Genomic DNA, 144179 nt, shown 5'->3' on the forward strand with positions numbered 1-144179 from the left:
GCACTATGAAGGCAACTTTATTTTTCTGAATTTTTGTCTCTGACATGAAGAGACAGATCTCTCAAACACTTCCAGTCATTTCAGCCTGTGGAAAATCTTTGTCTCTCCTTCTCTTTGTATATTTGCCATTCCAATAAAATAAAATAAATCTTTTTTTCCTTAAAGATGAAGGTAAAATTGAAGAAGGAGAGTGATGGAGAGATAGCAGTCTGTTGTTAACATCACTGGGCCACGTGTTCATCCAACCACTATCTTCCCAGTCTAAGGAGATAGACTTTCTTTTTACTTTAGTCCTCTAATTCTATGCTTCACAAGGCATGCACCCTCTCTCTGAAGTTTCAAACACAAGTTTAATCTTGGAGTAATTACAAGCCTTAAAAAAATGTAGTGCCTTAAAAATGTTATAAAAGTAGCACAGATTCATCGATCAATACAATCAACAAGAAAATCTCATCAACCTGCCGCCCAGTGATCACCTGTGCCAATGTTTGTTCTTCCCAACTTGAGGCAAACATTTAATTCTGCAATGTGTAACGGAAATTGTGTTTCAGTCCAGAAGTTTGGTAATCATGACGTCAGCCAGGAAGCCGCCGCACCCAGAATGTGTTTGGCTCCCAGGCCACAGCTGGCGGGAGCAATCCAGAGGCACGTGGTTTGCCTTTTCCAACTGCTGGCAGCATCTCCACCTCTGCCTTCCCTCTGTCCACTTCCCAGGCTGCTGGGGCTTTGGAACCTTGCTCCCAGGCGTTCCCAGTTCCTGCTCGCAGCACATGCCTGCCTTGCCAGGAGCTTCCCAGCTCTGGAACCCCTCAGCTGCCATCTGTGCTGTGACCTCTGTCACAGAGTGAGCCAGTCAAGTGCTTGGGGTGCTCAGGCGTGTGGGGTCAGCACCAGCCCGAGCTGCTCCTAGAAGCTTCAATCATTGCAACCTCTGCTTCCAGGGCCCACAAAGGCTGTGCCCACTGGTACTAGGAGACCTTGGCAAATTGTGCAAGATTTTTAAGCTCTGGAATGAAGATTTGCCAGAAATGACTGCAGAGATCACATAGGCACAGAGTGAGAAACAGCAGGATTAGAAAGCGAAAGACTCATCAGAATGACCACCTACCAGCAGGGCACTCTTGCTTCTAACAAGGCCTCCCAGCCCCGAGCACTCCGTGGCCTGGCCCCAAGCAGCATGCAACATTGTCCAGGTTTCTAACATTGTGTTGTGCATGAGCCTAGCATTGACCCATTTTACATTTTCTTCTTCAGCACTGTTTTTTGTTTGTTTTTAATAGGAGTAATGGTTTGGGATGACCTCTGAAAAAAGGATATCCTAAGATTTTTTTCTATCCAATTGCATGCTATTTTTTTGCTAGAACTTTTACATTGCTTGTTAACCATCTGGAGATGGCTTGTCACAGATCAGGTGAGCATTAAGTTCCAGTTATGTGAAGCTTGGCACAGTGAGCCATGGGTCCATGTGCAGCCTGTAACACTGGCATGTTGCATTGGGGTGCTAGTTAGAGTCCTGTCCACTCTGCTTCCCATCCAGCTCTCTGCTAATGTGTCTGGATAGGCAGAAGAAAATGAACCAAATGCTTGCCCTCTGCCACTCACATGGGAGACCTGGATGGATTTTTAGGTTCCTGGCTTCAGCCTGGCCGCTGCTGCCAATTGGGTAGTGAACCAGCAGAGAGAATCTCTGTCTCTGTCTCTCTCTGTCTCTCTGTCTCTCTCTCTCTCTCTCTCTGTCTCTGTCTCTCTCTCTCTCTCTCTCTTTCTCTGCCTTTCAAATGACAATTGCTGCCATTTGGGGGGTGAATCAGCCAATGGAACCTCTCTTGTCCTCTCTCTTTGTGTATGTGTGTGTGTGAGTCTGTCTTGCTAATTGCACCTTCTGTTCAAATACATCAATCTTTGAAGTACATGATAAAATGCATGTAACATTTGTCATTCTGGCCATGTGTGGCTGCACAGGTCAGTGGCACCGACCGCAGCCCCAGAGTGCAGCCCTCCTCCACATTCTGCCACGGATGCTCTCATCATTCCAAGCTGGAACACTGTACCCAGTGAGCAACTGGTCTCCAAGGTGCAAGAGGGACATACAAGTCATGCCATCTGTGCTCCTTGGAGGAAGCCAGACAAAGTTGAAAGAACTGCCCCTGGGTTGCAAGGCTGGCACCTGCCTGGGATGCTAGGGATGCTGCGCTGCCTCTCTGAGCTTCAGTTTTTTCACTGGGGGCTAAGAGCTCTCGACCCTGGATCTTCGTGAGATCCAGGCAGGGGAGCTGGGCCCCAGCAGTCTCCGCAACAGTTGTTCCCCACTGTCCATCCAGGGCTCTGTACCCCTTCTAGGTGTTTCCAGGCTTTTGAGATAAATCTCTGAGCTGCTTCCTTGCCTTCTTTGCAGGGGATCTAAGATCTTGGGCTGTCCTGTCCTTCTTGCTCAGGCCATTAGCAGGGAACTGAATCAGAAGTGGAATGGTGTCCACTTCATGCTGGTATCCACATGGATGCTGGCACCTCAAGTGGAAGCTTTACCCACAATGCCACAATGCGGCCCCTTCTTTACCTTCTGACTTTACTTTCCTTACTTGCTCAGTGGAGGGGTCTTATAAAGCAAGTTGGGATGCAAGTTAGCTGTGAGTATGAAAACTAACCACCCTTTTGCTACAGGCCTTCTAATGTGGCCAGCAACTGTGCCAAAGAGACATTTGGCTGGGGCAGAGTGAGTGGGAGTGGGGGGGAATTAAAGAAAAAGTCTGAAACTCATCAGAAACCTGCATCAGCTTCCTGGAACTATGGTCTAACTTCCCTGAACTTGGTGCCATTGAGTACAGCGGTACTAGCGTGGGCCTGCTAACAGGTTTCCTGGAGATAAGACCCACACAAGCTATAGGCCATCTGGAAGGTGGCCAGTAAAATCTGAAAGGAACACTAGCTCTTGGAGCCTCCTGTTGGCCACAGCCTGCTGGGTCAACAGGGGCAGGTCTCGCAGGTTTTGCAGGTGCTGGGAAACTAGGGAAGTCACACTATGTGTGAGTTCCTGCGTACAGCATCAAGTTCATGGTTAGGCCTGTGATCTCCGTCACACTGAAGGGTAAGCAATGCCTCTAAACATACTTCTCATTTTTCTATGTTTCCTGCAGATGGGAAATTACCACTTTAAATCTGAGTTCTTTTTTAGGAATAGTTGACAAGAATGATAGAAAGCTACCCCATTTTCCTATTGGAGTTCATTTTTCCTGTTACATAAAAGAAGACTGCTAAAATATATCACTCACAAATTGCTGGGGGTACTATGCTCAGGGTGAATTTCAATTTAATATTTATTTATTGGGCTGGTACTGTGGCTCAACAGGCTAATCCTGCACCTTCAAGTGCCAGCACCTCATATGGGCGTCTGTTCATGTCCCAGCTGCTCTACTTCCATCCAGCTCCCTGCTTGTGGCCTGGGAAATCAGTCGAGGATGGGCCAAAGTCTTGGGACCCTGCACCCACATGGGAGACCAAGACTCTTGGCTCCCAGCTTCGGACTGACACAGCTCTGGTTATTGTGACCATTTTGAGAGTGAAGCAGTGGATGAAAGATCTTTCTCTCTGTCTCTTCTTCTCTATCTGAAACAGGGAGAACTCTTTCATTAGCTGGTTCACTCCCCAGATCCTTACAATGGTGAAGACTGGGCCAGGCTGAAGATGGTAACCAGGAACTCAGTGTAGGTCTCTTCCACGGTGACAGGGACCAATTACGCGAGTGACCCACTGCCTGAAAAAGGACACTGCGCTTGGGAGCTCTGCGAGGGCATTAAACCCAGCACTATGAGACAGGATAGAAAAATTTAACCAGAATCCTAACTGAAATAGACTAAACATCCCTAATTTTTTACTGCTCAATTGTTCAGTATCTCTGGAGACAAAACCTGCCCTCTCCTGTACTTTCTAATACATTTTCTTGGGGATAAATTACTTCCAGTTGTAGAGAAAACAAAACAACAACATTAGATGCTTTAGATCAGAATTGGAAGGAGTAGAAGTAAGAGAACAGAAGGCTGTGCACATGACTGGGACTTTTCCTGTGGGCTTTTCAAGTTGTAGAAAGAAATTATTGGAGAAAAAAACATTTAAAAATGAAATAAAGAATCAAGGAGTACAGGCTAAAATAAATCACGAGAAATTTTCTAAATGGAAACTCAGCAGGAGTCAATCAAATTTGAGAAAGCACAAATCAATGTTATGAGTTTTTATGACATCCATAAATTTTGACCCATTTATTCAAGAAAAACATCTGCTTCCACAAACTCCTCCTTACTCTTAAAATGTTCCACAACTCATTGTTCACCCCGTGGAATGCCTCCCTCCCTGATAGCTCACTGATGCTCTGGGGGAGCCTGGCCCTCCAGGAAGGATTCCTCTCTGGCCTCGGAGGCCTCTGCCCATTCACTCGTTCAACACCCACATGTGGAGAGCCTGTTACGCCCTGACAATCCTATGAAGCAATCTGGATCCAGCTGAGGAGGTGCTCCTAAGAAACAGCAAAGGGCAGGTAGTCCATGGGTAAGAACTGTGGCAGAGAATCATGTAGGAAAGATTGGGGGACTGCGGCTGAGCATCCACGAAGCTGCCACTGAGATTGCAAGGCGGTTCAGCCACGAAGATGACAGCTGAGCTCTTGGAACAGCGTGCTGGGGATGGGGGGGAGGATGGCATTTGGCTTAGCATCTAAGACACTGGAGTCACTGGGTTCAGCTCCTGCCTCCAGCTCCTGCCTCCAGCTTCCGCTATTGCACACCCTCGGAGGCAGCAAGCAATGGTTCAGGTAGTGGGCTCGCTGCCATGCACACATAAGAAACTGGGATGAGATCCCAGTGCCTCGCTTCTGCTCCCAGCTTCAGCTTGACCCACCCACCCTGGTCACAGACACATCAGGGAGTGAACTAGCGAGTGGAAATGTTCTCTTTCTCTCCTTCACTTTTTCTCCCTGTGTGTGTGTACGTGTAACTTTGCCTCTCAAAAAGAAATGTGAAATCTCAGCCCACATTATCTGACTCATTCCTCATCTCCTTTATAGGAATAGAAGCAACAGACAGCCTATTATAGTTCCCTTGAGATAAACACGTGGGGTGGCGTGTTTTCCGAATTACACCCCTTTTCCCATCCCAGGTCTTCCCAGATGAGGCTGGGACTTGCCGGGAGGGAGGTCACAGAGTTTGCAGTATAAACATTGGACTTTGCCATCCCTTCGCTGCTATGGACCTTAGGCAATTAATCGCACTGGCCTCCATGGCCTTGGATTCCTCCCTCCACTATAAAAAGTGATGACTGGAACAACCCAGTGTCAGTGTCAGCGATAACATGGATAAGCCACAGTTACACTAAGGGCTCTCCAGGAGTCCGGTTGTTGGCATTTATGGGATCCATGCCCTTGGGTAGTCTCCTCCCACACTGACTCTGGACTGGGCTGCCATGACTGATGAGATGCAACTTTGACCCACCCAGAGGCTTGGTAAGCACTGGCACACTGCAGGGCCCATTCCCTTGGCATCCAGATGCCACATAAAGCAGCTCGGGCTATCTAGCTCCTGACCCAGCTTTCTCTTCATTCAAACCCTGGAAGGAAGTTATGATGGCTCCAGTATCTGCATTTCCTTCACACGTGGGGGAGGTCTGAGTGAGCTCCCAGCTCCTGCTGGTCTAGGACCAGCTCCTATGGGCATTGAGGTGGTAGGCTAGCAGATGGCCATTCCCTTTCTCTGTCGCCCTCTGCCTCTTGCATAAATTAAAGCAAGTGAGCAAACAAGAAAAAACCTATTTAACAAAAGGAGCTCAAGCTGCTTTACCTGACAAGGGAGTCTCCATCTTCCAGGCTGCCCCCACAGGTGAGACCATTCTAAGTTTCCCAGCTCCAGCTGACCAAACAGCCATCTCCTGCCTCCTCACTCAGCCCAGGCAAGACCAATGGAAGAGTAGCAGGATACGAAATTAATGAACACAATGGCACTAGTGTACACAAATAATTCCATGGCTGAGAAAAAAATTGTAAGTACAGTCCCCTTTAAAATAGAGGAGAGGAATCTAAATACCTAGGAATTAAGCTAACTAAATATGTGAAAGACCTATATGATGAAAATTATAAATCATTTAAAAAGGAAATGGAAGAAGACCTTGAAAAATGGAGAACCTTACCATGTTCTTGGATTGGCAGGATCAACATTATCAAAACGACCATATTACCAAAAGCAATATACAGATTCAATGCAATCCCAATCAAAATCCCTACAACATTCTTCTCAGAAATAGAAAAGATGATACAAAAGTTCATCTGGAATCACAGAAGACCACGAATAGCTAAAGCTATCCTGAAAAATAGAAATCAAACTGGAGGAATCACAATTCCAGACCTAAAGACATACTGCAGAGTAGTGGTTATCAAAACAGTCTGGTACTGGTACAGAAACAGAGAAGAAGATGAGTAGAACAGAATAGAAACACCAGAAGGGAATCCACACATGTATAATGAACTAATCTTTGACAAGAAAACTGAAAACAATCCAGGTAAAAAGCCTAGTCTGTTCAACAAATGCTGTTGGGACAACTGGATAGCAGCTTGCAGAATAAAGAAGCAAGACCCACACCTGTCGCATTATACAAAAATCAGCTCTAAATGGATCAAGGACCTAAATCTACACCCAGAAACCATCAAACTATTAAAGGAAAATATAGGAAGCACACTCCAAGATATAGAAATAGGGAAAGACTTCTTAGAAAAGACACCTAAAGCAACGGCAATCAAATCGAAAATGAACAAATGGGACTACAGCAAACTAAAAAGCTTCTGTACAGCAAAGGAAACAATTAACAAAGTGAAGAAGCAACCAACAGAATGGCAGAAAATTTTTGCAAACTACACAAGTGATAGGGGACTAATATTCAGGATCTACAAAGAGCTTCAGAAACCCAGGGACAGAAAAAAAACAAAAACAAAAAAAAAAAAAAAACACCCTGTAACAAAATCGGCAAAAGAAATGAACACACATTTCTCAAAAGAACAGGTTCAAATGGCTAACAGACATGAAAAGATGCTCAGGCTCCCTAGCCATCAGAGAGAAACAAATGAAAACCACCTTGAGGTACCACCTAACTCCAGTGAGACTGGCCTACATTCAGAACTCAACTGACAACACCTGCTGGCATGGATGTGGGGAGAAAGACACCCTCTTTCACTGCTGGTGGGAGTGTAGGCTAGGACAACCACTGTGGAAATCAGTATGGAGAGTGCTTGGAAAATTGCAAATAAACCTGCCATAAGACCCAGCTATCCCGCTCCTAGGAATATACCCAAAAGAAGTGAAATCTGCATATGAGAAGGGGATCTGTAATCCTATATTTAGAGCAGCACAATCTACAATAGCAAAGACATGGAAACAAATCAGATGTGCATCCAAGGAAGAGTGGTTAAAGAAACTGTGGTACATCTACTCCATGGAATATTATTCAGCTATTAAGAAAATGAAATTATTCTATTTACAACCAGGTGGTCCCAACTAGAAACCATTATGCTCAGTGAAATGAGTCGATCACAAATGAACAAATACCATATATTCTCTCTCATATAAGGAAGCCATCATGGAAAGTATAACTCCAACAGTCCAATATATACTGTTTTTTCGATTGTTTGCTTCTTTGGCTGTATTCCATGTGTTTTGATGTTTTTGTTTCAGTTTGGTTCCTTCCAAATAATCTCTTTTCTCTAGTAGAATTCATCACATGCTCATGAAGTATAGATGGCATCATTTTTCCCCAGAGACTTCTGTGTTTCCTTTTTGTCACTCATGTGTTGGTTACTCAGTGGCGTGTTATTTTTTCAAGGTGGTATAATTTGTTGTTGATGTTGTTGCTGTTGATGATGTGGCTGTTCTAACTCATACCGGTTGCTGACCTCGTTTCATGGCTCCTCACTTATGGTAATGTATAGTGATGGAGTACTGGGGTCTGTATATACAGACGTGGAAGTACAATGGAACATGCATCCCTGCATCTAGACGAAAGATGGATTCCCAATGAAACTGCTGGACATGTGTAGAATCAATAATTGCAAAAACTTGGAAGCAACCAAAATGCCCATTAACAGAAGACTGGATAAGAAAGCTATGGTTCATTTACTCCACGGAATACTATTGAGCTATTTTAAAAAATGCAATGCAGTCCTTTGTGGCCAAATGGGCCCAACTGAAAACCATTATGTTATGGGAAATGAGCCAATCCCAAAAGGTTAGATACCACATGTTTGCCTTAATTTAAGATGAAATGATGTCGATTCGAAAAACCGTACCTGTAAACTGTTATATTATTTCAACCCCGAACAGCCTGTATCTCATGCAATAAGATATTGTGAAGTAACCAATGAATCAACAATCAATGTGAGTCAGACTGCTTATGATCTATATCAAAGAATTGTAAAACTTAATATACTTTTAAGACCCTATGCTACTCAGAAATGGGGAGGGAAAGCAGAGAAATCTTCCATCTCCTTAGAATGTGTGAGGAAGACATGACGTATAACCTATCAGGAACATAACAGATAACTTATAGACAACAGACTTGAATCAGCATTAGACAATAGTAAAACTACAAAAACATATAAGGCGAATCAAGAGCGATCCTGACAACCTCTTAACAGGAGGTTAGACGCACAGAGGGAGGAGGGGGGACCCCAGAGTGGAGCAGGTAGACAGGAGGCTTGCATACCAACCTTGGATAACAGAGCTTGTGACTTCTATCAAACAAATGGACATCTTTCTCTGCCAGTTTGTCTCCAGTGTCTCTGCTGCAGAAGAGTACTGTCGTTTCACCCCTTGGTGGTCTCAGGGCTTGTTGGACAGAAGACCCCTGAGATTCAGGAAAGAACTGGGCCTAGGGATTGGAGACTCGGCAGAAACCCAAGAATGCCTTTCCTGACGAGCCACTTTGCATGGCTCTGCACAGCTGCTCCAGCCCTCTGTGCTCTGCAGACCACCTCTGTCCATGCATTCAGATAGTTCATGGAGCTGCCCCCACAGTTTCCAGGGTACTCCCTACAGACCTAAAAACCAACAAGTGAAGACTGTGGTTCCTATTTTTATTTTTAAAAACCTTCATTTGTGGCCCAGCTCAGTGGCTCAATTGGCTAATCCACCCTTTGCAAGCACCAGCAGCCCATATAGGCACAAATTTGTATCCCAGCTGCTTCACTTCCCATCCAGCTCACTGCTTGTGGCCTGGGAAACTAGCAGAGGATGGCCCAAAGCTCCTGGTTCCTGGCTTTGGATCAGCTCAGCTCTGTAGCTCCAGTCATTGTGGGCATTTGGGGAGTGAGCCAGTAGAAGGAAGATCTTTCTATCTTGCCTTTCTGTAAATCTACCTTTCCGATAAAAATAAATCTTTAAAAAGAAACCCTTATTTTATCTGAAAGTTAGATAAAGAGAGGATATCTTTCATTCATTGTTTTGGTCTCTAAATGTCAGCAGCAGCCAGGACTGGGCGAAGCCAGCACTAAGAGCCTGTAACCTAATCGGGGTTTCCCAAGTGGGTGCAAGAACACAAGTACTTAAGCCATTACCACTGCCTCCCAGGATGTGCGTTAGCAGGAAGCTGGATTGGAAACACAACAGCTGGGACATGAACCAGGCACTCCAACGTGGGATGCAGATGTCACAAGCAGGGATTTGACCCACTGCACCCAAGCCCTGCTCTGTGACGACTGTCTCAACTCCACCTTCCAGTTCCTGAGAAGGACATCATTGGCCTTCCCTAGGTCAAGTGTTTATCCTCAGAGCTGCCAGTCAGCTAGGAGGAAGAGGAGCTGACCCACAGGGAGTGATGGATGTAGATCTTGGACCAGGAAGGTGCCCCTCATCTCTACTCTGCAGGGCAAAGCCCCATGCTTTTTTTTGGTGCATAAGGCCGGGAGCGATCCGCCTCCCCTCCATCTCTGCAGGCTTCCCCCCCCCCATCTCCGTCCCACCAATACAAATATACTTTGTGACCACAGGCCTCTGCAGCTGCTGCTCACGCTCTGCAGAGTTCTCTCTATTCCACCTGTGTAGCTTCTGCTTATGTTTCCAACAACCCACAGGCATCACATTCCCATGGAGTAGAACAAGTGGATTCTAAGCCTCACTGTCCTGGAAATTCATCCTCTCAGTTGTCACTTGGAATGTCCTTGTCCTCACGGAGCACCAGCCACAGAAAACACATGAATATATAACACGCATAGTAAACTGCCACAGATAGTCCCACTGATCAGAAATCCATAGGTACTGGCATTTCTAAACTATCACTGTGTGATTGATGCCAACAGAAGATAAAACCTTTGTCATGTACCAACTAAAATAATGTTAGGTTGTGGAGAACAGGGGTGTGGGACCAAGAGACATCCTTGATCAGGATGCCAGCTGCTCCATGCTATTAGCTCAATACACCATGGCCAAACAAAGACTACATTTCCCAGCCTCCCTTGCAGCTAGCTGTGGTCAGTGCTTGGGATGTTTGCATGACTATTGCATTTCATGTTTCAAAGGAGATGGCTTGACCTTCACTTTTTCTCTTCCCCTTTCACAAGCTGATGCAAGCAGTGAACATGACCCCACTGTGACCAGGTCCCAGAGGGCAACATCCTAGGAACTGTGATGCAACAGGATGCAAGGAGTAGGAACCAAATCCCCAGCTGATCTGCTGGGGCTGAGCAGGTCTCCTTCCTGAGAGGTCAATTCGGTGTATCTTCTGTAAGACTTTCTGTGTGTGTGTGTGTGTGTGAGAGAGAGAGAGAGAGAGAGAGAGGGAGAGAGAGAGATCATAACAGCTTGGCCCCCTCCCAGGCACAGTAGGCAGAGAAGCTCTCAAGAGCAGCTATGAAATCTCTTGTCTTTTTTTTTTTAAGATTTATTTTATTTCTATTAGAAAGTAAGATATATATATAGAGGAGGAGAGACATAGAGGAAGATCTTCTGTCTTTTTATGGGTTTATTTTTTATCCCTTTTTATGGGTTCATTTCTTGTCAGTTCAGTCATCCATTCAGAGGTTTATTGAGCATTCATCTATATGTATATTCTAAAAGATTTATTTGTTTTTCTTGGAAAGATAGATCTACAGAGAGGAGATACAGAGACAAAGATCTTCCGTCTGATGATTCACTCCCCAAATGGCTGGCAACGGCTGGAGCTGAGCTGATCTGAAGCCAGGTGTCTAAAATCTCCTCCGGGTGACCCACATGGGTACAGGGTCACAAGGCTTGGGCCATCCTCCACTGCTTTCTCAGACCTCAAGCAGGAAACTGAATGGGAAATAGAGCAGCCAGGTCGTGAACCGGCGCCCATATGGGATCCTGGTGCATACAAGGTGAGGGCTTTAGCCATTAGGCTACCACACCAGACCCAAACATTCATATTTGTGAGATGTTACTCTGGAGAGCAGGAGATTAAAAAAAAAAAAAAAAAAAAAAAGGAGACTCGCAAGATGGCCGACATAGGAGGAAGGCTGTGAGGGAGCTCACAGGCAGAGAGGGCTAGAACGTGACAAAAGCATAAGTGGAGCAGCATAGAGCTACAAGGAGAAGAACGTGAAGTTCCCTGGACAGTGTGGAGCCAAAAAAATCCACACAACTCAGAAGAGCAACCAGGGAAAAGCAAAACAAAACAAAGGGCAGGGAAGATGACTTTCCGCTCCTGACCTGCTGAGTCACCTTTGAGTGCAACCACTGAGAGCCTCAGGACCCGCAGACCTCAGGACCCGCAGACGCTGTGGCCATCAGGACTGGCAGTCATCAGGACCCGCTGGCACATGCCCACCCTTGTCGCCAGGACCCGCCAGGACCTGCACCCACTGCAGTCATCAGGACCCGCTGGCATCAGGACCCATTGGCATCCGCCCACACTAGTTGTCAAGTCCCGCCAGGACCTACACCCGCCACAGTCTCCAGGTCCCATTGGGACCCGCCAGAACCTGCACCCGCCTGCAGTCACCAGGAGATGCACCCGCTGTGAGGGTTCCCATCAGAGGAAGAGGCAGACTGCAAGAACCTGAGGTTTGAGTGAGTTGGGTGGGGACAGTGGTGGGTCGGAGGCTCCGGGAGTTGGCCCCCCAGGGGAATGCACAGAGCCTGATCACCCTTGGTGCTCATCTCCCCGCCCCTCCCCCCCCCCGAGATTCCAGCGTCTGGGGACACAGGACGAGTGCCTTGAAACTGCCTAAACTGTGTCTGGGAGGTGACGCACAACGATCCTGTACACTGAGGAGAAAGGCAAAAGGCACACTGAATACTCCCCCGTGCCTTTACAGTCTGGCACTCAGCTGGGCAGTGCTGTCCCACAGGAACCCGAGCATGCTTCTGGGCTGGGCGGTTCTGTGCTAGTGCTGGGGCGGTCGGTCCCCCTGCAAGTGCTGGGGTGGGCGGGCCAGCGCAGGAGGCGTTTCCAGAGAGCACCTGGAACACCCCATGCCCTATAGTCCCATGCTTGGGAAATGCACCAGGAGGGCACTGCGGACCCGCGTGCAGGAGGAGTTCCCAGAGAGCACCTGGAACCTCCACGCTCTGCAGTTTCTGGCACTGGGGACACACTGAGAAAGCACCTAGAATCCTCCGAGCCCTGTGATCCCGCACACAGGGGGCACGCACAGAGAGTACCTTCACTCCCCCACGCCCTGTGGTAGCATATCTGTAGGGGACGAGCTGAGAGTGCACTTTAAATCCGCTGGGCCCTGGAAGTGGCGCCCTGAGGTCCAGTGTTCTGGAGACGCACCAAAAGTGCCTTGAAAATTCCCACACCCTGCTACTCCACGCCTGCAGACTCCGATCTCTATGGGATAGTGCTTGGAGACCCCTCAGCACGCTGGTGCCTAGGTCTCTCAAAAAAGAAACACTAACACAATGGGAAGAAATACCAGAAAAGGTAATGATCCAGATGAGAGAGCCAACACCCTACCAATAAAGGATCAAAAGCCAATGTCTATTTCGGAGATGCAAGATGAAGACATAGAAGATCTACCAGACAAGGAATTCAAAAAAATAATGTTAAAATATGTCAGAGACAATGAGAAGAATTGGGAGGACTTCAAGGAATTCAAGAACCACATAGCCTCAGAAATACAACAAATGAAAAGTAAAATCCTTGACTTAGAGCACAAAATTGAGAGCCTAACCAACAGAACAAATACAGCAGAAAAGAGGATCTCTGAAACGGAAGACACACAAAACGAACATACCCAGTTCATTAAACAGCTGGAGACAAGTCTGAACAAAGCCAATAAGACCATACAAGAAATGAAAGACAACTTCAGAAAATCGAATATTAGGATTATTGGCCTTCCTGAAGGAGTGAAAAAGAGTCAGGAATGCAAATGGTGCTCGACAAAATTATACAGGAAAACTTTCAAAACACTTGGAACATGAACCCAGCCCAAATCCAGGACGGTCAGAGGACTCCCAGCAGATATGACCCAAAGCGATCTTCACCCAGACATATGGTGCTCAAGTTCCACTCCAACGAAGACAAAGAAAGAATCCTGAGACAAGTACGAAGCAGAGAAAAGATCACATACCGGGGAAAACCAATCAGGATCACTGCTGACTTCTCTGAAGAGACCTTACAAGCAAGAAGAGAATGGACAAAGATCTTCCAAATCCTGAATCAGAACAACTGTCAACCAAGAATATTGTATCCAGCAAAGATCTCGTTCGTATTGAGAATGAAATCAGATACTTTCACAGCAAAGAGAAATTAGAAGAATATGCCAGCACAAAACCAGCTCTACAAAATCTCCTTAGAAATGCACTAAATCCAGAAAAAAAGGAGGTGGATCATAAGCAAAGATGGCAAACAGGAAGGTCTCCCCACTAAAGTCCACACAAGGAAGGGCAAGTCCACACAAGGAAGGGCAATTACACAGATATCAACACCCACAAAAACAAGTATGGCAGAGCAAAATCACAACCTCTCAATTTTAACTCTTAACACAAATGGCCTGAACTCACCAATCAAAAGGCACAGATTGACAGAATGGATTATCAAACAGCACCCAACTATCTGTTGCCTACAAGAGACACATCTAACCAGAAGAGATTCTAAGAAGCTGAAAGTGAAAGGCTGGAAACAGATATTTCATGCCAATGGATGAGAAAAAAAGGCTGGGGTAGCTGTCTTAATTTCAGATGATGTGGACTTCAATCTGACACACATCAAAAAGGACAGGGAAGAACATTATATATTGGTGAAGGGACTGATCCATCAGGAAGTAATTACCATTGTGAACATATATGCACCAAACTCAAACGCACCTAGCTACGTGAAGCAATTACTTACTGACTTAAGGGGAGACAGAGATATGCACACAATAATAGTGGGTGATCTTAACACCCCACTAACAACAATAGACAGATCAACAAAACAAAAACTCAACAAAGAAACAACAGAGCTCATACAAACAATAGAACAACTGGACATGATAGATATTTATAGAATTTTTATCCTTTGGCCACAGATTATATATTTTTTTCAGCAGTGCATGGCACCTTCTCCAGGATCGACCACATGATAGGACACAAAGCAAACCTAAATAACTTCAAAAAGATAGGAATCATACCATGTACCCTCTCAGACCACCACGGAATGAAACTGAAAATCAGCAATTCAAAATGCCCCAGGAAATACAGAAACTCTTGGAGGCTGAACAATATGCTATTAAACGAACAATGGATCAGAGAAGAAATTAAAGATGAGATCAAAAAATTTATGGAAACCAATGAAAACTCTGACACAACATTCCAAAATTTGTGGGACACTGCCAAAGCAGTGCTACGGGGTAAACTCATCGCAATTGGAGCTCATGTCAAGGCCCAAGAGAGGCGCCAAATACAGGAACTAAACACATACCTCCAGGAATTGAAAAAACAACAGCAGAAGAGCCCCACACACAATAGAAAACAAGAAATCATCAAAACAAAGGAGGAAATTAATCAGACAGAAATAAAAAAAAAAAACCATACACAAAATCAATGACGCAAAAAGCTGGTTTTTTGAGAAGATAAACAAGATAGACACCTCACTGGCCCGACTGACAAAAAAAAAAAAAAAAAAAAACAAGAGGAGGCAAGAATTAACAGCATCAAAGATGAAAAAGGCAACATAACAACAGACACCGCAATCATTAAGAACATAATCAGAAATTATTACAAAGCACTGTACTCCAACAAATCAGAAGACCACCAAGAAATGGAAAAGTTCTTAGACTTCTACCACCTGCCAAAACTTAGCCCAGAGGCAACAAACGACCTGAACAAACCCATAACTGAAGCAGAGATTGAATCAGTGATTAAAGACCTCCCAACAAAGAAAAGCCCAGGCCCAGACAGCTTCACTACAGAATTCTACAAAACATTCCGAACAGAACTGACCCCAATCCTCTACAAACTCTTCAAAACAATAGAAAAAGAGACAACCCTTCCAAACTCATTCTATGAAGCCAACATTACCTTAATCCCAAAACCAGACAGAGAACTAACAGAGAAGGAAAACTACAGACCTATCTCTTTGATGAACATTGATGCTAAGATTCTCAACAAAATCCTAGCCAATAGAATTCAAAAACACATCAGACAGATCATTCATCCAGATCAAATAGGATTCATCTCTGGAATGCAGGGATGGTTCAACATTCGGAAATCCATAAATGTGATACACCACATCCAAAAACTGAAAAACAAGACTCACATGATAGTATCAATAGACGCAGAAAAAGCTTTCGACAAAATCCAACACCACTTCCTACTAAAAACCCTAACCAAGGTAGGCATAGATGGAAAAATCTACAACATAATTAAAGCCATGTATGAAAAACCCAACGCCAGCATCATACTGAATGGAGAAAAACTGGAACCCTTCCCACTGAGATCTGGAACAAGACAGGGATGTCCACTTTCTCCACTACTATTCAACATAGTCCTAGAGGTACTCGCTGAGGCCATAAGACAAGAAAAAGAAATCAGAGGAATCCAAATGGGAAACGAAGAAGTCAAACTCTCACTATATGCAGATGATATGATTCTTTATGTAGAAGAGCCAAGAGACGCAATACAGAGACTGCTAGAACTTATACGAGAGTTTGGTAAAGTGGCAGGGTACAAAATTAATGAACAAAAATCAACAGCCATAATGTATGCGAACAGCCTCAAGATGGAAAAAGATTTAACCAGCAAGACACCATTCAAAATAACAGAGATAAGTATGAAATATCTGGGAATAAATCTAACCAAAAATGTAAGAGACCTATTTGAAGAAAACTACAAACTACTTAAAAAAGAAATTGAACAAGACCTCAAAAGATGGAGTAACATCCCATGCTCCTGGATAGGTAAAATCAATATCATTAAAATGTCTATATTGCCAAATGCAATATATACATTCAACGCAATCCCAATCAAATTGCCCAAAACATTCTTCATGGAACTGGAAACAATGATCCAAAGGTTCATCTGGAAGCACAAAAAACCACGGATAGCTAGAACCATCCTGAAGAACAGGAAGTTAGCAGGGGGAATCACAGTTCCGGACCTCTGGGCATACTATAGGGCAGTGGTTATCAAAACAGCGTGGTACTGGCACAAAGATAGAGAGGAAGATCAATGGAGCAGAATAGAAACATCAGAAGGGAACCCAAACAGGTACAGCCAAATAATCTTTGACAAAAAGACAAATGACAATCCAGGCAAATGGGAAGGTCTCTTCAATAAATGCTGTTGGAACAACTGGTTAATAGCCTGCAGAAACAGAAAGATAGATCAACATTTCTCACCATACACTAAGATCAGATCTAAATGGATAAAAGACCTAAACCTACATCCAGAAACCTTCAAACTTTTGGAAGAAAATGTTGGAAACACACTGCAACACTTAGGGGTAGGCCCTCACTTCCTAAAAAAGACTCCAAATGCAGTAGAAATCAAGACCAAAATAAACAATTGGGACCTCATCAAACTAAGAAGCTTCTGTACAGCTAGAGAAACAATCAACAAAGTAAAAAGGCAACCCACAGAATGGGAGAAGATCTTCGCACACGACATAGGTGATAGAGGCCTAATCTCCAGAATATACAAAGAGCTACAAAACAACCAAAATGTCAAAACAAACAAGCCACTCAAGAAATGGGCACGGGAAATGGGCAAACACTTCACAAAAGAACAAACCCAAATGGCAAATAAACATATGAAAAAATGCTCAAGTTCCCTGGCAATAAGGGAAAATCCAAATTAAAACATCAATGAGGTACCACCTAACACCAGTAAGACTGGCCCACATAAATAAAAACATCAACAACACTTGTTGGCGAGGTTGCAGGGAAAAGGGAACCCTACTCCACTGCTGGTGGGGCTGCAGGCTGGTACGGCCTCTATGGAAATCAGTATGGAGAATATTCAAACAACTCAAATTCAACATACCGTATGATCCAGCAATTGCACTCCTAGGAATATATGCAGAACAATTGTTTTATGAGAAACCACCATGCACTCCTATGTTCATAGCAGCACAATCAGTAATTGCAAAAACATGGAAGCAGCCAAAATGCCCATCAACAGAGGATTGGATAAGAAAGCTATGGTTCAGAGGAGGCTGGCTGCCCCTCAGTGCCGGGGCGGCCCTGGGGGAGCGGCCCAGCCAAGCCGGACCCGAGAACGAGGAGCCAGCATGCTAAGACCACTGCCACATGCAGTGGGGGGGTCCCTGGCTATCTCCCAGGCCCAAGTGCTACCGCTTCCCCCAGGGTAAGCCTGCTAGGAGGGAACCTCCAGACCAGGCTGGAGGGATAGCTCCACCCCTCAGCCATAAGCTACAGGTGGGGCGAGTGGGGGAGGGACTGGAACCTTGCTGGCCTAGAGGAGGCTGGCTCCCCCTCAGGGCTGGGGCGGCCCTGGGGGAGCGGCCCAGCCAAGCTGGACCCGAGAACGAGGAGCCAGCATGCTAAGACCACCGCCACAAGGCAGTGGGGGGGTCCCTGGCTTGGGGCGGCCAGTGCACCAAATGATTCCAGGCTCTGCCTGCTTGCCGCCCCGTGGCGAGCTACAGAGTTTTTACGATCAGAAAAAGCTTCCCAGAAACACTCTTGAATAGGGCCAGCCTTTGTATGGGATAGAAATGAATTTCTGGTTTTTCCCAGCAATGGTAAACATAAACACTGTGGCAGTATTAGAATTTTGACATGAAGGCTTGAATGAGAGTACCCATAAGAACTATTATAACCAGATTGGGTTGCCAACCAAGCCGGGACCCAGAAACTTGAGTGGCCTAGTTGGGAGGTGGTGGGCATCTTCCTCCTGAGTAACTACCCCTCTGATGAACACGGAACCAAGATAGGGGTGGGATTGCTAAATAGAGATGCTTATGCCAATATTTATCTGGGCTGTGTAGAGGGCTGGTCGGGTCGAGTCAGGCATCAAAATGCATCAATAATTTCCAGAGTTTGATGGGGGGCGGGACAGACTGGACAAGACTGCAGTAAAGTTTTTTATGTATGTCTGATGGCTCCCAAATAATCTCTTTCCACTAGTAGAATTCATCACATGCTCATGAAGCAGACGATGGCATCATTTTTCCCAAAAGACTTCTGTGTTTCCTTTTAATTAAGCATGTGTTGGTTACTCAGCTGCCCATTATTTTACCAGGGTGCTATACTCTGGTGTTGATGATGTTGTTGTGGTTGTGATGATGTGGCTGTTATGAAATGATGTCAATGCAGAAAACAGTAACATTTCAACCCCAAACAGCCTGTATCTCAAGCAATAAGACATTGTGAAGTAACCAATGAACCAACAATCGATATGAGTCAGATTGCTTATGATCTACATCAAGAATTGTAAAACCTAACAAACTTGTAAAGCCCTATGACACTTGGAAATGGGGAGGGAGGGCAGAGAAATCTTACATCACCCCAGTAGGTGTGAGGAAGACGGGGGAAATATAACCCATCAGGATCATAACTGGTAACTCATAGAAAGCAGTCTCGAGTCAGCATTAGACAATAGCAAAACTACAAAGACATGTGGAGGGAATCAGGAGCAATCCTAACAACCTCTTAACAGGAGGTCATACGCATGGAGTCGGGGGCAGACCCTAGAGCGGAGCAGGGGGACAGGAGGAGGCTTGTGTCCCAACCCTGAAGACTCCCAGAGCCTCACCAAGGACTATCAGTACGACCACCGAGGACTACATCCCTACTGCCAAGGAGACCACGGGAGAAAAGGAGTGCCTTCGGAGGCCAGGAACTCTGAGTTCGCCTACCCCCATTTGGACCTACAATATGGGATGGAAGAAGCCCAATTCCTGCCTTGCAGGATTCAGGGACATCGGTGCGACAGCCAGGATCCCTGGACGGTCCGCGGAAAGAGAAGAACAGTAAGCTTCCTTCGGAACTAGGGAGGGGAGCTTCCTCTGGTCCTTGCCTGCTTCCAACTTTGGGTCCCCACTCTCTTTTGTAAGGACCATCAGGATTGCTCCAGAAACCTCTCATAACAAACACGAACAAACAAGTTAGAATAGACAGACAGAGAACAGATGGGAAGGCTTGGAAGCAGACAGGAAGTGGCCAGCCAGGATGCACTTGTGACTCACTGGGTGGGACACAAAGATCAGATACTCCTCTCTGGGGTGTTGAGGATTTCTCTGCACACCCCTCCCAAAAATATTCACCTGAACTGTTGACATTTGTCCTGTTAAAGTTATAGAGTTGGACTACCCAAAAAACAGCCAGGTTCAGCAAAATCACGCTTCAATGCTATAAAATGCTAAATACTAACATTGAAAAAGGCAAGAGACAGCTGAATAGCAATCTATAGCCATTTTAAGGTATATAGACCATGGTTGAATGTAAACCAAAGTTGAAATGTCTATGGGGAAGTCACAGGTTGTGGTCGAGAACATGCATTTTCCTAGCAACATATTGGTTAATCAATACCATGTCAATTAATGCCATAATGCTGTAAATGGTTGTAAATATTAGGTTGAGTTTTTTACTTGATTGGGATGATACTCTGCTGGTTCTGCCTTTGGACCAGAGATGGTCTCACCAGGAAGCCGTTGAATTTGCCAGGACAATTAGATGCTGGACTTTACGATTGGTCAAAACCTCCAATGAAAGAATCTCAACTGAGTTTGAACTATGGAAATACAGCGGGGTGGAGCAATCCACCGTGGGAGGGGGAGGGTTTGGGGAGGGGCGGGGGGAATTCCAGTGCAAAAAAAAAAAATGTGTGTCACATAATGCAATGAAATTAATAATAATAAAAAAACAATAAAAATAAGTGGTGCAAAGATGAGAAAGGGGATGACTTAATTGACAGAATATTCAAACAACTTTGAAATCAGGCAATGTCATATAAGGGGTTAATTACTTTGTGTTCTATCATTTTGTATATATAAAAAAGCTGCTAAATTAAAAAAATAGGAAAATAAAATATTACGTAGACCCATGGTGGAAAAAAAAAAAAAAAAAAAAAGAAAGCTATGGTTCATCTACTCCATGGAATACTACTCAGCTATTAAAAAAACAAAATGCAGTTCTTTGTGGCCAAATGGGCCAAACTGGAAAGCATAATGCTAAGGGAAATGAGCCAATCCCAAAAGGTTAAATACCACATGTTTGCCTTAATTTAAGATGATATGATGTTATGTATAACATGTTATGTTATGAATGTTATATGCTGTGTATAAACTAACATTGAAATTTCAGTGAGGTGGTCACAGAAGGTGGCTAGGAAGTCGCATTTACTTTTAACATATTGGTTACTCATTACTATGTCAATTAATTCCATAATGATGTAAATTTTTGCTGATGGTATGTGGGAGCTTTCAGTTGACTGGGATGATACTCTGCTGGCTCTGTCTTCAGACCAGAAAGGGTATACCTAAGAAGCCGTTGAACTTGACTGGACAATAAGATGCTGGACTCTGTGTTTGGTATACGGTTGCAATGGGGGAATCTCAACTGAACTTGAGCTGTGGTTATGCAACAAGGTGGAGGAATCCACCATGGTGGGAGGGTTTGGGGAGGGGTGGGGAGAACCCAAGTACCTATGAAACTGTGTCACATAATACAATGTAATTAATGAATTAAAAAAAAAAAAGAATGGGGCCCAACATGGTAGCCTAGTGACTAAAGTCCTTGCACACACTGTGATCCCATATGGGCACCAGTTCTAATCCCGGCAGCCCTGCTTCCCATCCAGCTCTCTGGTAGTGGCCTGGGAAAGCAGTCGAGGATGTCCCAAAGCCTTGGGACCCTGCACCCACGTGGGAGACCTGGAAGAGCTCTTGGATCCTGGCTTCTGATTGACACAGCACTGGCCATTGCACTCACTTGGGGAGTGAATCATCTGACGGACGATCTTCCTCTCTGTATATCCTCCTGTCTGTATATCCGCCTTTCCAATGAAAAAAAGAATCCCTAAAAAAGTGTGTGGGTGGGATTTTGGGCAAATCCCAAGGGTCCAGTATGTCCTAATTAGGAATCTGAACTTCCTATTGACCACTTTTAGATTCTTGGGTGGGGAAAAGAACCTCCCTGCTGAAGGCGTCCCTGAATTGTGTTTGCTACTGACACCTGCTGGCCCGTTCAAATACTGCAGCCCACGCGGCCACAAACGCTCGCCCATCCTTTTCTTCTTCCCTCTGACTCCTCCTTATCTCTTTGCATCAGTTCATATTTCTTCACCTCTAAAAGCAGTTAGTGATCATGGTAACAGAAAGATGTTTGAGTCAACTTGTAACTTTGATTATTAAGGAGAGAAACTAGCATCCCAAAACAAGCAAACAAACCCTCCTAAAAGTTATCACAAAGAATTAGCAGTCCGCTGATAAGATGATACAGCTGGGCTCTCAGGCTGGGCACGCTGGGAAGAGCCATGCTACAGCCCAGTTTTGAGAGATGTAAAGAGGTTCTCTGTCTAAAGCCTGGTTGGCTCACTCCCTAGACCCTGAGCAGCTTCAAACAAGGACTTGCATAAAAGGCCTATACAATCCTCGGGTCTGGCTCTGCCAAGGCAAATGCAGGTAGGCCCCAAAATTCATTAAGTCCATAGCAGATTAATTTTTATTCTAACAAATTCTTATTTTTTTTTTTTGTTTATTTTGGCCCAGCATGATAGCTTACTGGCTAAATCTTCACCTTGCAAGTGCTGGGATCCCATATGGTTACCAGTTCACGTCCCAGGTGCTCCACTTCCCATCCAGCTTCCTGCTTGTGGCCTGGGAAGCAGTAGAGGATGGCTCAAAGCCTTGGGACCCTGCATCCACGTGGGAGACCTGAAAGAAGATCCTGGTTCCTGACTTTGGATCAGCTCAGCTCTAGTCAATGCAGCCACTTGGGGAATGCGACAGATCTTTCTGTTTCTCCTTCCCTCTGTAAATTTACTTTTTCAATTAAAACTAAAATAAATCTTTACTAAAAAGTTTTGTTTACTTAAATGGCAAAATTAGAGAGGGAGGGAGGGAGTTGTATCTGCTGATCCATTCCGCAGGTGGTTGTAAGGGCCAGGACTGAATGAGGCTGAAGATAGGAGACTGGCTATCTATCTTTATCTCCAAGGTGGGGGTCAGTGGTTCAAATATTTTGTAAAAACAAATATGCATGGGGCTGGCACTGTGACAAAGTGGATTAAGCCACTGCCTATGATACCAGCATCCCAGGTTTATCACTGCCTATACCAGCACCCCGGATTCCTATCCTGACTGTTTCACCTCCAATCCAGCTCCCTGTTAATACACCTGGGAAAGCAGCAGAATATGACCCAAGAACTTGGGCCTCTGTCACGCATGTGGGAAACCGGATGAAGCTCCTGGCTTCTGGCTTCAGCCTGGTGCAGTACTGGCTATTGTGGTCATTTGGGGAGTGAACCAGTAGATGGAAACCTCTGTTTCTCTTCTCTCTGTAACTCTTTCAAATAAATCTCTTTTAAAATTGCATTTCCGGGACCGGCGGCATGGCCTAGTGGCTAAAGTCCTCACCTTGAAAGCCCCGGGATCCCATATGGGTGCTGGTTCTAATCCCAGCAGCTCCACTTCCCATCCAGCTCCCTGCTTGTGGCCTGGGAAAGCAGCCGAGGATGGCCAAATGCATTGGGACCCTGCACCCGCGTGGGAGACCTGGAAGAGGTTCCTGGTTCCTGGCTTCGGATCAGCATGCATTGGCCCGTTGCGGCTCACTTGGGGAGTGAATCATCGGATGGAAGATCTTCCTCTCTGTCTCTCCTCCTCTGTGTATATCTGGCTGTAATAAAATGAATAAATCTTTTAAAAAAATTGCATTTCCTGTAGGCTCTGAAAACTTATACACATGACAATGACATGTTTTTTGCAACAAAATAGATATGCCTTTCAATTCTATTTTGCATGAACTTTTGGACCCATCATCACGGAAGGGAAAGATGTGAAAGAACATGGAATGCTAGGAGAGGGTCCATCCTGGAGAAGAGGGGCTTGGCTGGCCTCTTGGGGCTAGACTGACGCTGACCCACGGGTGGGCTCAGTGCCTCATCTACTCTGTACCTCACTCAGCGCTGCTCTGGCTCTGTACTCAGCCCAAGTCCTGGGCCATCTTCCAGCACTTTCCCAGGTAGACTGGCAGGAAGATGCATTGGAGGCAGAGCAGCCAGGACTGGAACCTGTGTTCTGATAAGGGATGCTGGCATCGTAGGCGGTGGCCTAACTTGCTGTGTCACAACATAAATAAATAAATTTTTAAAAAATATTTTATTATTTATTTTTCTTGGAAAGGCAAATTTGCAGAGAGAAGGAGAAACAAAAATTTCCATCCATTCAGTTCACTTCCCAAATGGTCACAATAGCAAGATCTAAGCTGATCCAAAGCCAAGATCCAGGAGCTTCCTCCAGGTCTCCCACATGCATGCAGGATCCCAAAGCATTGGATCATCTTCTACTGCTTCCTCAGGCCACAAGCAGAGAGCTGGAAGGGAACTGGAAGGGAAGTGGAGCATCTGAGACATGAACTGGTGACTATATGGGATCCCGGCATTTGCAAGGTGAGGATTTAGCCACTGAGCCATTGTGCCAGGCCCATAAGCAAATAGCTTTTTAAAAGATGATACTGGGCCCAGCAGTGTGGCCTAGCGGCTAAAGTCCTCACCTTGAACGCCCCAGTATCCCATATTGGTACCAGTTCTAATCCTGGCGACTCTACTTCCCATCCAGCTCTCTGCTTGTGGCCTGGGAAAGCAGTCGAGGACAGCCCAAAGCTTTGGGACCCTGCACCCGCGTGGGAGACCCGGAAGAGGTTCCTGGTTCCCGGCTTTGGATCAGCACAGCACCGGCTGTTGCGCTCACTTCGGGAGTGAATCATCAGATGGAAGATCTTCCTCTCTGTCTCTCCTCTCTGTATATCTGACTTTGTAATAAAAATAAATAAATCTTAAACAAAATAAAAAAAAAGTAAAAGATGATGCTGGAGAAACTGAACATGGACTCTTCCTTAGATAATGCTGTACCCATGTCAGATGTTGTGAGTATCAGAATAGTATTGTGGTCATGGAGGGGAATACATTTGTCCTCAAAGCATTCAACAATGAATGCCTTGACATCCACAACTTTCATGTGGTTCAGTAAAAAAAAAAAAGAGAAAGAGAAAAGGAGAATAAGAGCGAACATGGGAGAAAGCTACCAATGGAAACACTTAGGTCAAGGGGTCCATGTACTGCTTTCCAGTTCTTCTCTAGGCTTGAAAAGGATTTTAAAATTATTTATTTGAGAAGCAGAGAGAGAGAAACAGATAGCCTGACCCAAGGGCTTCCATGAGCTAGTTTATTCCCCCAAATGCCCATCCTGGCTAGGGATGGGCAGGCCACAGGCAGGAGAAGAAAATGCCATCCAGGTCTCCTATTTGGTAGCAGATGCCCAACTATTAGCATCATTACCACTACATCCCTTGGTCCACATTAGCAGGAAGCTGCATGGGGAGCACAGAGTAGCCAGGACTCGAACCAGCATTCCAACATGGGCTGTGGGTCCCCCAGTGGCAGCTTGACCTGTTGTGCCACAATGCCTGTCACTGACAAGGATTCTGGAATCCTTAGCCCCAGAGTTGGTTCTCCTCTGCCTACAGGCCTACCCATGGGTCCAATGATGGAGAAACAACCATGGCTCAGTCCTGTGGGACAGGTGGTACCTAGCGTCCAAGATAGCACCCAATGGGCATCACTTCTTGACTTTTGTCTTTTGTTGTGTTGTTTTGCTTTTGTAGAGTCAGAAAGAAATAGATGGAAGGAGAGAGTTGCAAACTGAGAGAGAGAGAAAGCGCACGCTTCCATCTACTGGTTCACGCCCCAAATGCCTACATAGGTTGGGGCTATGCCACAACAAAACTAGGAACACAGAACCCGATCTGAACCTGCAGGTGGCAGGAACCCAGCACTTCAGCCATCACCACTGTCTCCCAGGGCACCAGTTAGTAGGAAGCTGGAATGGGAGCCTGAGCTGTATATCACACCTAGACACTCAAGTGTGGAATACGGACATCTTAACTGCTAGGTCAGTTGTCCACCCCCTACCCCCCTTTTCTGGATCTTGCTACCACTGTTGCCAACACACACAAAATGGGGCCACCTTGTGTATGAAAATGATACAGTGGGCTTGCTTCTGAGACAAGGCCTGCTCACCCTGGATCACCAGCTGTAAGGGAAGCCAACCCCGTCAGGGTCCACCTGGCAAGGCATTGTGGCCCCCTTGTAACAGGCAGCAGCAGCACGTTGCCAGTTGTGCGAGTCAGTCAGCTTGGAAGCTGCACCTGTAGTCCCACGCCCTGTTGCACCCTGTTGTGACCTCAGCCTCGTGAGCTATCCCTCACCTGTTGCTGCTAATCCAATCCCACATTCCTTTGCCAGCTGAGACTCGGAGAGGACCACCACTGTGCCAAGCCAGCACATTTTCAGGTTCTGTGGCAACAATTAACAAATACTGTACAGAAGGGACCTTCAGAGACACCAAGGGCGTCAGCCCCTCCAGGCGGGTGGAATCCACCTTCCAGGGGGAATCACACAAACGCTGCCTTCCATCCACCAATCTCAACTTCCAGCCCAGCTTTATATTCACAGTCGTCCAAGGTGAGGCTGTAGAATGAGCTCTGCTACTGTTTTTGTCCCAAGGCTGCCCTTGAAGTCATCACAGCCCTCTGAGACTTTCTCTGTGTGACCACTCCACTCCCAACAAGGACAGTGAAGCCCTTCCCACACCCTATCTTTGGGACCTCATGCCACCTCCCAGCACTTTAGAGACCTCTCTCCTAGAACCAGAGCATCCTCATGTCTTCTACACAGCCCCTCCCTCCCCAAGGGGAGCCTCTCCACTCACACTCAACTGTGTGGGCACCATCCATTAAAGTTTCCAAAAAAGTCAACATGAGAAAAAGCAATGCCACCGGTTTTAGAAAAACTGGAAAACACATGCACAGGAGTCACTTTTAAGGTGTTCCGTGTGTGTGTGTGTGTGTGTGTATCTATGTGTACACATGCCCACATGTGCACCTGCTCCAAAAGCAAATATACATAAAGAATTTAAGAGTAAAGAAAATGTCAAAGTAATTTACTGTATCGTGAACAGAGCTTTGCAATTGCCATGTTTTAAAATAATTTCTTTGGAAGGCAGAATTTCTTCCAACCTCTGTGGCACTCCACAAACGCCCACAATGATCAGGACTACACTAGCCAAAGCTGGGAACTGAAAATGCCATCCAGGTCTCCCACATGCACCATCACTGATGCCTCCCAGGATCTGAGCAAGAAGCTGGCATTTGGAGCCCAAGAACTCAAGTACTCCATGTGCTGAGGTTCATACAACCCCTGCATCACACCACATGGATGACAGACTCCTTTATCATGAGAAACAATGACAAGGAAAGAGGTGAAGCGAGGAAGCTGCTACACCCAGATTGCAGAAGCACGTTTGACCGAGAGAGTTTGTGGCGGCCCCAGGAGAGCATGGATGAAGACACAGCTGGGAGAACACAGGGGTGTTCTCTGCGAGAAGAAACACCCCAGGACACGGTCATGAAAGCAAAGCTCCCGGAAACAAAGGGCTGGATATGCCCTGACAGAGACTGGACAGCCTGTAAAATGGTCTTTAAGAAGAGTTCTTAAGGACATGTAAAAAATGCGTATGCTGTGCCATTAAACAAACAAACAAAAAGCAGCAGCCGCCAGCATTCAAAACTGTATTTGTATCTGCGACATGAGTTCCACTACGCAATAAAGAGGGAACATTCCCAGAAAATCACATCAAGGCCAACTGTTAGATGGGAAAATGGAGTACAGAATGGATACCATTCATTACCCACATGTTCATAAGGTGTGAATTTTTTTCTCCCCCAAGAATAACGCCATTCTTTCTAAGCGCCAACATCTGCTTTGAGGCTAGTTTTAGCTTCACAGGAAACTTACAAGGATCGATGAGGAGTTTGAGACCCCACACCTGGATTCCCCTGTTGTTAACATCTTGTATTTATCGTAACTAATGGACTAATATTGATACGTGATTCTTAACTGATAGATGTTAAAATCACAAGATTTTGAAAGTCTTCATTCGGGGCTGCTTTCTGGCCCAGCACCCTACCCAGGACACCACGTGCCCAGTGGCTGGCAGTGCCCTGTGGGCTCTCCTACACTGTGACTTCCTCAGACTCCCTGGGTTTTTGATGAGCTTGATGGTCTGCAGGGATCCTCTCAAGTATTTTGTAAGAACTCCCCCACAATTTTGGCTTTTCCTATTATGTTTTTCTAAAATCAGTTTGGGGTTATACAGTACTGGGAGGGGGAAGTAAACCTGCTGAGGTTAGATGTGGTTTTCACCACATCATATCAAAGGCTTTGTTACTTTTATAATGAAACACACGACACAGAATCTTTTTCTAAATAAAACTCATGACAGAAAAACTCGGAGTGCTTGACCCAGGGTCAGGCCCTGGGGAGTGACTTACACGTCCTCTTCTTAATGTTTTGCTTTACAGCTTTCTATAGAAAATCATAAAATGCATTGAGTGGCAGGAAAAAGAATGACTGTTTAAAAAAATAAAAATCCTCTGGTGATGAGCCAAGCACGGCCGCAGCTGGGCATGGCTGCAGAGGCAGGGGGAAGAAGGGAGGGAGGCAGGCAGGTCCTGGTGGGGCCTGGCTAGGGACAGAGAGTGTCAGGAGTGATGGGGAACAGGCCAGGGCCTGGCTGTGCTGGAGCACTCAGGATTGCTCAGGGCAGGATGGAAAATATCAGCAACAAGCAACGAGCAAGCCAGTGAGCAAGGAGCCAGTGAGGGCCGGCCTTGGAGACAGCTCTAATGAGAACACAGAGATGCATTCAAGGCAAAAGGGCAACCCAAAAATGTAAGCAACCCTGGAGCTGAGATTAGTCCTAGCCAAATAAGTCATGCAGGATTAGAGGGGGCCGGCGGCTGGCTGGGAGTGCAGGGCACCTACGAGTCTCGGAGCATGGCACCATCGGGCTTTGTGTAAATACTGACTTTTTAGGGAAGGCAAAAAGGAGTCTCTGTTTCCACTGGAGGGATTAAGCCAAGTTTATTGATCTTTAGACAGGCTGTTTATAATCAGGGTTTCCTTTAGAGCTGATATGTCTCTCAGTTTTCTTAATTAGGTGTGGAGAGGGAAGTCGGTGTGGGTCTCTCGGTAAAGTACTTGTAATTGCTTTGAAAGAAGCTACATGAAGGTCACGTGTGGCACCCGGGACACTGGCCCAAACAGGATCTAAGACATCCCCAGTGTATCTCCCTGCTCTCGGTCCAGTACTAAAATGAATGGGCAGATATAACGGGCAGAAAGTGTAATTCCAATCATCATTGGAAAGCTTCTACCATTGCTTTAGACCAAAAGCAGGCACTTTCTTCGCTAATTCTCTCAGCTATCCTAGTAGGGTCACCCTCCTTCTGCTTCCTTTATGAAAAGCTGTAGCTATGATTTTTTTTTAAAAGATTGAATTATTTATCTGAAAGGCAGAGTGGCAGGGAGGAGAGACAGATACTCCATTTACTGGTTCACTCCCCAAATGTGCACAATAGTTATGAACTGGCCAGGTGGGAGCCAGGAACTCCACCTAGGCCTCCCACGAGGGTAGCAGGGCTCAAGCACTTGGGTCAAATCCTCCACTGCCTTCTCAGGCACATTAGCAAGAAACTGGATCAGAAGCACAGCAGCTGGGCCTCTAACCTGCACTCCAATATGGGATGTCGGCATTACAAGTGGGTGCCTAACCTGTGCTTCAAGGACAGCCCCTGCAGTGATTTCAAGTATTGATCACCTGTACTGATGTGGACAGTGAATATATTAATTTCCAATCCAATATTCTTGCCTCCCACAGAGTTAAAAACACCAAGCAGAATCTAAGATTATGTGTAAATTGGAACAGAGCCTACTGAGTATTGAGGGAATAAACTGAACATCTGTGCTTGAGTGTGGGCTGCCCCACACAGAGAAATAACCAATGTGAGTGGGCGGAGGGGTTGTGGGTAAACAGGGAGGAGAAAAAAGTGGAAACAGTACCACAGTGGGAGATGTCCACCCACGGGTAAGAGTGTGGGAAGAGGCCACCTGAGATAGGACACAGGGGAAGAGCGCTCTCACCCGCCTTCCACCACTTTTAATAAGGAACAGCGTGGTTCCCCAAAGAATATACAAAAAGGGTGGGGTCTGAGCATCTGCCCTGGTCCTGGCTGGGACAAGTGTGTCCTGGGAAGGTGGGCTTAGCAAAACTGCAGTTAAAAAAACACAGGCTTACAGATTTGGCACAACAGCTCAATGGCTAAAACCACACCTTGAAAGTTCTGGGCTTCCACATGGGTGCAAGGCTGGTGTCTTGGCTGCTCCATTTACCATCTAGTTTCTTGCTTGTAGCCTGGGAAATCAGTGAAGGATGGCCCTAAGCCTTGGGATCCTGCACCTACATGTGAGATCCTGAAGAAGTTCCTGGCTCCTGGCTTTGGATTGGCTCAGCTTCAGCTGTTGCAGCCACTTGGAGAGGAAACCAGTGGATGAAAGATGATTGTCTCTCCTTTCCTCTGTAAATTTGCCTTTCCAATAAAAATAAACAAATCTTTGTGAGAGGGAGAGAGAGAAGAGGAAACCATGATGCAGAGTTAAAAAGACAACATGACTACGCATAATTATCAAAAAGCTATTCAAACTCAAGTGTGCCCATGCACGGTAAAGGTAACCAGGGCCCAGCGTGGTAGCCTAGTGGCTAAAGTCCTCGCCTTGCATGCCTGGGATCCTGTATGGTCACTGGTTCATATCCTGGCTGCTTCACTTCCCACATAGCTCCCTGCTTGTGGCCTGAGAAGATGGTACAGGATGGCCCAAATCTTGGGACCCCGCACCTGCAGGGGAGACCTGGAGGAAGCTCCTGGCTCCCGACTTCAGATCAGCTTAGCCCCGGCCATTGTGGCCACTTGGGGAGTGAACCAGCAGATGGAGGATCTTTCTGTCTCTCCTTCCTTTTGTGGATCTGACTTTTTAATGGAAGTGAATAAATGTTTTGGAAGAAAAACGAAGGAAAGGAAAGGAAAGGAAAGGAAAGGAAAGGAAAGGAAAGGAAAGGAAAGGAAAGGAAAGGAAAGGAAAGGAAAAAGAAAGAAAAAGAAAAAGGTGGTGCCCAGTGTGGGCTGGTTGAGGAGACCTTTCAGAATGAAGGGAACCAAGGCCTTTGGGTGGGCATTGTGAGGTGACCACCTGCCACCATGAGGTCCTTTGGCAAGCTCTGATCCTTAACTTCATTTTAACACCTCAACTCTCAGCTTTATTGTCTCTGTTTTTAATTGAGTAGATTGAAGGTGCCTGCCTAGGTGTTTTGATACGTGCGCTGTGGCTACATTGAGCTGTTCCATAGCAGCAGCCCTGCATGCATGTATGATTTTTGCATGCTAAGGACACTTAAAATCTTCCCTGTTAGACACTGTGAGGACAGACTACCTTCCTCTGGCCAGGTTCCTTGCTTGCAGATTCAACTAAAGGCAAACAGAACCACGTGTGTACTGAGCCTATCTAGAATGCCCCTTGCCATTCCCTAAACAACCCAGTAAAAAGGCTATGTACATGGTAGACACACTGGCTTAGGTATAAGTAATGTGGAGATGGTGTAAAACTAGGGGAGCTTGTAATCATAGACACTGGTCTCCAATGTGGGCCCTACTGGGTTGGCCTTGTGGCACAGAGAGTTTAAGCCACCGTCTGCAGTATCAGCATCCCATGTGAGTGCCGGTTTGAGTCCCAGTTGCTCTGCTTCGGGCTCAACTCCCTGCCTATGCACCTGAGAGAGTAGTGCAAGGTGATCCAAGTGCTTGAGCCCCTGCATGCACATGGGAGACCCAGGTGGAGTTTCAGGTCCCTGGCTTCAGCCTGGCCTCTAGCTCTGATCATTGTGTAATCATCTGGGCAGTGATTCAGTAGCTAGGAGATTCTCTCTCTCTCTCTCTCTCTCTCATTCTGCCCTTCAAATAAATAATAAAGTGAATCTTTAAAAATAATAGTGGGTTCTGGCATCAGCTGCTCGGGGACACCAAGGACCACAGTACATGGCACATAGTTATCAACTGAAGACAGGTGATAGACAAGAGACCCGATTCCACTGTTTCATTGGAAGTGTATGTCCTTTAACTACTGTCTCCCCCACTGCTCCACTCTCCACCTTATTTTCCAGTCTGCTAGGATACAAAGTAACTGAGGTTCTTCCGCTTGCAAGATTCACTGGGATCACCCATGTACAAGGGGAGGAGACCAAGTTAACTGTGAGCACAAGCAGGGTGATGGGAAGACAGCGAGTTTGATGTGGCCCTTCCTGGCTTTGGGGGTCTATACCCACAGCTGGATCTGACCCTGAAGCAAGGAGGAAGCAAGGATCTGGAAGGGAGCAGCCATGGGGCAGGGGGCGAGTGTCTGCCAGGGAGCAGGTGCTCCTTGGTGACCTGTCTGCTGTGGAGCGCCTGCTGAGTGGGGGCTGGGGGGCAGCTGTCTCAACCTGTCTGATTTTGTCTCCTGTGCACCTTTGGTTCTGCTCTCTGCCCAGCTGTTCTGCTTGTGATGAAAGCATCTGTTCCAGAAGAAGGAACCCTGAGTGGCTGGTGGTTGAACAAAATCACAGAAAAAGCAGGAGTGACTGGGGCTGGTGTGATGGTTCAACAAGATAATCCTCTGTCTTACAGCATGGACATTCCATATGGGCACTGTTCCACTTTAAAAAAAAAAAAAAGATTTATTTAGGACCCAGCGTGATAGCCTAGTGGCTAAGGTCCTCACTGAGCATGCACTGGGATACCATATGGGCACCGGCTCCTGTCCCCATGGCCCTGCTTCCCATCCAGCTCCCTGCTTGTAGCTTGGGAGAGCAGTTGAGAATGGCCCGAACCCTTGGGACCCTGCATGGCTTTACCAGGCCACAAGTAGAGAAGGAGCTGTATGGCTGAGTGGAGCAGCCAGGACATGAATCAATCAGTACTTGTATGGGATTCTGGTATTGGCAAGGTGAGAACTTAGCCACTGAGCCTCATGCCGGACCTGCTGCTCCACTTCTGAACCAACTCCCTGATAATGGCCTGGGAAAGCAGTGAAGAATGGCCCAAAGCCTTAGGCCCCTGCATCCATGTAGGAAACCCAACAGAAGCTCCAGGCTCCTGGCTTTGGATCCATTGAGCTCCAGCCATAGTATCCATTTGGGGAGTGAACCATAAATGGAAGACATTTTTCTTTCTCTATCTCTCCTTCTTTCTGTAAATCTCCCTTTCCAATAAAAGTAAATAAATCTTAAAATAAAACAGGGGTGGTTGGGGATGATAAGGATGGTGCAGGGGGGATAGCTGGCCTCAGGACCGACTGGATCTAGTTAGAACATCAGGGCAGGCTGGGATCAAGAATGGCTGCAAACAGTCTCCATCCAACATGAAAGACACAACCCTGGATGGCGCTTCCTTACCCAACTCCTACACCTGCCACTCACTGACCATGGAACAGGTCTTAGGATGGTGCTAAACCTCACCTGTCAATTGGACGTAGCACTCAGCTTCCAGGGTTATTCCGAGGGATCAGTTAGTCACTATTTATGGAAGTGTTTGGCAGGAAGTATTGAGGGGGGGGGGGTGTTGGTATATTGTGGTAGGCGGTTAAACCATTGCTTGTGACACTAGCATTCCTTATAAGCATTGGTTCAAATCCTGACTTCTCTGTTGCTGATCTAGCTCCCTACTAATGCTCGCGGAAATGCAGCAGAAGATGGCTCAAGTACTTGGGTCTCTGCCACCCACATGGGAAATCTGTTGGAGGTCTGGCTGCTGCCTTGGCCTGGACTAGCCTCAACAATTGTGGCCATTTGGGGAGTGAACCAGCAGATGGTAGTTCTCTCTGTCTCTTCCCCCTTCTCTGTCACTCTGCCTTTCAAACAAATAATTCTTGGAAGGAAGGAAGGAAGGAAGGAAGCAAGGAAGGAAGGAAGAAGGGAAGGAAGGAAGGAAGGGAAAATTCTTCCCCACTTCAAAACTCTGTGAGAAAGTCTTTATATGAAATCAAGACTTGCAATTCAATTATTACAGGTGCAAAGACCTTGGAGGCAAGGTTCCAAAGAACACAGGAAATGTGGGGCTTAGGTGTGGAGGAAGGGACAAGAACGTGGCCAACAGGTGGTAAGGAACAGAACACACACATGCATGCAGAGAATAAGATCCCTAGGGTCTGTTGGCAGCCTGGCCCTCCTTCCAGGAGCCAGCTGCCAAGGGCTAAAGTGGCCTGGTTTGCAGTCCCAGGCAGCAGCTGGAAGTGGGCCTGAGTCCTGCCCCCCCCATGCAGAGCCTCCTCGCTCTGTTTGGAAACACTTTCAAAGTCACCTGTGTCCAGCTTTCCTCTTAGATTCACAGAGAAGACAAACCTCTATATAAACAGCAGCTGGGATTGTGTGACAGGAGGTGGACATGAGCTTTTGCGGGTGAGGGGTGCTGAAGAACCAGAGGACTGTGCAAGGGAATGCAGAAAGTAAAGTAGACACATGCCTTGGGAGACACGGCCATCGCCACTTCAAACTCCTGCCCAGGACAGTGACCTTGTGGCTGGGTACCAGCCTCCCCACTCTCCACTGTAGCGGACAGCTCAGGAGATTCTTCTCAACCCCATCAGGGCAGGTGGAGGAAACTACTGGATCCAGTAACACTGTGCCGGGGAAGCACTGGGGAGTAGAGACGGGAATGCCTCACCCAGCAGTCCCTCTGTCCAGCATGAGAAGGGAGAGGGAGGGAGATGTGGTGGGTGTACCATGTGTGTCTCTGATTCACATCTGACATGCTTTTCTAACAGGAAGGTGGGGACCATCTCCAGGCACATTATAAAGCTCTCCGTGTTTTAACTGTTTATCCCGGAAGACTTCCAGGAGGGAATAAGCTGACCGACCCTGACAATTGCTTATCAATCTTAGATTCAGCACTTACTGCTTGTGCTCCTGGTGGTCTACATCTCTGACTCAGAACTCCCTCCCCACCCCTTGCCAGCCTCAGCAGCTGCCCAGCTGTCCTGACACCTGTGCTTCTTCAGGGCCCCTGGGAGGAAGAAGGGAAGGGCGAGAAGTCCCCACCAGAACATGAGTGCCTGCCTCCTCACCCAAGCGCTTTTATCTGATCACCCTGTCCTTCCTTCTCTGTGCTTTATTTTGTCCACCTGCTTCTCTGTTGGCCTCACTGAATTGCACAATGCAACACAGATGGGGGGGTTCAGTTCACTGTTGGGGGCTCAGAGTTCTCACTCTGGAAGTTTCCACAACACTCTTCCATTTTTTTCTCTTCAGAAAAACACATTTGATCTGGTCAGGGTCTACTGCCACGAGACAGACTTCAGATGCATGGGGGTTTTCTTCGTTCTCAGTTTGGGGAGTTTGAGGAGAGAAGAGCAATAGTCCAGGTGCTAGGTGGGGCTTTACCATAGCTTGAGCATGAGACAGATGGCAATGACAGAGGGCAAACAAGCAAGACACTGCATCTCCGAACGGGAGCCCAGAGAGCTGGTGGGTTCAGGCTTGCTCCTTTGGTACAGCCTCTGGAGAGAACTGCAAAGGGCCTCCCACTAGGAACTCCCCTGCCTCCTAAGGCTCCATCTTTTCCCAGTAGGATAATCCTGGGTATACAGCTGCCAAATGCAGTGGACCCTTGGGGATCTGCCAACCACACCCAAACCTTAGCAGGCATCATACACTCTGTGTTTAGGAAGACAACCAGAGAGAATGCAGAAAGAGGAGTGACTGAAGAGTCTCAGCCTGCCAGCTGCTAGGGGGTGAAGCTGTAAGGCTGTAACATGGAGATAAGGGGCAGCTACAGGAGCTAGTTAGGTGCTGGAGCAGAGCTGAGCCGAACAGGACAGCACAGGACGGAGTGTCAGGACTGAGGAGAGCCACCCACTGTGCGCTGTGCTGGGACACTGAAGAATCAGTAGCACTCTGTCGGGTGCCTTCTGGTTCCTTTGAGGGGAACAAAGAATGGAGTTGACTAGCGGGGCAAAGGAAGAACATCTGGGAGGTGTAGGAAGAGAGGCTTGGCTTTCTTGGCCCACGGGAAAGCTGCTCACACTTATTAAGGTCTGCAGGGATGCCACGGATGCCACCAGTGTCTGCTGTGGAAGTGGGGCTTTCCCTCCAGACACACACCTGAGCACTGCCAGCCGAATGGCAGAGGAAAGCATCAGACGCAGGGAGAGGAAGGCTCAGAGGTCAGGAGACAGCAGAGTTGGAAAGCTGGCTGCAAATCAGAATATGCTGGAGGCAGGCGGAGTTGGGCTTTGGGTGGGATCCCCTAGGGAGGACTCTGGAAATGGGCAGAGGGAAAGGACTCTGGAAACAGAGGCAGAGGGGGTTGCTGAGGAATGGGGAGCCCTGGAAACCAGGACACAAGAACAAAGAGACAGCAGAAGCTGGAGAATTGCCCAGGGTTCACCACACTGGTTGAGAAGCGAGGGGGAGTCCCTGGAGGGGACAGTGGGCACAGCAGCAGCAGAGGGAGCGGGCAGACCCAGGGAGGTGTCAGCAGTCACTGTGTGGTCACAGCATGCAAGGGTGTGTCACTCACAGTTACTTCCTCCCACTGCCCCACAACTTCTTTGAGTCTAGCCCCAGCTATTTGCTATTGGCCCATAACACATGGTCCAAAGAGAGGCCACAGCCTTGACCTGGGGTCCATGCCTTTGGGATCAGAAAGCAAAGCAAGAAGGTGAAACCTCCTTCACTTGGCTCTGGAGCCCTGAGCCCAGGCTACGTTCTTGTTTTTTGCTGAGAATAAGACATCAGGGAAGATGCCACATGGAGATTTCTCTGAGCTTGGCTTTGATCTTTGGGGCAGGAACAGTCTAGTATTTAAAAAAAAAAATAAAGCTTCTTCAGGCTCTTCTTCTTCCTGGGTTAGAGTGGGTGTTGGGCTGACAGATGAAGGTCATGGGGCAGTGGTTAGGGAAAGCAGCTGGCTTCTCGCAAGACAGAAAGAAGCACATGATGTGTGGAGAACTGCTCGCTCTCCAGCTGCCTGTGTGGCTAAAGGCCTTGGAGCACTACTGCGTGTCTGCTGGACGTCTCACCAAACCCAGCATAGCACCATGCACAAGAGGGCCACAAGAGGGGGCACCTCTAGCGTCTCACCCACAGACACTCATCTCTCATAACTCATCCCTGTGCACAAGCAGACCTTGAATCATAGAAAGACAAAAACAAAAACTGTTTAAAGGCAGAGTGTCAGAGCTATCACTAGTTCATTCCTGAAATGACCACATGGCCACGGTAAGACAAGGCTAAAACCTAGAGGCTAGAACTCCATCTGAGTCTCCCACATGGATGGTAGAGCCCCAAAGACTTGGCTGTTTTCCCAGGTGCATTAGCAGGAAGCTGGATAGGAAGTGGAGCAATTGGGACTCAAAACAGCATTCTGGTACCTGATGCCAGCACTGCAGAAGGTGGCTTAAGTCACTGTGCTACATCATTGGTCCCTAAAATTTTTAGTGAAATTATTATGTATTTGAGAAACAGGGAGAAAGAAAGTGCTCTAATTTGCTTACTCATGTTCTGTAATGGATCAAACTGAACCCTTAATACTCCACCCAGGTCTTCCATGTGGATGTCAGGGATCCAAAGAATTTAAGCCATCACTACTGCTTCCCAGGGTGCACATCAGAATTTCTTGGATTTATCTCAGGTTAGTAGTGACCTTGTTTTGTTTCATTCATAATTAAGAATCTGTAAACTCTAGTTTCAGTCCATTTATCAATTAATGAAAGAGATAAACATTACTTGAAAATTACTCAGGCTTCATCTCTCTGAGGCATTGGATCCCATCTGGAGGCTGGGTCAAGTCTTGCCTGCTCCACTTCCCATCCAGCTCCCAGTGCCTGGGAGAGCAGCCAAAGAGGCCCCAAGTCCTTGGGTCCCTGCACCCATGTGGGAGACCCAGAAGAAGCACCTGTCTCCTGGCTTTAGACTGGCCCACCTCCGGCTGTGTGGCCATTTGGGGAGTAAGACAGTGGATGGAAGATCTCTCCTTCTCTCTCTGTAAACCTGCCTTTCAAATAAAGTAAGTCAATCTTTTAGAAAGAAAGAGAAATGAACACTAATGGGTCTGTTGTTAGCGGGTGATCATGACGAAAATGGTATTCATTTTGGAGACTGATACCAAGTGAAGATATTCCAAGAAAAAGAGATATTTAACCTACACATGTTGAGCCACCACTTGGAATGCCCACACACTGGAGTGCTGGTTCTGCTCATGCTCCTATGCTCCTTCCTTCCTTTTTTTTTTCTTTTTAAAGATTTACTTCTTTATTATTGGAAAGGCAGATTTACTGAGAGAAGGAGAGACATGTCAATTCACTCCCCAAGTGACAGCAAAGGCCAGAGCCTAGCCGAGCTGAAGACAGGAGCAGGAGTTTCTTCCGGGTCTCCCACATGGGTGCAGGGTCCCAAGGCTTTGGGCCATCCTCTACTACTTTCCCAGGCCACAGCAGGGAGCTGGATGTTGGTCACCAGTTCTAATCCCGGCAGCTCCACTTCCCATCCAGCTCTCTGCTTGTGGCCTGGGAAAGCAGTTGAGGATGGCCCAAAGCTTTGGGACCCTGCACCCGCGTGGGAGACCTGGAAGAGGTTCCTGGTTCCCAGCTTCGGATCAGCACAGCACCAGCTATTGCAGTTCACTTGGGGAGTGAAACATCAGACGGAAGATCTTCCTCTCTGTCTCTGCTCCTTTCTGTATATGTGACTTTGTAAAAATCAATAAATAAATCTTTAAAATAAAAAAGAGTAACATAACCATTTAAGTAAAGTCTTCTTTCTTAATTGTCATCTCTATAAGCAAGGAGAATGCTTCAGATTCTAGAGACTCTGATATAAATTAAAATTTCCTGAAACTCAGACAAATTTAAGCAAGTTCCCTTTTGGAGCAGATGACACAGATGGTGTCCTCTAGCCCCTGTCCCTCTCTGCACGGAGCTGCCCTGTTTGTTCCCAGCAGTAGTGATCAGGCCTGCAGGCCAGGACTTCACTTCTGGCTGGAGTTCCGAGGGTTTGGGAACCAAGCTAGGAGATGCTGCTCGGCCATTCGAGCAGGTGAGACAACAGTGGACATGTGATCTAGGGAGTAGAGAGTGACCATACGGGGGCTGGTGCATGACACGCAGTGATCTGCCCTGTGCTATTTTGTTGAGAGACCAACAGAGCAGACAATTTCTGGAGACTGAAGCCGGCTCTTGGCTTGCAGCTCCCACACTCTGTGGAGCCCCGCTAGACTCCACACCCTCACATTCCATTAGCTTTCTCAGGGGCTTCCCTGCAAGATGCCTTTTTGCTGGAACTTCTATGAAAGTCGTGTTTTCACTTGTTGACCCAAAAAAATCCTTGTCTAGAAAAAGTGGTCACCAAGGCAAATGTGTAACTTAACCAGTAATTAACATGGAGAAAAAAATGCAAGTGGAAACAAACATTAAAAATGCATTAGGTGGGCTCGGCAGCGTGGCCTGGTGGCTAAGGTTCTCGCCTTGATCCCATATGGCCGCTGGTTCTAATCCCGGCAGGTCCACTTCCTCTCTATCTCTCCTCCTCTCAGTATATCTGACTTTGTAATAAAAATAAAAATAAATCTTAAAAAAAATGCATTAGTTGCTTCTCCCTGTTGACAACCTTGGAGCTGTCATTTTTATCTTTTTATGGGTGGTAGTAGTTAGAATTCTTTGATGGGAAGTTACAAACCCTCCTTTTCAGTAAAAACATGTTGTGTATAATCTATGGACTCTAAGGTAAATCCTTAATTAGCAGTTTGATTTGAGCCTTAGCATATGTACAGTTTTACCTTTTATTCTTACTATGTCTCCTATGGAGATTATTAGCTTCTTTCTAAAGGATTAGATTATCATTACTGCAAATGTCCTTTTGTTCCTTCACTTGATGCTCAGTCAGAATTACTCAAGGAAGTTATTATCATCCACTACTTATTACATGCATTTAACAAACATCTAGAATTAGTTAAAAACTTTACCATTGTATATTTTATTATATTTTTTAAAGATTTATTTATTTTCATTGCAAAGTCAGATACATATAGAGGAGGAGAAACAGAGAAGAAGATCTTCCATCTGCTGATTCACTTCACCAAGTGGCTGCAAAGGCTGGAGCTGCACTGATCTGAAGCCAGGATCTCAGAGCCTCTTCTGGGTCTCTCACCTGTGGGTGCAGGGTCCCAAGGCTTTAGGCTGTGCTTGACTCCTTGCCCAGGCCACAAGTGGGGGAGCTGGATGGGAAACAGGGCCACCAGGATTAGAACCAGTGCCCACATGGGATTCCGGCACTTTCAAGGCGAGGACTTTAGCTGCTAGGCTACTGTGCTGGGCCCTTGTTATTATATTTTATTATTCATTACAATGAAGAAATTTAACTTTACGATTAAAATGCCTTTTGAGGGGCTGGCATTGTGGCCTAACAGATTAAGTTGTCATCCACAATGCTAGCATCCCATAGGATGCCAGTCCAAGTCCTGGCTCTGCCAATAACATAGGAAATGCAGAGGAAAATGGCCCTGCCACTCATGTGGCAGACACTGGTGAAGCTCCCGTCTCCAGGCTTTAGACTGGTCCAGCCCCGGCCACTGTGGCCATCCGGGGTGTAAACCAGCAGATGAAAGATCTCTCTTTAACTCTGCTTTTAAAAATAAATACATAGGGCCCAGCGGTGTGGCCTAGCGGCTGGGGTCCACGCCTTGAGTGCACCGGGATCCCATATGGGTGCCAGTTCTAATCCTGGCAGCTCCACTTCCCATCCAGCTCTCTGCTTGTGGCCTGGGAAAGCAGTTGAGGACGGCCCAATGCATTGGGACCCTGCACCTGCGTGAGAGACCCGGAGGAGGTTCCTGGTTCCCGGCTTTGCATCTGCACAGCACCGGCCGTTGCTGTCACTTGGGGAGTGAATCATCAGACGGAAGATCTTCCTCTCTGTCTCTCCTCCTCTCTGTATATGTGACTTTGTAATAAAATAAATAAATCTTTAAAAAAAATAAATAAATACATAAACCTTTTAAAAAACAAAAAATCCTTTTGAATGTAAGTCACAATCTGTGCCCCAAACATTATAAATGTTTTTTTAAGGTGGACTAAGGCTATTTCACATTGAAATTGGATAACCTCTGCTGCAAGCTACCCTTCTGTTGCCACTACCGAACTTGGAAGTTACCAAAGAGGGCCGAGGTAGGCATAGTCAGACCATCAGTCTTTAAATAGTCTAGATAACCCTGGACAAGTTATTCAATTCCCTGACCAAATCTTTTCATTGACAAATGAGTTTAATAGTGGTATCTGTGAAAACAATAGGAAATGATCCAAGTATCTGAGCCCTTGTCACCCATGTAAGAGATCTTGATGAATCTCTGGGTTCCTAGCGTCTGCCTGGCCCAGCGCTGACCACTGAGGCCACTTGCAGAGTGAACTATCAGATGGAAATCTCTCTTTGCAACTTTGTCTTTTCAAATAAGTGAATGAGTCTTCAAAAATAATAATAAAAAAAGAAAAGACATGGAAGATCCTACACACTTAGAGAAAGACTGACTACTCTGTAGCTAGGTAACAAGGAGCCTCAGAATCATATTTCAAATATTTGAATTGATTTGTTAATTATTTAAAAGGCAGACAGAGATAGATACAAAGAGATCTTCCATCTGCTGGCTCACTCTTCAATGCCCACCACAGCTAAGCTGGCCAGGCCAAGGCCAGCCGCCAAGAACTCATCTGGGTCTCCTCCATGGGTAACAAGAACTAAAGTCTTTGTGCCACCAAAGTTACTTTCTAAAATGTGCATTAACAGTAAGCTGAAATCAGAAGCAGAGTGGGATTCGAACACAGATGCTTTGCTATGGGATGCAGGGATCCCGAATGCCTGAACTCCTGAGCCAAACGTGTGCATCCTCCCCGAGTCATTTTTAAATCTGCTCAGTTGGTGACAATTAGCTTCAATATACATGCTCCTGCAAACCATGGTCTGCTTTTAAAAACCAGCCAGAAAGAATAGACTTGATTCAATAAAAAATGCCTCCCAGTGCCAAGAAATGACTAAGTCTCACCCAAGTAATCAAACATCCACAGATGATGTCAATCCACTTATATCTTTGAGAAAAATCTGCCAAGCTCCGAATCCCACACTTCTTGAAAATCCTATACGAGGTCTGAATTCAGCTGTGTTCAAGGAGACCAAGGCTGACCAGCAAAATTCTCCTTTTGCTAGAACAATCTATAAGTTGTTTTGCACTTATTTCAAATGTCGCCTGGCAATCTCACCAATCTTTGATCATTTTTTCTGTTGAGAACAAAATTTACATAACAAATGCCTCAGTCCTTTCAGGCTGCTGTAACAGGACAGTTGGCACTGGATACAGCATACAGAGCACACATTTCTTCCTGACCTAGAAGCTAGGAAGTCCAAGACTGATGCCTGACGAGGAGGGGTCCTTCTCTGCTCCATGGATGGCACCTTCTAGGTGTCCTCGCTGCAAAAGGGCAAACAGGTTCCTTCTAGACCTTGTATAAGGGCGCTAACCCATTGCAGTAGGCAGAACCTTCACCATCCAGCCCTATCCCAGAGGCCTCACTTCCACCCCACTGCATGGGGGATTGTCTATATATGAATTTGGGGGTGCACATAAATTGGGACCACAGTGACAAAGTTCACTCCTTTCAACATGCTACAGTATTTAATTCAAAGATTCTTAAAATGTACTCATAAGGTTGTCCACATACCAACCCTACATAATTCCAGAACATTTCCTTCACCCAAAAGGAAGCTTTCTACTTCCCAATCCCCCATTCCCTTCGAACCCTGCTGAGCACTATTTTTGTCTCTGTAGACATGCCTAATCTGAAACTTATCAATGCTGCTATTCATCTCCTGAAACTTTTTTCTAGTTTTCTTGCATGCATGTGTCTGTGTAAAATTTGTTTTTTACTTTGAAAGGCAGAGTGACGGAGTGGAGGAGGAAGAAACAGACAGACAGAGGGAGATGTTTCATCTACTTATTTACTCCCTAAACAGCTGCAATAACCAAGGCTGGGCCAGGCTGAAGCTAGGAGCCCAAAGCTCCTCTGGGTTCATAGGCAAGGACTTTAACCGCTATGCTATCATGCCCCCTCTTTTGTCTTCTTGATAACAGCCACTAGGCAGAGTGGGATTAAATCTTAGAGGGGTATTGATCAGCGTTTCCATGGTGATAAGGGATGTGTAGCAATTTTTCGTGAGCCTGTTGGCCATTTGCTGTCGGCCATCTGTCTTCCATCAAAAAATGGTTTTTGGGACCATCTGTCCATTTTTAAATAAGACTGTTTCTTTAATGTTCCTTACATCTTTTTGAATACCAACCCCTTGTCACATGCATGGTTTGCAAATATTCTCTTACACTCTAGGCTGTTTCTTCACCCAGTTGATCATTTCTAGATCTGTGTAGACATTCTTAGTCTGATATGCTTTCACTAGCCACGTTTTATGGGTTATTGTCCAGATCAATGTCTGAAAGCATATTTGCTATGTGTTTTTCTATTAGTTTCACAGTTTGGGGCCTTGAGACCTTTGATCCATTCTGATTTTATTTTTTTTTATATATGGATAAAAATAGGAGTCTAGTTTCATTCTGTGAATGGATCCTGTTCATGAATATTAGTTATAGAAAAAACTGTCCTTTCTCCAATGTATGTTTTTGGCAACTTTGTCAAAGATTAATTGGTTGTAGATACATGAATTGATTGATTGATTTTGTCCTAATGGTCTATGTGTCAGAATTTTTATTTTGTTTTTTTATATTTATTTTGATTTTTTTAATTAATGTTTTCTTATTTTTTTAATTATTTATTATTTAACTTCATTAATTACATTGTATTATGTGACACAGTTACATAGATACTTGGGTTCTCCCCACCCCTCCCCAAACCCTCCCACCATGGTGGATTCCTCCACCTTGTTGCATAACCACAGCTCAAGTTCAGTTGAGATTCCCCCATTGCAACCGTATACCAAACACAGAGTCCAGCATCTTATTGTCCAGTCAAGTTCAACGGCTTCTTAGGTATACCCTCTCTGGTCTGAAGACAGAGCCAGCAGAGTATCATCCCAGTCAATTGAAAGCTCCAACCTACCATCAGCAAAAATTTACATCATTATGGAATTAATTGACATAGTAATGAGTAACCAATATGTTAAAAGTAAATGCGAGTTCCCAGCCACCTTCTGTGACCACCTCACCTATACCTCAATTTTAGTTTATACACAGCATATAACATTCATAACATAACATGTTATACATAACATCATATCATCTTAAATGAAGGCAAACATGTGGTATTTAACCTTTTGGGATTGGCTCATTTCCCTTAGCATTATGGTTTCCAGTTTGGCCCATTTGGCCACAAAGAACTGCAGTTTGTTTTTTTTAATAGCTGAGTAGTATTCCATGGAGTAGATGAACCATAGCTTTCTTATCCAATCCTCTGTTGATGGGCATTTTGGTTGCTTCCATGTTTTTGCAATTACTGATTGTGCTGCTATGAACATAGGAGTGCATGGTGGTTTCTCATAAAACAATTGTTCTGCATATATTCCTAGGAGTGCTATTGCTGGATCATACGGTATGTTGAATTTGAGTTGTTTGAATATTCTCCATACTGATTTCCATAGAGGCTGTACCAGCCTGCAGCCCCACCAGCAGTGGAGTAGGGTTCCCTTTTCCCTGCAACCTCACCAACAAATGTTGTTGGTGCTTTTATTCATGTGGGCCAGTCTTACTGGTGTTAGGTGGTACCTCATTGATGCTTTAATTTGGATTTCCCTTATTGCCAGGGAACTTGAGCATTTTTTCATATGTTTATTTGCCATTTGGGTTTGTTCCTTTGTGAAGTGTTTGCCCATTTCCCGTGCCCATTTCTTGAGTGGCTTGTTTGCTTTGACATTTTGGTTGTTTTGTAGCTCTTTGTATATTCTGGAGATCAGCCCTCTATCACCTATGTCGTGTGCGAAGATCTTCTCCCATTCTGTGGGTTGCCTTTTTACTTTGTTGATTGTTTCTCTAGCTGTACAGAAGCTTCTTACTTTGATGAGATACCAATTGTTTATTTTGGTCTTGATTTCTACTGCATTTGGAGTCTTTTTTAGGAAGTGAGGGCCTACCCCTAAGTGTTGCAGTGTGTTTCCAACATTTTCTTCCAAAAGTTTGAAGGTTTCTGGATGTAGGTTTAGGTCTTTTATCCATTTAGATCTGATCTTAGTGTATGGTGAGAGATGTGAATCTATCTTTTTGTTTCTGCAGGCTATTAACCAGTTGTCCCAACAGCATTTATTGAAGAGACCTTCCCATTTGCCTGGATTGTCGTTTGTCTTTTTGTCAAAGATTATTTGGCTGTATCTGTGTGGGTTTCCTTCTGGTGTTTCTATTCTGCTCCATTGATCTTCCTCTCTATCTTTGTGCCAGTACCACGCTGTTTTGATAACCACTGCCCTATAGTATGCCCAGAGGTCCGGAACTGTGATTCCCCCTGCTAACTTCCTGTTCTTCAGGATGGTTCTAGCTATCCGTGGTTTTTTGTGTTTCCAGATGAACCTTTGGATCATTGTTTCCAGTTCCATGAAGAATGTTTTGGGCAATTTGATTGGGATTGCGTTGAATGTATATATTGCTTTTAGCAGCATAGACATTTTAATGATATTGATTTTACCTATCCAGGAGCATGGGATGTTACTCCATCTTTTGATGTCTTGTTCAATTTCTTTTTTAAGTAGTTTGTAGTTTTCTTCAAATAGGTCTCTTACATTTTTGGTTAGATTTATTCCCAGATATTTCATACTTTTCTCTGTTATTTTGAATGGTATCTTGCTGGTTAAGTCTTTTTCCATCTTGGGGCTGTTCGCATACACTATGGCTGTTGATTTTTGTTCATTAATTTTGTACCCTGCCACTCTACCAAACTCTCGTACAAGTTCTAGCAGTCTCTGTATTGAGTCTCTTGGCTCTTCTACATAAAGAATCATATCATCTGCATATAGTGAGAGTTTGACTTCTTCGTTTCCCATTTGGATTCCTCTGATTTCTTTTTCTTGTCTTATGGCCTCAGCGAGTACCTCTAGGACTACATTGAATAGTAGTGGAGAAAGTGGACATCCCTGTCTTGTTCCAGATCTCAGTGGGAAGGGTTCCAGTTTTTCTCCATTCAGTATGATGCTGGCGTTGGGTTTTTCATACATGGCTTTGATTATGTTGTGGATTTTTCCATCTATGCCTACCTTGGTTAGGATTTTTAGTAGGAAGTGGTGTTGGATTTTGTCGAAAGCTTTTTCTGCATCTATTGATACTATCATGTGATTCTTGTTTTTCAGTTTTTGGATGTGATGTATCACATTTATGGATTTCCGAATGTTGAACCATCCCTGCATTCCAGGGATGAATCCTACTTGATCTGGATGAATGATCTGTCTGATGTGTTTTTGAATTCTGTTGTCTAGGATTTTGTTGAGACTCTTAGCATCAATGTTCATCAAAGAGATAGGTCTGTAGTTTTCCTTCTCTGTTAGTTCTCTGTCTGGTTTTGGGATTAAGGTAATGTTGGCTTCATAGAATGAGTTTGGAAGGGTTGCCTCTTTTTGTATTGTTTTGAAGAGTTTGTAGAGGATTGGGGTCAGTTCTGTTCGGAATGTTTTGTAGAATTCTGTAGTGAAGCCGTCTGGGCCTGGGCTTTTCTTTGTTGGGAGGTCTTTAATCACAGATTCAATCTCTGCTTCAGTTATGGGTTTGTTCAGGTCGTTTGTTGCCTCTGGGCTAAGTTTTGGCAGGTGGTAGAAGTCTAAGAACTCTTCCATTTCTTGGTGGTCTTCTGATTTGTTGGAGTACAGTGCTTTGTAGTAATTTCTAATTATGGCCTTAATGGATGCGATGTCTGTTGTTATGTTGCCTTTTTCATCTTTGATGCTGTTAATTCTTGCCTTCTCTTGTTTTTTCCTTGTAAGTCGGGCCAGTGAGGTGTCTATCTTGTTTATCTTCTCGAAGAACCAGCTTTTTGATTCATTGATTTTGTGTATGTTTTTTTTTTTTATTTCTATCTGATTAATTTCCTCCTTTGTTTTGATGATTTCTTGTTTCCTATTGTGTGTGGGGCTCTTCTGCTGTTGTTTTTCCAATTCCTGGAGGTGTGTGTTTAGTTCCTGTATTTGGCGCCTCTCTTGGGCCTTGACATGAGCTCCAATTGCCATGAGTTTACCCCGTAGCACTGCTTTGGCAGTGTCCCACAAATTTTGGAATGTTGTGTCAGAGTTTTCATTGGTTTCCATAAATTTTTTGATCTCATCTTTAATTTCTTCTCTGATCCATTGTTCGTTTAATAGCATATTGTTCAGCCTCCAAGAGTTTCTGTATTTCCTGGGGCATTTTGAATTGCTGATTTTCCAGTTTCATTCCGTGGTGGTCTGAGAGGGTACATGGTATGATTCCTATCTTTTTGAAGTTATTTAGGTTTGCTTTGTGTCCTATCATGTGGTCGATCCTGGAGAAGGTGCCATGCACTGCTGAAAAAAATATATAATCTGTGGCCTGAGGATAAAAAATTCTATAAATATCTATCATGTCCAGTTGTTCTATTGTTTGTATGAGCTCTGTTGTTTCTTTGTTGAGTTTTTGTTTTGTTGATCTGTCTATTGTTGTTAGTGGGGTGTTAAGATCATCCACTATTATTGTGTGTATATCTATGTCTCCCCTTAAGTCCGTGAGTAATTGCTTCACGTAGCCAGGTGCGTTTGAGTTTGGTGCATATATGTTCACAATGGTAATTACTTCCTGATGGATCAGTCCCTTCACCAATATATAATGTCCTTCCCTGTCCTTTTTGATGTGTGTCAGATTGAAGTCCATATCATCTGAAATTAAGACAGCTACCCCAGCCTTTTTTTCTCATCCATTGGCATGAAATACCTGTTTCCAGCCTTTCACTTTCAGCTTCTTAGAATCTCTTCTGGTTAGATGTGTCTCTTGTAGGCAACAGATAGTTGGGTGCTGTTTGATAATCCATTCTGTTAATCTATGCCTTTTGATTGGTGAGTTCAGGCCATTTGTGTTAAGAGTTAAAATTGAGAGGTTGTGATTTTGCTCTGCCATACTTGTTTTTGTGGGTGTTGATATCTGTGTAATTGCCCTTCCTTGTGTGGACTTTAGTGGGGAGACCTTCCTGTTTGCCATCTTTGCTTATGATCCACCTCCTTTTTTTCTGGCTTTAGTGCATTTCTAAGGAGATTTTGTAGAGCTGGTTTTGTGCTGGCATATTCTTCTAATTTCTCTTTGCTGTGAAAGTATTTGATTTCATTCTCAAATACGAATGAGATCTTTGCTGGGTACAATATTCTTGGTTGACAGTTGTTCTGATTCAGGATTTGGAAGATCTTTGTCCATTCTCTTCTTGCTTGTAAAGTCTCTTCAGAGAAGTCAGCAGTGATCCTGATTGGTTTTCCCCGGTATGTGATCTTTTCTCTGCTTCGTACTTGTCTCAGGATTCTTTCTTTGTCTTCGTTGGAGTGGAACTTGAGCACCATATGTCTGGGTGAAGATCGCTTTGGGTCATATCTGCTGGGAGTCCTCTGACCATCCTGGATTTGGGCTGGGTTCATGTTCCAAGTGTTTTGAAAGTTTTCCTGTATAATTTCGTCGAGCACCATTTGCATTCCTGACTCTTTTTCTGCTCCTTCAGGAAGGCCAATAATCCTAACATTCGATTTTCTGAGGTTGTCTTTCATTTCTTGTATGGTCTTATTGGCTTTGTTCAGACTTGTCTCCAGCTGTTTAATGAACTGGGTATGTTCGTTTTGTGTGTCTTCCGTTTCAGAGATCCTCTTTTCTGCTGTATTTGTTCTGTTGGTTAGGCTCTCAATTTTGTGCTCTAAGTCAAGGATTTTACTTTTCATTTGTTGTATTTCTGAGGCTATGTGGTTCTTGAATTCCTTGAAGTCCTCCCAATTCTTCTCATTGTCTCTGACACATTTTAACATTATTTTTTTGAATTCCTTGTCTGGTAGATCTTCTATGTCTTCATCTCGCATCTCCGATATAGACATTGGCTTTTGATCCTTTATTGGTAGGGTGTTGGCACTCTCATCTGGATCATTACCTTTTCTGGTATTTCTTCCCATTGTGTTAGTGTTTCTTTTTTGAGAGACCTAGGCACCAGTGTGCTGAGGGGTCTCCAAGCACTATCCTGTAGAGATCGGAGTCTGCATGCGTGGAGTAGCAGGGTGTGGGAATTTTCAAGGCACTTTTGGTGCGTCTCCAGAACACTGGACCTCAGGGCGCCACTTCCAGGGCCCAGCGGATTCAAAGCGCACTCTCAGCTCGTCCCCTACAGGTATGCTACCACAGGGCGTGGGGGAGTGAAGGCACTCTCTATGAGCGCCACTTGTGCACGGGATCACAGGGCTTGGAGGATTCTAGGTGCTCTCTTGGTGTGTCCCCAGTGCCAGGGACTGCAGGGCATGGAGGTTCCAGGTGCTCTCTGGAAACGCCTCCTGCACGCGGGTCCACAGTGCTCTCCTGGTGCGTCTCCCAAGCACGGGACTATAGGGCGTGGGGTGTTCCAGGTGCTCTCTGGAAACGCCTCCTGTGCAGGCCTGCCCACCCCAGCGCTTGCAGGGAACCGACTGCCCCAGCGCTAGCACGGGACTGCCCAGCCCAGAGGCGTGCTTGGGTTCCCTTGGGATAACACCGCCCAGCTGAGTGCCAGACTGTAAAGGCACAGGGGAGTATTCAGTGTGCCTTTTGCCTTTCTCCCAGACACAGTTTTGGCAGTTTCAAGGCACTCGCCCAGTGTCTCTAGACGCTGGAGTCTCGGGGGGGGAGGGGCGGGGAGACGAGAACCAATTGTGTTCAGGCTCTGTGCATGCCCCTGGGGGGCCAACTCCTGAAGCCTCCAACCCACCACTGTCCCCACCCAACTCACTCAAACCTCAGGTTCTTGCAGTCTGCCTCTTCCTCTGGTGGGAACCCTCACAGTGGGTGCATCTACCGGCTACTGCGTCCGTTGCTGGTCCTGGCGGGTGCAGGCGGATGGAACCTGGAGGCTGCGGCTGGTGCAGGTCCCGGCGGGGCTTGGCGACCAGGGTGGGCGGATGCCAGCAGGTCCCAATGACTCAGGGTCCTGATGTCCACAGCGGGCACAGGTCCTGGCGGGTCCTGGTGACCAGGGTGAGCAGATGCCAGCGGGTCCCAATCACCGCCGGTCCTCACAGCCACAGCGTCTGCAGATCGGTCTGCGGGTCGGTCTGCGGGTCGGCCTGCGGCTTTCAGCATCTGCACTCAAAGGTGACTCAGCAAGTCAGGAGCAGAAAGTCATCTTCCCTGCCCTTTGTTTTGCTTTTCCCTGGTTGCTGTTCCGAGTTGTGTGGATTTTTTTGGCTCCACACTGTCCAGGGAACTTCACGTTCTTCTCCCTGTAGTTCTATGCTGCTCCACTTACACTATTGTCACGTTCTAGCCTTCTCTGTCTGTGAGCTCCGTCACAAACTTCCTCCTATGTCGGCCATCTTGTGAGTCTCCTCTTATTTTGATTTTTGAAAGGTAGAGTTAGAGAGACAAAGAAGAAGAAATACAGATAAAAGAGCTCTTCCATCAGCAGATTCACTCCACAACCACCCACAAAGTCTGGGGCTGGATCAGGCAAAACCAGGAGCCTGGATCTCCAGCTGGGTCTCCCCGTTGGTGGCGGGGACTCATAGCCACCATCCACTGCCTTTCCGGGTGTGGTAACAGTAAGCTGGGTCAGACTTGGAATGCCTGCAACTTCAGCTGTCGCACTGATACAGAATGTGGGCTTCCCAAGACGTGGCTTAACCCACCGCACCTCAACACCCAATCCTGAAACCATTCTTTCATCTGACAGGTACAGACACATAGAAGGTGTTTAGGTTATAAAACACCATTAAAATCAAACACATCAAGTTAGAGAAAAATCTATAAACTGCAATTTTCCTGAAAATGAGGTTATTCTTATAAAATGATTAACAAGCTATGAGGAGGCCTGGAGGCCCTCTATTCAGCAGCTGCTGCCTCCAGTGGAAGCCCTGTTGCCCAGTAAAGCCAGAATCCACAGCTCAGCAGTAAATAGGAAAAGTCAGCTCAAACAAAAATTAGTAAAATTACATATAACATCAAAATTCTTTTTCTTTTTTAAGATTTATTTATTGTTTGAAAGGCATATTTGCAATTAGAGAAGGAGAGAGAAAGAGAGTGAGAGAGAGATCTTCCATCTGCTCTGCTAGTTTACTCTCCAATGGCTGAAAGGGCAGGAGCCAGGCGCTTCTTCTGGGTCTCCCACATGGGTACTGAGGTCCAAGGACTTGGGCCATCCTCTGCTGCCCTCCTGGGCACATTAGCAGGGAGCTGGATCAAGTGGAGTAGCCAGGATTGAACCGGCACTACAGAGACTTAGCATGCTATGCCACAGCACTGTTTCCTCAAAATCCTACTTTTAAAAAATGTTTTATTCATTTATTTTTATTGCAAAGTCAGATATACAGAGAGGAGATACAGGAATATTTTCCATCTAACAAGACATTAATAATATCATTAACTGTTTTTTTCAGAGGAATGAGGCTTCAAGGCACGTGTGAAGCAAAACAAGGGAAAATTCCTCATATTTTGACAGTCTCCTTCCCCACCCAAACTGTCAGTTCTTTAGCCCACACAAAATCCCAGAGCATTTTTCCCCTTTAGTAACATATCTTTATCGGGTCTTTCCCAACCACTCAACCCACTTGTTTAGAGATTACAACTCTCTTCACACTAGCAATGTTTGATTTTTAAAACTATCAAGTCAGGTTATGTAATTACTAAGTACAGCTCACATAAACAAAGATGATGAACTTTTGGAAAGCCAGAAACTCAGGGAGAGAAGCAATGAGCCCAGCAGGGAGCAGGTGACCTGGCACTGTGGAAACAGGTGGGCTCTGAACATCAGCGGGTCCTTTCCACAGAGGGCAGGGACAGGGTCAGAGGTTTGCGCCATACAGGCGGCAAAGGCAACCGAGTTGGTCAGGCACGGATAATCCAAATTCAAGGGCCTTTGCCCTGACTCACGCTCACAGGAAACCAAAGGGTACTGAAACGCCTTGGAGGGGCATGATGACAATGCTGGTTTGACCACCCACCCCACTCCTCTCTGTCTCTAGCGGGACTAACCTACATCTTCACAGAAGACCAAGAACCCCAGCTTCCCTGTGTTTAGTATTATGAACCTCAGTGCAGCCAATGTTCTAAAATATTAATGCATATCCATGGAGGAGCAAAGAAAACCCTGTTTGAGAGGCACACAAAAGCTTTTCCTAATACTTGTTTACTCAAACTCAAAACAGGTCATCCTGTGCGAGTCAACAGGGAAAGCAATGCTGTCTGCTGCTGCCCTCTTGTGGCAAAACAGCAGAGTGGGGCCATAAGACATTAAGATGGAAGTATCTGGAAGAGCTCTTCCTCTGCCCATATTAGCAGGTGGTTTGCACACTAAGAATTCACCATCAAAATGCTGAAAGTGCAGAAGTGAGAAGGCCTGGGGAATTAGACGTTTCACTGCCTCACCTCCTGAAATGTCTAAAATGTTATTCTCACCAGTAAAAATCCAAAACCAAACCAACTGCCACACAGTTCATCAGCAGCAACAACAAGGCCCGGTAAAAACTTTGTACAGAGTGACCTGGAAACTCTTCCCGAGATCCTTCTTCGGGTAACTTGGACTGAATCTGATGTGAAGACCAGACAATTCTGCTTACACTTCCCTGTTTTGTCTCATGTGGCCTGACACCCTTCAGGGAAGCAAAGCTGCGGGATGCCACCTTCACTTGTTTTCTTTCCTTTTTAAAAAAGATTTATTTATTTTTATTGGAAAGGCACATCATATAGAGGAGCAGAAATAAAGATCTTCCATCCGACGGTTCAATCCCCAAGTGGCCTCAATGGCTGGAGCTGAGCTGATCCGAAACCAGGTTCCTGGAGCCTCTTCCAGGTCTCCCATACGGGTGCAGAGTCTCAAAACTTGGGGCCATCCTCGACTGCTTTTCCAGGCCACAGGCAGGGAGCTGGATGGGTAGCAGGACCACGGGATTAGAATCGGTGCCGATATGGGATCACAGGGCATGTAAGGTGATGACTTTAGCCGCTGAGCTACCACACCAGGCCCTCTGCCTGTTTTCTTCATTAGCAATTAAGAAACCCACTCCTTTCAGCCGGCTGGCAGCTATCAGGTGAGCCAGGATGGGTGCCTACAAGTACATCCAGGAGCTGAGGAGGAAGAAGCAGTTGGATGTGATGGGTTTCTTGGTTCGCTGCTGGCAGTACCACCAGCTCTCAGGGCTGCACCGGGTGCCCCACCCCACGTGGTCTGGCAAGGCCCACAGGCTGGACTACAAGGCCAAGCAAGGTTATGTCATCTATAGAATTTGTGTGTGCCACAGCGGCCGCAAGCGCTCCATGCCTAACCGTGCGACCTACAGCAAGCCTGTCTATCAGGGTGTTAACCAGCTGGAATTTGCACGGAGCCTACAGTCTGTGGCCGAAGAATGAGCAGGGCGTCACTGTGGGGCTCTGCGAGTCCTGAATTCTTACTGGGTTGGTGAGGATTCCACATACAAGTTTTTTGAGGTGATCCTCATTGATCCATTCCACAAAGCTATCAGAAGAAACCCTGACACCCAGTGGATCACCAAACCCATCCACAAGCACAGGGAGATGCATGGGCTGACTTCTGCAAGCCACAAGAGTCGTGGCCTTGGCAAGGGCCACAAGTTCCGCCACACAATTGGTGGTTCTCGCCGTACAGTCTGGAGAAGGCACAACACGCTCCAGCTGCACCACTATCGCTAACACCAGTCATGTTTGTAAACCTCATACCTAATATAAACCATTCAGGACAGCCACCCCCCAAAAAAAGAGTCCACTGAATTACAGTCTCTACCTTAAAAGGTTGAGCAAGTGTTCCAGGGGCCCATGGTGGGGCCACCTGCAATGCTGGCATTTCACCAGGGCACCAGCTGGAGTCTCAGTTCTAACAATGCGCCTGGGAAAGCAGCAGTAGATGACCCAAGTGTTGGGCCCTGCCCCCACGCGAGAGGCTCAGGTGAAGCTCCTGACTTCTATTTAAAGCACGCTCAGCCCTGGCCTTTGTGGTCACCAGGGAAATGAACTAGTGAATAGATCGCTCTGTCTCTCCCTCTTTTTGCAACTCTTTCAAATAAATCTCTAAAAAACATACATGAAAAACCTTTGAAAAAGATACTGAAATTCCAGGTTGGGGAACAGAGACAAGCTGGGAGGAGGATGGGCTTCAACAAGGAATGCAAGGTCTGTGCCAGCCCCAGCCCAAGGTACATGTCTGTTTGAAAACTGAGTACACAGCACCACTGTGACAACCAGTAAACTACTTTCCTCAGTTCTGTGAATCATTCCAGGCATCTGAATCTGGGGTGGGGGGAGGTGGAGGTGTGTGTAGCTTTGGTATCTCATTTACCAGGAGCAAATGAAGTGGGGGACTGTACCTTTAGGCTGTGAGGTCTGGCTAACCCTGGTTAGTGTCAGAACCACACCTTCCACTGGACACCAGTGAGAACTGGGGGTTGCTGCTGGAAAAAAGTACACCCATCAGGTATGAAAAACACCACCCAATGAGGCTTTGAGGTCAAAGAGCTCTGAGGACGTCACATTCCACACCAATGAATGCGCAGCAGACTCTAACAAGTAACCTCCCTGGCCTGGAGGCCCCCTAATGGATTCTGACACCACACAGGGAGGCACTAGCTGTAAGTAGATGTGAGTGTGCTGGGGTTTCTCAAAGTGAACGTGAATTCTTTGATGTCTTCAAACAGTAGAGCCTCTTCCTCTTGCCTTGAAGTGTAAGATGGACTTGCTGACAACTTCTAAACAAATCAAAGTAGAAATGACAGTGTGGGCAGCTTTAAAAAGGAGGCTGTCAGAGGTCTGTGGCTTCTGTCCTTTCTTGGGTAACTCCTAGAAGAAGCAGGTTGTCAGGTGGAGAGGCTCGCTGGATGCAGACTGAGGCCTCCCGCCCACCACGAGCAGGTCCAACAGGCACAGGGAGCGGTAGCGCAGGCTGAGGGCCTAAGCACCATCTCATGCGAGTTTCCCAGAATCTTGATCTTCAGGAATTATGGGAAATGATGTTTTAAGCTATCCTGCTATCTAGCATGGATGACCAGTATCCTGTGCATTTAGATGCTGATTTAGTTAGTGTAACTCCCCATGGGCTTCTTCCTTTCTTAAGTTTTATTTATTTTCATTGGAAAGGCAGATTTACAGAGAGGAGGAGACAGAAAGATCTTCTGTCCGTTGCTTCACTCCCCAAGTGCATGCAACAACTGAGCTGAGCCGATCGAAGCCAGGAGCCAGGAGCTTCTTCTGGGTCTCCCACATGGGTGCCGGGTCCCAACGCCTTGGGCCGGCCTCAACAGCTTTTTAAGGCCACAAGCAGGGAGCTGGATGGGAAGCGGGGCAGCCTTGAGTTTCTTATCATCAAGTCCTCAGACAGTATTTCACTGCTGCCTCTAGATACTACCTAGATGCTATCGCAACAGTTTGGAGATGCCACTTACTGAGTGTATCAAAGCTTGTGCAGAGAAATGTTCTACAGCCTGTGTTGAATGTTGCAGGTGGTTTGAGAATTTCTTTCATTCAGGAAAATGTTCATGATGAACAAAATTGTGGATAGACAATTGGGGCTTGAAAAATAAACAAAGAACAAAGTGAGGGCATTTCTGTGACATTCGCCCTTTCAAAAGCCCTCTTAGTCCATGACCGTAGCTCTCTAACCTGAGTCATAGGAGGGTTCTGACCAAAACAAAGCAATGCCGATCTGGAATAATTAGGCTAAGCTGAACTGTTAGTTCCAGAAATTCAAAAAGAGTTTTCCATAGCTAAAATTAAACTTTTGAGAAAACACCTTTATATTTTACATCTTACATACATTCAAAAGTTGTGCAAATTTTTCAAATACTTTAATCACAATAAAATCAGCAACATTTTACCTCTCTAATCATATTTATTCTGTGTAATTAAGTATATGGAATTATAGTAAGTTCAATATCAGGAATATGCCAAATAATTTCATAAACTGACATTTCAGTTTCATTGTCAGAAACCTCAGAAAACCACTCACTTACTTGTCCTTTTGGTCAGAAGTCATTCTTTTTGAATTTTTATCTTAGTGAAGGTGGCTTTCCTTGATTACTTTCATTTTACTAAGAAGAAAAAAAAAACGTTTTAAAAAAAAGTCTAAATTAATAGCTGATAAAACTTCCCATTAAACAGTTACACATCCACAAGAGAAAAAGGTAAACACAGTAGTTTTCATAGTCAGCTCACAATGAAAATGAAGACAGAGACTTTTGGTTATAGTAATGAGTAGCAAAACTATTCTCCTGCAAGTCTTGCCCTCAGCATGTTTGATTCAGTTTAGTGTAAGCTAGGCTAGAGTTAAATACCCTCCACCCCCTCCCCTCCTTTTTTTTTTATACCATGGGGTAGTCTTTCACATAACCAAAATTTGTGGTCAACATTTTATATAGCAAAGAGATAACTAAATATGTAAATTATACAAAAAGCAGCAAGGATATAGGAAAATAAAACACTTCATATAAATTATAGACAACAGTTAAAACAAAAATCCATTCGTTTCATTTCTGACTCGATTCTACAAAATGAAGTCAACAGGTATTATTCTGTGAGCCATTAAGAGTGTCTAGAGACTGTGGTTCCTTCTAGACGGAGCTGTCCAAGATGGACACATGGATGACGCACATTGTCTCAGTTCTTGACCGGAGTTGAGCTTCCTTTCATAGTCTTCTTTAGGTGGTGGTAATTTGGCAAGATTTTCATCAAAAAATCCAGCTGCAGTTTCTGGGGCTGGAAAGATTAGATCCTTAGTGGCTAGCACTGTGGTAGCGCCGTTAAAGCCACTGCCTGTAGCACCCATATCCCACATGGACACTGGCTGGAGTTGGAAACCAGCACCCTACGCGTGTCCCGCAGAAAGTAGTGGCAGGTGGCCCAAATGCATGAGCTCCTGCACCCAACTGGGAGACCTGGCTTCCTCTTGGCCTAGTCCTGGGTGTTTTAGCCCTCTGGAGAGTGAACTAGAGGACAGGAGATCTTTCTTTCCCTTTCTATCTCCCTCACTCAGTTTGTAACTCTCAAAATAAGTAAAGAAATATTTTTTGTTAAAAACAAAAACAAAAAACATAATTCAGATTGACTAGCAGAAAGCAAAACACACCAAACAAATAAAAAAGGTGTCAGGAAAAAATGGGACTTATTTTTGCCTTCCTGGGTTTCTTTTTAAACTCTGATAAAAAGACAAAGCAAAATGTTGTTTTGTTTTGCTTTTCTTTTACATAAAATCTACAGAGAAATCAGTTTTCATATTTCCTTTTGGAGATTTCATCTTGGCTTCCAAAATGTTAAAAACTTCCAATTCCAGAAGGCCACACGGGTTAAACACTAGAGTAGATTACTTCCTACATGACCTTCAGAGACACTTGGCTGAGACGGACTCATCTGGTCTTCCCTCTGCATATACCAGCTTTACTCTGCTCCTTCTTGTAAAGCTCAGGAATCTGGGAAAATATTTAAAAGCATGCCCTAACCACTGTGATTCCATAAGCCTGGACACTCCCTATTTTTAATAAAGACTTCTATATAAGCCTTGTGATCAGTACAATTCGGAGAATAGCATTGTCCACCAGTAAAAAATAAACTTCAGATGCCCTCACTCATCTGATTCTAACCTTCCTTCCCTAACCTCAGCTTCCTTTTCCCACTCTTCAAATGTGTTTGCTGTGAGGTAGAAAGCAAAAGAAAATCACTAAATTTATCCTTAATTTTTTTAGTCTAGACAGCTAATGCTTGTTAATAATAATAATAGCAATAATAATAAGCCAAACATTATAGAAATAAAGTAACCCAGACAAAACTGGAGTTTTAACATCTCAGAAGCTATGCCTCAGAACCAGAGTCAAGCATAAGTATCTTTGAAATATTTTCTTTTGCAGGACAGAAAGGCAGCTGAATAGCTAAAGGAATCTAGGTGGGTACTTCAAAAAGTTTTAGACAAATGGACTGAAGAGGTGGGTTCATTACCGCACAAACACCTTGACGTCCACGCAGTTTTCCCAGGAGCTTTGTGGGTAGCCCTTGTAGGCACTGCTTTCCACTTTCTGTATCAAAGTAAACGTGTCTTCCAATTCTACTGCTGCATCACTTTCAGGAAGCCCCTCAGACAGCGCATGTGCCAACCAAAGGAAACGCCCAGCGTGCTACCTTTTTCATCACTTACTCCAACATGAGACTTCATTTATTTACTCTTCATTGTTCATGGCCGTTTTAGGAGAGAATCATTTCTAATACTCCAGGCAAATATCCACACAGTTGTGCAATTTATAAGCTGGAATTTATTATCAAGTTGTAATATTAATAAACTAATAGACCAAAGGTCATTTGTCACCTTTGAAGAATGGGACTTGAAGAAGGGAACATGGCATTGTGTGTGATGCACTGTGGGGATGCATCTTCTGTGAACATGCATGAGAGCAGGAAGCTCCCTCTGCCGCTCTCCTCATGACCAACTTGCCATCATCAGCCATGCTTATACCTCTGATATTAGCCCAATGATGGAAGAATTAAAATCCTGCTGTTAGGAATATTTTTTTTATTGTAGTCATCTGCTTTTTAAATAAAGAACTCATTCCTCATTAAGATTATTATGTGTAGAGCCTGGGCTGGCCAGGCCAGGGGGACAGAGCAAGAAATAAAACTCTTGAGGCATCACCCAAAGAAAGACTATTATGTGGTTATGTGGAAAAATAAGCAGGGAAAAAACACTATTTTTATTCGAGAGGCAGAAAGGAGGGGGAGAGAGAGAAAAAGGAAGAAAGAGAGACAAAGATGCAAATACAAAGTTCAATATGCTGGTTTACTCCCCAGAAGTCTGCAATGGCCAGGGTCAGGAAACCAACCTAGATCTCCTACAGGGCTGACTGGGACCCCACTCCCTGACATCACCTGCCAGCTCCCAGTGCATACATTAGCAGGTAGCCAGAACCAGGAGCCAGAAGCAGGACGTGAATCCAAGCACTCTGACATTGGTGGCTGACTTGCTAGGCCCAAGCTGCTGCCCCAGAACCCCTTGGGCCGGGAGGTTCTAGTACCTGTGGTCGCTCGGTCTGCACCCGAAAGAGGCAGTCAGCACCGTAGATCACCATGTTCTCTGGGATGACTTCAAAAGTGTTTAGATTGCAACAGGCCCTGATGATTAACCACTTGTCAGTATGACATTTCTACCTACATAGGCTACAGGAAAACAAATTTGCAATTGAAGACATCAAATGCTTTTCTAAGATGATTTATAATTAAAACTGCAGACTTGCCTTACAGAAAAAATTAAAGCAAACACTTCAGCTCTGAATATGTGAGGAGAAAGAAAGGAAGAACAGCCCATGGTCAGTTGGATTTACAGCAGGGTTCTGCTCCCAACTTCTGTAACCTCAGACAAGTGGCTGGAAGAGCTCTGAGCTTGCACACTGACAAAATGGAAACCAGGGCACTTCACATTTTACTTCAAAAAATAAATGGGATAATAAATGTGAAGCGCTGGACACAAGTCAGATTCACAGTAATTACCCAATGCATAGAAAATGTCAATGATGACGGGGCCTGGCAGCGTGGCCTAGCAGCTAAACTCCTTGCCCTGAACGCCCCAGGATCCCATATGGGCGCCGGTTCTAATCCCGGCAGCTCCATTTGGCAAGCATTAGTCCAAGTTCTTAAAATCTTACAGAAAATTAATTTGTATTGACTGTTTACAGGCCCTGGTTATTTCCTGTAGGCTTGTAGATTAGTTAATTCAAACACTTTGCTATTGTTGACATCTAGATGTTTTTCTTTCTACAAACATTTCCTGTTAAACGTCGTAGTTCCACAAACACCACAAAAAGATTTTACTCTTTTCTTGGAGTAGAAAACCAAGCAGATGAAGTAGCGAACTCTCAGAGGGAATGCCAGCACACCACGTAGGAAGCAGACGGACAAAGTGTGGTTCTGAAACCAGGCTGGAAGCCAGGGTCACCATTCCAAGTCTCCTGCTGCTGAGCCCTCACTGCCTGGCACCGTAAGGTGGCTCCAGCACAAGCAGCAAGGCCGTCCCCACGCTGAGCCTAAGGTGCATGCGCTACTGGCCAACTGCATGCAGGGCTCACTTCGCTCAGTTTGCAGAGACTGATCTGCTGCAAGGGCTGGCTGGCTTAAGCTTTAGACTATAACTGAGGCATACATTATAAATCTACTTGGTAGGTCAATTGTGACCATTTTGAGTTGGGGAGCCCTGGATGTTTTATCCCAGATTATTGCACAGGATATAACAGCCAACTTCAAACACGTTGTTGGTGCCGATGACTACTGGCTTGGGTTCTGCATCCTCTGTATCTGGAGTTATGTCATCTGGGTACCTGTAAGAAAAAAGACAAAACACCAACATGTCAGTAGCATAACAACAAATTTTCCGTCCAGTTGAGAATTTGGTATTGCTCTCCATTTGATCTAGAAGTCTTCTTCTTCATCCAAGTGAGTCATGTACCGTCGGGACTGGTGAAGGCTGCATTCTTCATTGAAAGCAGCTCATGAAATGTGAGCAAGTCACAGGGCTGTGAGGACAGCCTACCTTCACTGTCGACACGCCAAGGCCAGGGGACAACAGACTGGCTACACTTTTCACCTGATAAACTGAAATAAAAATCTCATCTAACCTTGAAACTTTCCAACATTTATAATCATTTGAGATTGTGAAATGTAAATAGATAAGCACATAAAACAATTATTTCATTAGGTAGTAGCTGAAATATGTGGAAGAGTAAATGTTTGTGTGCTAAAAGCAGGCAGTTATTCGAAACGGTGCTTTATCTGACAGCTGAGCTACTGCAGAGTAACCCCTGTTAATTGACTTACATCAAAAGTGCCAAGTGTTTTTAGAAAAGTAACTCCCAAAGCTTAGATAAGCATTAAAACAAGTCTGTCTTCTTATCATAGTTAAATATTTTCCCAAGACCTTAGAAATTCCATACATTGCTGTTATAAATCAGGCATAAGCCCGAATTGCATGCCAAATTCTATCTAGAAAGACTCATACATGCTTGTAGAAATCATATGACAGTCTGACTCCTAAGGTCGTGTATGTGTTCCAATATCTCACTAATTTTTGCCTCTACAGTCTAAAAATCACTCATACGGTTTTTTTCCATTTACATATTTCTTTTTTACTATTTATTATTTTTACTTCATTGATTACATTGTATTATGTGACACAGTTACATAGGTACTTGGGTTCTCCCCACCCCTCCCCAAACCCTCCCACCATGGTGGATTCCTCCACCTTGTTGCATAACCACAGCTCAAGTTCAGTTGAGATTCCCCCATTGCAAGCGTATACCAAACATAGAGTCCAGCATCTTATTGTCCAGTCAAGTTCAACGGCTTCTTAGGTATACCCTCTCTGGTCTGAAGACAGAGCCAGCAGAGTATCATCCCAGTCAATTGAAAGCTCCAACCTACCATCAGCAAAAATTTACATCATTATGGAATTAATTGACATAGTAATGAGTAACCAATAAGTTAAAAGTAAATGCGAGTTCCCAGCCACCTTCTGTGACCACCTCACCTTAAATTCAGTTTTAGTTTATGCACAACATATAACGTTCATAACATAACATGTTATACATAACATCATATCATTTTAAATGAAGGCAAACATGTGGTATTTAACCTTTTGGGATTGGCTCATTTCCCTTAGCATTATGGTTTCCAGTTTGGCCCATTTGGCCACAAAGAACTGCAGTTTGTTTTTTTTAATAGCTGAGTAGTATTCCATGGAGTAGATGAACCATAGCTTTCTTATCCAATCCTCTGTTGATGGGCATTTTGGTTGCTTCCATGTTTTTGCAATTACTGATTGTGCTGCTATGAGCATAGGAGTGCATGGTGGTTTCTCATAAAACAATTGTTCTGCATATATTCCTAGGAGTGCTATTGCTGGATCATACGGTATGTTGAATTTGAGTTGTTTGAATATTCTCCATACTGATTTCCATAGAGGCTGTACCAGCCTGCAGCCCCACCAGCAGTGGAGTAGGGTTCCCTTTTCCCTGCAACCTCACCAACAAATGTTGTTGGTGCTTTTATTCATGTGGGCCAGTCTTACTGGTGTTAGGTGGTACCTCATTGATGTTTTAATTTGGATTTCCCTTATTGCCAGGGAACTTGAGCATTTTTTCATATGTTTATTTGCCATTTGGGTTTGTTCCTTTGTGAAGTGTTTGCCCATTTCCCGTGCCCATTTCTTGAGTGGCTTGTTTGTTTTGACATTTTGGTTGTTTTGTAGCTCTTTGTATATTCTGGAGATTAGCCCTCTATCACCTATGTCATGTGCGAAGATCTTCTCCCATTCTGAGGGTTGCCTTTTTACTTTGTTGATTGTTTCTCTAGCTGTACAGAAGCTTCTTAGTTTGATGAGATCCCAATTGTTTATTTTGGTCTTGATTTCTACTGCATTTGGAGTCTTTTTTAGGAAGTGAGGGCCTACCCCTAAGTGTTGCAGTGTGTTTCCAACATTTTCTTCCAAAAGTTTGAAGGTTTCTGGATGTAGGTTTAGATCTGTTATCCATTTAGATCTGATCTTAGTGTATGGTGAGAAATTTAGACCTATCTTTTTGTTTCTGCAGGCTATTAACCAGTTGTCCCAACAGCATTTATTGAAGAGACCTTCCCATTTGCCTGGATTGTCGTTTGTCTTTTTGTCAAAGATTATTTGGCTGTACATGTTTGGGTTTGCTTCTGGTGTTTCTATTCTGCTCCATTGATCTTCCTCTCTATCTTTGTGCCAGTACCACGCTGTTTTGATAACCACTGCCCTATAGTATGCCCAGAGGTCCGGAACTGTGATTTCCCCTGCTAACTTCCTGTTCTTCAGGATGGTTCTAGCTATCCGTGGTTTTTTGTGTTTCCAGATGAACCTTTGGATCATTGTTTCCAGTTCCATGAAGAATGTTTTGGGCAATTTAATTGGGATTGCGTTGAATGTATATATTGCTTTTAGCAGCATAGACATTTTAATGATATTGATTTTACCTATCCAGGAGCATGGGATGTTACTCCATCTTTTGATGTCTTGTTCAATTTCTTTTTTAAGTAGTTTGTAGTTTTCTTCAAATAAGTCTCCTACATTTTTGGTTAGATTTATTCCCAGATATTTCATACTTTTCTCTGTTATTTTGAATGGTATCTTGCTGGTTAAATCTTTTTCCATCTTGGGGCTGTTTGCATACACTATGGCTGTTGATTTTTGTTCATTAATTTTGTACCCTGCCACTCTACCAAACTCTCGTACAAGTTCTAGCAGTCTCTGTATTGAGTCTCTTGGCTCTTCTACATAAAGAATCATATCATCTGCTTATAGTGAGAGTTTGACTTCTTCGTTTCCCATTTGGATTCCTCTGATTTCTTTTTCTTGTCTTATGGCCTCAGCGAGTACCTCTAGGACTACATTGAATAGTAGTGGAGAAAGTGGACATCCTTGTCCTGTTCCAGATCTCAGTGGGAAGGGTTCCAGTTTTTCTCCATTCAGTATGATGCTGGCATTGGGTTTTTCATATATTGCTTTGATTATGTTGTGGATTTTTCCATCTATGCCTACCTTGGTTAGGGTTTTTAGTAGGAAGTGGTGTTGGATTTTGTCGAAAGCTTTTTCTGCATCTATTGATACTATCATGTGATTCTTGTTTTTCAGTTTTTGGATGTGATGTATCACATTTATGGATTTCCAAATGTTGAACCATCCCTGCATTCCAGGGATAAATCCTACTTGATCTGGATGAATTATCTGTCTGATGTGTTTTTGAATTCTGTTGTCTAGGATTTTGTTGAGAATCTTAGCATCAATGTTCATCAAAGAGATAGGTCTGTAGTTTTCCTTCTCTGTTAGTTCTCTGTCTGGTTTTGGGATTAAGGTAATGTTGGCTTCATAGAATGAGTTTGGAAGGGTTGCCTCTTTTTGTATTGTTTTGAAGATTTTGTAGAGGATTGGGGTTAGTTCTGTTCGGAATGTTTTGTAGAATTCTGTAGTGAAGCCGTCTGGGCCTGGGCTTTTCTTTGTTGGGAGGTCTTTAATCACTGATTCAATCTCTGCTTCAGTTATGGGTTTGTTCAGGTCGTTTGTTGCCTCTGGGCTAAGTTTTGGCAGGTGGTAGAAGTCTAAGAACTTTTCCATTTCTTGGTGATCTTCTGATTAGTTGGAGTACAGTGCTTTGTAGTAATTTCTAATTATGGCCTTAATGGATGCTGTGTCTGTTGTTATGTTGCCTTTTTCATCTTTGATGCTGTTAATTCTTGCCTTCTCTTGTTTTTTCCTTGTAAGTCGGGCCAGTGGGGTGTCTATCTTGTTTATCTTCTCAAAAAACCAGCTGTTTGATTCATTGATTTTGTGTATGGTTTTTTTTTTATTTCTATCTGATTAATTTCCTCCTTTGTTTTGATGATTTCTTCTTTCCTATTGTGTGTGGGGCTCTTCTGCTGTTGTTTTTCCAATTCCTGGAGGTATGTGTTTAGTTCCTGTATTTGGTACCTCTCTTGGGCCTTGACATGAGCTCCAATTGCCATGAGTTTACCCCGTAGCACTGCTTTGGCAGTGTCCCACAAATTTTGGAATGTTGTGTCAGAGTTTTCATTGGTTTCCATAAATTTTTTGATCTCATCTTTAATTTCTTCTCTGATCCATTGTTCGTTTAATAGCATATTGTTCAGCCTCCAAGAGTTTCTGTATTTCCTGGGGCATTTTGAATTGCTGATTTTCCAGTTTCATTCCGTGGTGGTCTGAGAGGGTACATGGTATGATTCCTATCTTTTTGAAGTTATTTAGGTTTGCTTTGTGTCCTATCATGTGGTCGATCCTGGAGAAGGTGCCATGCACTGCTGAAAAAAATGTATAATCTGTGGCCTTAGGGTAAAAAATTCTATAAATATCTATCATGTCCAGTTGTTCTATTGTTTGTATGAACTCTGTTGTTTCTTTGTTGAGTTTTTGTTTTGTTGATCTGTCTATTCTTGTTAGTGGGGTGTTAAGATCATCCACTATTATTGTGTGCATAAATATGTCTCCCCTTAAGTCCGTGAGTAATTGCTTCACGTAGCCAGGTGCGTTTGAATTTGGTGCATATATGTTCACAATGGTAATTACTTCCTGATGGATCAGTCCCTTCACCAATATATAATGTCCTTCCCTGTTCTTTTTGATGTGTGTCAGATTGAAGTCCACATCATCTGAAATTAAGACAGCTACCCCAGCCTTTTTTTCTCGTCCACTGGCATGAAATATCTGTTTCCAGCCTTTCATTTTCAGCTTCTTAGAATCTCTTCTGGTTAGATGTGTCTCTTGTAGGCAACAGATAGTTGGGTGCTGTTTGATAATCCATTCTGTTAATCTATGCCTTTTGATTGGTGAGTTCAGGCCATTTGTGTTAAGAGTTAAAATTGAGAGGTTGTGATTTTGCCCTGCCATACTTGTTTTTGTGGGTGTTGATATCTGTGTAATTGCCCTTCCTTGTGTGGACTTTAGTGGGGAGACCTTCCTGTTTGCCATCTTTGCTTATGATTCACCTCCTTTTTTCTGGCTTTAGTGCATTTCTAAGGAGATTTTGTAGAGCTGGTTTTGTGCTGGCATATTCTTCTAATTTCTCTTTGCTGTGAAAGTATTTGATTTCATTCTCAAATATGAATGAGATCTTTGCTGGGTACAATATTCTTGGTTGACAGTTGTTCTGATTCAGGATTTGGAAGATCTTTGTCCATTCTCTTCTTGCTTGTAAAGTCTCTTCAGAGAAGTCAGCAGTGATCCTGATTGGTTTTCCCCGGTATGTGATCTTTTCTCTGCTTCGTACTTGTCTCAGGATTCTTTCTTTGTCTTCGTTGGAGTGGAACTTGAGCACCATATGTCTGGGTGAAGATCGCTTTGGGTCATATCTGCTGGGAGTCCTCTGACCATCCTGGATTTGGGCTGGGTTCATGTTCCAAGTGTTTTGAAAGTTTTCCTGTATAATTTTGTCGAGCACCATTTGCATTCCTGACTCTTTTTCTGCTCCTTCAGGAAGGCCAATAATCCTAACATTCGATTTTCTGAGGTTGTCTTTCATTTCTTGTATGGTCTTATTGGCTTTGTTCAGACTTGTCTCCAGCTGTTTAATGAACTGGGTATGTTCGTTTTGTGTGTCTTCCGTTTCAGAGATCCTCTCTTCTGCTGTATTTGTTCTGTTGGTTAGGCTCTCAATTTTGTGCTCTAAGTCAAGGATTTTACTTTTCATTTGTGTATTTCTGAGGCTATGTGGTTCTTGAATTCCTTGAAGTCCTCCCAATTCTTCTCATTGTCTCTGACATATTTTAACATTATTTTTTTGAATTCCTTGTCTGGTAGATCTTCTATGTCTTCATCTCGTATCTCCGAAATAGACATTGGCTTTTGATCCTGTATTGGTAGGGAGTTGGCTCTCTCATCTGGATCATTACCTTTTCTGGTATTTCTTCCCATTGTGTTAGTGTTTCTTTTTTGAGAGACCTAGGCACCAGTGTGCTGAGGGGTCTCCAAGCACTATCCTGTAGAGATCGGAGTCTGCATGCGTGGAGTAGCAGGGTGTGGGAATTTTCAAGGCACTTTTGGTGCGTCTCCAGAACACTGGACCTCAGGGCGCCACTTCCAGGGCCCAGCGGATTCAAAGCACACTCTCAGCTCGTCCCCTACAGGTATGCTACCACAGGGCGTGGGGGAGTGAAGACACTCTCTATGAGCGCCACTTGTGCACGGGATCACAGGGCTCGGAGGACTCTAGGTGCTTACTCGGTGTGTCCCCAGTGCCAGGGACTGCAGGGCGTGGAGGTTCCAGGTGCTCTCTGGGAACGCCTTCTGAACGCGGGTCCGCAGTGCTCTCCTGGTGCGTCTCCCAAGCACGGGACTATAGGGCATGGGGTGTTCCAGGTGCTCTCTGGAAGCACCTCCTGTGCAGGCCTGCCCACCCCAGCGCTTGCAGGGAACCGACTGCCCCAGCGCTAGCACGGGACTGTCCAGCCCAGAGGCGTGCTTGGGTTCCTGTGGGATAGCACTGCCCAGCTGAGTGCCAGACTGTAAAGGCACGGGGGAGTATTCAGTGTGCCTTTTGCCTTTCTCCTCAGTGTACAGGATCGCTGTGCATCACCTCCCAGACACAGTTTTGGCAGTTTCAAGGCACTCGCCCAGTGTCTCTAGACGCTGGAGTCTCGGGGGGGGAGGGGCGGGGAGATGAGCACCAATTGTGTTCAGGCTCTATGCATGCCCCTGGGGTGCCAACTCCTGAAGCCTCCAACCCACCACTGTCCCCACCCAACTCACTCAAACCTCAGGTTCTTGCAGTCTGCCTCTTCCTCTGGTGGGAACCCTCACAGCGGGTGCGTCTCCTGGCGACTGCAGGCAGGTGCAGGTCCCGGCAGGTTCCGATGGAACCTGGAGGCTGCGGCTGGTGCAGGTCCCGGCGGGGCTTGGCGACCAGGGTTGGCAGATGCCAGCAGGTCCCGATGACTCCAGGTCCTGATGTCCGCAATGGGCGCAGGTCCTAGCGGGTCCTGGGACCAGGGTGAGCAGGTGCAAGCATGTTCCAATCACCGCCGGTCCTCACGGCCACAGCGTCTGCGGATTCTGAGGTCTGCGGGTCCTGAAGCTTTCAGCGTCTGCACTCAAAAGTGACTCAGCAGGTCAGGAGTGGAAAGTCATCTTCCCTGCCCTTTGTTTTGTTTTTCCCTGGTTGCTCTTCCGAGTTGTGTGGATTTTTTTGGCTCCACACTGTCCAGGGAACTTCACGTTCTTCTCCCTGTAGCTCTATGCTGCTCCACTTATGCTTTTGTCGCGTTCTAGCCCTCTCTGTCTGTGAGCTCCCTCACAATCTTCCTCCTATGTTGGCCATCTTGTGAGTCGCACCCATCTTATTGTTTTTAAATCTCCAATTTTTCAGGTACAATTTTGGGTGTTACACATGCAGAACATTTGTAAACATGTGTCCTGGTTAAGTTCCTGTGTGTGGTTTCTGCCCAAATCGAGAGTCAACCAGGCACTCTCTTCTGCGTGGTCAGCACGGCACTGGGAGGATGCAGGGGTAGGGAGATGCAGGCTGCAGGGGGAGAGGCAGCGAGGATGATCAGGCCACCCACGAGCTCCCTCAACTGTTGCCTTCCACTCCATCTGGTTTTAGGGTTACCACATAACGTGCTGACAAAGATCCTAATGCCTCTCTAAAGCAGTGGGCCTTGCAGATGTTGCCTAGGAGCAGCTCGCTAACCAGCTGTGTGCCGGGCATCCCCAGAGCCTGTGGTGAGGGCAGCTGGGAGGCTCCTACTCACGAGTTTATGATGAGGGCCTGCTCTTCTATCAGGTTGCCTTCCCCAATCACTATGGGCCTGTCTTCGGCAATGATCCGCGCCTTGGGGTGGATCACCATTCTGGGTCCTGTTAAAAACAGGGTTGGAGAAGATTCATATGCTGGAGGGTGGGAGAGGCTGCGGGAGGAACATTTTCTAAGTGTGTGCCAGGCACCATGTTGGTTCTTTACAAACAGTATCTTCTTGGCTGTTACCAGCAATAGTTAGTGCCAAAGCTTCAGTGAGGCGAGGGAAACAGCTTAGGCACCAGGGGCTGACAGCTCTGGCTCTCAGCTCCAATGCACCTGTGATCTCAGGTGAAGGGGGCAGGCCTGCAGGGGAACAGCGAGGGTGCTGCACGTGGAGCGTGAAGGCTGAGTCCTCTGCCTTCTCTTCCCGAGAAGCTGGCAGGATCCCTGGAGTGGGGAGTCCTAGGGGTGCTGCAGGCTCCATCATGTCCACGGCACTGCACCAGCAGCCTGGGCGGCCCTGGAATGCTCACACAATCCCTCCCCTCTCTCGCTGCTATCTGCCCGCAGGCTTAGTGTTTTGGTGATAACCAAACCACCGGCGGGAAAAACATATACTCCTTTTAACCTCTCTCCAACACCCACCTCTCTCTCCCCTCAACACCAAGACTATTTTTATTGGTCGGCAAGTAAGCAGGAAATAACAGTCTGAAAGTGAGGGTGGACAGACAAGTATTGATGGAAGGTGGGGAGGAAGGTCATGAAGGTGACACTCCCTGAAATCCAGTATTTTATTGTATACAGCAGTTACTCAATAATCATCATTTACTGTGACAGGTAAGATGCAGAGCTATATGTTATGCGGAAAAGTAAAAAGAGTACAGGCTATTTTTGCACTTTTGAACTTATCTAGGAAACCAGGGTGCTCCACACCCAGTCACAAATGCATGAAAATTGACAAGGAGGTGTGCCTGGTGCCCAGAGCATCTGAAAGCACCCTTCGTGCAGCTTATTCTTTTCCTGACAGTGAAAAGCAGAAGATTGATTAAGAGGGTGGGACCTAAAACAGGATGCACAGCCTGGGAAGAAATACCAAAAGCAGCTGTGGTATTTCTCAGTCACCTCTGACTCCCCGAATCCTAGCTGTTAAAAGTCAAGTCCCCCAGGCAAATTCTACTTGTAATACAAGAACTTGGGAGAAAAGAGGTTAGCAGAGTTCCCTGGGAAGCTTCGCACATTGACCTTGTGGGTGAACATGCATACTTTTAGGAAACACACATATCCATGGATTCATGCACACATATATAAGGGTAACTCACAGTTCATGGAAGGTGAACATTGTGATGGGAGCAGGGAGTTGTGTGGGAGGAGAGCTCTGGCGTAGCAAGCTAAGGCTCTACTTACAGCACCAGCAATGCCAGATGGATGCGGTTTTGAGTTCCCTGCTCCCTGCTAATGGAAAACCGCCAGAGGATGGCTCAAGAGCATGGGCTCCTGAATCCATGTGGGGGCCCGGGAGGAGGCTCCTGGCTTTGGTGTGGCCCTGCTCTGGTCATTATGGCCATGTGGGGAGTGAACCAGTGAGGAAGATCTCTCTCTCTCCGTAACTCTGCCTTTCAAATAAATAAATAAAAAAGAAAAAGAAAAAAGAGACCTACCACTTGGGATGTCCACAATACATATGGAAATGGCAAGTCAAGTCTCAGATATGCCACTTTCCATCCCAGGATGCATCCTGGGAAAGCAGATAATGGCTCCAGAACCTGGGTCCCTATTATAAAAATTTCCAAGAAAATGAAAAGGGAAGAGTCCACTCCTATCCCAGACATAACATCCCTCGAAGTCTGGGTTCCATGTCGCAGGCTTCCATAGTGAGCACCACCCATCTATGTCTCATCAAAAAGCTCAAAGATAAATACAATTATGGAGTGAAAAACACACATTCCAAGGGCATACTTTAAAACCAAGAAACAACACTTATTCTATAACTTTCAGTTTTCAGGATTTTTCCATGTGGACTTATTATACTGAAAAGCATCTCATAGCACACTGCTGTATCATCATTTGCTCAACCAACTGATCCCTTAGTGACGCATATTTAATATTGGAGAAGTGGCACACACTACTGAAAAGGACAGGATGCCTTTGAAATGTAAAAAACTATCAAAGTCTTGCAGCTGCATGAATCCATTGAAATCTGCAGCTTAGAGTACAAGCCCAGCTTGACACTCCATGTTCAGCATGTCCTGGGATCAAGCCACGTGGTCGTCTGCTTCAGGCTCTTCATCCTGAGCCCTCGGCTGGCACGCAGGCCTGGTGTGGAGAGGTCAGCTGCTGGGATCTGTCACACAGAGGCCTGTGTCCTCACCTACACACACACACACACACACACACACACACACACACACACACGGGAACTGCACAACCTCCCTCACTGAGGTGAGATGGCCAAGCCTGGCTCCAGGGGGCAGTCTGGAGCCAGCAGCATTCACCACTAAGACCTCACCAGCAGCTTTTGCAAAAAAAGAAAATAATTTTACTTTAAAAAACAGAAGAAAAAGGACTATTTTCCTCCTCTACTCAAAAGCAGGATCATCACTGCTTTTAACCAAAGGGACAAAGGATCACAGAACAATACCAGGATTGATAAACATGTTTTCCATAACTGGCTTTACAGCATCTTGGGCAGGAGGAAGTGACCATCTCGGCCTTGGCAGCAAGCAGTTCCTGGACCGATGCCCAGTCAGCAGGCGGGGCTCCGGGCCCTCACATGGCCACAGCCCCCAACAAACAGAGCTTCCCCGGAGCTGCTGGAGGACGGATTAGTCAGACCAAGGGACCACTGGGACCCGTGCACTTCTTTAACAGTTCCTCTAAAGCATACATTTGACAACAACTACTATGTCCCTTTCTCCCTTTCACATATGACATAAGAAATCCATACTTATCACATAAAAACTCCAACACATATGTATAATTTTTTTTAAATTAAATCTCCAGCCCCAGTGTTGTGGCATAGTAAGTTAATCTTCCACCTGCAATGTCAGCATTCCATATGGGTGCCGGTTACTGTCTCAGCAGCTCCCTGCTTGTGGCCTGGGAAAGCAGCAGAGGATGGCCCAAAGCTTTAAGATCCTGCACCCACATGAGACCCAGAAGAAAAAGTTCCCAACTCCCGGCTCTGGCCATTGTGGCCATTTGGGGAGTGAACAAATGGATGGAAAACCATTCTCTGCCTCCCTCTCCCTGTCTCTCCACAATGCTTTCAAGTAAAAATAAATCATTTTTTTAAGTGTCTCATAATATTCCACACAACATTGAAGAATAATTTCCTAGGTAGTTTATAGAGATGTATTATTATTATTATTATTATTATTATTATTATTATTATTAATAAATTACTTAATGCTACCATTTATAATATTGTTTAATAAATAACTGGACAAGTGCTAATTATTATGGACCTTCTACCGGGAGGCCAAACAGCAGTTTAGCTTAAAACACCTGCAATTGGGCCCGGTGCGATAGCATAGTGTTTCAAGTCCTCGCCTTGCACACACCAGGATCCCATTTGGGCACCGATTCTAATCCCAGGAGCCCTGCTTCCCAACCAGCTCCCTGTTTGTGGCCTGGGAAAGCAGTCAAGGACGGCCCAAAGCCTTGGGACACTGCACCCTCATGGGAGAGCCTGAAGAGCTCCTGATCCCTGACTTCTGATTGGCTCAGCTCCAGCCGTTGTGGCTGCTTGGGGAGTGAGCCATTGGATAGAAGATCTTCCTGTCTCTCCTCCTCTCTGTATATCTGCCTTTCCAATAAAAATAAATAAATTTTAACAAAAACAAAAAGACCTGCGATGTAGACACCAGCATCACCTGCTGGCAGCATCCTCAAACTACAGGTCCTCCAGGCTGAAATCATCAAATTTTTTCATATAAAAATTCTGCTTTTAAAAAACAGAAAAAAAAGGACTACTTTCTCCCCTTTACTCAGGAAACAGGGTCACTACTGCTTTTAACCAAAAGGTCAAAGTATCACAGGATGATACAAGGATTAATAAACATGTTTTCCATAACTAGTTTTACAAAATAAGCAAGTATTACAGGCAGTGATAAAATGCACACAAGCCTCTTGCAGGACTATTAGGGGCAAACATGAAGAAAGCCGACATACACACACTTCAGGCAGGATGAGACTCTGTTTAAGTGATTTTTCCCCACCCCCTTAAGTGATCTTCTTAAAGCAATGTTGTGACTGCAGAGAAGGACCCTGCTTTGTTTGGGCTCAGGGCTGAGCGCAGGCAGGGGAGGGCTGGCGAGTGCAGCACTGTGAGTGAAGGCGCACTGAAGCGTGGGCACAGCTTATCCACGCACCTCTGCATGCCACAAGCACTTTACGGACGTTGGGGTTCAAGTGTTTTAAGAATACATCACTGTGGGCCCGGCGGCGTGGCCTAACAGCTAAAGTCCTCGCCTTGAAAGCCCCAGGATCCCATATGGGCGCCGGTTCTAATCCCGGCAGCTCCTCTTCCCATCCAGCTCCCTGCTTGTGGCCTGGGAAAGCAGTCGAGGATGGTCAAATGCATTGGGACCCTGCACCCGTGTGGGAGACCCGGAAGAGGTTCCAGGTTCCTGGCTTCGGATCGGCGTGCATCGGCCCATTGTGGCTCACTTGGGGAGTGAATCATCAGATGGAAGATCTTCCTCTCTGTCTCTCCTCCTCTGTGTATATCTAGCTGTAATAAAATGAATAAATCTTTTAAAAAAATACATCACTGTACAGTTTTTTGTCTGTGTTTTTAAAGCCTGTGCGAGCCATCCTGGAGCTCTTTCTGGTTGTCTATTTTTTTTTTTTTTTTAACCAAATGTGCCAAAACCCTCGTTGCCTTAGCTCCTTGCTTGGCTAACTGTGTGCAGAGTTGGAGCTGCCCTCGCTGGCTAATGAGTTAGCTTCTTAAACAGTTGGCAGAGCACGATGCAATATAGTCAGAAACACATTCCTGGGCCCGGCGGCATGGCCTAGTGGCTAAAGTCCTCGCCTTGAACGCCCCGGGATCCCATATGGGTGCCGGTTCTAATGCTGGAAGCTCCACTTCCCATCCAGCTCCCTGCTTGTGGCCTGGGAAAGCAGTTGAGGATGGCCCAAAGCTTTGGGACCCTGCACCCGCATGGGAGACCTGAAAGAAGTTCCTGGTTCCCGGCATCGGATCTGCACAGCACCGGCCGTTGTGGCTCACTTGGGGAGTGAAACATCGGATGGAAGATCTTCCTCTCTGTCTCTCCTCCTCTCTGTATATCCGGCTTTCCAATAATAATAAATCTTAAAAAAAAAAAGAATATCTTTATCAACAATTCTTATCTTTATAAGCAACAAAATTAAAATAAAAATAGTGGAAGACCAAATATTCTTCTGGACCTTTTCCTTAATAATTGAGCTGTTCCTGTGATTTGGGTAACTTCTGCTTCATTTTTTTTTCTTGTTTCTAATTTTATTTTTAATGATGTTTACATGGCTGATTAAGGTGGGAAGGGTCGAGGATGAGGGGAAAAGAGTGAGACCACTGCTTCACATTTTCTTTTTTTTCTTCTTCCTGTATCTGGGGGAAGAGGAGAGCTAAGGGGAGAAGCCACAGCCAGACTCCCAGGGATGGGGAACAGTCACACAATGTTATCCCAGGGTTCCCGGTGTGGCACATGCTCCAAATTTCTGCTCAAGTGGTTTTGATAGCTTGATACTTCTGACATGCTGTTTATCTCATTGATTCAAGGATGAGGGAATCCTTCCAAGGTCCACTGGCTGACACAGTCCACCTTAGAGTCTCTGTTCAACTGGATACTTGCTGTCAATGCTTGGCTGGAGTTACTGATCAATTTGTTCTGCCCTCCTTCCTCTGTTATGGCACCAGGTATCCTCTGCAGGATCCAATGGACTGCTATATCCTCCATGTGCATTTGTGTATGCTGCCCATTGCTCCGTCTAAGCCCCTGAAGAGGACCAGCTCTGACGCATGCACTCTACGGTCAGACTATGGATCCTGCAATTCTCCCCATGGTTGGAGTTCTGAGTCCAGTGGTGCAGTTAGAGGGATCACCAAAGAAACCCTGCCTGAAGTGACCCCAGACTTGACTTTTGTGTGGGCTTACAAGTACAGGGTCTGGCTTCGTCTGTCCCCCACATCAGCCTATGCACACACTGGTAGTTGCAACTGCTGGGCCAGTTCTGTCTACAGCCCATCTCTTACGTAAACTAATGAATGCTGCAGCCCAGCCCAACCCTGCCCCCTACACACTTAGCCCTCATGTATACCAGCAGGAGTTGCAGCCTAGTTGGAGTGATCCCCAATAACCTCCACTAGGCCCATCCCCAGCCCTGGCTCCTGTTCTTGCCAGTTTGTGCAGCAGTTTGTGCAGCAGACTAGGTCCAGACTATGCCACATCCTATTCAGCTCTCATACATGTCAATCGGCATTGAAGCCTAGCTCAACCCAGCCAACCCCACTCTCCAGCACACACTCATGCTGGTGGGTGCTATCACCTGTCTAGCCAGGCCTGCCCCCAACCCTGGTTCTAATGCTCACCAGTGGAAGCTGCAGCCCATCAGTGAGGTACCCACATTTTCCCTACTGGGCCCATTTCCAGTCCTGGATACTGCACTCTCCAGGTGGTTCTGCATTTGCCCCTAGTCCCAGTATCTGCCATCTGCTGCTTTGGCAAGTCCAACCAGCCTGCACTTACTCTGGCTCATGAATGCACCAGTGGATACAATCGGTACCCAGCCTGGCTCTCCCCCTAACCCAGCTCCAATACGTGTTGTAATCCTGCCTGGCCTGATCTGCCCCCATCCCAGTTTTCATGCTCACCTGTAGAAACAGTGCCCCAGCAGGGGAGCCCCCCCTGAAGCCTCTCTACTAGGCTTGTACCCTCCTACCCATGAGTTTACATATGCTGGTGGGTGCTGCAGCCCAGTCTGGCATTGTCCACCTCACCTAGGTGTTTGCCAGCAGGTGCTGTTGCCTGGCCTGGCCGGGCCTGCTCCCCCACTGCAGCTCATGCTGGTGGGTGCTGCAGCATTGCCCAGCCCAGCGAGCACCTAGTCCTGGCCCTAATGAGAACTGGCTGGTGGTACAGCTCAACCAGTCTGTCTGTACCCCATCCTGGTTCTCAAATCTGCCAGTGGATGGTATGAACTAGCCCAGCTTGACCTGCCCCTAGACCTGACCCACATGCATATTGGTGAGTACCATAACCTGGCTTGGTCTGCGCTGCTCCCAGCCTTGCTTCTTGCACTTACAAAGGGACTGAGTCCTGACAGAGGAGCTCCCCAAGCTCCTCTATCAGGTCTCCTCCCAGTGGCAGATTTCATGTACACCAATGGGTCCTTGGCCCAGACTGACTTAGTCCACCTCCCATCCTGGGAAGAACAGTGTCCTTGCCCAAGTGGCTCAAACCCATTCCAGTTTTTACTGTCAGATGCTACAGCCCAGCCACCCGGACAACTCACATATGGCTCAGCAGGGGCAGAGACCTAGTCCAGTCCATGCTACACCTACCCTGGCTCTCACAGGTATCAGTGGGTGCTGGAGTCTTGCCAAGGCTGGTGTACACCAGACCCAGTCCTCATCCGTACCAAGAGACACGAAAGTCTTGTCCAGCCCAGATTGCCGCCTCCACTCTGTCCCTCACGCTCATCAATGGGAACCACAACCCAGCCAGGGCATCACCTTATCTCCCCAACCAGGCCTGTTCCCAGCCACAGATCTTGCATGTGTCAGTGGTTGCTCTGACTCAGCTTGGCATAGCTCATTCCCTGTCTTTGCCTTTGCCATCAGATGCTGCTGCCTGATCCGGCTGTGACAGACCCAACTCCCAACTCATGCTGGCGGCTGTTATAGCCTAGCCCTGACCACTCTGCTCTCATCCCTTGCTCATGCAGGCTGGTAGGTGTGATAGTCTAGCCTGGCATCGACCTGCACTCCAGCCTGTCTCCTATACATGTTGTGAACTAAAGCTGACACAGTCCTGCCTCATCCGCCCCCCTCCAGAACCATACCACACAATTGCTGATAGGTGGAGCTATTTTGCCTGGCCTGACCAACACCCAGGCCCAATACCCACATGTTCACCAGCGGGAGTGATGACCCACTAGGGGAGTTTCCCAAGTTCCCCCACCAGGCCCACTCCTAGACTCAGGTTGCATACGTGCCAGCAGGTGCTAGGCCCTTACCAGCATAGTCTGCCCACTCTGTTCTGGCCGTCGTATGAGCCAGTGGATATTGTGGCCCAGCTGCCCCATATCCTATTCTTGGGTACACCTGTGGGTGCTGCAGTCTGGAGCTGCTTGGTCCATTCCCAACCTCATGAGTACTCATGAGTGTCAGACAGTTCCATGGTCATGCCTAGCTCAACCTGTCACTACCCCCAGCTCTTAGGCAAAACAGTGGAAACTGCAGTTCACAGGGGTGAGCCCAGATATCCCCCACAGAGTCTGCCTCCAGACCTGGCTCTCTTACCTGTTGGTTAGTATCATGGCCTAGACTAATGTGACCCGTCCCTTGTTCCAACACTCACATGCAGGGGCTGTGATCTAGCCCTGCCAGGCAGGCCCCCAGCCCAAGCCTTAGCAAGCAGTGGTGAGTGGTAGTCACCTTGGTCCATGGTAACTAGCCCAGCTGAGGTCTCCCACATGGGCTGGTGCATCAGTCTGACCCAGTAAGTTTCTCCAGCCTCTGCCCTGCAAACCTCTGTCTCAGTCCCCTTGTTTACCTGCAAGTACAGAGGCCTTGTCATTGGGAGTCCCTCAGAAATCATTCCTCGCCTGCAACACACGCCCTCAGCAGTTCTCGCTCTCCCACCTCCGCTTTCCCTGCAATGCACTGGCCCTGTGGACAGGAGCACATGGGTTCCCCAGCCTAGCCTTCCAGCTCATGGCACATGTGCTGGCCTGGGACCGTATCCCTCCACACACCCAAGACCCAGGTCCATTCAAAGTTTCCCAAGCCCGGTTTGCCAGCCCACCAGGTCAGTGTGTTAACCTGAGGTTCTCTCCTTCCCCCACCCTGCCCAGGACCAAGCACCTGGAGAAATCCCACCCCGCCCTGGCTCGCTCTGCCTGCCTGGACATGAGCTCCTAGGGCCAGTGCTATGCCCCGGCCCTCTGCAAGCCTGCATCCCCAGGCCTCCATAAGCTGGCTGCCCCTGCTGCTGCAGGAATAATGGCGGTAGCCACCCTTGGCCCTGTAACTTCTGCTTTTTAAAAAAACAGGTCAAAAATAAATTTAACAGGAGCTGATGCTGTGGCACAGTACGTGATACCAGCATTTCCTTCAGAGTACAGAGGAATGGCCCAGGCGCTCTGTTGCCCACCCAGTTTCCCACTGATGTGCCAGGGAAGGCAGCAGACGTGGTTCAAACACTGGGGACCCTGCTGCCCATGCGGGAGACCAGGATTGAGTGCCTGGCTTCTGGCTTTGGCTGGCTCAGACCTGGCTAATAGGGCCACATAGGAAGTGAAGCAGCACACAGAAGTTTGTCATTCCCTCCTTGTCTCTTGCCTTTAAAATAAACTGTTTTAAAAGGACAATAAATAAACAAAAATTAATTTGGAACTATCCTGTGATAAACCTCAATCACTATAGATTTATTTCTTAAGGAATTTATAATCAAAGGAACTGATGTTGTGGTGCAGTGGGTTAAGCAGCCTCCTGCAACTGCAGCAGCCCATATGGGTACACATTTGAGTCATTGCTGCTCTACTTCCAATCAACCTCCCTGTGAATGAACCTAGGCAAGCACCAGAGGATGGCTCAAGTAACTGGGCCCCTGTTCACTCATGCCAGACCTGGATGAAGTTCCAGGTTCCTGACTTCTGCCTGGCTCAGAAGTTAGTGTCTCTTGTAACTCTGCATTTCTTTTCTTTTTTTTTTTTCAAGATTTATTTTTATTGTAAAGGCAGACAGATCATATTTACAGAGAGATGAAGATACAGAAAAACCCTCCATCCACTGGTTCACTCCCCAAGCAGCCACAATGGCTGGAGCTGAGCTGATCCTAAGCCAAGAACTTCTTCCTGGTCTCCCACGCCCATATGGGATCCCGGCACATGCAAGACAAAGATTTAGCCACTGAGCCATTGCACCAGGCCCCTAACTCTGCATCTCAAATAAAATAAAGAAATCTTTTAAGAAAAAAAATTTGTATTCACTTGTTATAATAAATGATCAAAAATGTGTTGCACTGTCATTTTACTTATTAAGTATTGGAATGGTACACAGCAGGTGGTCATCACTGGGTAAAAAAGGGGTTTACACCCTATATTTCCTGCTATAACTTGAGCATTTAGGAGATTCAGGGAGATAACAGGAATAAAGAAGGGGAGGAGCAACACACAGTGAAAGCCAGGACACACAGGACAGAGAGCACTGACCCGTGACACCCCAAGTCCCTGTGTGAGACAGGGAACCCCAGCTGGCAGCTCCTCTGTCTGCAAACACACACACACACATGAGTAGACACATCTGGACTACACACACACACACCTGTGTAGACACATCTGGACTACTTTATTATCATGAAGCAAATATCACACACTCACTGCTGAAAACGGGAGGAGCATTTGACATTCTTCACTATGTTCCTGTATTTGTACTCGCCAGCTGGAAGAGCTGAGCAGTTACTCCTTGACTCTTGATAAGAACCCTAAGGACACACAGCAAACAGTGAAATGAACAGAAAGAATGTGGAAGAATACATTGATAAATATGTGGCCTTCATGATTTCTCCTCAGGAGAAGGTGAAAGTGGTTGAGGTAACAGAAATGACAGTAAGTTAGTACAATGCTGAAAAGAAATGGGGCTGCTTTATACAAAGTTCCAGAATCCTAGTACAATCTTCGCTGATTACCTAAGATACAGTGCCAAAACTGATTGGAAATCTACGGGGAGAAAATGACACTTTTTTTTTTCTACTAAAGAAACTATTGTTATTGTTATTGTTATTTTAAGGATCTACCTATTTATTTAAAAAAATCAAAGTTACAAAGACAGAGCGGGAGAGAGATCTTCCTTCCACTAGCTCATTCCCCAGATGGCCACAATGGTCAAGGCTGGGCCAGGCTGCAACCAGGAGCCCTCACAATCCATCCTGGTCTCCCAGGTCTTGTTACTTCTCTTAGCCCATTAGCAGGGAGCTGGATCAGAAATGGAGCAGTCTGGACATGAACCCGGGTCCACATGGGTTGCCAACACTCTAGGCAATGGCTTGATAAGCTACTCTACAACACTGGCTCCCTAAAGAAATTCTTTAATGAAAAAAAAAAATTCTTTCAGGAAGATGTGGAGGAGTTTGCATGTGATAAAAACTGTTAATTGTCATTTGCTTCTTTTTCCTTAAAACCCTGATATCGTTAGAGAAAGCAATATGGCCAACTAGGGCATTTCCCAAACTTCCCTGCCATTTATGTGTCCATGAGACGAAGTCACAACTCAGGGACACAGAGAGGGGCTCTGAGGGACTCTCAGCAAGGCTATTTAAAGGCAGGTGACTGCCTTGGGCCAAGGTCCTTCGTGCCCACTGTTTACCTTCTCATCCACAATGACCGTTGGTGTTTGGACCACGACTTTCAGACCTATGACACCAGAGCTCCATGCTGGACACGCAACTGATCAGCGTTGAACTGCTTCCCACCAGACTTCTGAGATGAGACAAAAGCCCTGTCCTTGTTGAAGCCACTGCCTCGTGCTGCCGAACTGGACTCCACACACAATGGCACAGACGAGGCAAATGAGGCTAGAGAGGTGATAGGATCTGTCCAAAGTGACCAGCAGCTGAGCAGCAGGAAGCAAGCAAAGCCTGCTCTGTGGACTCGCCGCGCTACTCTAGCTGTGACCACCCAGGGAAATGCAAGCTGCATGGAGGTAGTGCCTTTGTCAGCTGTGTTCACGGCTGTCCCTGGTCCTGGCACATGGCAAGCATCTCACAGACACCTCTCAGCCAATGAACAACTCTGATGTCACATCATCAGTATTCCACATGGAAATCCAAACCCAGCCTCCACCCCACCATCTTCTTTTAAGAATGGCAAACACTTGTAGGAGGAAATACTTCAATAAAACCAGGACACTAGTGATCCCGACACAAAGGGTGATCACTATGGTGAAGCACTAACATTGATTAAGCCTCACCAGTTCTTGAGAAGCAACACGAATAAACTCTTACCTATGGTCACATCTCCCCGGATTTCACTTTCCACACACACAACTGCTCCTGGGGCAATCTTCACACTGGAGGCAGAAAAAAAGTTACATTCACCATGGGCAACACTGAAAACATTGCTACAGAAATTATCCTGAAGCAGGTTTTAAAAATTGGTGGGAAAAGGGAAGGTCAACTGTGACAGTCAGGTTTTAACACAGTATAACACTTTCAGGCAGCACACTGTCCCTGAGGCTGAAGGCACAGGCGATCTGCCATTAAAACAAACCAGAAGAAAAGAGCCGTGTGGTTTTTATTTTAATATCTGCATTGTACCCTCATTCATTTCAAATGGAGAGAGACAGAGAGAGAGGAAGAGAGAGGTCTTTCATCTGCTGGTTCACTGCCCAACTGGTAACAAAAACTGGGGCTTGTCTGGGCCAAAGCAAGGAGCTCCAAACTCCCTCTGGGTCCTCTATTTGAGGGTCAGGGACCCCAGCACTTGAGTCATCATTGACTGCTGTTCTGGCACCTTAACAGAGACCAAATTGCAAGTGGAGTGGCCAGGAATTGATTCAGCACTGCAATATGATTTGTGGGAGTCCCCCACGTGACAGCCTGGCACTGTTTCTTTTCTAAACAGTTGTTACGGGACCAGTGTTATGGTGGGGTGAGTTAAGCTGCTATCTGCAACCCCAGTACCAGGTTTGTGTCCTGACTTCTCTGATCCCTGCTCATTGCCTAGGAAAGCAGCAGATGATGGCCCAGGTACTTGGGTACCTGCACCCACTGGGGAAACCCGGATGAAGCTTCTGGTTCCTGGCTTCTGCCTAACCATGGGACTCAAATTGGTACCATACAGGATGTCGGTGTTACATATGGCACCTTCACCTGCCGTGCCACAATGCTGGCCCCTGCAAAATCTTTTCAAAGCCCTAAGATGAATATGTATCAAAAAGAAAAGAAATAAAGAATCTGTGAGTCTATATTCAACCAAAGGCTGTGCACAGCTACCTGTGTATCCATCACTTTGTCAGGCACTGAAGTCGTGCATGGCAGAAGTTAAAGAAATTCCACCAGTGATTCTAAGTTAGTTGCCAGGCAACTTATCAAGAGTCAACCTGCCAGAATCACAGAAAATACCTAGGCTTCCTACTGACTGAGAGAAGAAAGAAAACCTCAAACAAAAACTTCAGCAGGGCCCAGTGCGATAGCGTAGCAGTTAAAGTCCTCGCCTTGAACGAGCCTTGAGCACTGTGATCCCATATGGATGCCAGTTCTAATCCCAGCAGCTCCATTTCCCATCCATCTCCCTGCTTGTGGCCTGGGAAAGCAGTTGAGGACAGCCCAAAGCCTTGGGACCCTGCACCCGTGTGGGAGACCCAGAAGAGCTCCTGGCTCCTGGCTTCAGATCACTGGTTGCGGCCACTTGGGGAGTGAACCACCAGGCGGAAGATCTTCCTCTGTTTCTCTCTCTCTGTATATTTGCCTTTCCAATAAAATAAGTAAATCTAAAAAATAACAATAATAATAATTTTAAAAAAAGACACAGAAGAATTACCAAGCAGAAAAACCCCACCTGCTCCAAGGCTTCACTTTTACACATGAGGAAACTCAGATCAGAGATTGCCTAAAGCAAAATTCATTCCTGGAACAGAACTGTCCTAGCAATCATCTCTTTTTTAAGTGTTAATTGAAGGGCCAGCACTGTGGCAGAGCAAGCTAAGCCTCCACCTGCATTGCCAGCATCTCACATGGACACCAATTTGAGTCCCCAGCTGTTCTACTTCCAGTTGGGCTCCCTGTTAAGGAGCCTGGGAAGGCAGTGGACAATGGCACATGTGCTTGGCCGCTGCGCCCACACAGCAGACCCAGAGAAGCTCCTGGTTCCTGCCTTGTGACTGACTCAGCTCTGCCTGTTGTGGCCATCTGGGGAGTAACCAGTGGATGGAAGATCTCTCTCTCCATCTCACCTTTTCACTGCAACTCTTTCAAGCTAAAACAAACAGAAAATCCTTTTTTAAAAAAAGTGTTAATTCAGTTTCCTGGACGCAACTTGGCCCTCCAGATGCCATTCTGTGACAACTGGGTGCTGCTGCCTCTAAGGCCACCTTTTATAAAGCCATTCTTAACATTCTCCACGTACAGTTAGCTTTTTGGACTAAAATGAGCAAGCTTTGTAGACCCTTAAGCCTTGGTAAAATACATTCACTCCTGCAACACATCTCTTGACACCTCTAGTTTAGGCCTTACTTCCCGTTGCAATTTTCCGGTTGTAGTGCGTGTGCCGCTGAGGCGAGCAGTGTGTGATATTCCATTCCCTCAGCCTTGCCCATTAGGGAAGGAGCACCAGCTGATGTCCAACATGTTCCAGGGACTGGGAAGAGGACAGACTCCCAGGCACCCTCCTGCTTCACCCTCAGGTCCAAGAGAGAGATCTAGGAGAGCTCGTGTCTCCGTCAACAGGCCTCCCCGGGCAGAAATCATCTCTACACCAAGTACACTATCCGAACATTCAGGGACCCCACTGCATCCCGGAATGGGAAAAGAGTGCAGGACATGGGGCTGGGAGAGGAGGTGTCACCCACCTCAGGCCTACTAAACTCACTTGGCAGTCTCTCATCCTCCCTGTACTACTCTACACAACATTTATAGTTCGTTAGCACGGCCAGTCCCATGCTGACAAGGTCCACCCAGCCCCACGCTGTCCCCAGGGACACCGCCCACCCAAGCTCACACTGTCCCTATGGACACCGCCCACCCAAGCCCCACACTGTCCCTGTGGACACGGCCCGCCCAGCCCCACACTGTCCCTATGGACACGGCCCACTCAGCCCCACACTGTCCCTGTGGACACAGCCCGCCCAGCCCCACACTGTCCCTATGGACATGGCCCACTCAGCCCCATACTGTCCCTATGGACATGGCTGGCCTAGCCCCACATTGTCCCTATGGACACAGCCCACTCAGCCCCATACTGTCCCTATGGACACAGCCCACCCAGCCCCACACTGTCCCTATGGACATGGCCCACCCAGCCCCACACTGTCCCTATGGACACGGCCGGCCCAGCCCCACACTGTCCCTATGGACACGGCCCACCCAGCCCCACACTGTCCCTATGGACACGGCCCACCCAAGCCCCACACTGTCCCTGTGGACACGGCCCGCCCAGCCCCACACTGTCCCTATGGACATGGCCCACTCAGCCCCATACTGTCCCTATGGACATGGCCGGCCCAGCCCCACATTGTCCCTATGGACACAGCCCACTCAGCCCCATACTGTCCCTATGGACATGGCCGGCCCAGCCCCACACTGTCCCTATGGACATGGCCCACCCAAGCCCCACACTGTCCCTGTGGACACGGCCCGCCCAGCCCCACACTGTCCCTATGGACATGGCCCACTCAGCCCCATACTGTCCCTATGGACATGGCCGGCCCAGCCCCACATTGTCCCTATGGACACAGCCCACTCAGCCCCATACTGTCCCTATGGACATGGCCGGCCCAGCCCCACACTGTCCCTATGGACATGGCCCACCCAGCTCCACACTGTTCCTATGGACATGGCCGGCCCAGCCCCACACTGTCCCTATGGACATGGCCCGCCCAGCCCCACGCTGTCCCTATGGACATGGCCCACCCAGCCCCACGCTGTCCCTATGGACATGGCCGGCCCAGCCCCACACTGTTCCTGTGGACACGGCCCACCCAAGCCCCACGCTGTCCCTATGGACATGGCCCACTCAACCCCATACTGTCCCTATGGACACGGCCCACTCAGCCCCACATTGTCCCTATGGACACGGCCCACTCAACCCCATACTGTCCCTATGGACACAGCCCACCCAGCCGCGCAGACAGCCCAAGAAGGGACGCAGTCACCCCTGGGGCCCAGGAGGGGCAGCAGTCGCTGTGCCCGGCAATCCCGCCCAAGAGCCCTTGGCCAGCTGGAGAAGGGACGGCCCGGACGGAGGAACCAACACCTTCCCGGCACGGATCCACATCCCTTCTCAGCCCTCCCTGCCCAGCCGATGCCAGGCCTCGGGCCTTCCGCACCACCAAGCCCAAGTGCCCGGGATAAGAGCCCAGCTCGGTGTCCGCCTTTGGCGAGCAGAACCAGATTCCACCCTGGCCGATAGCTGAAGACAATCTTTTACTTCAGCACTGACCCACCTCTTCTGCGTCTTCTCCGCCATAGTACTGCCTGGTATCCAACTGCAGGCGGGATCGACACCTCCGCCTGGGTAGACCTATGATCTCTAAGAGCGACTGGAGGGCCTGGCAGGAATGGAACAAGGGGCGGGGTGAAGGGCGGGGCCTGGTCGGGCCAGGGCGGGGCTGGCGGGGCGGGGCCTGTGCTGGTCGGGGGCGGGGCCTGGGTGGACTGGGGGCGGGGCCTGGACTCCTGTTTCATTGCTTTTTGTGGTTTCCTGTTTGTCTTTTTTTTTTGTCTTTTGTATTTGTATTAAGACTTCGTTCTTCCTGCTGCGACCTGGAATAATCAACCCATCGCTTTAAAAGTGCCCTCTCACAGGTCGCCGCTTCTCCAACTAATTGTAGAACTTCCCATCTCTAAACTGTTGTTGGGCCCGGCAGCATGGCCTAGTGGCTAAAGTCCTCGCCTTGAATGCCCCAGGATCCCCTATGGCTGCCGGTTCTAATCCCGGCAGCTCCTCTTCCCATCCAGCTCCCTGCTTGTGGCCTGGGAAAGCAGTTGAGGACGGCCCAATGCATTGGGACACTGCACCTGCGTGGGAGACCTGGAGGAAGTTCCTGGTTCCTGGCTTCGGATCGGCGCACATCAGCCCGTTGCGGCTCACTTGGGGAGTGAATCATCGGATGGAAGATCTTCCTCTCTGTCTCTCCTCCTCTGTGTATATCTGGCTGTAATAAAATGAATAAATCTTTAAAAAAAAATTAGACTGTTGTTGATGCTAAGTTGTGGCTTTTAATGGGTCCGGCCGATATTTTGCCAGCTCTGTGTTCAGATCAAAGATGGTCTCTCCAAGAAGCTGTTGAATTTATCTGGACGACAAGATGCTGGACTCTATGCATGGTACCTGCTTGCAATGAAAGAGTTATGACTGGATTTGAACTGTAATACTGCAATAAGGTGGAGGAATCCACCATGGGGGAGGACACGGGGAGGGATTAGGGGAATCCCAGAGCCTATGAAACTATGTCATGAAATCAAATGTAATTAAAAAAATAGTAACCTACCAAAAAAAAAAAAAACCTTCCCATCTCTGCAGGCAATTGTTCCTTTATCCACTAACAGTATATCCAGACACCCAGAGCTCCTCCCAAAAAGCTGGTGTTGTGCCTTGTGCCTAAAGCCGCCACCCGCAGCAGTGCCAGCTTCCAGGTTGGGCACCGGAACCTGCTAATTCACCAAGATGGCCCAAGTCTGGCTGAAGCTCCCGGCATGGCACAGCCCTGGCTGTTGCAGCTATTTGGAGAGTGACGCAGTGGATGGAAAATTCTCTGTCTCTTTGTCAGTGTGCCTTTTGTATAAATAAATAAATAAAAACTCTTTAAAAATAATCTTAAAAAAACAGATAGCATTTGCTTTCATTGCTGTCACTACAGTAGACTAAGACCCAATAGGAGAACAAGGAACCATATGTTTCTTAGCCATCGCTCTTGGCTGGAGCCTATCATAAGTATTAGCTGTGTTAGTCAGTTTTTTTTTTTTTTTGCTAATTTAGCTAAAATACTCAAGAGGAGCTTCGTTTGTCCTGCATGTGGTCTTGTGAGGAGTTAGAAGGGTTAACTGGCAGTTAGGAAGGGCCCTCCCCAAGCCCCTTGGGAATAAGGAGCCAGGTGTTTGTCTAAAACCTGACTTCAGCTGATTGCACAAAAGACACTGGCCTGAGAAAATGAAAAGATTGATGCTTAGGAAACACAACTGGTACCCTACCCACAGGTCACCACGTGGAAAGTAGGCTCTGGTGTCACACCAGAGCACACAGCCAAGTAGCACGTCTCAAACACTCAGTGGCCAACAAGGTGGGCACAACCCGCCTGAGACCTTAGCAGCTGACTGTGTGGGCACAGCCTGCCTCAAGCACTAAGCAGCTGACCGGGTGGGCACAGCCTGCCTTAGACATTCAGCAGCTGACCGGGTGGGCACAGCCTGCCTAAACAGTGAGCAGCCAACCAGGTGGGCACAGCCTGCCTCAAACACTGAGCAGCTGACCGGTGGGCACAGCCTGCCTAAACACTGAGCAGCTGACCGGGTGGGCACAGCCTACCTGAGATTCTCAGGGCAAGTGTGTCTCAGCTGTCGCATCTCCCAGGGGCTTGGCACGGTAACATTGGTTAACTGGTCTGGAACTAGAACCGCTACATAAGAGACATAGAAAATAACAAAGCAGACCCCTGACATACCGGAACAATGAACTGATCCATTGATATGCACTCGTGTGAAAGCTCCCAACACCCGGACCTGGGTGGGCCTCTCCCGCCCCTTGGGACCTTCCCAGCAAGCAGGGGTCTCTGTTTCTCAACAAAACCCACCCCCTCTTGCTCACTACCACCACCTTTACTGTCCATTCACCATGAGGCCAGGAACTGACTCTGAATTTCTGTAACAGTCTCTCTCTGTAGTACCATTGTCATTTGAACCAAGGATCCAACCCTAACGCCCTCAGGCAGTGCAGTCCCTTCTCCATGGTCCTACACTCAGACACCTGAACTGGATCAGTCCTCTACCCTTCACGTCAGACTTCAGGGCTTAGGCATCTTGAATGGTTCAGGAGCCAAATCCTGGTCTACCCACAACAATAACCCAGTAATACTCACAGGTGTTATTACTGTATTATTAAGCTTTCAACTACATTTAGCACCAGGAGTCTGGAGCTTCTTTGGGGTCTCCCACACGGATGCAGGGACCCATGCACCTGGGCCATCCTCCGCTGTTTTCCCAGGCACAGACTCAGAACTGGAGCATCCGGGACTCAAACTGGTGCCTATATGGGATGCCAGCACCGCAGGCAACAGCTTTACTTGCCACGCCACAGCACACGCCCCAACCAACCAGCATTATACTCTAGGCTTTTTACATGCTTATTGGGACAGTTCTGTTGGGACAGCCTCTTTCTGTCTAATTTTAAGATGAAAGTCTCAGAGAGGTAAAGTGAATGCTCAGAGTCCCCAGAAAGAGGTACTCCTTGCCCCAAGATGTTCCTCCATCAAGATGTATTTCCTCAGGGGAACTGGCATAGTGGTGTAGCATATAAAGTTGCCACCTGCAGTGCTGGTGTCCTGGAAATGCAGCAGAGGGTGGCCCAATTGCCAGGGACCCTGAGCCCACTTGGGAGGCCTGGAAGAATTTCCTGGCTCCTGGCTTATCCCCGGCCAACACAGCCATTTGAGAAGTCAATCAGCACATCTAAGATGTCTTTCTCTGTGTCTCTCCTCTTCTGTGTAACTCTGCCTTTCAAATGGATACATAACTAAATGTTAAAAATGTATTTTTTCGGCCTTTACATAAGGCTGCCTGCTCTTGCGTGTTCCTTTTGAGCTGACGACACTGATCAGGGCCAGTCCTGACATGCCCTGGTCCATGGACAGACCTTATTATCCAAGAATGGGTCTGCTGTTCTCGTCTTGCCTCTAGTGAAGGTTCCTCTGTATTACCCACATCCCAAAGAAAAAATTATTTTTCAATGATTCCCTCTGCACACTTTTGACTACATGGAATGTCAGGACTATAGGCAGAGGCTTAGCCGGCTATGCCACGGTGCTGGGCCCCTACCGTTTTGCTTCTTCAAAACCTCCGTAAGGTTAGCAAGTATTTTTTGAGTAAACACATGTAGATAGCGTTCTTTTGAGCAGGGAATAGAGCAATGAACAGTTCCTCCCCTGTAATTCTCACATCTGGCCTGAAGAGGGCAGGCAATAGACTAAAGGTGAATTAGATACCAGGGCACTTCTGTCCACAAAGATTGAAAGAACAACAAAGTGTATTGTAATATAAACATTGTTGAAATCTAAGCATATTTTATTATAATGGATTCTGGTATGAGAGGAGAAAATGAAGAGGAGAGTGGTGGTTAACAATGGGCCTCTTGTTTTTGGTTCTAAAGATTTGTTCTTGGGCCCGGCGGCATGGCCTAGCAGCTAAAGTCCTTGCCTTGAACACCCCAGGATCCCTTATGGGCGCCAGTTCTAATCCTGGCAGCTCCACTTCCCATCCAGTTCCCTGCTCGTGGCCTAGGAAAGCAATCGAGGACGGCCCAAAGCTTTGGGACCCTGCACCCGTGTCGGAGACCCAGAAGAGGTTCCTGGCTCCTGGCTTCGGATTGGCACAGCACCGGCCGTTGCGCTCACTTAGGGAGTGAATCATTGGAAGGAAAATCTTCCTCTCTGTCTCTCCTCCTCTCTGTATATCTGACTTTGTAATAAAATAAATAATAAATCTTTAAAAAAAATTTGTTCTCATTTGAAAAACAGAGTTAGAGGGAGTGTCAGACAGATACAGACAGATCATCCATTCACTGGTTCACTCTTCCCAAATGGCTGAAACAGCCAGCACTTGGCCAGGCTGAAGCCAGGAGCCAAAGCTCCATCGTGGTCCCAGACGTGGGTGGTAGGGGCCTAAGTACTTGGGTCATCTGCTGCTGCCTTCCCAAGCACCTTAGCAGGGAGCAGGAGTGGAAGTGGAGCAGCCTGCACTGGGACTGGCTCTCACATGGGATGCTGGTGTCACAGAGGCAGTAGCTCCACCTGCCGTACCACAGCTCCTACCCTGAGCACCTTCATTTTCGGCCTCCAGAACCTGCCTCCTCTCCTCCTGCTCACCTCATTCCTTCTGCCCGTGCAGGGAGCTGCCCATCGTCGACTGGAAAATGAGATATTTTCCTAGCCTAGTGAAGAGAAAATGGCAGGACAGAAACTGGAAAAACAAACAATGGCCTGTGTCAATGGAAGGTGGCCGCAACTTCTGAGAGCTGTGCTTTTAGTAGCTATTATGAAGTGATAATAACCCCAAAAGAGGTTTTGGTTTCCAGGGTGCAGTTCCCCTTATCAGAAAAGCCAGCTTCCATACTGCTTGTAGGCAATGCTTCTGTTCAGTTTTTGTTCACCCAGACCTTCCAAACACACACACACACACACACACACACACACACACACACGCATAGACCAACTGACCGACCTTATAAAAAGTCGAGAGAGAGCGCCTGGCTGATGTTTCTCTTGCAGGAGGCTACATTGAGGACTCTGGACATGACCGTGTCATGGGTTCCAGTTCTAATGCATTGGGTGCAGGCACTCCCCCTCCACCCCATGTCACTCTATCAAGGAGCCGCTTTCCCTTTCGCACTGTTGTTTAGTCACCTCTGTAGCAAGGACTCATTTTCTGCCAATGCCAGGTAGGTAGGGGTGCGGGGGAAAGGGGAGTAGGGGTGCTGCTGAATTAAGTCTTCCATCCAGGTCAGAAAATACAACAGACCTCAGGCCTGAAGACTGCCCTTCACCTGCGCCACTGACGGCCGGTTGTTTGCGAATGGCCATGAATAACAGAGGAAATGAATGTGGTGCCTGCGTTGACTCAAAGCTTGATAGGTTCACATGGCACGGGAAGTGAATAATGAACTCTGTGGATGGGGTGGATGCTGGGATGGCACAGGACTCCCCCCGTATGTACAACCGTGTCGACTCTAGATTCCAGTCCTTAGCACTCCTCATGTTGGGGAATTTTATTATCCTTTTCTTCTGTTTTTTTTTTTTTTTTTTTTTTTAGTAAAATTGAATTTTATATAAGGTAATACTTAAGTTACATACGTAACTTGTAAGTAAATGTAAAATTACTTGTTATTTATTTGAGAGGCAGAGACAGGCTGATGTGGAGAGAGGACTCCTAGCTGCTGGGTCACCACCCAGATTCCCACAACGGTTAGTACTGGTCCAAATGGGATCCCAGTTTCCCCAATTACTAGAGCCCCCACCACTGCCCCCTCGGCTGTGCATTAGCAGGAAGCTGGGGTCAGAGGCAAGAGGCAGGTATTGAACCCAGGTACCCTGAAGTGCACGGGCACTTACAGAGAGATTTATTTATTTATTTATTTATTTATTTATTTATTTATTTGAAAGGCAAAGGTACTAGAGAGGGAGAAATATTCCATCTACTGGCTCACTCCCCAGATGGCTGCAACAGCCAGTCCTGAGACAGGCTGAAGTCAGAGGCTAAGAGCTTCTTCTGGGTTTCCTACATGGATTCAGGGTCCCCAAAATACTTGCACCACCCTCTGTGCTTTCCCAGGCCATAAGCAGGGAAATGGGTTGGAAATGGGGTAGCCGAGACACAAAGTGGCAGCCACAAGGTACCAGTGTTGCAGGCAGCAGCTTTAACTGCTACACCATGATCTGGCCTGGAGTCCAGGCACCTTAACAAGTGTCTTAATCTTTAGGCAAAGCATCACCCCCATAAATGTATTTTTTTAAAAAGTCTTTGCATGATTTCTCAGAGAAATGAAATAAAACAAAATTTGTGGGCCAGGCGCGGTGGCCTAGTGGCTTAAGTTCTCAGCTTGCACGTGCCAGGATCCCATATGGGCACTGGCTCATATCCTGGTGACTCTGCTTTCCATCCAGCTCCCTCCCTGCTTGTGGCCTGGGAAAGCAGTTGAGAATGGCTCAAAGCCTTGGGACCCTGCACCCATGTGGGAGACCCAGAAGAGGCTCCAGGCTCCTGGCTTTGAATTAGCTCATCTCTGGCCGTTGCAGTCACTCAGGGAGTGAATCATCAAACAGAAGATCTTCCTCCCTGTCTCTCCTCCTCTCCATGTATCTTACCTTGCAATAAAAATAAATCTTAAAAAAGAATCTTGTTAGGTTATCCACATCCCAATTCGGGCTTCAGAATTATTGTTACTAGAGATTCAACAAGTTTCTTAGAAATTTTTTAAATATCCAATAACCTCAATGCATTAAATGGTCTCACTTGAAAACAAAACAAACAAACAAACAAACAAACAAACAAACAAACAAAAACTTCTCCAGAATACCCTTCGTAACACAGAAACCCACAGCCAAAGGGCCACCTCCTAATAATGTGCTTATTCTGGAAACTAGGGTTTTTATATATTGAGGTTTCTAACAATGCCTTGGCTGATGCAAACAAAAATCAACTGAGCCATAGCCTTGCCAGACATGTCCTATATTTGCAGGAACAGACTGCAAGAGACAGGCTGAAAATGCCCAGGAACAGAATGTAGAAAGGCAGAGAAAGAGAGAAGGTGCCACAGTGACATGATCTGCAGGGATGATGCAGGCTTGCCAGAGAGCACGATTACATTTTAATCTAAAGGGCAGTGCAAGGATGTGGTCTATACAAAGGCTTTCTAAGCACGGGTTGCCTTGGGTGGGCATGAAAGAGACGGCTTCCCAGGGTCACTGAGGCAGAAGCCACAGTATATCTTCTGAGGGAAAAAACTGCCCTTGGTTCGTTGTCCCAAAAGGTCAAAAAGAAGCCTTCTGAGTGATGCAGCATGGTTTCTGCAGGTGGTCGGCAGGGCCTCCCTCCCTTGTGGGCAGGTGGGGCTGCCCCTGTTCTGGACAGGCTTTCCCCTTTCTTTCAGGTACCTCTTTCTGCTGACGGGAGGGGGCGCCCTAGCCGCGGCTGCCATGGGACCCTACACGGCGCTGGTCTTCATCCCGGCTGTCTGTGCTGTGCTTCTGGTCTGCTCGCTTGGCCCACAGGCCGTCCACAGGTGGACTTTCCTCTTCCAGATGAGCTGGCAGACCCTGTGCCACCTGGGGCTGCAGTACACTGAGCATTACCTGCAGGAGCCACCCTCCACCGGGTAAAGCCACTTGCTGACTTGCTTGTCCGGAGCTGGGCAGGGATGAGCACACAGCATGATGGTCAGGAAGAGAACGTAGTGTTGAGTTTGAGTGGCCATTTCTTCTGGTGCTATAGCGTGACCTTGAACCTCTCTCAGACAATGACTTTTGGGGGGGGGTGGGAATCAGGGCAACTGGGATTTCAACCTGATATGGAATGCCATTTTAAAAATTATAAAATAGGGCCCGGCGGCATGGCCTAGCGGCTAAAGTCCTCACCTTGAGCACGCCGGGATCCCATATGGGTGCCGGTTCTAATCCCGGCAGCTCCTCTTCCCATCCAGCTCCCTGCTTGTGGCCTGGGAAAGCAGTCGAGGACGGCCCAAAGCCTTGGGACCCTGAGCCCATGTGGAAGACCTGGGAGAGGTTCCTGGTTCCTGGCTTCGGATCGGCGCGCACCGGCCAGTTGTGGCTCACTTGGGGAGTGAAACATCGGACGGAAGGTCTTCCTCTCTGTCTCTCCTCCTCTCTGTATATCTGACTTTATAAGAAAATAAATAAATCTTTAAAAAAAACAGACACAATAAAGCTGAGAGTTGAAGTGATTTTGTTTGAATGGTAGGGTTTGAGGGAGAAACTTTGACCCTTCAGCTCACTCCTCAGATGCCTGCAGCAGCTTTACTAACTGTAGCAAGAATCCCACTCTGAATCTTTGACCATGACGCAGCAGGTGGTCATGGGATGGGTGACCACACCTCACGCTGTCATTGGCTCACCATGCATTCTCCTCCATGCCTCAGAACCAGCCCCGACCCAGGCAGAGTGCTACAGGGAATGCCATTTCCAACTTCCCACGGCTTCCTTGCCACCCTCAAGTTTTCTTTCTTCTCTGGCAAATCTCTCCCAAGTTGTTGGTCCTCATCTTTACAAGCCTTTCTTAGAAATATTATCCTCCACATTCCCCCATAATGTTTCTTGTCATCCTTTAGCGTACGTCCCTGGCTCATGTTGAATGTAACATTTGATCCTGCCCAGAGCTGAGCATGGCTCTCAGTTCATCCTAGTCTTAGAGGGGTTGCTGTACCCCTTCCCCTTGCTCTGTGATCACACGTGACAGACTGGATTAGAAGAATAAACAGGGAGTGTTTTCACACTAAAAAAATCTCTTTCAGGTTCTGCATCGCTCTTTCTTCGCTCATGCTCTTGACGCAGAGGGTCACGTCTCTCTCGCTGGACATTGGTGAAGGGAAAGTGGAGGTGGCATCGGGCGGCGACAGGAACAGGTGCACTGTGTGTGAGCGTCTGTGTGTGGTGCTCCACTATCTCAGCTATTTGCTGTTCTTCCCTGCTCTCCTTGGAGGTCCTCTGTTCCTTCCAGCGATTCCAGGCTCGTGTTCACAGCTCCAGCTCTGTGGGTCTCAGGCTCTTGTTCCGGACTCTGTTCTGGAGAGGCCTACAGGTGCTGGGACTGGAGTGCCTCAAGGCGGCTGTGAGGGGGCTGCTGCATGCAGGGACTGGACTCGCCCAGTGCCGGCATCTTGAGTGCATCTCTATCATGTGGGCCACAGCTGTGTTCTTCCGACTCACCTACTACTCCCAGTGGCTCCTGGATGAGTCCCTCCTCCACACAGCAGGCTTTGGGGCTGGTTTGGGCCAGAGCACTGGTGAGGATGGCTTTGTCCATGACGCAGACATCTGGACGCTGGAAACGACGCACAAGCTAGCCTTGTTCACCAGGAAATGGAACCAAAGCACGGCTCTGTGGCTCAGGCGGCTGGTCTTCCAGCGCAGCGGGCTGTGGCCATTGTTTCAGACCTTCACCTTCTCTGCCTGGTGGCAAGGACTCCATCCAGGGCAGGTGGTCAGTTTCCTTTGCTGGGCTGTGATGGTAGAAGTTGACTACCTGATTCATGCCTTTGCCAGTTCATCCATCAGGGCCCAGCCCCTGCGGTTGCTCTATCGAGTTGTCACCTGGGCCCACACGCAGCTCATCATGGCTTACGTAATGCTGACTACAGAAGGGAGGAGCCAGTCCTTTCTCTGGCTGCTGTGCAATTCCTACAACAGCATCTTCCCTGCTGTGTACTGTGCGTTGCTTTTTCTGCTAGCAAAGAGAAAGCACAAATTGCACTAACTTTTAGAAACACATTCATCTCTTTATTTGAAAGGCAGAGCTGCAGAGACAGGAAGAGAGACTTTCCATCCCCTGGTTCATTGCTCCAAATAGCCACAACAGGCTGGAGCAAGGAAATCCCAGTGTGTCTTCCCCGTTGGTGCAGGGCCCAAGCAGTTGTATCATCTTCCATGGCTTTCCCAGGTGCATTGGCAGGGAGGTGGCTCTGAAGTGAAGCAACTGAGACTTGAACTGGTGGCCAAATATGGGCCACAATCCTGGCCCCCAAATGTAACTGTGTTCTTTCTCTGTGTGCGTCTGTTAGGCAGAGGTTAGAAAAGTGCCAGTGTGCATGTTTGAACTTCTCCATAAGGAGAGGCTGTTTCAGAAATTAAGTGGATAAGCCAGATGACCTGGCTTAGAAATAGGTGGCTCAAGGGCCCAGCACGGTAGCCTGGTAGGTAAAGTCCTTGCCTTGCATGCCTGAAATCCCGTATGGGTGCTGGTTCTTATCCTGGCAGCCCTTCCGGTCATTGCAGCCACTTGGGGAGTGAGTCAACGGACGGAGGATCCTCCTCTCTGTATCTCTGCCTCTCTGTATTGTCTGACTTTCAATAAAAATAAAATAAATCTTAAAAAAAAAAAGAAATTGGCGGGCAACTTCACGAAGTGATCACTGTGTCAGTCACTGGGGCATACCAAGCCCCTTCCTAGGCTCATTGCCTGCAAGCTTCTATTCCACAGGGACTAAGGATGCAAAACAGGAAGAGAAATGGTTTCCTGCCTCAGGGCCTCCTTTTGGGTAGGCGAAGTTTAAGGAAAGTGATACAGTAAACAAGGCATTGTGAGTGACCAACAGAACATACCTGGACACCAGGAAGGAGCCACGCATCCCCTGGACCCACTTGATCCTGGAGCATGAACTTGAACTATATGCAAGTGAACACAAACCTCAGTGACATCATGATGTCAATGTGTGATGTGAACTTAAGACCAGCTTATATGTTTGAACCTATCCTTAAATTTCAGGAATTTGAAACATCTGGTCAAAATTTTGAAATTTGAAAAAATGTGGCCTGAAAATAGGAAGGCTGATGTTATTTCTGGAAACCGTGTTGCTAGAGTGCAAATTCAAGTTTCATCACTACTACCTACACAGTTCACATGCCACACTGACTCGTGTCTGTTCTACACAGTGACCAAGAATAGGACATGCATGCGCTTTCAGTGTAACTTGGACCGTGGCACTGATTCCTTTTTCTTGACATGTGCTAAATAATTCCTCCAGTTTCTCAGTCTATCTTAAAACAACACATGGGGTTAGTGTTGTAGCATAGCAAGTTAAGCTGCTACCTTCAATGCCTGCAACTCATGTGTGGGCACCTGTTGAAGTCTTAGCTGCTCCACTTGCAATCCAGCACCCTGTTCATGTGCCTGGGAAAGTAGCAGAAGATGGCCCTAGAGCTTAAGCCCCTAGTACCCTTGTGGGAGACCTGAAGATGCTCCTGGCTCATCCTTCTCACCAGGTTGCTATCTCTTCCATCCTAAGAAATACTATAATACTGGGGTGGCTGATGTGGCTTGGCAGGTAAAACTGGCATCCCATGTGAGTAAAATTTTTAAAAATCCTTTGAGAAGCTGGCATTGTGGCACAGTGAGTTAAGCTGCCGTTTCTGATGCTGGCACAAGAATTGGGAATTGACAATAATTTTCCAAGGAGAACTAAGTTTCTAAAACTTCAGACAGAAAGCAAAAGACACAGGGCTGGGGAAATACAATACATATAACATTACTGCAATGTGTTCCTGGAAGTGAATTCAGAAGTCAGTTTAGTTGGTGGCAAAATGCATGTTTTCCACAAATTCTTTTTATTTTTTTTTTTAAGATTTTATTATTATTGGAAAGCCAGATATACAGAGAGGAGGAGAGACAGAGAGGAAGATCTTCCATCCGATGTTTCACTCCCAAAGTGAGCCGCAATGGGCCGGTGCTGCGCCGGTCTGATGCCGGAAACCAGGAACCTCCTCCGGGTCTCCCATGCGGGTGCAGCGTCCCAAAGCTTTGGGCCGTCCTCGACTGCTTTCCCAGGCCACAAGCAGGGAGCTGGATGGGAAGTGGAGCTGCTGGGATTAGAACCAGCGCCCATATGGGATCCCGGGGCTTTCAAGGCGAGGACTTTAGCAGCTAGGCCATGCCGCAAGGCCATGCCGCCGGGCCCCTTTCCACAAATTCTTGATAGGTTTCAAATGTTTTTTTTTTTTTTTTTGCCACCCAAACTTATCATTTACTTTTTTTTTTTCTATGAACTTTAGAAAATACTCTTGTAGGGTGGGTAGGTATACCAATCACTATCTGCAACTTGTAAGATCATATAATACATCTTTTTTTTTTAAGATTTATTCATTTTATTACAGCCAGATATACACAAAGGAGGAGAGAGAGAGAGGAAGATCTTCCGTCCAACGATTCACTCCCCAAGTGAGCCGCAACGGGCCGATGCGCGCTGATCCGAAGCCGGGAACCAGGAACCTCTTCCAGGTCTCCCACACGGGTGCAGGGTCTGAATGCATTGGGTCGTCCTCGACTGCTTTCTCAGACCACAAGCAGGGAGCTGGATGGGAAGAGGAGCTGCCAGGATGAGAACCTGCGCCCATATAGGATCCTGGGGCTTTCAAGGTGAGGACTCTAGCAGCTAGGCCACGCCGCCTGGCCCATATAATACATCTTTACAAACCTAAATTTAAAGGCATTTTCTTTAAAAAAAAAAAAAAAAAAAAAAAAAAAAACTTCTGATTTTTCTGATTCTTCCCCAATCCCTCAGCCTTTCATTTTTTGATGGATTCACCTGAAAGGTAGAGCATTAGAGAGGAAGAGTGAAAAGCTGAATGATAGTTTGCATCTGTTGGTTCATTCCTCAAATGGGTGCACCCAAGTCAGTTGGAAGCCAGGCATCTGAGAATCCATCCGCAGGGTTGGCAGAAGCCCACTGCACTTGAGCCACCAGCTGTGGCTTTCCCAGGTGCATTAGCAGGCAACCGGACGAGAAGCCAGAGCAGCTGGGACACTGCACTACACTGCCCCAGTGTTTTTAAACGCAACCTCCAATTTCAAGTAATTACTCTCCTTTGACCAGGTTTCTCACTCTTTGCAAAGCTTTCTAGGAATGAAGAATTTCATTTTCAGGGCACCTCACAGTACCCATGATTTTGATTATTAGTTCTGAGTGCACAGCCTGAAATTGTTCTGAAATTCATTTTTTTAAAGCCAGATCTCTCCTCCTCCACAGTCTGGTTGCCTCTTGGTTGCCTTCTGATTGCCTTCTCCCTCCTAGCAATGTCTCTAGCACCTAGCATCTAGCATCTTAGCAGGGCATCCAGAAGAGAAGCATGAAGACTGTCTCCTAGCCTTGTGTCCCACACTATTAATTCAAGGAGACCTTGAACCAGGGCCTCTTGTGTCCATGTCTCAGCCTCAGCTGCCATTGACACCTGCATTCCTACAGCAGCACCCTCTCCCCCTGTTCTTAACTCTTCCAATGCCCCTGCTCTCCCTCTCCCATCGCAGTGTCCCCCGAGGCCTCCTTCTGCTGCCTTCCCTCGCCACCCAGCTCTCACTCAGACAGGACAGACCCCTTCCTTCAAGCTTCCTTGGACACGGCTTCTCCACTAGCTGCTCCTCACTGAAGGGCTGGCTCACTGCCAACTCAAACAGCTACCTCAACTCTAACGCCATTTTTTATTACACCTGTTTGCTTGCATAGGGCCACCAAACTCAACACTCAGCAACCAAGAGTTTTAGAGTCTGACCTGCTCCTCTGACACCTTAAGCATCTCTAGAACCTACATGTAAAGGCCCTGGTCACTTAACTTGGCAGCGTCCAAGTGGCTTCCCCATAAAATGAGGATCATCAGCAGTCACCTCTACAACAGCCTGTCTAGAGGATGGTGTAAGATGACAGGGAGTACAGTAAATACTCAGTAAAAGCCAGTGATTGTAATCAGTGGAGTGACTGGATAAAATCTTGTAGGAGAAAGATTTCAGGATGTTCTTTGTCCTAGGATCACAAAAGGGATAAATTATAAAACTATTCTGATAAGCTCAACCCCTGAGGGCAAGGCAGATAAGACACTTGGATCCCACAGTGGAGCAACTCTGGCTCTGGATTCCAGCTTCCCAGCATCCCTTAAGTGGGTGCTAGCCATGTTGTGAGCTCCTGGCTTTTGGCTTACCCCAACCCTGCAGGCAACGGGGGAAAACATTAATATGGTGGCTGGGAATTCACGGGGGAGACTCAGAGGAAGCTCCTGGCTTCAGATTGACTCATCTCCAGCCTCTATGGCCATTGGGAAGTGAATCAGCAGACACAAGATCTTTCGCTGTCTCTTCTCTCTGTATATTTGACTTTCCAATAAAATAAACAATTCGTAAAAAAAAAAAATTTTAATGCTTCTAATGTACCACATTAGTTTAAAGTTCCAGGTAATGTTAAGCACCTATCCTACTCCAAACAGAAATGTTCTGAAAAGAATTTAGGAGTGTGGGTGGGGAATGCAGACAGGAGGGAGGGCGATCTGGGAGGCATCACTGAACCCCTAAGTCTGCACGGTGAGAAAGATGAACTCTGTCCACTTCAATAATTTTAAATTAATGGGGGGGGGGTCCATGCAAAGTGGAATTAAAAGGTATACAGAACAGAAAAGTTTCAAGTTACATATAGTAGAGGGTCTTCAAGGCCAACAGGTGTCACAAAACCACAAAACAACTTGCCCCGTGGGTTTTCATTTTGTTTTGCATAAAAGCAAGCTTTCTCTCCAACTTTCAATGTGCACACCATACCTTGAAGCAGTTTCAAATAGCCTCCTGGTATATTTTACACATGTGGACATGAGCAGCTACACCCAAGTCATCTCCATCTATCAAACAAGCCCCTGCCCGCCAGGGGCTGACATGCCATCTTCTCATCAGCCCAACATCCATTTAAATACCTGTTCCCAGGTGGCCCCAAGCCCAAGGAACTATGTAACCACTTCTACTACCAGCTGTTAAAGTTCATTCTCCTCATTCCTTCTCCAGGTTTTGTTTTTCCCCTTTGACCAAAAGCAAGCTCTATTCAAGAGGAACATTTGCATTCCCTTTCCACTACCCCCAGGCAGACATGAAGGTGCCAAATGATACTGAACACAAACATTCCATAGTGGCTGTCACACAGAGCAGGCTTGTTTGGGAACATGGGGAACTCTGGGCTCAGCCACCTAAGCATGGCTTCCAGAAGGCCCTGTCCAAAAAGTTCAAGTGGAGTTCTCAGAGGCTGAGACCCCAAAAGACCAGGCACACTCAACTGTGCTCCCAGGGGCTGGGATGTCCCATCGCTCCTACCCTTGGATGGTGGGGGCGGGAGTGATCCACCCATGACTCCTCGAATCCCGAGAGGGCACATGATCCTCAGTATCAGACCAGCAGCTACTGCTTTTAAAAAATTCATTTTGTGAGGGCCTGGCGGCGTGGCCTAGCGGCTAGAGTCCTCACCTTGAAAGCCCCGGGATCCATATGGACGCCGGTTCTAATCCCGGCAGCTCCACTTCCCATCCACCTCCCTGCTTGTGGCCTGGGAAAGCAGTTGAGGACGGCCCAAGGCTTTGGGACCCTGCACCCACGTGGGAGACCTGAAGAGGTTCCTGGTTCCTGGCTTCAGATCAGCACAGCACCGGCCCTTGCTGTCACTTTGGGAGTGAAATATCGGATGGAAGATCTTCCTGTCTCTCCTCCTCTCTGTATATCTGGCTTTCCAATAAAAATGAATAAATCTTTAAAAAAAATTTTATTTTTTGAAGTGGCTGAGACATGAACCCACACCCAGTGGGATGCTGGTGTCTCCACTGTGTAGCCCCTAGTTAGCGACTGCTTCTTCACAACTTCCCTACCCAAGTTCAGCACATCGATGATGCTGCCAGCAAGCACATTCCACAAAGTCCACCAACTCTGTTTTAAAAAGCCCATGTGCTGAGAAGTACTTAACTGCTGTCTTTGGGTAGGTGCTGTGTAGTGGGAACATTATAAAATGGCCTACAAGAAATGGTCAACAAGAAACGAAAATAAAGGTAACTACCCAGGAAGTAACTACCCAGGAATTACACGGAGAGATCAGAAAGTAACTTCTTCCTGGGATTCTGAGCAAAATTTTCCACGGGGAGGTAAATCTTCTAAAACGGGAGGCTGAAATAGATTCCTGTCCAGGAATCAGCAAAAGCTAAACCCAGTGAGCAGAGAGGAAGAAAGTGGTTTATGCCGATGACTCCCCATATGTAGAGGCTGCCTTAGGGCTATCACAAATGTCAAACTTGGATTCTGTGGGGGAAAGAACACAGCAGCACTAAAGGATCTGGGACAGAACAGGACCCAGGAGAATGGTGGAAGGATGGAAGGATGGAAGGATGGAAGGATGGAAGGATGGAGGGACGGTGGGATAAAAAGAGCAAAGTAGGGAGAACTGAAGATCACTTAAATGGTTGAGGCTTAGCCAAGTGTCAACACCAAGATGAGAGATTCAGAGGACAGAATGGGCCACAGACACAATCAGGAGTGTGAGCAGACCCACAGGGGACCCCAATCAACAAGGCCTTGTGATAGCTTCAGAGACAAGAGGCACTAAATGACATCTCCAAGGTAAAGTCCACATGGTCAATTTAGAAATCCTGAAAAAAACAAAAGCCCCGGAAAGTGACAATTCTACATATTCTGTACCCATCAAATTTCTTTTTTACTGATATTTGGTTTTATCCACTTACACATTTTCATTTTAGAGAATTGGCATTCTTATGTTAGAGAGCTTGAAAATGCTGTTCTTTTCACTAAATGTTGTAACATGAGAATTATTCCCTCCATAAAAACACAACCTTCCAGTGATGGGAAGCATCAGAAGCTGAAGGAGGCAAGGACGGGGTCCTGGCAGCCTTGAGAGGGAGCGTGGCCTGCGGTGAGCTGACCGCAGGTTTCTGACACCGGAACTGTGGAGAATAAATCTCTGTAGCTCTTGCGCTCGCAGGTGCTCTCTCTCTCACATACATGCACTCCCCCCTCCCCCCCGTGTAAGAACACAGCTTTAAGCAAGTGCTAATACTCTTTCTGAAATCACACAATGATTGACACAGCTATGTCCTCCAGTTCACCGTAGTTGTGGTGATGTCTCTCCTCTCTCCTCTGCAACTCCATAACAATCAGATGTAGGAACAAATACTCCTCATGCTCTACTGTCCTTGGAGGAAATTCTTAAGTCTACCAAGTGCTCCAGCAGAGGGTATGACCTTGTGGCGACAGTGCCTGAGCCCTTCAACCAAAGCTATACTGCATCACCATGGTCGACTATCACTGGCTTGCAACTGTTTGATGCTTGAAGAATCTCCCAAGGATCTCTGTCATGCAAAAGAGCAAATACTTCGGGGAGACTCCTCATGCACCTCAGAGTTTGCCAGGGGCATCTGAAAACTAGTGCCAGGAAAAGTTTTCCCGAGCAGAAACACTGGCCGAGGCTTGGCAGCCACTTCCACATCACCAACACCAAACCCATCCCAGGAGTCAATTACCAGCTTACTGCATTAGAGGAGATTGGGAATAACAGCTCCGAAGTTGGTTAGATAGAAAATTATTCTGCACCTTCCAAAGCCAAGTAGATTAATGGTAACACATACGAAGATCTGAGAGTGCACATCAATCTGACACTTTTCTCTCTGCCACTGTAAACAGTTTCCCTTTATGCCGCCAGTACTTTGGCAAAACTGATGCAGCAAAAAAGAATGCAAAGCAAAAATCTGTATTACTGTTGTAGAAGCCACTTTATATCATTTCTGCCTAACATCTTTTCATTGACTATCTCAACAGTGCCAAGACTTTTGTTTCAGTTTAAGGACCAGCCAATTCAAACTGGGCAATTTTGGAAACAATTATTTAGCACCAGCGCCTTCATATCATAGAATGTCTTTCAGAAATGATTTCTAATCAGCCTGACATACACAGAAAAAAAAAAAATCCTATTTCTCTGATACCCAAAGAAGAAAATTCTGCTTTGAAAATTCAGGTACTCATGATTTGAACACATGACCTTTGTGACTGATCCTAGATTAGGTACAGGGCTGTTACCCATACAGTTAACAACTTCAATAAAATCTTTAGAACTACAAGCTCCACAACAATTTAACAGATGACCTGATAAATGTGCTCCCTTCGATCCCAGGGACGCCTTGCTGGCCGGGTCTCCTGCAGGGACAGCCTCTCAGGGAACACACATGAACGGCATCATCAGAAACCAGAAGGCCAGAAGTCCTGCTCCATTTTACACAGCTGGCTTACACAGTGGCTTACCACACTGGTGAACCACACTTTTTTTGTTTGTTTTTTGCAAATGTTGATTGAAGAGCACTCACTAAATACCTTATTTATTTGTCTTATGGCTTTTGGGGATGGGCGGGGGAGGGAGGAAGAGGTTAGGAGTTTTCAAAATCAAAGCACAAACCAAAAACAGGGAAACATGCTGAAACTGCCAGGATCGGTCTGATTTCTGAGAAATGCTAAACCCTTTCTTCTCTCCCCGGTGCATCCTGTGTTGTGTACTCTCCCTCTTGCACAACTCAGGTCCTGAAATCATCCTCCCTCCACTCATTTTCAAAAAAAGACAAGCATTTTGCTCGAAAGATCGACTCTCAGAGGTGCCACCCACAAAGGCTACCTGAGAAATACCACCACAGGAGCAAATGGGACCAGAGGCAGTGCCTGGGACTTCAGGGCCTGCTGTCAGGGACACACAACCTCCCAGCGGCCCAGCACAGGCAGCACCACAAATCCTGGCAGTTGGGAAGAGCAACATCCTGCCTACCTGATTCTAAGTTGAGCACAAATGGTTGTGGTTTTAGAGGCTCACAAGGCTATGTGCTATCACCCCCTCCAGTTCCACCCCTCCCCCAAAAAAACCTTTCAGCTTGTCTGACTAACTTTCTCCTAATTACCTGGCTTCTCAGGGGTGGGTAAACAAAGATGGTTACACAGTATACATTCCAACACTTGGAAGCAAACAGAAAGGTACCCAGATGGGGGTTAGGGATGCAGCCAGTAGGGAACACAGGGAATGTGTCATGTTGAAGTTTTACATGACAGCAGAAATTGTTAGATGGCTAAGCAACCAGAAAAAAAAAGTTCAAAACAGAGAAGTGGAATTCCAGCCCCAGCCTCTCTCAAAAAGAGATGTCTCCCGTATTCCTGCCGTTGTTACAAAACACCAAGCTAGAAAACCGCTTTCCCAAGTAATACTTGGCCATAAAATAGGCAATTCCCTTCAGGAGGCAATTCCCGGCTTACTAACCCACCTGGGTTGCAATACCCTCTCCAAGGTGTTTCCAATAAACCCGATCTCCTTGCCTTGTTTTGCAGAGTCTTCGGTCTGTCTCTACCTTCTCTATTTCAACAGGTCTCATTTTGCAAAACTTCAATGTGCCAGTGAATTCCTCCTCAAGACTCAGAATTGCAGTATGCCCACAACACGGGGTCCTCAACAATAACTTCCAACACGCTCAGCGTGGTGGAATCGCTTGGGCCTCTTAGGGTTCCCCCGGAATACTCTCGCTCCTGCTCACACTACCCAGTTGCTTGCTTAGGCTTAGGAACGTCACAAAGAAATCTTAGAAAGTCGGGAGGAAACCCTATTTCTTGGATGGCAGATGGTATACCTGCGCGAGGACTAGCTAGATGGCAACACCCAGTCACCCTAACTCCAAAACTCTGAAACGCGCGTCTCGCCCACCCCTGCCCCACGCTGGCTCAGCTGCGTGTTCGTCCGAGGCAGGCCCCACAGCTGCAAGTTGTTGACCATGGTGGTGGTAGGCTGATTGTTTTTTTCTCCAGGATTCAGGACGCACCACCTAAAAATGTTCACTTCCCTAAATAAAAATATTATTTAAACATCCTGGCCGAGCGAGCACTCGCGGATCTCACACGTGGAGCCCCCACATCCACATCCCCCTCGGGGTCGGCGGGGGCTCTGACTCAGCAGAAAAGAATGTGGCTGATGAGTTATCTATTAATCCACAACGCCTCAGCTGCAGACCGATTCCCCCCAACAACTTTTTAACGCCGGAGGGAGGAGGGTGCAGCAGCCTGAGCCGTCCTGTAGCCAAAACGTTTCCCCAAAACTTATCCATAGCACACCACACCACACCACACATACACACACACAGCTCTCTCCAAGATGCAGAACCCCAAGCCCTGACCCCTCGGCTTGCTTTTTCAGCAACCATGCCCAGTTTACAACGTCCCTAGCAAATGCATAGATGTTGTTTTAAACTCCTAAGTTTGAACGGGGTTTCTTGTTCTTCTACAAGCTAGAAGTGACACAGAACTGGGGACCTGAAGTGAGGGGCCTGCTATAATGGAACCCTAAAAAGTATCTCCGTAGTTTTGGGATTAGGTGCTGAGTGGAAGGAAAGCCCTAGGGAACCTGCCACTGAAGAACACCATGTGTATGAAAGGGTAAGTAGGATGTTGGGCGGAACCCATTAGGGTTAACTATTGGGAAAAAAATTAGCAAAAACAGCCTGCATGTGTACGGAAGAGAGGAAAGGTAGCTTATGCAGGTACAACTCTGGACAGACTGCCAGAAGGGGTTGAAAGTTTTCTGTAGACGTTTATAATAAAGAAGAGCCACAACAGAAACTGCTCCTTTTTCGTTCCTTATTTAGAAGACACATAAAGAAGCTAGGGCCTAATGGGTTTTGTATTTGTGGTATGGTGGCTTAAGCCACTGCTTGCAACTCCAGTATCCCACAGGATGCTGGTTCGCATGCTGACTGTTCCAGGATGAGATCTCCAGAGAGAGACACAAAATAGTTTCTCATTCTAAGCTTCTCCAGAGGACAAAGCTCTCATAAAAAGAAATGGCCTGGGAGCAAAGCTCAAATCCTGGATGATATGCCCAGCACCATGGCTCAGTGGCTAAAGTCCTTGCCTTGCAAGTGCCAGGGTCCCATATGAGCACCAGTTCTTGTCTCAACAGCTCCACTTCCCATCCAGATCCCTGCTTGTGATCTGGGAAAGCAGTCAAGGATGGTCCAAAGCCTTGGGGTCCTGTGCTCACATGAGAAACCTGGAGGAGGCTCCTGGCTCCTAGTTTCAAATCAGCTCAGCTCTGGCTGTTGCAGCCACTTGGGGAGCGAACCAGCAGATGGAGGATCCTTCTCTCTGTCTCTCCTTCTCTCTGAAAATCTGCCTTTCTAATAGAGATAAATCTTTTAAAACAAAACAAAGCAACAGCAACAAAAGCCTCTTGCATGGTAGGGGGTAATCACGGCAATTCAACACAAGGGCATACTGAAAACCATTGGGACTGGCCATCTTCCAGAGCCCCCAGCGACCCCTCTCCCGCTGCTCAAATCTTCATGTCATCTTTTTCCCCTTGACAATGGACTGGACCTAGTAACTTGCTTTTTAGGAACTAAGCACAGCAAAAATGGCAGCTATCTATCTCTGATTATCATTAAAAGGGCTTACCCCCTCCTGCCTGTCTTACTTGCTGTCATTTGTCTTCGGTGGATGCCAGCTGCCCATGTAGCCAGGGACTGAGCAGCTCACCTGTGGGAGCTTGTAACACAATGACATTCAGTTCTACGGTCTACAAGGAACTGATTTCCTCCTGTGACCATGTGAGGAAACTTGGAAATGGACCCTTGTTGGTGAAGTTTTTGGATGAGATCTGTTGCAGATAGAATGTGTGTGTTGATTAAAACAAACAAAAAAGGCAAAAAAGCATCTGTTGTAGAGCCCTGGCCTCTAATGGGATGGCATCGAGAGGTCAGGCCTGAGGAAGGAGATCAGGGTTACCCTCCTGATGGGATTCATGCCAGTAGAACAAGAGGAAGGGACACCAGAATCCTTCTCTATGCCCTGGGTCCACACTGTGAGAAGGTGGTTGTCTGCAAGTCAAGAAGAGGATGCTTGCCAAGGAACCAACTGGCTGCTAGCTCTGGAGTCATGGGCTTCCTAGCCTTCCAAACTGCTAGCAGTCAGCATCTTCTCTCTATTGCTCTCTCTCTTTCTTAAAGTTTTATTTTTATTGGAAAGTCATATATATAGAAAGGAGGAGAGACAGAGAGGAAGGTCTTCTGTCCATTGATTCACTCCCCAAGCGGCCACAATGGCCAGAGCTGTGCCAATCTGAAGTCAGGAGACAAGAGTCTCTTCTGGGTCACCCACGCAGGTGTAGGGTCCTAAGGCTTTGCACCATCCTCATCTGCTTTCCCAGGCAACAAACAGGGAGCTGGATGGGAGGTGGGGCTGCCGGGATTAGAACTGTGCCCTTATGGGATCCTGGCACATGCAAGACAAGGACTTTAGCCACTAGGCTACCGCGTTGGGCCCTCAGTGTCTGCTCTTATCACTAATAATACTTGGTTAAGACTAGTAATAAAGGACTACTTACCAGGTGCTACTAACAAGGAGAAACATGGGAGCAGCCTTGGAACTGGGTAATGAGTTGAGGCTGGAAGGGTTAGCAGGAGCATGATAGGACAAGCTGACATTGCCAAAGGTAGTTCTGACTTTGGGCCCAAACAAATATGGAGCACTGCCCAGAAAGACAGTGTCCTTCACGGTTGAGAAGACAGAAATCATCAGGAATAGAATGCTGACAGAATAAGGACAGTAAGGGCTGGTGTGGTAGCATTCAGGCTAATCTTCTATCTGCAGTGCCAGAATCTCATATGAATGCCAGTTCTAGTCTGGGGTACTCCAATCCAGCTCTGTTTATGACCTTGGAAGACAGTAGAGGATGGCTCAAGTTCTTGGGATCCTGAACCCATGTGGGAGAACCAGGAAAGAAGCTCCTGACTCTGGCTTCAGGTTAGCTAAGCTCTGGTAATTGTGGCCATTTGGAGAGTGAACCAGCAGATGGAAGATCTTTCTTTCTCGTCTCTCCTAGGAATCTTTGTAAATCGGCCTTTCCAATAATAATAAATATTTTTTTCAAAGAAATATGGACCATGAAGGCCATTCTGTTAAGGTTTCAGACAGAAATGAAGAGATCAAATTGGAGACTGGAGGAAAGGCAAACCCTGCTGTAAAGTGACAAAGAACCTGTCTGAATTGTGTTCATACAGAACTTGCTAAAAATGAAACTGGATATTGAACTTCATAGATTCCCATGCAAAATGTGGAAGGAATGTCTTGGTGTCTCTTGGCTGCTAATGAAGTAAAATATAAAGAGGAAATGAGGGGCAAGTGTTTGGCATGCTTGTTAAAACATATCCCGTGGTCCAGTGTGACTGCTCAACAGCTAAGTCCTCGCCTTCCAAGCGCCGGGAACCCATATGGGCATTGGTTCTAATCCTGGCTGCTCCACTTACCATCCCGCTTCCTGCTTGTGGCCTGAGAAAACAGTCAATGTTGGCCCAAAGCCTTGGGACCCTGCACCCATGTGGGAGACCTCGAAGATGCTGCTGGCTCCTGGCTTCAGATCAGCTCATCTCTAGCTGTTGCAGCTACTTGGGGAGTAAACCAAGGGACAGAATATCTTTCTCTGTCTCTCCTCCTTCTCTCTGTAGATCTGGTTTTCCAATAAAAATAAATAGATCTTAAAAAAAAAAGACAACCTGGATGCCTACAGTCCATGCTGGAGTGCCTGCATTCAAGTCCGATTTCTGATCTCTGCTGATGCATACCCAGGGAGGCAGTTGGTCCTGGCTTAAGCATTTTGGGTCCTCCTCACCCACACAGGAGACCCAGATTGAGATCCGGGCTCTCAGCCTTGGCCTGGCCTTGCCCCAGATGCTGTGTGGACCCTGAGTGAGCAGATGGAAGATCTCTCCACTCTTGCTGCCCCTACTCTGCCTATCAAATAAAATAATAAATGTCATAAGAAGCTTTTGTAGATTTTTTTTTAAATGAAGACATTTCTAAAGCTCTGGAAAATCCTCAGCATGTCCATGTTAGAAGAAAGGAGAACATACTCTCAGAAAAGAATGAGTGTGTGGCTTACCAGCCATTTGATAAGGAGATTAGCGGTGCATGTGAGCCTCAAAGCTAATCAGCCATCTCCTAGAAGCCGTTTATTAGCCCAGCAGAAACACTGGCAGCTGGAACTCAAGGACACGGATGGAATGAAAGAAGACTGCAAGCATATGTTATCTTTCAAGCCAAGGGAACAAGGACCCACACAGCCATTCAGAACTGCTCCTCCAGCACAGCCTAAGGCCAGGCTGTCCCCTGTTCGGCAGGCTCACCCTTTGTGTCCCTGTAGAGAGCCACCTGGGAGCAGAAGGAGCAAGTCCGCCTGTAGAGCTGAACGCCACTGGGTCCAAAAGGGAGAATGGCCATTCCAAAGGGGGAATGTGGAAGAACCTCAAACCAACAAGGATCCGAGAGTCTTCCCAGCCCTTGTGGGACTAGCTTTGTGGCACAGTAAAGCTGCAGTTTGTAACATGGCCATCCCAAGGGAGTGTCAGTTTGAACCCCAGCTGTACTGCTCATCCCACTCCCTGCCACTGCTGCACCTGAGAAAGCAGCAGCTAATGGTCCAAGTGCTTGAGCCCCTACACTCACAAGAGAGGCCTGGATGGAACTTCAACCTGACTCAGTCTAATCCCTAGCTGTTGTGGCCATTTGGTGAGTGAAACAGCAGATGGGAGTGTTGCCTTTCAAATAAATATTTCTTAAAATGTACTTTTAGAAAAATATTTCATGGTCTTTGTCCTGCCAGGTTTTGGACTTGGGATCCATCCATGCGGTATCATTCCCACTTTCTTCCTTATGAAATGGAAAGGCCTGTGCAATGCCAGGTCCCACCAGCATATTTTGGGAATGCATAATGCACCTGTTTTACAGATTTACAGCAGAGAAGAATTTCGCTTCAGCATACATGATACCCTGAGTCCCTCCCATATCTGATCTAGGTGATAGTAAGATAAGACTTTTCATTTCAAATGTTAGAGTTGAAAAGGGACAACTCTAATATTTGGGGGACTAACATTTGGGGGGCTACTGGGATAGAATAAGTACATTTGACATGTGAGGAAGATGTGCATTTGGAGCGGCCAGCGGCAGAATGACTAGAGACAAGACACAGCCCTGGCTGTCACCTTGGTGTCAACCTTTAGGGAGCTATGATATGCAGCTCAGCAGAGCCCCAATTCCTAACCACCAGACATTGGGGTAATGACAGTGTGTTGCTTTAAGTCATTGAATTGTATGGGTAACTTGTTATACAGCAGTAGGTAAGCCTATCTCAGAAAGGTTAAGTAATACAGTCATGTGTAGCTTAATGACATTCTGAGAAATACACTGGCAGGCTCCCGTAGGGTGTCACCATAGAGTACATAACCCAAACTAAGATGCTACACTGTCGCTGGATGCAGTAATCTTATGGAACCATCATCCTATATGCTGTTCTGTGTTGGCCAAAACATCCTTATGTGATGTATGCCTGTGCCTCGTGGGCCCCTTCAACTAGAGAAGATTCTAAAAACCTAAAGGGAACTTCCCCACAAAAGGATCACATGGATTCAAGGCAGAGCAGCATCTGTCTTGGAAAGAAATATCAATATGGCTTTTTAGAAAACCTGGATTTATTTATTTGAAAGGCAATGAGACCTTCAGTGCTCTGGTCTCCACCCCACCTCCACAACAGGGCAAAATCAGGATGTGGGTGGCAGCAACCCAAATACCCAGGCCACCTCCCACTGCTTCCCAGGAGGATTGACAAGGAGCTGGAGGGGAAGAGCTCTAGGACCTGAGCCAGACCTGCTGCTAGCCACTGCCACAACACCGGTACTAACTTTTGTCAGCATGCTTATCACCAACACCTATCTGAGGAAATAGGTATACTAATGATCTTGGTTTAGTCACTCCACCTTGTATAGCTTCCCCAAAGTATGTTGTCCATGGGGCCCGGCGGCGTGGCCTAGTGGGTAAAGTCGTCACCTTGAATGCCCCAAGATCCCATATGGGCACCGGTTCTAATCCTGGCAGCTCCTCTTCCCATCCAGCTCCCTGCTTGTGGCCTGGGAAAGCAGTCAAGGATGGCCCAATTCATTGGGACCCTGCACCCACGTGGGAGACCTGAAAGAGGTTCCTGGTTCCCGGCATTGGATTGGCGCACACTGGCCCATTGTGGCTCACTTGGGGAGTGAAACATCGGACGGAAGATCTTCCTCTCTGTCTCTCCTCCTCTGTATATCTGACTTTGTAATAAAAATAAAATCTTAAAAAAAAGTATGTTGTCCATGATAAGTACATAATTGCTTCTCAACTAAAAATAAACTTTAAAAAGATAAATATTCTATGTCAGCATAGGACACGTAAAATGTGACAGATGTGTGTATGGCTGTCAATGAACTCGCTCTATCACAGACCCCAGCTGAGGGCCTGATTTTCTGTTGTAGCAGGTCAAGCCACCACTTGGCAATTTGAGCATCTCACATCAGAGCACCCATTTGTGCCTTAGCTGCTTTGCTTCCTGTACCCAACTCCCTGCTAAGGCATCTGGAGAAGCAGAAGATGATGGCCCAAGTACAAATGTACCTGTCAGCCATGTGGGAGACTCAGATGGAGTCGTGGCTCCTGGCTTTGGCTGGGGCCCACCTTGGCCATAGCTGCCATTTAGTGAGTGAATCAACTCATGGAAGCGCTCTCTCTCTCTCTCTCTCTCTCTCTTACTCTGCTTTTCCCTTCCTCTCTATAAGTCTGCCTTTCAAATAAATGAATAAATATTTTTTTTTTCATTTTATTACAGCCAGAAATACAGAGAGGAGGAGAGACAGAGAGGAAGATCTTCCGTCCGATGATTCACTCCCCAAGTGAGCCGCAATGGGCCAGTGCGCGCCGATCCGAAGCCGGGAACCTGGAACTTCTTCTCGGTCTCCCACGTGGGTGCAGGGTCCCAATGCATTGGGCTGTCCTCGACTGCTTTCCCAGGCCACAAGCAGGGAGCTGGATGGGAAGAGGAGCTGCCAGGATTAGAACCGGCGCCCATATGGGATCTTGGGGCATTCAAGGCGAGGACTTTAGCTGTTAGGCCACGCTGCCGGGCCCATGAATAAATATTTTAAAGAATAGGTTTTTGGGGTGGCTATGGTGATGCTGATGGCAAAGCTGCTGCCTGTGTTGCTGGCATCTCATATGGGCACTGGTTTATTTCACAGCTGCTCCACCTCCAATTCAGCTCGCTACAAATGGCCTGAGAAAAGCAGCAAACATCCCAAGTGTTTTTGTTCCTGCTACTCTATTGGAGGACCCAATATGCTGCCTTTGGCTTGGCTGTTACAGCCTTACAGGGATGAATCAGTAAATATAGCCTCTATCTCTCCCCCTCTCTCTGTCTCTTTTTAGATTAAAAAAAAAGTTACTGGAAAGTCAAATATATATAGAGGAGGAGAGACAGAGAGGAAGATCTTCTGTCCAATGATTCACTCCACAAGTGGCCACAATGGCCAGAGTTGCACGGATCCAAAGCCAGGAGCCTCTTCCAGGTCTCCCATGTGGGCACAAGGTCCCAAGTCATTGGGCCATCCTCAGTTGTGGCCCTCCCAGGTCACAAGCATGGAACTAGATGGGAAGCAGGGCAGCCAGGACACAAACCGGCACCCATATAGGATCCTGGAATGTGCAGGGCAAGGACTTCAGCTGTTAGACTACCTTGCTGGGCTCCTATCTCCGCTCTCTTTCTCGGTATATCATTCCTTTCTCTCCCTGTAATTCTGACTTTCAAATTAAAAAAAAGACTTTTTTTTTTTAAATACACTTTACATTCCATTTTCAGTGAACTTCAAAACGTTTATATTTGTTTTCATTTTATTTGAAAGGCAGAGACAGACAGCAGTGAGAGAATTTTTTATCTGCTGGTTCTCTTGCTAACTGCCTATGACAGCCTTGGCTGGGTCAGGATAAAGCTAGACACTGGGAACTCAATCCAAGTCTCCTATGTAGGCGGTAGGGACCCAAATACTGGAGCCATCACTTGCTGCCTTTCACGGTGCGCATCAGCAAGAAGCTGGCATTGGAAATGGAGCTGGATTTCAGGCCCAGGTGTTCTAATGCAAGATGCAAGTGTCCTAAGTAACATATATTTTTTAAAGCCTTATTTTAATTTTTATTGGAAAGGAAGATTTTACAGATAAAAGGAAAGGCAAAGAAAGATCTTGCATCTTCTGGCTTACTCTCTCCAAGTGGCTGCAACAGCCAGAGCTGAACTGATCTGAACCCAGCAACCAGGAGCTTCTTCTGGGTCTCCCACTTGGGTGCAGGGCCTCAAGGCTTTGGGACATCCTTGACTGTTTTCTCAGGCCATGAACAGGGAGCTGGAACAGAAATGGAGCAACAAAGACAAGAAAGGGCACTCGTATGGGATGCCAGAGCTGCAAGATGGAAGATTAGCTAGTTGAGCCAAACACCCATTCTGCTATCATGCTTTTTAATAGCATCATTATATGCTAATATTCTATTAATGCTTTTTCTATTATTATTATAAGGGTCTATGTTATGGACACTTATCTGTAAGACAGCATCTAGATAGTTATCCAACCTCATCTTTTTCTTTTCAAAGATTCATTTATTTTTATTGGAAAAGCAGATTTATGGAGTGATGAGAAAGATCTCCCATCTGCTGATTTACTCCCCAGATGGCTGCAAAGGCCAGAACTGAGCCAACTGTCCCGGAGCTAGGAGCTTCCTCCGCATCTCCCATGTAGGTACAGGGTTCCAAGGCTTTGGGTCATCAGCTGCTGTTTTCCTAGGCCACAGTCAGGGAGCTATGGAGCAGTGGAACAGCAAGACATGAACTGGTACCCATATGCAATTCAAGTGTCTGATGGTAGAGAATTAGCCAATCAAGACATCATACTGGGCCCCCAAACTTATCTTTTTGTAAGAGTCCACTGTATGTGTTCCTGGACAATTAGATTGTTACAGTTTTTAAAATACTAAGTAATGCTGTGATAAATATCTTTGTACAAACATCTTTGTAACAACCTGATTATTTCACTAGAACATGTGTGAAGAAATCACTAAGCTAGCTGGCAGTCACGGGATAAGTGCTGATGTTTATGGTCAGGAGGTTGATCTAACAGGGTGTGAGGACACCTGTTTCATTATAGCATTCCAAACACTGGAGAAATCATTCTCCTTTGGCCAGTCTGTTGGCAAAACATGATAGAACTTCATCCCTAAGGGCCGATGCATTGATTCAACTGGCTAATCTCCATCTTTAAGTGCCAACAACCCATGTAAGTGCCAGTTCATGTCCCAGCTGCTCCATTTGCCTTCCAGCTCACTGATTTTAGCCTGGAAAAGCAGTGGGGGATGGCCTGAAGGTTGGGACCCTGCACCTGCATGGGAGACCCAGAAAAAGTTCTTGGCTCCTGACGTCGGATCAGTTCAGCATTAGCCATTGCAACCACATGGGGAGTGAACCAGCAGATGAAAGATCTTTCTGTCTCTTCTTCTCTCCATAAATCTGCCTTTCCAATAAAAATAAATAAAGTCTTAGAAAAGAAAACATCTTTTTAATTCACATTTCTTCATTCTTAGCAGGGCTGACCATGTTTCCTTCAGTTTATGACCATTTGGAAATTACTATGAGGTCTTAGTTCCTTTTCTATTGGGAGATCTATTATTTTCTTTTTAATTTATTTTAAAAGCTAAGAGATAGCGAGTCAAAAGAGTGAGAAAGTATCTTCCATCTACTGGTTTACTTCTCCATATCCAGGTCACCCAAATGGGTGGCAGGGGCCCAAAGGACCTGGGCCATCACCCACCGCTTTTTCAGATGCAATAACAGAGAGAGAGAGCTGGATTAGAAGTGGAACAGTCAGAACTCAAACCTGTGCTCCAATGTAGGATGTCAGAGTCACAGGTGGCAGCATGATCCACTGTGCCATGATGCTGTACCCTTACCTTTTTCAATGTATGTTTTCCCAAAATATTCACTTTTTTATGTGGCAGTCAGTGTTACACATATAGAGATCTTCCATCCTCTTCTCCCAGATGCTCAAAACAGCCAGCACTGGGCCAGGCTGATGTCAGGTGCCAGAAAATTCATCTGGATTGCCCACACAGATGACAAGGCCCCAAGCCTTTGTGCTTTTTCAGGTAGATTAATAGGGATAGGGAGTGCAAGTAGAGGAGCCAGGCCTGACCGGTGCTTATATGGAATGCCAGTATCACAGAAGGCGATTTAATCTCCTGTGGAACAACTGTGGCCCCAAGAATTAATCTTTGAAATGATTTTGCTCCCAATATCTCACAACTCATTCATGTGTTCCACAGATCAGACTGCTAACTACCACAGTAGGTTCTTACAGTATAATACTAGGGTCTGGCACCATAGTCTAGTGGCTAAATCTTTGCCTTGCATGCACCCAAATCCCACATGGGCACCAGTTTGTATACTGACTGCTGCTCCACTTCCTTTCCACCTTCCTGCTTGTGGCCTGGGAAAGCAGTCGAGAATGGCCCAGAGCCTTGGGAGCCTGCACCGTGTTGGGGATCCAGAAGAAGCTCCTGGCTGCTCGGTTCAGATCAGCTCAATTTTGGCTGTTGTAGCCACTTGTGGAGTGCACCAGTGGACAGAAGAGCAGCCAGTGGATGTAAGATTTTCCTATCTCTCCTCTCTATATGTCTGACTTTCCAATAATAAATAAGTAAACCTTTGGTGAAAAAAAAGAATATAATAATAAGCAAGAAAGATGCAGAGCCTATTTCCCAAAGCTACCCAAATGGTGAGCAAGTTATATGTTATAACCAGGCAGGTTCAAAACGTTAGGGACTTCAAAAGTGTTCTCTCTCTCTCTCTCTCTCCACACACACACACACACACACACACTGGGAGATCGATAGACAGAAGGAGTGACACTCAAGAATCCTACAGGATAGACAATAGTTGCTGGTTAACATAGGTGTGGCAGGAGTGGGAAAGAGAGGGTCCTTTTGGCTGATGAAATGAATATAATAACAGTGCAAAATGCAAAAGTGAAGAGAGCTACAATGAGGGCTCATTCAGCTGGGAGGTTAAAGGCCTCAGGAGTTTAAAGGAAGTAGCTTGGACTTTATCCAGAGGCAATAATAACATACACATTAGAGGACTTTCAGATGCACCCAAATAAAATAAAATAATAATTAAAAAAAGACTCTCAGATGCAAATAAACAAAGAAAACTGGACCAATGTAGCCTTAACAAGAGAAATCCTATAAATTTACACAGAATAAGATGAATGGTGCCTGGACTGATTCCCCCATGTGCCATTCCAATTCTTAAAGCATGTGGTCCCTCTTCTCCTAGCCCTGTGACACGTTACCTCGTGGTCTCAAAGAGAGCTGCAGTAGGTCCAAGCATCCCATCCTCACACAGTTCTGGTCAGTGTCCTGGAAAAGGTAAGCAGTCTCTCTTTCTCTCTCTCTCTTTTTAAAGATTTATTTATTTTTCTTGGAAAGTCAGATTTACTGGGAGAGAGAGACAAAGAAAAAGATCTTCCATCCCCTGGTTCACTGCCCACGTGGCCACAATGGCCGGAGCTGAGCTGATCCGAAGCCAGGAGCCAGGAGCTTCTTCCAGGTCTCCCACGTGGATGCAGTGTCCCAAGGCTTTGGGCTGTCCTCTAATGCTTTCCCAGGCCACAAGCAGGGAGCTGGAAGGGAAGTGGAGCATCTGGGACAAAAAAAAATGGGATTGTGGTGCATGCAAGACAAGGACTATAGCCACTAGGCTGTTGTGCTGGGACCAGCAGAGTTTCTCTCAATGGGGAAGAAAGTCTTTAGCAGATGTTTCTTGTGGAATGCATCATTTCTTCTTTGCCAGCGCCAGATTGCTAGGAGAGGGAGCTTTTGGTGCCTTTGCCCTGGGTGACAGGAGGGGGCTTCTATGAGCAGGTGTAGCAGCCTCTGGGAGAAACCAGTAGCGTTGTTCTCCGCAGACTTCTGTTTCCTAGCTTGTTTGACCCTAACCACCCATCCCGTCTTCTTCCAGTTCTAGGAACCACTTGTCTACCTCATTGCCCCATCTTTTTATTATTTGTTCAAGTCTAAAACCTCTGCAGCATCTTTAAACACTCATAACTCTGTTTGATTTTATTCTGACCTAACTTAGACACTTCTATCCTTAGCATTTGACATGGATACTTCAGAAAGTGCTCCAGTTCATCTAAACAAAGTGATCTAAAACTAATATTTGTGGTTTTGAGTCTGCTCAGGTATGCCTGGTATTGCCGCTGAAGGGTATGTCAGACAAAACTTACTTCATTCTCTCATGGGTAACATAAAAAAATGATCCGTCCACTTGATTGCATGTGTGGTGTGTCATTGATAAATATTTATGGGATAACTCACTCGTGAATAAACAATGCTCCCCAATCCACATCTTTACTTCACCACCTTTAAACAAAAATGAGAACAAGCAGATGAATGTCGCTGGAAGAACCAAATGGTGACCCAACCTTCCCTAACGCTCCCATTTCATCTATTCCTGCCATCTTTAAACACGTGGCAGTTGTTAACGGCCAGACAGGGCCAGATGATTCCCAGCAGTGATGCAGACCCACTGGATTGTCTTTCATGTTTGATGCTCCATCAGTTAAGTGGTCTAGGAAGCAGTCTTTGGAAAGTGGTGTGTGTATGTGTGTGTGTGTGTGTGTGTGTGTTTCTTCCTGAAGCTATTTGGAACTTGGCTTCCACCTGATCCAAGATACTTAGGGCAGATATCACAGATCTGACCCTGACCTGGTCTGATTCATACGTTTTCCCTGTGTCTTTAATGTTAGACTAGAAGGGGTGGGATGTGTGTGTGTTGTGGAAGAAGATATATGTACCTGTTTATGCACAGACACTTGAAGCACCCATTGACGCTCCCAACAAATGTTTTAGAAACCAGTTATGGGGCCCAGCGGTGTGGCCTAGCAGCTAAAGTCCTCACCTTGCATGCCCCGGGATCCATGTGGGCGCCGGTTCTAATACCGGCAGCTCCACTTCCCATCCAGCTCCCTGTTGTGGCCGCGGAAAGCGGTCAAGGATGGCAAAATGCTTTGGGACCCTGAACCCGCGTGGGAGACCTGGAAGAGGTTCCTGGTTCCCGGCTATGGATCAGCGCAGCACCGGCCATTGCTGTCACTTGGGGAGTGAATCATTGGACAGAGGATCTTCCTCTCTGCCTCTCCCTCTCTGTATATCTGACTTTGTAATAAAAATAAGTAAATCTTTTTTTTTAAAAAAAGAAACCAGTTATGTATGAATAATTTACACTAGCTACTATGAATGAATGAGTTTTTGACCCAGACATGAAAAGATATAAGCAATGGTTTGAGATCACTGGATTACTACTTTATGGTGATTTGTGATTCTTTTGAATAAGCCCAGTGTCCTAGAAACTGCAGAAAATTTAGAGATAGGACATTCATGTTGAGTCTGAGTCCTGCCACATACATCAGCTTTGACATGCTTTCCTCTGGTCACTCTCTGCTCAGAGTTACTGTCGGGCCTGTGAGAGGCTTCACATGTTTCTTTTAGCAGCAGCACACATTGACGTCTGTCTGTAACTTGCTCCCTAATTGGTGTGTATCCGCACATGATGTAGCACATGCAATGGGTATGCCATAAGCAGTGTGTGTGTGCTAGGCAGAGCTAAAATAGAATCTGCTTCTCTCGAGATGAACTCAGCCAAGGACCCAGTGTGCTTTCTTCCTTCTGTAGGATGGAATACAGACCTCTAGTTAAAAGGGGTAGCCTTTATGTGAAAAGGTTGACTACGATGATTCTTAAAAAAATAAAAGAAAAAGTTCCAGGTGGTTAAATATAGATACTGAAACCAATTCTGAGAATATTCCCTGGCTCTAGGCCCGTGGTGTTATATTTTTCATTGGATTGTATCCTGTGTGTGATTTTATTTACTTGAACTCTAATTGTTCTTCAGACAGTTATTTGTGAAATTATGACAGTAATCACGCTGAATGTATTGGCCTGTTTTTCTGATAGACACATTTCCATGTTTGCTAATTAACATTGTATTTGTTGCAATATTTTCATGAAAGTCCTAGGTAACTAATGGTGGGCTTTCACAGTCATATTTGTCTTTTTTTTCCTTTAGTTTGAGGTAAAGAATTTTCTTTGATTGGTGCCACAAAGAAGAGGCAGAGAGAAAAAGAGAAAGAAACACAGAGAGAGAAAGATATTCTTCAGCTGCTGGCTTACTCCCACAATACCAGAGCTGAGCCAGGCTGAAGCCAGGAACCAGGAACTTCATCCAGGTCCCCTATATGCATGACAGGAGCCCAAGTACTTGTGTTGTCTGCCACTTTTCCCCCCAGGCCTTTAGCAAGGAGCTGGATCAGAAGTGGCACAGCTGGGAGACAAATTGGCACCCATATAGGATGCTGGTGTCACAGGTAGTGGTGTTACAATGCTGGTCCCATCATTCCATCTGAAGCCTTTTAGTTTTTTTTTTTTTAAGATTTTTTATTTTATTACAAAGTCAGATATACAGAGAGGAGGAGAGACAGAGAGGAATATCTTCCGTCCGATGATTCACTCCCCAAGTGAGCGCAGCAGCCGGTGCTGCGCTGATTCGAAGCCAGGAGCCAGGAACCTCTTCCAGGTCTCCCACGCAGGTACAGGGTCCTTGACTGCTTTCCCAGGCCACAAGCATGGAGCAGGATGGGAAGTGGAGCTGCCAGTCTTAGAACCGGCACCCATAAGGGATCCCGGTGCTTGGAAGGCAAGGACTTTAGCTGCTAGGCCACGCCGCCGGGCCCTGAAGCCTTTTAGTTTTAATATCAGCCTGAATTAGTTTTAATTTCATGCTTGAATTAATTTTTATTATAATGGTAGAAGTGGCAGTTTTCTAATTCCACACCTCCTTTTACGCTTGCTGATTTACATTCTACTCGGAGGAGTAGTTTTGTCTTCTTTCCACGTGTTCAATCACTTACTTATATGGGCATGGATTAATGGATGTTCACTTTATTCTATGGGATGTAATCTATCATTACTTTCATTTCTACTTTTCTGAAGTTTATTTTTATTTGTGCTTTTTACACAGTATATATATAATTAAAAGAGGTGCAGGGGGAGAGAGACAGAGAGATAGGTCTTCCATTCATTGGTTCACTTCCCAGATAGCCAGGGCTGGGCCAGGCTGAAACCAAGAGCCAGGAGCTTTTTAGGGTCTTACATGTAGGTGGCAGGGGCTTATGCACTTGATCTGTGTTCCACTTCTTTTCCCAGACTGCTAGCAGGGAGTTGGATTGGAAGTAGAGCATCTGAGTCTTGAATCAGTACCCATTTGGGATGCCAGTAACATATGCAGCAGCTTCACTTGCTATGCCACAATGCCAGCCACTGATTTATATTATTTGGAAGCAGAGAGTCAGGGAGGCAGGAAGGGAGGAAAAGAGAGAGTGGGAGAGAGAGAGATCTCTCATCCACTGGTTCACTCCCCAAAGACCCAAAACCACTGGACCACTGAAACTGAGCTGGGATGAAACCAGGAGACAGGAACTCCATTGAGGTCTCCTGTGTGAGTGGCCTGGATCCAACTACCTGAGTCATCACCACTGACTCCCAGGGTTCACTGTAGCAGGAAGCTGTAATTGGAAGTGCTCAACAGCGTGGTGAATTCCAGATGTAGGAAAAGGAGCCAGGCTTGGTAAGATGTTCCAGTGTATGCATTTATGTGACATTCTAGAATGAGGACAGACAACTGACCAGTGGTTACCAGAGGAAGGAAGTGGAGGGGAAGGTTCATGATGAAGAGGTGCCAGGAGATTTGGGGGTGAGGATGTAGTGATAAAAATTTGGTACCATTTATAATTATATTTTTCAAGCTCAAAGACCATACTTCTGTGTAGGCGATTTGGGGATGAGGCATTTAGCCTCACACTCAAGGTACCCACTTCCCACATTAGGTTATCTGGTTCAGTTCCCCAAAATGGCTCCTGACCCTGCTTCCTGCTAACACAGACTCTGGGAGTAGGTGCTGATATCTGTGTAGTAGGTCTGCCACCTGCATGGGAGTCCTGACTGCATTCCCAGCTCCTTGTTCCAGCCCCTGCCCGTCCCAGCGATAGCAGGCAGTGGGGAGTGAACCAGCAAATAGGAGCTTGAGTGCACACACTCTCTGTGGATCTCCTTTTCCTTGTTGTTTCTCTCTCAGCCTCCCACACAAGTAAATAAAAACGTAAATAAGAATGGTGATTTTTACAGCAAGGAAATTATACCAACAGCCAGAGAAAGCCCTTAGGACAGAGGACTGTGTTAGGGCAAGTGATCCAGGAGGGGTGTGGGGGCTGAAGGTATGTGGGTGGGCACAAATCGCATCTGTAATTGTTTCCATTGATTAAATATTTCAGAGAAGACTCTGGTGTTGAAGCAGGACCTTGTACGACCCAAGAGCATTAAATCACCACTTGGGGGCAACCTTTGAGACAAATATTTCTCTGTCCATCCTGATGTCAGACTTGCAGGATTACAGGTGACACACCATGGGTTATTCCAGAGAAACCTGACTCAACTTCAAATGTATTGCCTCTTACAATCTATGACATGTGTGCTACAGTGTGAGGAGGAAGTACTAAGAAGCACAGAGGCAGCTTTGCGCAGTGGCAACATGGCAATATCATAGCAATGAGATTGATCTGAGGCATGGTTATCGCTAATTGAAAAACAAAAAGCATATAGGCTTTCTGAACAACTGGAAATAGAGTCTTAAAGTATCTTCACTCAATCCTCTTTGCAGACCTACTTTTCTCGCATGACTGGTGGCAGTTTCCACTTTTACACCCTCGAGCTCCAGTTGCTAGAAAAATCTCAACTGACTCTTTTGATACCAAGTCAAAGATTACAGGAAGGAGCTCTATGCCGCAGCTTGTGCCAGGTGCTCCGGGCTGGTCATCCATGGGCTGTAAGAATATGAGTGCTCCCACAGGATTCATGCTTTTAGAATAGGGTATTTTTTAAAGGATAATGGTGATATATGGCAGGCAAAAGAAATAAGAGCAAGAGAAAGAGTGTAAGAGACAAGAAATAATGCATTTTTTTTTTGAGAATCACTTATATTTTATAGGGTCTGTCTCAGTAATCATATAATTGAAATTTACAGGATGCAAATTATGTAATGATTACATAATGGGTTATTATACTGCATATTATTTTCTTTTTCTTCTTCTTTTTTTATTGATTATTTTGCATTATGTGACAGTTTCATAGGCTCTGGGAATCCCCCCCTCCCCATGCTCCTCCCCCTTTGTGGTTTCCTCCACCTTGATGTAGTATTACAGTTCAAATTCAATCAAGATTCTTTCCTTGCAAACGTATACCAAGTATAGAGTCCAGCTACTTGTTTGTCCAGATGGGTTGAACAGTTTCTTGGGGAGACCATTTCTGGTCTGAAGTTAGAGCTGGTAGAATATTATCCCATTCAATTAAGAGTCCCAATATAACATCACTAGCACTTTGCAACATTATGGAGTTGACATGGTTGTGAGTAACCAGTATGTTACAAAAAACAAAAACAAAGAAAAAAAAAAACAAGTCCTAACCGCAACCTATGATTAGCTCATTGACATTTCAGTGTTAGTTTATATACAGGACCGACTACTATATATCATAAATTGGCTATAAGGTACCATTCAGCTGTCTTGTGTCTATTTTGAAATAATGCATTTTTATACTGTATTAGGAAAGTCTATATTCAAAAGCAATAAGCTGGGCTCAGTGTGGTGGTCTAGCAGCTAAAATGCTTGCCTTGGACATGCTGGGATCCCATATGGGCACTGGTTCTAATCCCAGCCATCCTGCTTCCCATCCAGCTCCCTGCTTGAGACCTGGGAAAGCAATTAAGGATGACCCAAAGCCTTGGGAGCCTGCACCTGTGTGAGAGACCTGGCAGAAGCTCCTGGCTCCTGGCTTTGGACAGGCTTAGCTCTGGCCATTGTTGCTGCTTGGGGACTGAGTCATTGGACAGAGGATCTTCCTCTCTGTCTCTCCTCTTCTCTGTATATCTGACTTTCTAATTTAAAAAAAAAAGCTATAAGCTAGATAACTCTGCAAAATAAACCTTTTGTCAAGGTTCTGTTGTTTATTTCTTCTTCACGTTATATGCAAGGAGGTCAGGATGGTCTTCCATAGTATTGCAGCTACACCACCTTGGCAACCAGGGTGCCATGGTCTTTGACTGTCAGACAGGAGAAATCATAGCCACTCCTCACTGCCTTAAGCCCCAAGGAGACAGAAATCACACCTTCCTAGAACTCTGGCAGAACTAGTTCCACAGTCCCAACACAGCTGTAAGAGAGGCTGCGAAATAGGAAATGTGGGAACTAGTTATATGGGTATTTGGTGAGCACTAAATGTCAAAGTCAGCATTTCAAAGTGGGTATTTGACCATAGTGATTAAGATGCCCACATCCTACATTGGAGTCCCCTATTAGAAGGTTTGATTCCAGTTTCCTGCTGATACAGACTACACTTGATCTTAGCCAAAAGGCCGAGAAGCGATCCTGCTGATACAGACTATGCAAAGAAACAGGTTAAGGTTCTAGCAGCTGGGTTCCTGCCATCCATGTAGGAAACCTCTGCTTGAGTTCCTGGCTCCTGGTTCTTCAGATCCAACTAGTCCCTGTCATTGTGGGTATCTGAGGAGTGAGCTAGTATATGGGAGTTCAATTCCTCCCTTGCTCTGAGATTTAAACAAATACATAAAAAAAATAAATTGTAAGTCCATCATGGCAGCTCAACAATCAAAGAGTTTATAAGGGTTCAGAATGACGGGGCTTCATGTCACACAGTGGGAAGAATGGTTTTGCAACTTTGCTTGGGTAACTGGAGGGAAGAGGAAAGTGTTGAATTCTTGGTGCTCTCAAAGGAAACTGACGTGTCCAATTTAGTGGGGTGGAGATTTGTGTAAGAGGCAGGTGGTACAACAGAATTAGGACAAGATTGTAAAAGGCCTTGGATGTCTAGCCAAGGACATTAATATGTAGGAAATGAAAGCTTTTCAGTTAATAACTAACATGAACAAGATGAAACATTCAGGATGATTAATTTGGCATCATTATGTGGCTTGGCCTATATCATTCTATACATAGTCTAATTGAGAGCATACTGTTGACTTCAGGTATCCTTTGAAGGACTTCATTTCTGATAAAATAGCAGGCAAAGTAGTCTAGAAAAGACCCCATTGCAAAAAACTATAGACAATGGGCCTGGCGGTGTGGTCTAGCAGCTAAAGTCCTCACCTTGAATGCACCAGGATCCATATGGGCGGCGGTTCTAATCCCAGCAGCTCCACTTCCCATCCAGCTCCCTGTTTGTGGCCTGTAAAGCAGTCAAGGATGGTCCAAGGCTTTGGGACCCTGCACCCATGTGGGAGACCTGGAAGAGGTTCCTGGCTTCGGATCGGCGCAGCACCGGCCGTTGCTGTCACTTGGGGAGTGAATCATTGGACGGAAGATCTTCCTCTCTGTCTCTTCTCCTCTCTGTATATCTGACTTTGTAATAAAAATCAATAAATCTTTAAAACAAACAAACACACAAAAAACCAAACAAACAAAAAAACTATAGACATGAGGAGAGAGAATCTAAATGGCTATGCAAGCTCATTTTCCCTACCATTTCTAAAGCTTAGCAAGGAACTGGCTTAGCAAGGCTGTGACAGCTCAATAGAACAGCAATGCCAATGGCTGAAACCCAGAGCCTTCTCTCTTAGAACAAGCTAGTTCCATTGGCCAGGAAGCTCCTGCTGTCATTGTCTAATTTCTTAATACATTAAGCTATACCCTGTACAAGTGCACCTGCCCACAGGATAGGGAGAGGTGGAGGCAGGTACTGTGCTGACTTAGTAAGTTCCCCAGCACATTGACACCACATGCTGACAGCAGTGTCTATCTGTGTCTTTGACATGGCACAGTGGCCGTCTTTCTAAATGTATGCCCAGAAATGTAAAAGAAATTCTCAGAGGATTTTTTTGGGGGGTTCATAAACTAGTTTATAAATTGCAAATTACCAAGAGCCAGCACAGACGAAGACAAAAAGAAAACTCAAGTATCACATGAGAGGTGAATTAATAAATCTACTGTGTTCTAGTCACATTCTAGAGCTCCATAGAACAATGAAGGAAGGCTAGCTCCCCTTATGAGCTTGGATGAGTCTTACACGATTAATAAGGTGCAAGAGAATACTACAATAATGTCACTAATTAAAGTTCCAAAATATGCAAAATAGAATCATGTCTTCTAAGTGCGTTCCCATGTATAGTCAAACTAGAAAGCAAGTGTGTGTTAAGAGCAATGCTAGGCACAGTGTAGTTTAATCAGAGAAGGCCCTACAGGCCTATCAACATTCCTGACAATATTCTGCATCTTAGGCTGTATGATGGAACGTGGCCTTTTATTTGAATAACATTCTGCAGCCACATGTGTGATATAGTCTTACACTTACAGAAATATTCCCCAGTAAATTCTTTTTCTTTTGGCGTTTGGAAGTCTTAGCTCCTGGCTCATGGGTGATGGAGCGGGATATGCAGACTGCTGGTCTATGGAAATTTGGGAAGTCTGAACTTTAGGCCCAGTCTCTCTCACCCTCTCCCCACTTCTCTCTGCCTCTCAAATAAATATATTTTTTCAAATACAAAGAAGAAATTACAAATTCAACAATATAGGTTGAAAGCAAAAGAATGGAAAAATGTATCATGTGAACAATCAAACTTCCTGATGGCACAAAATTAAAATCGGGGGGAGAAAAAAGAGCAAAACCAAGGAGAGACTTACATAGTAGTGAAAGAATCAATCCTCCAGAAAGACTTAGCATCTGAAATGTGTATGAACCAAACAGCAGAGTCTTAAAATACATGCAGCAAAATCTGATAGAGCTGAAAAGAGAAACAATCAAATCCAGATTGTTGTGAATATCAGTATTCTATCACTGGCTGACAGAACCATTGCACTAACAGGAGAGTCGGTCAAAATATGGACAGTCTGAACACTGCAGTCAACCAACAAGATATAGTGGGTGAGGGTTGGTTGGGCTTTCCTGCAGTATCAGGTGGCAGATGCTGGCATGAGGGCTAATTCTGTCAAGTTAACCTGCAGAACCACCTGGATACTGCAAGATCTGGAAGTGGGAGTGGGCTCAATGGCCCTCAGAGCTGTGGTCAGGGCACAGAGCAGGGCACTGAGCAGACCCACTGCATCCTGCAGGGGTGGGGTTTCTGGGCGCAAGTCTTGGAGGTACACTGACTCACTCTGTAGTATCCAGAGAAGTTTCCTTCTGCTCCTTGGGCAGTGGCCCCAGTGGCAGTGACCAACATGCATGGCTGGAGGATCAGCCTTGAGGAAGTTTCCTTTTGCATCTGTCAACACAGGCTGCCAGGTGACCGGGCATAGGTGCCAGCAGAGCCCTTTCATACCCAGAGGGAAGTGGATCTGGTTCCAGCTTCTGTGTGAAACATCCCTGGCTCTGTGGCTCCCTGTGCCATAGACCTTGGGATAACCTGTGCTCACTGGTGGGACCTGGAGCACCCATCCACATTGCTTTGATTCAGCTGGGCAGCTTCTGACCCACAATCCTCAGCATTAACTAATATCCAACTTCTAAGACCTGGCTAAGGAAGCCATGGGTTCTGTTGGCTCTGTAATTTCCAGGCATACCTGCACTCCCCAGCGGGACCCGGGGACAGTATTATTGGCATTCCTGTGCACAAGGTCTGACTGTGCTAGTACATTGTGCCCCACAATGACACACAAGTGCCATGGGGGAGCGGGGTAAAAGCATACTGTGGCTCCTGTAGCTTTGGGACTGTGACCCCCACAGCTATGTTCCACAGAGTCACTAAAGTTCTCCCTGTGGGACTTGTGGAGGATTTCTTCTCTGTTCCAGTGCTGCAGAACCATACCTGCCACAGTGAAACCCACAAGATAACCTGTGCAGGAAACATGAGAGCTGGTTAGAACCTACACCACGTCCTACAACGAAGGGACTGTCTGCTCTCTAAGTTCTGGGAACAGCTGCACTTGCCCTGTGGTACAAGGGGAAGGCTCTGTTTCCATTCCGTGGTTTCTTGTGCAAAATCCCAAGCATAAACTACATAAACAGGGCAAAATGGGTAATGTAACCTTCCTGCCCTGTTACTAAGGGCTGTGACTAATTGTACTGTATCTTCAGAATCATCATAATCTCCCCTGTGGGACAAAGAGAAGATGCTATGTTCATTCTACTGCCAAGCACCATATCTGCTAGGGAATAATCCTCAGCATAATTGGAGCCCATTCTGTGAGACTGGAGCGAGGTCACCATCATATCCCCTCGTTGTAAGACTAGGACTTTTGGTGCTACAAGTGCCAATCTTACCCATGCCAATTGGATATTGTGAAGATCTTATCCACATCACAGAATGCCAGTTATTGGTACAATAAGAATCCACATCATCCAGGCTTGCCTGGTTGGACAAGGGGCATGACACCTGCTGTGTCCAACAACACCAGGAACCTGGCTGTGATTGACATCCAACTCTGGGCCCTGAAGGTACACACCAGGGAAGCCCATGTCTACTTCAAAGTCATATTGCTGTCTGCATGAACTTCTGCTGTGGCACTCATAGACATGGCTGGCCCTGATTATAATAGAAAAAAAACCACTGAACTTTTGGGCTCACCTAGAGCCAGTCACTCAAATGTCCTCACATCCCATCTGAACAAAAACGTCTTTTCTAGTGAAATCTGCTCCATTCAAAAGAAGGAACTGTTACACAGAGGTACATCAACTAAAGGACGCGGCAGGGAAGCATGACACACCCAAAAGGACCACCTACTAGTGCTCCAGAAATAGACCTGGTTTGAAGGAAATCTACCAAATGCCTCAAAAAGAAATCAAAATAATGATCCTAAGGGAACTCAAGGAGATGTAAGAAAATACAGTTCAGAAAAACGAGAAAAGACAACACCTGGCACCAAAGAGAAACTCAGTGAAGGTATAGAAATGAGTTTTTAAAAACATGAAAGGTTTTGGATCTGGAAACTTCATTCAATGAAATTAAAAATACAATTGAGAGCTTCAACAATAGAATAGACCAAGTAGGTGTAAGAAATTCTGATCTTGAGGCAAGATTATTGAAATAACCCAGTCAGACAAAAATAAAAAGAACTTAAAAGAAAGAGGAAAGTGTACAAGACATATGGGATACCACCAAACAAACAAAACAGTCCTATTACAGGGATATCTGAAGAAAAGTGAGAATAAAAAGCCATTGAGAACATAACAAATGCAATCATAGTTGAAAACTTTCTAAATCTTAAGAGATGTGAACTAGATATAGGGAGCTCAGAGGACTCCAGTCAGACACAAACAACAAAGACTTTCTCTAAAATGATTATATTCAGATTATCACAAGTAAGCACAAGCAGAAAGGCCTGAAGGCAGTAGAATACAGCATCAAGCTACATATAAAGGAAAATCCATTAACCTGGCAATAGACTTGTTTGCAAAAACCCCAGATTAGAGTGCGATGATTAGAGTGAGATGATTCAGAAAAAAAAAAAAAAAAAAGAACTTCTAATTACTCATTAGAAGTGAAGGGAAATAAAAGATTTCCCAGATGAGCAAAAATTGAGAGAATGTATCAGCAGATAACTCCTATTGGAAGTTGGGAAGGGGAATCCCACATTGGAAGTAACCTGGAAAATCAGCGAGAAAACACGTGACAGTGCAAATTCCTCCAATAGAGACAGCAGAGAAGAGAATCCATCCCTACCATGGCAAAAAGCTACCAAAACACAAATGTAGATAGTGAGAGAGGCAGAAAGAAGCAGAGAAAGTATAGAACAACCTGGAAAGAATGAAACAGCAGGACTTGGTTCTTACCTGTCAACATTTACCTTGAATGTGATTTCAGTCCTCACTTGAAAGACAAGGGGAAAACAAACAAGACTTATCCAGATGCTCTCTGTAAGGAACTCACTTCACTGGGTAAAGACCCACACAGACTGAGAACACAGGGTTGGATAAAGATATGCCCTGCAAGGGCAGGCACTGTGGTGTAATGGGCTAGTCCTCCACCTGCAAGTGCAGGTATTTGTGTTGTAAGAGGACATTGTGACCGTAGAAGGTCAGTGAGCACAGGATTACAGCTGGTTGGATATTTGAAGGAGAATAACCAAATGGCTACCTTTTGTAGACCTGATGAGATATCACTTGTATAAGAACAGTTGAGTGGAAAGTAATATACAAGAGAAAAGAACTTCCAAACAAAGGCATAGAAACAGTGGATGGTTTTGTTGATGAACTAAGTATCTCTACCCTAATCCTGTATGACCCTCAGTGTATACAGTCTGATGCTACTAATAAACTACGGCTTTTGACCATCAGTCAGGGTCCACGTGTTATTATCAGCTCTGTGCACCAAGTCCATCGCTGCGGGACAGCGACAACTGGCGCCCTAACAGGGACTTGAAAGAAGAAGAGAAAGTGCAGCGGATACCCCCACAGAAAGTGGTGAGTGGGACAATGGGCCAGAACCAGTGTAGGGCACAGTCTTTTATCTCTCTTATGCAGAATTTTTTAGTGAAAAGTGAAGCGAAGGTAACTAGGCAGCAATTGCGTTCTTATTTAGAGCTTGTTAGTGAATATAATCCTTGGTCTCCAGATGAATGGATACTAGAAACTGGACTTAAGAATTTTACTCAGAAAAATAGTGAAAAGGCCGGAAGGATAGAAGATATTCAAGTTAGTTTTTTGATTATATCAGCTTTAATTACAGCTATTATAATTTTAGAAGGGGAATCTGCAAGAAATTCCTCTAAGGGGAGACACCCCCAAAATGTAGCTAAAAAAGAAGTGTTTCATAGTACGAACAAGGAAGAAAGAGAAAGGGAATCCTTAAGAGGCCCACCTAACAGGAAAGGACGCTGTAATATGGCTAAAAAAGAAATGCCTCATAGTACAGATGAGGAGGATGGCCAAGAGGAGCCTGTGAGAGATTTCCCTAATGGGAGACGCCACCGTAATGTGGCTAGGAAAGAAATGGCTTATACTACAGATGAAGATGAGAAAGAATGTGTGAGAGACCCTCCCATGAGGAGATGCCATTGTAATGCAGCTAAGAGAAAGGCCTTATACTACAGATATGGAAATTAAGAAAAGAAAACTTGGAAGATGTTACCATAATGTGACTGAAAATGAAATCAGAACTAAGAAAAAGAAAATTTTCAGTGTTAAACCACGGGATTTCTCTAGTGAGTTAAATGAGGCTGGGATAAAGCAACAGTTAAATATCAGCCCATGCCGTCTTGCTTTTAAATCTGATCAAAGACATTTCCAAATGTCTGATGTTCCCCGGAGACCTCATGAATTCCAATTGCTTTTTCCAATCATACTTAGTCAAGAGAATAACCAACCTACCTATGAAAGCCTAGATGTTAATTCCATCATAGATTTAAAAAGGCTTGTGTGTCTTACGGACCTACTTCTTCTTATGTGTGGGAATATTTAAATGGCTGGAGCCAGGGAACAAACTGGATTGCTTATGATTTTTTTTTTTTTTTGAAAGGAATATGTGGCATGTTTATTTCTTTTTTTTTAATTTTCTTTTTTTTTTCATTAATTACATTGTATTATGTGACACAGTTACATAGGTACTTGGGTTCTCCCCACCCCTCCCCAAACCCTTCCACCATGGTGGATTCCTCCACCTTGTTGCATAACCACAGCTCAAGTTCAGTTGAGATTCCCCCATTGCAACCGTATACCAAACATAGAGTCCAGCATCTTATTGTCCAGTCAAGTTCAACGGTTTCTTAGGTATACCCTCTCTGGTCTGATGACAGAGCCAGCAGAGTATCATCCCAGTCAATTGAAAGCTCCAACATACCATCAGCAAAAATTTACATCAATATATTAAAAGTATGATTTTGAAGTAATAGCAAAAATAGGGTTTTCTCCTTCTCAATATTTACAATGGAAAATGTGGAGAAGTGATATGGCTAAAGAAAAACTGCTGTCCTTAGGAGCATCAGGTTGGCAACTCCCTGGTGGAGGACAATTGACTTATGATATGTTGGTTGGAGATGGACAGTGGGTTACTACAGAGCAACAGATACAGCTACCTCAAGCTGCGCTCATGCATATAGGAGACGTAGCATTGTGGGCATGGGAGAAAATTGAAACTGGGTCTGAATTTGCAGGCAGTTATACAAAAGTCATTCAAGGAGCCAGAGAATCTTATGCTGATTTTGTAAGACGTTTGACAGACTCTATAGAAAAACAAGTTAGGGGAGAAGGCACTAGGAAATTGTTGCTAAAGCAACTGGCCTTTGATAATGCGAATGAGGACTGCCAGGCTGTTATTCGTCCTATAAAAGAAAAAGAGGATCTTCTGGGTTACCTGAAAGCCTGTCGCAACATAGGGACATTTAAACATGGTGCCCACCAAGCAGCACTTGAAACTTTTGCTATTCAAAAACAAATGAAGGCTAAATGTTTTGATTGTGGCAAGCCAGGACACTTTAGAAAAGGTTGCCGAATGCGTCCTTCAACTCAAAAATACCATGCGGATACTTTTAACAGTCACTCCCCTGGAATATGTCCTAAGTGCCAAAGAAGCCAACACTGGAAAAAAGAATGTAAATCCAAATTTAACCGTGATGGCAGATGCCTGTGGCCAGAAGACTCTGGGAGAGATCAGCTCCAGGTCCCAAACATTCACAGGTTTACAAAATGGGAATCTGCAGAGAAGCTACAAACTCAAAACTGCCACTGTCTCATTGCCCCACCTGTGCTCCTCACCCTGCAAGTATAAATCCTGGAGGCTGAAATTCCTATCAGTTGTGGTGTATGCATGTTATTCATATAGCACTTTTTCCTATACAGCATTGCTTAATCATGCATGCTAATTTTTAAGTACAAGTCTTTATATTAAGTTAATTTTTATGTTCACTGTCTCATTAAGTTCTCATTGTTTAAAATTAACAAAAGAAGTTCTTGCTTTAAGGAGTGTTTGGGTGATGTCATTATATCATTATAAGGTGAATGTTTGCTGTTTCCTTTGTTAATGTACCCAAGTTGCAACTACATGTCTTTTGGAATATTTTGTAATGCTGAGGAAGCTGGAATACAGGCCTTCAGTTTAATGGCTGGATTTCACAATAATCACCAATTTCAAGGTCTTTTGTTGTAGTAGATGTTTAGCAAACTGACTTCATCTGTATATCCATTGCAACTTTTGGGAGCTTGGAATTCAAAGAAGATACTAGGCTTTTGTAAATCTTGAGGGCTTTTAGGGGTGACATTTAATAAAAATGTGAAATTTTATCGTAAATAATTTGGGATAAAATTGAACTCAAACACTATTTGATTATTTTAAGGTATAAGTTAATGTGATATTCATTGTCTACAAAGTGTTTGCGTGTATTAATTGCATGTATTAATGTAATTCTTGTGTTTTGGGCTGGTTATCAAATCTCTCACTGCCTTTAATGTGTCAAGGTTTTGTATTTGTTTTAAAGATATTTGAGTGATGATCTCGCATCAATAACCAATTGTAATCTATCATGTGTTATGCTAATGTCAACAACAAATCTTGTTTCAGACATTTTTAGCTATCCTTAAAAAAGCATTTAAGAATTCAAAGGTTTCAAATCCTAGAGATTCCCTTGGTATTCTTACGAGGCTTCAAGAATGCCAACGGATCTATCTCCCGTTTTATGGAGACAGTTGACCAGGCTATTGGATTATACTAAGATTATTGCCAAATAGCAAATGGAGTAAAATTTTATTGTGTCCAAACGTTGTATACATCCATGGAGTTGTGAAGGTTTAATTTCAGTTTGTGTTGCTAATTATATATTCTTAGCATGGCTGTATTGCTAGGAAGACTGAAATTTGCAATTTTAGATTGATGGAGGGATTTCATAGCATGATCAATGTTTTTGTCTGAGTTTCTTGGTTCAAAACTATTGATTTAATGGCGTTTCACTTACTGGTTTCTGGTGAACACTAATACTAAGCTTGGTTGAGGATAATATTTTTAAGTCTCCAAAAGTGTGTGTGTGTGTGTCTGTGTGTGCGCGCATACATGTGTGTCTTAACATTTTGTCCTTTGTAAAAAGTTGTTCAAAATTGTTATCATGTGTTGCTGTTTGTTTATCAAGAGCAGGTTGCCTTGGGGCTGTGGCAACCTGCAGCCACACCCAGAGCTTTCTGATAGGATTGTGAAAGCACAAAGATGTAAGTTATGCTTTAAAAACAGAGGGGGGAATATGCTACCCCTGTAAATGCATTAATTTGGCCTTACTCACCTTAAATTTTCTTCAGATTTTGTCTACTGGTAAGCACCAGCTCTGCGTTACTGGAGGCTGCTTGCAGGCTAAACCTGGATGCCTTTGGTTTGGTGGATGGACCCAGCCACTCACAAGTGGAGAGGTCCTGACCCCTTGCTAACTGTCCGAAGAGGGTTTGTTTGTGTTTTCCCAGAAACTGAGCTGCAGCCTGTGTGGGTGCCAGCTGGTAATGTAAAGCCCTGGACTCCATTCACTGGAGGAAGCGCCTGCAGTAAGACAACTTCGCGACTTCATCCTGAAAGATCCATCGCTATCAAGGAGACATTGGAGGAGGAGGAGGCCAAACTCCTCCCAACACCGGGTGACATGTGGGATCCTAAGAGATTGGTGCATCAAGTGCAACTGTCCTTGACATTATGATGCATTTGATAAACACTAATAATCTATGGGAAAGGTTATGCTCTTGTCCCTAGAATTTCCTGATGGATCTTCAAAATTATGCTCATCTGACCTCGAAAGTGCTGCAACTCCCTTGAACTCAGCACTGCCCCTGGAGAAGATGGAGCCCCCAGTGGAGCTGCCTCTAAGAACTGAAAAGCTAAATTTGTTTAATATTCCTCTGGTTCCACTACAGGTCAGGAGTGCAGAGAAATTCTCCACCTTCTTAGAATGTTTGAGGAAGACTTTAAGTGTAACTTGTTATTTAGGAGGTTGTGTGTATAGAGCAAGGGGGATCTCAGGGTGGAGCAGGAGGATAAGAGGAGCCCTCTATCCTAGTCCCGGAGACCCCCGGAGGCCTCCCATGTGCTTTCGCTGCAGGAGCAGTGGATACCTGCCTCATCAAGGACATCGAGAACCGTATCCCTACTGCCAAGGAGATCACAAGAAAGATGAGTGCCCTTGGAGGCCGAGAACTCTGAGGTCAGTCCTTTTCTATTAGATTTCTCACAAGGGATTGAAGCAGCCCAGTACCCTGCTCATAGGGTCTGGTGACCTGGGAACTTAAGCCAGGAGCCCTGGGAGGCACTCAGAGACAAAAGGATTGTAGGAGGAGCTTCCTCTAGTCCTTAACTAGTTCCAGCCTTGGCTCCCAGCCCTTTCTTACACCAACCATCAGGGTTGCTTGTGAGCCCCATGTAGAGTTCAATTCTTCCTCACTCACTAAGTTGTTGGGGATTTCCCTGCTCACCTGCCTAAGACTTTTCTATTCTTCAATTGTTAAATGCAAAGTTCTGTAAAAACAGTGCTTGATCACTATAAACTGCAAAGTTTAAACTGGGTTAAGAATCTCCCTGAAAAGTTTTTATCAATTTAAAACTGTTAATGCTAAACAAGATGTAACTGTAAAGAACTTCGATGTTATGTTTGAACTCAGCTGCTATGTATGTCAATGTTGGTCTGTACACTGTTCCTGTGCCACTCTGATTTCAGTTAAATAATATTGTTTCTCCCCATTTTTCTGCTCTTCCAAGAGCATGTTCCCCCTACATACATCTTTCAGGCCTAATTTTACAAAACACAGAAGGGGGATTTGTAGGAGGACATTTTGACCGTAGAAGGTCAGTGAGCACAGGATTACAGTTGGTTGGATATTTGGAGGAGAATTACCAAATGGCTACCTTTTGTATACCTGATGAGATATCATTTGTATAAGAACAGTTGAGTGGAAAGTAATATACAAGAGAAAAGGACTTCCAAACAAAGGCATAGAAACAGTGGATGGTTTTGTTGATGAACTAAGTATCTCTACCCTAATCCTGTATGACCCTCAGTGTATAAAGTTAGATGCCACTAATAAACTACGGCTTTTGACCATTGGTCAGGGTCCACGTGTGTTATTATCGGCTCCGTGCACCAAGTCCATCGCTGCGGGACAGCGACGACATATATATATATATATGTACATATATCAGGTGTTGGTTTTCTGGAAGTTCAGAGGACGAAGGGAGTGCCTGGGGGACCAGCACATTGGCTCAACTGGCTAACCCTTCACCTCTAAGCACAGGCATCCCACTAGGCTACCATGCGCCAGACCCCCAGATTACTGTTTTAAAACTTACGTTTATTTGTTTTTAAATTTTTGTTACGTAAGTTAAGGTAAACTTCACTTTTTAAAATTCAATTTTCCACAAACACTTCACAGTGTAGGGAGTGGAGGGAGTTCATAAGCATTTGGTCAGCATCCACTGTCTGTTTTCTGGCCCCAGCAAGTTCCCAAGGGAGGGACAGAAGAAGCCAAGAACAAAGAAGGCTTCAGCGAGGGGAAAAAAAAAATTCCATACCAAGTTTCAGAGAGTGAATCACCGCTCTAACCCAGAAGCCAAGAATAAACCTGCCAGGCTGAACACAGGCTTACTTCCCAAAACAGCATCCTGGTCCCTACCTGCCTTCCCTCCTTGGGAGTGCACACAGGCTCTGCCCCCACCATCTCTGCCCCCACCATCCCCGTCACCACAGGATGCCCATTGGGTGAAGCAGTCCTCCTGAGGGGCTCCTCGGTCCACTCAGAGCCTTTCTCTGCACAGCCAGCTCTTGGAGCAGGGATCAAGGTAAGGAATGTGCAGTGACTGCTGGCCCACAGTGGAGGAAGAAGCTGAGAGAGGAGCAAGAAAGGGTGCTGAGGGCAATGGGGGCAGGGCAGCAGGGTATGTGGGCAGGACTTCAGCAGAGTTGGGAAGGGGAAGGTTTACAGAATGTGGTGAGTCAGGGCCCTGTCTGTCTCAAGGCCTGGTTTTGCTGGAGGCAGCTTGGACAGGAACAGGGAGCATGGAGTAGGGACATGGCTGCTGGGAGCAGAGCTCAGGCGAGCTTAGGGAATCAGGCCAGCTCGTGTCTCCTTCTCCCTGTTGTGATGGGGGCCCTGGACTCCAGGGCATCAGAGGAGGGAGTGATGTGAAAGGGGACAGGGCTGGAAGCAGCCTGAGACAACTGCCACAAGGCACAGCCCTCAGGTGCAGCAAGATCCCGGGCTCGGTCAGCTGGGGCTGGCATGTGGGACCAGGTCCAACAAAGACATCACCCTCTCTGTTCCTGCCCAAAAAACAGCCCCATGCTTGGGACTAGGATGTAGGTCTGGTCACCCAGAAGGAAAGGGAGTGGGCTTATCTCTAGCCATTGGGGCTACTTGGGAAGTGAACCAGTGGATGGAAGATCTTTGTCTCTGCTTCTCTGTAAACCTGCCTTTCCAGTAAAGATAAATACATCTTTAAATAAATAAATCTCTTTCAAAAATTAGACTTTCAGAGGGAAGTAGAGGTCTTTCATCTGTTGGTTCATTCCACAGACACCCACAATGAGCAGAGTTGGACCAGGAGCCAGGAGCTTCCCACATGGGTCTCCTTGATGGCTACAGAGGCCTAAGTACTGGAGCCATCTTCTGCTGCTCTCTCAGACACATCAGCAGGGTGCTGGATCAGAAGTGGAGCAGCCACTTCTTAGGGGATGCTGGCTTTGCCTGCTGCATCACAGCAGCGCATGTCCCATTTCTGTTGCTAGTGGTATCTCTATCAAACAAAGAAATAGAGACTGTTATTGGTTGGTTCACTCCCCTAAATGCCTACAACAGCTGGGTATGGCTCGCTGGGGCTGGTCACACCATCCAGGCCTCCCATGTGAGTGGTTCTTGAGCCATCCCCACTGCCTCCTGAGGTCTACATTAGCAGGATAGTAGGACATTGCAGCATTCTGCTGTGGTGTCCCAACCACCAGGCCAAATGTCCACCCCTCTGTGTGGTTTCACCCATCCTTTCTTAGGTTCCAAACAACTCTGGGCAGGATCCACTCATGGCTGGTGTGCAGGTCTACCTATCGGTAGTCTGTGTGTCAGATCCCAGCTGCACTGTCCCTTTGTCCTTGTCCAGGCCTCGGTGCCCACATGTTTACCAACAGTTAGATCTAGAGATTTGAGATTTACATGCCAAATTCTCTAGTGATTCGGGTACCCCTGGGGATTAGATTGTACAATTTAATATCCCAGCATCCACCCAGCAATTTGTCATTCAAGCAGCGTAGACTTTTAATCTTTGCTTTTAAGATTTATTTATTTTTATTGTAAAGTTAGATACATATAGAAAGGAGAGACAGAGTGAAATATCTTCTGTCCGATGATTTACTCCCCAAGTGACTGCAAAGGCCGGTCCTGTGCCAATCTGAAGCCAGGAGTCAGGAGCTCCTCTGGATCTCCCACATGGGTGCAGGGGCCCAAGGCTTTGGGCCGTCCTTGACTGCTTCCCCAGGTCACAAGCAGGGAGCTGGATAGGAAGTGGGGTTGCCAGGATTAGAACTAGTGCCCATGTGGGATCCAGGCGCATTCAAGGCTAGGAATTTAGCCACTAGGCCACAGCGCCGGGCCCAACCTTTAATCTTTAGTACTTATTTTTCACATTTATTAGTTGGAAAATAATCCTAAGGGCAAGCATGGTGGCTCACAGGCTGATTCTCCACAAACGTCAGCATCCTGTACGGCCACCTCTGATCCAGCTCCCTGTTTGTGGGCTGGGAAAGCAGACAGAATGTTCCAAATCTTTGGGATGCTGCACTCACATGGGAGACCCAGAAGAAGCTCCTGGCTTCAAATTGACTCAGGTCTGGCCATTGCTGCAATTTAGGGAGTGAACCAGTGGATGGAATATCTTTCTCTTTGCCTCTCCTTCTTTCTGTAAATTTGCCTTTCCAATTAAAATAAATAATAGAATGGGGCCATTGTTGTGGCATAGTGGATAACCTGTCAGACCTATATCCCATATCAAGATTGTCTGTTGGAGTGCCAGGAAGTGGCTGACTTTGGCTGGTGGTTCTGGTCCAAGGTCGTAGGTGACAGCCGTCAGAGGTCCAGGTTAGCCAGGGACATCACAGTGGAGAGAGGCACCCAGGCCATTGAGTCCCCATCAAGCCTTTCTCTGCTTATACAATCTCCCCAGGTCTCCAATGGGGGATGAATTCAGGTTCCATCTGGGCCCCCCCCCATGTCACCTTGTCAGATGGCTGCTCTCCTCCCAAAAAAACTTTTGGCTGGCAGGAAAAAAACAGAAACAAAAACAAAAACAAAAAAAACAAATTGTACCACAGTTTACTGGTCCAGAATATTTGGAGGTGACCCATCCTTAACTCTATCCAGACAGGATGCTCCCCTAGTCCCACCTCCTCTTTACTCCACCCACCTGGAGGTGGTACAGCACACTGAGGCGCTGTTCCCACCAGTGGGAGAGTAGGGAAGCTGGCCTGGAGCAGGGAGAGTGGGGGTGCAGGGAGGATGGACTGCAGCTGTGTTCAGTTGCTGCCCAGGGAGGAAAGGGCTGCAGCTGTGCCCAGTTGTTGCCCAAGGAGGCACAAACAGCTGCTGTTATTACAGGTCGCTTTGCATTCCAGGAGGATGCATACAGGACGAGCATCCCAGGTCCTGCTCCTTCAGGTGAAGCAGCAGCATGACGTGGACACCCTGGACATGGTGTTCCTGGACCACTGAAAGCAGCGCTACATGCTGGACATGCTGCTCCTGGAGGTGAGCTCAGCCAAGGTGGCCTTGCTGGCTGCTGGCACAGGGGCCACTGAGACCCATGCATGTCGACTGGCCCTGGAGCTCCTACAGGGAGCTGTAACAGAGGTGCTGCCTGATGTCAGGGCAGGTAGATGAGAGGAAGGGTCCGGGGGGGAGAGGTGCCAGGTAGTGGGGTGAGCACCACTGACCGGACCTGCTGTTGGGCAGGTGGGTGGGGTGGGGAGTGGGAGAGGACATGTAGGTGTGCAGCTACAGGGACACTCCTTCTCTGCCATGGCCTAGCTTCCACATGCTGGGAGCAAGAGAGAGATCTTCCATTTCTTGCTGTATCCATGAATGGCTGCATCGGCCAAGGCTGAGTCAGACTGAAGCCAGGAGCTCCAACTGCTTTCCTGAGACATTCCATATTTTTGGCTTTGCGTGATGCCACTTCCTGTTTGCATTCATGAGCATGCTTGATGGCCTGACCTCCCAGGAATATGTATTTTGCACAGTTGCACAGGGGCCCCTGCATTTTCTCCCACTAGTAAGCCGGAGACACCGGGAACTGGCTGCACAGCGACTAATGCCAGCATCATCACTAGGGACCCCTCCTGCCTGAGACCGGAGATGCCCAGGGCTGCATGTTTGATTCTGTTTTGAAGTTGAGATTGCTTTTTAAAAACAGCAACAACAAATCTGTTTAAGGGCTGGTGTAGTGGCGTAGCAAGCTATTCCTCTGCCTGTGGCACAGGCATCCCATTTGGCCCCAGCTCATGTCCCAGCTGCTCCACTTCTCATCCAGCTCCCTGCTTGTGGCCTGGGAAAGCAATGCCTTTGGACCCTGTACCCACATGGGAGACCCAGAGCAAACTCCTGGCTCCCAACTTGAGACCAGCCCAGCTCTGACCATTGTAGCAGTTTGGGGAATAAACCAACAGATGGAGGATCTCTCTTCCTCTGCCTCTCTCTCTCTCTGTAACTATAAATAAATCTTTTGAAAATAAATAAATGTGTTCCAAAGGCAGAGAGAGCTGGCTAGGTGCAATCCACTGGTTCATTCCCGAAGTGCCTGTAAGGGCTGGGGCCAGGCTGGTAGATCCAGGGCTCCCAAGTGGGTGGTAGGCACCCAGCAGGTGGCTGCAGCACCTGCTGCCTCCCAAGGCGTACATTAGGCGGTAGCTGGGGGTCAGAAGCCACATAGGTGCACATTGAACCCAGATACTCCCACGAGGCACACAGAAGTCCCTACTGCTATGCCAAATGCCCACCCAAGACAGCTTTATTTTCAACACAGCTTCTTTCTGATGGCTCTGTCAGGGAAATTTCCACACTCCCAAATTCCCTTCTGCATTCCCTGGGCTGCCCTGATGTCCATCCCACCCCGCCACCCAACCCACACACTTGAGGCTGACCCTGGCTTTCATCCAGCCAGTATTTATTGAGCACCTGCTGTGTGCATGGCTGGGAAAGGAACCAGGAGCCTGTGGGGCAGAAAGCTCTTGTCCTCAGACCCAAACCCTGGCAGGGGGTTGAGGAAGGGTGGGAGTAGTACTTCTGGTTTGGGGCAGGTTAGCAGGGCATCCCTGACTGCCCCCTCCCACACCCGGGGACCATCTCTCTGTCCCCCACAGCAGTGTGGCCTGTTGCAAAAGGAGACAGTGCTGCTGCCTGATAATGTTATCTTCCCGGAGAGCCCATACTTCCTGGCACATGTGCTTGGCAGCAGCAGCTTCTAGTGCACCCACTACAGCTCATTCCTGGAGTACATGTCAGTGGTGGATGGGCTGGAGAAGGCTATCATGTGGGCCCAGGTGCCCTGGTGTGACCTCAGTCATGCACTCTTTCCTGATTCCATCTGCCAAGTTGGTCTCTGCCAACCCCGCTTCTGTTGCTGCTACCTGGGTACTTGTTTTTAAGTGCCAGGCATACTTAGTGCCTGAAAGTCCTGGCCACACCTGCCTCCCTGTGCTGTGGTACAGGACAGCTGTGGCGTGAACAAAAGGATGCCAGCAGGATGATGTGTGGGCCCAGCCAGTGGTGCTCCCATCTGGACTCTGGGCTCCTGAGACACAGGAGCTGCACCTGCAAATGTCCTGGCCTTGTCCTCAAGCTGTCCTCCAGGTTCATGCCAGCAGGTGGCAGCAGAGTGCCTCAGCCACAGCTCCACTTCCCAGCCCAGCCTCTCTGCCCTTCTGACAGAATGGATTCTAACCCCTTGACTGGGCAGCTCTAAGCACCTTGGACACAACTGCATACCAGGGAAATTAAAGATCTGACATTTCAATAGAGGGTGACAGCTCAGTCCATTCTCGGTCTCTGAGCTCCCCCATGCTGCAAACCTGCCCCTGCCTGCTGCCTGTGATGGGGGTGGTTGCCGCAGGTAGACCCTTGGTTGGCTTCTCCTGTGGGGTGACCCAGCTGATCCTGAGCACCCCAAGAGCCCTGCTCAGGCCCGCTCCTCCTGACGCTTGCCTGGTGGCACCTGCTAGACCCATGGGGCCCGCTGCCTGCCCACTGATCCAGCCTACCTGCCCTTCCTCCTGGCATGAGCCTACAAGAGTGGACAAAGGGCCATACCCAGCCCCAGTGGACACAGGAGCAGTTTGCTCCACCTGCTTTGCTTCCGGAAGAGGAAGCTGACACAGACTCCACCTTCTCCCCAGCCATCCAGGGGATGGCAGCTGACCAAGGGCCTGCCCCACCCAGGGCCGTGAACCTGCTGGGCTCCTGCTGACCTCTCTATGCCCACACTGCGGGAGGGCCCTTAGCAAGGAGGAGCTACAGTGGACAGGTGTTCTGTCCCCAAGGGGCACAATCCCCCATCGAGCTCACTGGCCAGCCAGAAATGACCCAAGTTCCAGAGTCCTGGGGGAGCCTTTGTTTGCATGGGCCCCGAGTGCTCATAGAAACTGCCTGTCCCTTATCCTTATTCTTGTTGGAACTGGGAGGTCCAGTAAAAGGGTTTGCTGGTTTTTATTATTATTATTTTTATTATTATTTTATTCTACTGCATTTTTTAAAATTGTAAAATAGACAAAATTTATCCTTTCGCATTGTAACTATTCTCAAATGTACCACTGAGGGCCAGTCAACCTGTGGAGCAAAAACATCCCCACCTCTCAGCCTGACCTGGGCATTGCCTGTCCCTCAACCTGGAAATTCAGGTGAGGAGGGACAGGCGATGATCCCACTAGCCCCATCCAGGGTGTGGGGCCGCCATGCTGGCCACCATGGGATAGTAGCCTTGGCCACGGGAGGGGGTGGGACTGGTATAGAGTAGGAATCAGGTGTCCCAGTCTTCCCTGCCTGGTGGTCTGAGGTGGGTGCTTGGGCCATGTCCGGGATCCACAGCTGGTACATGCCTGGTGCAGCTCTGTCCCCTGTCCAGCTCTGTTCTGTACCCTGTGGCCCTGGGCACTTTAGGAAGGTAAGGGGCTGATTGTGGCTGGTGGATCTGATGCGAGGTGTAAGGTGCTGGCCTGGCTGGCGGAGGCCTGGCTCTGCTTACAAGCCTGTCCCCTGCCACCCTCGGGGACTCAGCCTTGGGCACTCCACCCTGCTGGGCTCAGCCCACTCTGCCTACCCCACAAGCCCACCCTGGGATACCACGGCTGGGCAGACCTTCACCCCTCGCGGGACCTCACCATGGGGATGGGAGAGAGAAACCGCCCCCACAACTGTGCGGTCCAGTCAAGTGGCCCGAGCCCATCTTGGGCATGGCAGGAAACGGAATTTAGAGACAATGATTTGTGTGAGTTTCCTGCAAATCCACACAGGAAGTTTACCAGGAACGCTCATTCAGATAAACCAACCCACGCCAAAACAAACTTCTTCCCATCTGTCCAAAGTCCCCTTCAGGGCGCATGGTGGCGGCGGTGTGTGAAGGACACGGGTGGAAGCTCATTCCGAGTCCCCAAGGCCTCAGGTGCCTCTGGAGGTCCAGGAGGGGCTCCGGCCTTGGCACCGGGGGCTCTCCCCTCGGCCGGGTCCTTCCTCAACTCCGGATCCGGGCCTGTGCAGGGGAGAGCCGGCTTCCACGCCTTTCCCCTTGGGGGAGGCCCAGGGAGCCTCGTTGGGGCAGGTTTCCGGCCTCAAAGGTCCCAGGCCAGCCCAGCCCTGTGCACCGCGGGGCGGCCATTGCTGCCCTTGAGTGGTGGAGAAAGAGCTGGGAGCCCCGCCTCTGACCCAGGCCCTAGCCACGCCCCTCCAGAGCCCTGCCACACCACGCCCTGTCCCACCCTGTCCACACCACAGGTCCATAAATCCCCGCCACGCCCCTTTCCCTAACCCCGCCCCTCCCGACCTCCGCCACTCAGAAAAGCGACAGCGTCTGCGCCAAGGCCCTTTCCGCCCTGCCCCACCCCGAACCAACCTCTACCATTCCAGGCCCTTTTCCATCCTGTGTGCCCCACAGTCCATCATTCCCCACCACGCCCCCTTTTAGCCACGCCCATGGCCACCCAAACTCTGCCACACCCACACTTCGTTCTGCCCAACCTGCCATGCTCAAGCCCAGGTCCCTCCCCCTGTGGGCGGTGCCAGCCGCTGGTGCCCACCAGCAGCACTCAGCCTTGCTGTCTGTGTGCACTTGCTTCCAACAGCGTGGGTGACAGCAAGGAGATCCGCATCCTGCGCCATGTGCAGCAGCACGCTCAGCGTGGGGACCATCGACGCCTTCTGCTCGCAGGAGCGAACCATGATTGTGGGCAAAATAAAAGGTGAGAGTGGTGGCAGACAGAGGCCACGGGAGTGGTCACTGGGGAGGGGTGGCGTCCTCGGGCCAGGCCTGGGGAAACCTGTTGTCACCTTGTCTCTGGGGTTGTGGCTGCACCCAGGCCAGGGCGAGGGAATGGTCTTGAGCTCCGTGGGCCCAGCTGCAGGTCCAGAGCCCTCTCCCTGGACAAAGGTTGTGCAGCCAGCAGACTGGCCTCCTGTGCCCCAGCCTGCACCCACACCACTGTCCACACGGATAAAGTGGACAGTGCATGTCTGCCCAGGGGAAACACGGGCCACCGTGGTGTCCACCAACATCAGCCTCTGGGGCTTCTCAGCACCCTGGGTTCAGGAGCTCCTGTACTAGGTGGGTGGTGGGTGGTGGGTGTGGCTCCTTCTGACCTCTGGGAATGAGTCATGGGACCAGCTTGGCAGATTCTCCCTGGCTGTCCTGTTGGCCTTGAACTCCAGGGTGGACACAGGCATCTTAGCTGCAGGACCCAGGGGAGGGGATGGGGCAACCCCTGCTGGTCATCCCACACCCCCTTGAGGGGGCACCATATGTAGCTTCCAGGGCTGGAGAGACAACATGGTAGGACACAGGGATAAGGTGCACAGTGGAACCAGGGGCCTGTGAGCTGGGAGTTGGGGGAGGTAGGCAGCAGATCCCACTGGAGGGAGAGAGAGGGAGCTGGGTCAGGCACCCGCCACCCCCACCTGCCTTCAAGCCACCCTCTGCTACCTCTGCCCCTTGCAGGAGAGATTGTGGATGCAGTGATGTGGGAGTACTGCTCCTCCATACTGCTGGAGCTGGGGCTACTGTGGCTACTCAGCCATGCACATGGCCCACCTGATGCCCCCAGGTGGGGGACTGTTCACCATGGAGATCAACCCTGACTTTGCAGCCATCACCCAGCAGATGCTGGACTTTGCCGGGCCTGCAGGACAAGGTGCAGCTTCTCTGACCCACATGGGTCAGACTTAGGGTCCCTTCCCAAGAGCAGGAGAGTGGGGAGGCTTGCCTGGATTTGGGGTGGGGAGGATGGGCTGCAGCCGTGTCCAGCTGGTACCCAGGGAGGAAAAGGTTGCAGTTGTGCCCAGTTGTTGCCCAAGGAGGCATCAACAGCTGCTGTTACAGGTCACCATGCTGCTGGGAGCATCCCAGGACCTCCTTCCTCAGCTGAAGCAGCAGCATGACGTGGACACCCTGGATATGGTGTTCCTGGACCACTGGAAGGAGCGCTACCTGTCGGATACACTGCCCCTGGAGGGTGAGCCCAGCCATGACTGGAACACCATCCAGGTGCCCCACGTGGCTGCAGGTGCCCTAGTTCTTAGACCATTCTCCACTGCTTTCCCAGGATCATATACAGGGAGTCTAATCAGAAGTGGAGCAGCCAGTACCCAAGTGGGGTGGCAGCATCCCAGGCAGGGGCTTCCCATGCTATGCTCCAACACCAGCCCCTAGTTCTTAACTTCCTGTTTTACTATTTAGAAAGCAGGATACAAAAAGAGGGAGACAGAAAAAAATCTTCCATTCTCTGGTTCACTCTCCAAATGACCACCAACAGCCAAGGCTGAACCTGGCTGAAGACAAGAACCATGAACTCCACCTGGGGTTCCCATGTG

General features: G+C 46.7%; 1 protein-coding gene, 1 long non-coding RNA gene and 2 pseudogenes across 2 annotated transcripts; 2 read left to right on the top strand and 2 right to left on the bottom strand.

Annotated features, from left to right (window-relative positions):
- Nucleotides 1-8935: 8935 nt before the first annotated feature.
- Nucleotides 8936-58884, bottom strand: LOC131481878 (uncharacterized). The gene is made up of 3 exons (XR_009246611.1): nt 58753-58884; nt 55711-56452; nt 8936-9064 (listed from the first exon to the last, which is right to left on the bottom strand). It is a non-coding gene; the product is annotated as an uncharacterized LOC131481878 (long non-coding RNA).
- LOC101531281 (large ribosomal subunit protein eL15-like) lies at nt 52793-53401 on the top strand (annotated as a pseudogene).
- A 1049-nt stretch (nt 58885-59933) lies between the features above and the next one.
- LOC131481856 (dynactin subunit 6-like) lies at nt 59934-84419 on the bottom strand. The gene is made up of 4 exons (XM_058672278.1): nt 84356-84419; nt 80199-80263; nt 68003-68108; nt 59934-60048 (listed from the first exon to the last, which is right to left on the bottom strand). Exons 1-4 carry the CDS (start codon nt 84376-84378, stop codon nt 59934-59936), a joined length of 309 nt encoding a protein of 102 aa, XP_058528261.1. The 5' UTR covers nt 84379-84419.
- Nucleotides 84420-89440: 5021 nt separating this feature from the next.
- Nucleotides 89441-94106, top strand: LOC131481966 (ghrelin O-acyltransferase-like; annotated as a pseudogene).
- The last annotated feature ends 50073 nt before the right edge of the window (nt 94107-144179 follow it).

The sequence above is a fragment of the Ochotona princeps genome, chromosome 14 (assembly GCF_030435755.1).
Source record: "Ochotona princeps isolate mOchPri1 chromosome 14, mOchPri1.hap1, whole genome shotgun sequence".
NCBI classification, from domain to species: domain Eukaryota; kingdom Metazoa; phylum Chordata; class Mammalia; order Lagomorpha; family Ochotonidae; genus Ochotona; species Ochotona princeps.

Coding starts and splice junctions, on each gene's coding strand:
- LOC131481856 (XM_058672278.1), bottom strand. CDS start 84,378: ATGGCGGAGAAGACGCAGAAGAG. Junction 68,109..80,198: donor CCGGGGAGATGTGACCATAG/GTAAGAGTTTAT, acceptor TGTTTTTAACAG/GACCCAGAATGGTGATCCAC. Junction 60,049..68,002: donor CAGGCCCTCATCATAAACTC/GTGAGTAGGAGC, acceptor TTTTTCTTACAG/GTACCCAGATGACATAACTC.